This window comes from Pituophis catenifer, unplaced genomic scaffold, assembly GCF_029215685.1.
Source record: "Pituophis catenifer annectens isolate HBS135680 unplaced genomic scaffold, rPitCat1.0.hap2 SCAF_2, whole genome shotgun sequence".
NCBI lineage: Eukaryota > Metazoa > Chordata > Lepidosauria > Squamata > Colubridae > Pituophis > Pituophis catenifer.
The window spans coordinates 195,716,839-195,861,017 of NW_027256882.1; the positions used below are offsets into that span (position 1 = coordinate 195,716,839).

The window sequence follows — 144,179 nt, forward strand, 5'->3', positions numbered from 1 at the left end:
TTATCAGTTCACATGGACAAATTTGAGAAAATCTGTATTAAGGTGTAAAAATGTATTTATTATGCACAATTTATTGTGGCTGAAATTAGATTTCAAGCAATATAATTGGAAATAAGGTCCTATGTAACTTTTTAAAACATTGACTGGGTTCACATGTTAAACCAGAATTTTTAACTATAGTTGTTGCACAAACTATAATGGCCTTGTCTGCATATCATGCCAGGCTAAGCTAAAACAAAAACAAGACCTCATAGCCACTTACTATGTTTGCACAGCATTTTATGGAATTAATCTAATTTTCTGCGGTTGGACAACTCACTGAACCATTAACGAACAACTCAGGCAGAGTTCGCACAAAATACTAGATTAAAATGTGTCACATTACTTTGTTGTGCACTATGTTACATGAACACAGCCATTACGAAATAACTGAAAATTAATGCTTCCAGACTACATTATTATACTCTTACTAGAGTATGTAGGAATCCACGTCAATAAGAATATTTGATAATCATATTCAATCAATTTATTTTCAAAAATCTAAACCAGTATGTACTTGGTAAGATTCTAATTAAATACATGAACTCTTGTTACTCCACTCCTAAGCCTGCTGGGTGGGCTATTCAGTCTTGAAATTAAACTAACAGCATGGGGTGATTTTAATTTACATATGCTTGCTTGCTCTGGTCTAAACATAAAAAGATCAGTAATTCGCAGATCTATATCTGAAATTGCTTCTTAGCAGAGAAAGCAAACTATATTTCAATTTGAAAGTTTTCAAAAGCCAGAAAGAATATTTTAATTAGAGCATCAATCTTTGGGGCCTTCAGTCCGATTCTATATAGAACTGATTTTGAAGCCCCACCAAGTATCTTTGTCCCCCCGCCCTGTAAATATATAAACGAATCACAAGATTAGGACCACAGATAAACGTCCAAAAGTTTACACTTTAAAAAGCCCCTCACTAAATGAATGTATATTGCCAGCCCAGCCAACCACCGGCAGCGGCGGCTGTTGCATTCCAGAAATAGGCATTCGGCCATTTTCTCAAATACCAAGTAGGAGCACAAAGCACAGTTCTCTTTGCAAAACTCTTGCCTGCACCAGAGATTCAAACTCAGCCAACTCAAGGCCTCCACGGCTCGCGATAGATGCATCATCTACCACTTTTCCTTTCCTCTTTTTTTTTTTTTTTTTTTTTGCTTTAAACCCTCCTCCCAAAGTTCCAGCTCCTCCATAACTTTCTAGTGGGCTCCCAGAAAAGTCACCGAAGACGAAGAAGATTCGGCCAAGTTTCTCTCGCCCGCCCTCCCCCAAGGCAGCAGCGAAAGCGGGTGGGGATTTTTTCCCTTTTCCTTCCCTCCTGAAGCAGCTCCCGATCTAAGAAAATGGGGGAATTGGCGACAGGAGCTCCTGCCTTGTTGCTTCCCCACCCCAAAACAAATTCCCCAGAACCATCCACTCCACTCCACGCCTAACCAAGAATCTTCCTCGACTCTTCGCCCCCGACCCCCCCCCCCCCCAATCACATACGAGGTGGAGGGCGTGGGTCGAGGAGATCAAGGAGGCTCCACCGCTCCGGAAGGTGAGAAAGGAGCGGAGCATGGATCCGCATTGGTGGGAAAGCGTGGCCTGGGAGAAGACGATCGAGGCCCACTCACACCTCCGAGGGGCCGAGGCGGCGGCGGCGGCAGTGCCAAAACGCCTCTCGGCTTCTCCATCCGTCCAGGACGCAGAGCCCAAGGTCACCCCCCCACCCTCAACCTACCACTCACGGCGAAGGGGCCCGAAAGCGGGGACGGCGAGAAATCGCTGTCCAGCTCCAAGCAGGGCGGCTGCTGTTGCTGCTGCGGCCTCCTCGGCAACTCTCAGCACGGGAGACGACAGCGCGGAGGCGACTCCTCCCCGCCAAACTTCCTTCCCTTCTTCTTCCTGCAGCAAGGAAATAACGGCCCGTGGTGAGGGGGGGGGGGGGGGGAGCCGGGGTGGCAAGCCTCCCCGGCAAGAGGGAGACCTTTCCTCTGGGGCTCCTCCAGGGGCTTCCTTCCTGAGAGGCCCCGTAGCTCGCCTGTCCTCCCCGCCTGCTCGGCTCGGCTTTCCCCACCCGCTCACTCCACCCCCTCCGCCGCCGTCCCATGCGCAGCAGCGGCAGCGGCACTAACAGCCTCCTCCAGATCAGCCCTGGACAGCGCCACAAGCTCGCTCCCGCGTCCCTCTACCGCCAGCGCAACAGCCCCCCCCCCCACCTCACTCCTCGCCTTCCCAGCTCCGGCTGGGGATTTCCTCACCTCCCCCTTCTTCGCGCTCGCCTGGGAAGCCCCTCGGGCGGCCGGAGGGAGTCAAGGGCCGTCGGGGAGCCTCATCTGCTGGGCGGTGGGGAGGGCGATGGCGAAGGCAGGCGAACGGCGCCGCGCATTCCAGCACTCACCACGCGCATGCAACGGCAGCCGCCGCGAGAGCGGGCCCCGCCCATCCTAACCCGATCCAATTACTGCCCTGCCCTGACCCGCCCCTCCCCCTCACGCCAGGTCAGGGTTTTGGCCTGTGCGGTTCGTGATCCTCGAAACCTGCCTTTGGTCACACGCAGCCATGTTGAGTGGTCCTTTCTTGTCTGGTTTTTTTTTTTTTTTTTTTGCTGTCCTGGTTGCAGGAGAAGAGGAGTATCCTAAAGAGAGAGAGAGAGAGAAAGGTGGGGAGTGGGTGGAGAAGTTGCTTGATAAAAAGCAAAGATATGCCATATTAAATTAGGTAAACTAAGCTGTTGCCTGGCTCCTGTAGACTCCTCTATGAATTATTACCTTTAAAAAAGTGGTGCATAACACAGATTGCGTGACTATGCTTGGTTGCTGAATTTCAACATCTCAGGAACTCAAGTTAAGCTCAATTTATGTTTTACTTTGGGAAAAAAAATCCGATGTTTGGGAGATGCAGGACATATTAAATATGCTGGTTGTGTTCACATAATGTACTTACCTGTAATTAACTTTCTGGAATTGAGACACATTTTAAGCCATAAAATAACAACATGGGTCGAATTTGCCCGACAAGATAAAAATTAGTTGGCTAAGCCATTGACTATGCAACACAAACACATGGTTTCAATTATCATGTTTCAGAGAATCAGCTTAATAGGTTGGTTCCCACAACTTGGTAGCTGTGTTCACACAGCTCGCTACAAGCTAGCCAGCTGTGTTTTACCATTCGCATAGTGTGCAAACCCAGAAATCAAAATGTGTAAATCACATAAATTCTACAAATTCAGCCACTGAGCTGCAGACTTACAAACCATATTAACCAACTGTTGTGCAAATCCCTTTGCTGTTTCTGAGTCTTAGTGACACAGGTAAAATGCAAATCATAGTGCTATTGAAGTGATGTTTGCTTTGCTGGTGCTATACCTTAATATTGTATAGATCTAGCCCATCTTTCCCAAATTCAGAATCTCTTTTTCCACTTCCTGGCTTGTTTTTTGCCAGAAGGACGACACAGGAAATCAACTCTGTTGAGTAAGGCAAAACTTGGCTATAAAAGCAAACAAGTTGCCTTCTTATCAAATGCTTATTCTCTGAGGCAATTCCTGCCAGCACAGTGGGGAATGCTGATAAATATATAATATTACTTAGACACAGCAATTAAGGTGCCTCAAGAACAGACATGATTCATAGATTTTCTGCTCTAGCCAGAGAGAGAGAGGAGACAAAGTGTTGCTGGGTGAAAAGAACAACAGATTGCTGATTGAGTTACAGAAGTTGAGACATAGCTGAGTTTGGACTCTCAACTATGGTAATAGCAATTTGGAATTGTTATTTGTCTTGCTAGCCATCTAATAATGAAGCAAAGAACTTTAGCTCTCTGTCAAGGTTAGACTTTAAATCAGGTCTCCTACTGTGCTCAACCTTTATTTTTGAAAACAAGTCGGAAATATTATAAAAATGCCAAACCCTCCATGGCTTTCCTCCAAAGAAAATAACTCAAATAAATATATAATTTGAAATGTTTCGCAGTTTGGAAAATTAGGCTGCAGATAACAATGTACTGTAGTTATTAAGTTCCCAAGTTAAATTGAGTTTACCCTTAATCAATAACTGTACATAGTTGGATATTGGCCTGGTCATTAACCCTTAGTATATTCTACCTCACTAGGCTTATTGTGAAAATAAAATAAGGGGGTGTCATGTATGCTGCCATGAGGGTTGTTTATTTCATTGTTTGTTTTAAGAAAAAGGGAACAGAAATAATGCACAAGGATTACAGCTCTTGGAATTAATACAGTCATTGAGTTCAGTACAGCTTTTTTTCTAATGTAGAGGGTAGTGAGGAGCACTTTGGCTGGGATCAGATAGTCCTGTTGTTCCATGCTATTTTCCCTCCTAGTCCAGATTTTCTTCCCAGACGTCATTTACTGAAGAAAAAAGTATATAAGGCAGACTTAATTGCATAATTATCTTCTCATTTATTTTTGTTCCATTGAATAAAATGAGAAATACAATACTTCAATCATACCTATGAAGAATATGCATATAAAATTTTAGTATAGATGTCATTGCTTTGGTGGGAAAGGGAAGTGGAATGAAGCCATTGTTTTCTTCTGTCTCTTCAATCTGCAATGTGGTAATTAGATTTCTCACTGGGTCTTTGGCAGAGCACATAGACATGCCAATTTGCCCAAGGATGCTACCTTTTATATGTGCCATGATGCTTGATTGTCCCTTTTTCTTTTAAGGTGTAAAAAGTTTTAATTAAAAAAATAGGAAACTGACATGCTGCAAAGCACAGGGCCAATCTCCAGCATTGCCTTTATTTCTAGTAATGGTTCTGGAAAAGCTATTAATAGAACCATAAACTTTCTTAGAGAATAATAATTTGCAAAGTCTATTAATCTGCTTAGAAAAAAATAACAAAGATAAAGAAAAATGTTGTGTAGAAAAGTGGGACAAAAGGAGTGGTAGTAGCCTTCTGGTAAACTGATACTTGGATACTTTGATACTTTACTAGTTTGTAAATTGTAAAGCTCCCAGGAATCATTTTTGGTTTTATGACATTCATGTCATATTCAATTTATGACATTTATGTCATATTCAGAATTTCAAATATCCTTGCTAATCCCAAAAGATTAAAAAGACTTCTGGATTATTATACAGAATTTCTGTAATACTATATGAGCTAAATATTTTATAGAGCTACATAGATTATACTTTAGGTACTTAAACATTTTGACCTTTGCCGACTAAACCTTTTTAGCTGTCATTGATTGTCTTTTTATAACTTAGAGGAGCAAGAAAAGCGGAAATGTCAAAGAAGAAAAGAAGGAAGAGCCGGAATCTAGCAAAGCAGAAAGGCACAAACTCAAGACATGCTGTAAAGTTGAGGGAAGACTGGGAGCTGGTTTTTGCTGTAGGTTGTGAGATGTTGTGATGTGGACCGTGACTGAAATTTTTTGGACAGTTCTTTCCTCAGAAGTGAAGATAGTCACATGGATGTTTGGAAGCATTGATTGCTTTATTAGAAGGTTTGTTTTCTCTGATTTTCAAAGCAGTACCATTGCCCTGTGTTCCATACTTGCAGTGTTGCTCTCTATTGTTTTTGTCCAGTGAAATACAAATAAAGCTGTTAATCATGAAGATTAGAGCTTGTCCTTTGGGACAGCATCCCTCACCCCAGATCTGTTGGCTTTCTGTAAGGCCTTAAAAATATTTTCCCCCCTCTCCCTCCCCCCTCTCTCCTTTCCCTTGAGCATTGGTCCAGAGGGTTGGATGACCCAGTTACCTAATGGTTTTGAAATTGTAATATGTTTTTGACTTAGCTATATTGTATTGTTGCACTATATTGTTTTTATTTGTTTGTTTTGTTTTTATGCTTTTAACTCTTTGTCAGCCTTCCAGAGTTCCTATTTGCAAATTGGATGGCCATATAAATCATTCATGGATGGAGAGAGAAGGGAAAAGCTAAATGCTGCAATATAATAAGTTTTTTATTCATTACATCAATTTATATGATTGCCCATCTTGCAGTTACAACTCTTGTTAATGAACATAGGATTGTGATCAACAAGACAACAGAAGCAAAGTAGACATAATAATCATAATACCAAGATAAGTTTTAAAAATTCATCCAGAGGACTAGGAAGAGGAATCTGGAAACGAAAGAAAGCAAGTTAGAGAAAATAACCCTTTTCAAAGAGAAGGATGGGAGAAATCACTTATAAATGAAATATTTTTGAAAGATATTAGAAATAGAAATTTGCCTCAAAGTCCACATGAAGGTAGCACAATAACAAGCAAGGTTTTTGTATCTAAGACAGTAAAAAGTTTGTTTCCACTATAATATATAGGCCAAGTTGTAAATAATAGCAGAAAATGTACCTCTGTAAATATTTCTGAGTGTTGAGAGCAATTTTAAGAAGGGCTGCACTCCTGGCTTGCTTTCCTCCTGCCTATCCCTTGAGCTTATTTCTTGCCAGTTGGCTTTTAGTTTTGCATTCACTGAAGACAATACAATCTGCAAGTTGTTGATTCCACACATTCCACAAGGAAGATTTTTGTTGTGAGAAAGAATTGGGGAAGGAGAAATGTCCCTAGGATAGCTTCCACTGAACGTAAAAGTGTCAGACTAAGTACCATTTCTAACAATTATATTCCACTTCCAGGCTCTTATTCTTTTGCAGGCATAAATGGCTCTTGCTTGTGGGTCATTCTTATATCTTCTCTGATATAATGGACGGTATTCTAGCAGTGAAATGGAAAGGGTAGACTGATTGTTTTTAAAGGAGGGTCCAGATTTGTTATTACCATGATAGGATAACAGAGGACATATTATAAATATTAATTTCACTGGTATATTGTAACTGAAAAATAAGTACAGTTCTTTCCATCAGATGAGACATACTTATCTTTTTATAAATGTTTAAATCCCTGACGCAGTGGAACAGAAATGCATGTCATATGTTTTATAATTTAGTGTGGAGGAGATGATGTGCTTTTCTAGTTATTTCTAGAAATGTTTCTAGTTCATTTAAATCTGACAGAGTTGCTGCATGTTAGCTAAATGTGCCTGAGGGAATGGTTACCTCTTTGAATTTGAATTCCACTCCTAGGGTATTTTAAATATAGCTGGGAGGGGTGGGAGAAGTGAGGTAATTTGTTCTGCTTGGCTGTAAGAGGAAAAAGTTCCTGGATACTTCCAAAAGTATGGCCATTAAGGCAGTAGATTTTCATATCTCAGATTGCTGTAAATTAATGGAAGATAGCTTTAACATTCTGTTTTACAGTTACTTCTTTTTACATTTTTTTTTTGCATTTTTTTAAAAAAATATCATTTTGTGTTTGCTTTAGATATAACGGTCTGCAGTTGTTCTAATTGCTCGTTTGTTTTGCAATTCTTTTGAAAATTTTTGACTACAGCATGCACAATGGAAACCAGTCTAACCTGAGTTTTAACTTTTGCACACAATTGACAAAGCAATTCTTTGCGCTGTCTGTGTTAAATATCTTTTACCATATATTCTTTGCCTATCAGCACTTTAAGTAACTTCAGTTATTTAATGAAATAGAAGCTTATTTTAAATAAATTAATATTTATTTATTTATTTGTGCTCCGGCACACTAAATACAAATAAGCCAGTACTATTTTTATTTAGTGTTTTTAAGGAATACCATAGTCTTGACTGATGGATGGTTAATTGATTGATTACAAAATATTATATCTTTGTTTTTCAAAGAAAATAGAAAAAAAAACCCTAACAAATAATTATACCAAATTTAATAGATGAATGTAACAAGAAGCATAAGCCTTTCTTGACAGTAACAAAATCCAAACAGGCCAATAGGAAAAGCTGATTATATTTTAAAAATCAAATTTAGATTTGAACCTGACAATAAAGCATCATAGATTATTTTAATAGACAGATTCATCTGAAAGATGGTGTATCATCAGATATCCTGAACTAAGGGTGCTAAACTTGCAAACTGATTCCCTGTCCATTGACTGAATACTGACAAAAGTAAAATGGGACACTTCCTTCTTGAACATTTTGACCCTAGACTGAAGCAAGACTAAGAGGAAGTGAACATAATCCATAGTGATTTACATTTTTCACAATAGGGTTTTCACATTATAACCATTAAAAGCTGAACAGAGATTCTTTTGGTAACTTGAAGACATAAAGTACTGAATCATATAATGTAATAGTTAATGTTAGACTTGGGCCAAAGAAATTCTGATTCAGTTCCTCACCGAAGCTCAATAAGTGACCTCGCACCAGTGGTGGGTTCCTCCCGGTTCGGTCCGGTTCGGCCGAGCCGGTAGCGGTGACGATAGGACATCACCGAACCGGTTCTCCCCACCCCCCCACCCACATTATTCTTACCTTTTATTTGGTCCCACCCACAATCTATTGCTGTCTCCTGAGTCCCAGCTGATGACTAGAGGGAAAAAAACTGTTTAAACTCTTGCCATGGGGCTTCAAAGGGCCGTCCTACAGCTGATCAGTGTTAAAAGCAAACAAATGAGTCAGGTCGTAAGTGCGAGGATTTGGTTGTAAGTGTGAGGACCTTCCAGAAATGACTCTGACCAGGTAGCCACGCTCACCTATTCACATGACCTCCAAGCCACACCCACAAAATAAGCCACGCCCACAGAACCGGTAGTAAAAAAATTTAGAACCCACCCCTGCCTCGCACTAATCTGTTTCTCCTCTTGGTTAGGTTTTTACTTCAGTATTTTTAATAAGGGTAACACAATGATCAAGATACTTTTAATTGTAGCTAGTTACTATACAGTAGTCAACCATTTATTAGGCTGTTCATTAGCATAGTATAAGCACTGTGATTGAGGGACTGCATTTGTTTTAAAAAATATAAATTTATTATATATATGGTCTATATAAGTACATACCTAAAGCGAGCTTTTGGTGACAGATGTCACCACAACTGGAAAACTATCAGTTCAGCACACTCTTATTTCCTAACAGTATGGCAGTTAGGTCTCAGAGCTAATTGGGAGAATAAAAGTAAGATTAAGCAATGAATTTAGTACCAATGGAGGCCAGACAAGGAGCCATTGATGATATAGATACTTTTGCAAATCATAGTAGCTTCTCCACAATATGCTTTTGAAGAATGTACATACAGTAAGTCAAATTTCCATGGTTCTATTTTCCTGAGTTTGCAATACATACATATGTGGTTACTCAATCATTCCAACTCTTCAAAACCTGAATAAACATAATTTCAGCAGTCCTTTGAGTGCTTGTAGATTTATGTTATCAGGATAATATCTAGCTACCCTGTCTTCTGTCAGTCAGTTGAAGGGCTCTTCCACATGTCCTGCCCAATGTGAATATAGCTCATCCACCATTTATGGGGCATGGGAATACACAAAATTGTTCTCAACTTGCTCCACTCTGCCAGGAAGTCAACCTCCATGCTTCTTTTCTTGCTATTGAGTCAGTACTAGAGTTTTTAAAACCTGCATGGGGTGGTATGCTCTTCTCTGTTCCATTTCATCAAAGGCAAATGCCTGTGTTTCAGTTTGCTAGTACACCCCAGTCCTCCCAGCCATTGGGCACTGTCTTCCATGTTATGTCATAAGCTGCTAAGAGCCATGGTGGCGCAGTGGTTAGAATGCAGTATTACAGGCTAACTCTGCTCACTCCAGGAGTTCGATTCTGAGCGGCTCAAGGTTGACTCAGCCTCCCATCCTTCCGAGGTTGGTAAAATGAGGACCCAGATTGTTGGGGGCAATATGCTGACTCTGTAAACTGCTTAGAAAGGGCTGTAGAGCATTAGAAAGCGGTATATAAGTGCTATAGCTAAGCTGCTGAATTGACTGCCTCCTTTGAAAGGAGGCCTTCCCGCAAGTCTGACAGTGCTGCAGAAAAATGACAGATGGTTAGAGAGGATTGCAGGACTTTCCTTCCCCAATACACAACAGTGAAATGATGCACCCTTTTTCACTATTATTTTTAATCAGTGAAATGGTAGTGTAGGAAGTTAGCACCCACCCCTTTCCTGGAAGAGTGAAATATTTTAGGAAATATGAAAAAGGCAGAATATTATATTTCCCTGGATGAGAAATGGATAAACATGTTTTGAAGCAGCTCCCATCTTCCTGCCCCCACCCTTTGTCAATGGGCCATTAAGGCTTGGACCAGTCTATTCTACATAACAAAGATCTACCTCCTTCAGGCAGAGCCATAGTAGGAATTGCCAAAGATCCAACAAAGATAGGATTAGCCCTCTACACAATAGCAGCAGAAACTCACCACATGTGACCTGGGAAGCACATGTGACCATCAGCCAGCAAGGCTAGCTAAGACCCCCACCCCCTGGGAGTCTGACAACCAATCAGGATACTCTTTTGGGACCCCAAGAAATGCAAAGCCAGAAAGAGCATAAAAACCCGTGGACTCGCTGTATTCCTCCCTTTTTCTGTTCAGGAACTCAAGCCATGTGATCCTGTCCACCATTAAACCATCTTTCCAAGCAGTCTCCATGTTTCCAGTGTCTTTTTCCCCACTTGGAGCAGAACCTAGAAGGAGATTTCTTCCAACAGTAGGAATGATAAAACCACTTTTCTTTTTTGAGTCCACTTCTCAGTGGGTAGGCCAGATTAGAAAACAGACTCTGCAAGGATACCAGAGTGCTACTTATCCTTGTAGGGCATAATAACACAATCTTGAAGGACTCCCACAGTTTTTCTTTGCCCTTGATTTGGTATGTTTTTATTTCCCTCCTCATTTTTTCCCTTTTCCCAGTACTGAGTTGCCATTTCTCTTAACAGTTCATCTATCCCTTTCCCAAGATCATCTCCAAATTTCTTTACCGCACTGGTTGACCATTCAAATCATGGGATTCTAAAATGGCCTTCCCCCCTTTTCCATCAACAAAACAGTAAAATGCTGGTTTGAAATAGATAATAATTTTGTTTCTAACTCAAGTCACAGAAAGAATGGTAAACTGATCTGTAGTCTTTATTACAATTGATAACACCTTCATTCAACATAAAGGACATTCATGGAAAAAGTTGATAAAGGAAACTCTGTCTTCAAAGATCGCTGCCCAAAAAAGTATGTAACTAGTATATATTTTCCCAGCAGGGGTAAGAGGAGTATAAAAGCAGGAAAATCCATGAATTTGAACCTATGGTAAACATTCTCCGGAGGGAACATCTGGCCAGCATAACTGCCAAAGTTGAGGAGCAGACTGAAATCAGGACAGCAATTTCTTAAGCCATCTTTGTTGCCAGCCAGCTTTGGCATGGAAGATAGGCAGACTACAGCTGTTGTGCAGATGAGATTTATTCTTCTGTGCAATAGCATTTTTATAACTTGGCTTCAGATCAGAACAAGTATGACTCTGCAGATGTTGGCAAATGTTTCAGCTGGAGGCTGTATTACTTCTTTTCCTGCACCCTTATTTTCCACTCTGAGGAGTGTATGAGAGCATTACAATAACACAATAATATAATCAGAAGGGATCAATAGGGTGATATTTTCAGGGTTTAAAAAAAGGACTAGATATAGATGTATGGCAAATAGGTACTTTATGAGAGCAAGAGGTATAATATGCCCATTTTATTCCTTAAAGTGTTTTTTAAAAAGAAATATATATTTTGCTGCCATCTTTATGTGATACAATCCTGGAAAGTTTGGAGACTAAAAAATCATGTTCTGGGCCACAGTTATTCAGCTCTAGCTAACAAATTTTTCTTCAGTGTATGGGTTACTCATCCAACTCTGTCTTTTCAGAGCAAGCTATTTCTATGAGTTCAGAATAGTATTTTGAATGTTGCTGTATGGATTCTTTCTTCCACCAAACCTTTGTTTTTCTCTATATGTATCTTTTCATTATTTCTTTAATGCATTATTTCTCTACTTTTCTCCCAAAATACTATGATAGTTCCTATCTGGTGGCTTATTTAAAAATATTTAAGGAAAGGAGTTCCTTTCCTTAAAGAGAAAGGAAGGAAGGAAGGAGAGAAAGAGAAAGGAAAAAAAGAAAAAGAGAGAAAAGAAAGAAAGAAGCAATAGACAGGAGAATTTAAAAGTGAATCCTGGAAATGAACTGTCTAAAGTTGATGACTGAAATAAAGTCTTGCTATAGAAAGCATTGGAAGTATTGATATAGCAGGGCCTAATAAACCACTCAATAAAAATCATTAAGTTCATAGCCCTCTTTTTCTATTTGTTAATGCTCGGAGTATAAGACATAAACAAGATAAACTCGACCACTTCAACAGGAATGCAAATACAAGGTCATAAAATATAATATAAATCCAGTGGGGATTATGTCAGCCCTTCTAGGAAGGCCAGGTCAGGAAATCACAAGTACCATGTAATAGAATTATATTATTACAGGATGTAATAACGGATCTTGAAAGCCTTACAGAAATTCTCTCTCCCCTACTGTATGCCAAAGAAAATCAAAGTTAAACAATCTTTTCCTCCCTCCCTTGTGCTTTTCAGGCTAAGCTGGTATTTACCTTTTATGCTATGTATAAAAAAACTATAGTGTGCTGCATTTATGAAATCAATGAACTGCTACAGAGAGAACATTTCTGCATGCAACAAAAACATTTTGAACTCTGAAAAAAAAAAGATGGGCCGAGAAGCTCAATAAATCAATGTCGCACATTGGCGGTTGTGACGCATATTTTGAGCAACAGAGCCACAGCAGAGGGATGAAAGAGCCACATGCGGCTTCAGAGCCGCAGGTTGCAGAACCCTGATATAGACAATACTAGTCTAAATTAATATAGCTCGCCCAGCTAGGAAAATGTGAATGAAGTTTCTAAAAACAAATTGCAGTCTTTCAATGTGGCATGAAATAATACCAGTGGCAATATTAATTATCCTGACCTCTTTTAGGAGTCAAATTCGTTCAAGCATGGCTTTTCCAGGAAACTATAATTAAAAACTTTCTCCTTTAAAAGATGGAGGAGAGTACAACACCAGCTATTTCTGACTGGATGCTAAGTGTTAGGGAAAAGTTAATCATAGATGGAGCAGGAACATTGAAGAAAATGGTAAATAAATATTGATTTACTGGCTGATTATGTGCCATCAAGTCATTATTGACCCTTAGCAATCACATCAATCTATCACTAACTGGTCTTTTTGGTCTTCCAATGGTACATTCATTGCCACTGTAACAGAGTGTGTCCATATTGCTATTGGTTATCCTTCTTTCCTTCTACCTTTCCGAGCATTAGCCTTGTTCAAAGCATTAAGTCTTTGCATAATATGTTTGTAGTAGAATAATTTAAGCCTGGTCATTTATGCCTCAAGTGAGAACTCTGATTGTTTTGTTTGATAAGCCATTTTGTTTTGCATGGGTTTGTAAATTTTATTTTAAAGATAATTAAACCAAAGTGGTCCATTCTATATTTTAGACTTCTAAAAAATATAATGATAGAGAGAAATGATAAGTGGGATCCTATGTAGTGGTGGGATGCTGCTGGTTTAACAACTGGCTCGGTGATCGCTGCGCGCACGTGCACAGTTTTACAAATACTAACCTTCTGAGTTACCACTTGGGAGTAACACAGCTGAGGCGCAGCAATCCGCTCTGCCATGCCAATCAGCTGAGAAGATAAAGGTAAGTAAAGCGCAGGGGCAGGTAGGTGGGCCAACCTGATTGTTGGAGTAAACCGGTTCACTCCCAGCTGATCATCGGAGCTACCGGTTCACTTGAACTGGTCCAAACCAGTAGAATCCCACCCCTGATCCCATGGCAGGAGAAACTAATACAAACAAAGAGGTCAAGATGGGTGGGAATTCCTAAAGGAGGAGATACTAAAAGCCCAAGTATAAATACTTTCAGTGAGGAAAATAGAGATTAGCAGAAAAAGTAAAGCTGTATAAAACATTTAGTGAATATCTGGGAACAAAAATGAGATGTGGAGGATGTAGAAGGAAGACAAGTCATCAAGAACGATTATATACAGGTAGCAAGGGACTGAATAATTTCCATGAGCTCAACTATTTTGTATATAGGAATCAGCCCTCTCCCAGGCTATGGAATGCTCTTCCTAGAATGTTTTGTTTCCACACTTTCAAATTTAAGGGGGAAATAGCAGAAATGCATTTCTTTTAGCAAACTTTTAATTATGTTAGTTTGAATTGTCTTGATTTTGAATAAGCCATTTGAGTGTTTTTGAAAAGCCAAAAGTGGAGTCTGCATAACAACATAAAATTAGTAATAGATCCACTTTATTTTGAATTTATCAGAAACAGTGTAAGAAAGATTCAGATAAACTGGAACAAGATCAGAAAGGGCAATTAGGAAATTCTAACAGAACATCTAACCTTTACAAGAGAGAAGACTGATGTGAACTGTATGATAATGATGTCACACAGAAGGTCAAGACCTGTTTTCCATCATTCCAGAGCATGAAATAATTCCAGTTATAGGAAGGCAGATGCAAAGGCAGTTGAGTGTTAAAAAAATGAATAGTATAATAGGCAACCTTTCAGGTTCTTCAAAAATATTTCTTGTACAATAAAATATGTAATAAACAATATAATAAAACAGAACTGTGGAATGGGAATGGAAGGGAGATATATGCCACTGTAGCCATGGAAATCTCATCATTATCTAATTTAACTATTGTAAGGCTACTCCCTACACTCCTGCATCCCTAATTTGCTGTGACCCAATCTTGAACTGCTTCCTGTGACTGATATTTTTAAGTACAACACAAATGAATACATTCTTATATTTTATATATCATCTAACTGGTTTTCTCTTTGAACTCAGCAATACCTAACTACCTAGGAAACAAATATACACTAGTTTGCAATACCTTAAGCATTCTGCTCTTGTAATCCATAAACATACTTTCCAAATACTTCAATATCCTGCTGGCTAATTCAGTATCTTGCATATTCTAATCAAATGAATTCAAGATGGATTGCAAGTGGTGCTAGCCTCTGAACAGTAGAAAGCCACTACAGGATGATAAATGTACTTAAGCCTGAGGATGAACCCCCATATCTAAGGATTATATAAATATAACTATAGTTTATAAATGTAAAGCACAACCTTTAGCTTATATCCAACTTTTCTCACCCTTCCAAATTTTTGCATTCTGCTTGAAGAGTTCTAATGTATAACAGTGGGTCTTGATTTTGTGTCATTTCAATTAAGCTTCGTGTTACTATTCTTGTTTTGTTTGGATTTTTTTGTGAAATTGCATGATTCTGAATGGAATCTGCATGAAAGCTTGTATAGGTTGCAAAAGAATTGATCAGCAGAGGCAAATTAAGTCATGCAAGTTATCAAGGGAAGGTTGTTGGTGAACTGGTCAGATATTACATTCTATAGTTTGAATGAACAGAATAACATTTTTTAGGAACTGGCTTTCTTGTACGCCAAAGTTAACTTGCTAACTCTCTTTGATTCTGTGGCACAGCGTTTGTTCATTCACATTTATTTTATGGCAGTATCCATATTATCATTTGAAAAACCCTACAGTTTTTTGGCACTACAAGTAGCTTGCCTTGTAAATTTTATAACCTTTGAGGGTTGTAATCAACAAAGCCTTAAAATACGCACTGCGTTTTTATTTCTGAAGTTTCACATAAATAAAAAGAGATATTCATGTATTTGTCATAGGCGTCGGCCTGTTAGAAACTACACTAATATAAACTCTGATGGCTACAGAGTTCTCTCTATACTACCAGTCTATTTTATGAACAATTAAGTACGGTTAAGATACAAATATTTTTTGTTCTAGAGAGTGCACTTAATTTTTCCCTATTATTTTGGACTCCAATAGCTGCAGTGAGGAATTGAGTCAAAAGTGCTCAAACAGTTTTCTGTCTTGGTGATTGGGGGAACAAAAACAACTGTAAGACAAATATGAAAACTCATGTCATCAAAAACTGAAGATTTGGCTCCCCAGAGCAGTCTTTGAGTGCTCCAGACACTGCAGAAGTTGGGTTGGGAAACTACATGAGGTTCTATTAGAGAAAATGATATATTACAAAGCTAAGGAGCAGCTCCAAAATTGTATTTATTTCCAGTCATGCCTTGTAAATTCTTAGAAAACAAAAATTGAGGATGATTGTAAATCAATTATTTGTCTCTACTGTGCCCCCCTCCCTCCATTAAAGGTAGATAGTCTTGGAGAACTTAATATGGGATGGAATACTTTGGGCTATTTGGTGAGAATTGAACTGCTGTTAAGCAGGTTAAATTCGAACCAATTAGAGTAAGGTCCATTAGTCGCCTAGGGATAGACTGATCAAAGAGGTCTAACTTCCCCCTGGTAAGTACGGGACAGCATTAGCAAATCAAACAGCAACCAGACTATAATGACTGCAACATCTCTGATCTGCATTCATCAGTGGTAATTGACAATAACAAAGACTGATGATAAAGTTTGCCATTTTATATCACAACTGCTGATATCACAACTGCCATAAGACAAAAAAAGAAAAAAGAAAGACCCCTCCCCAGATTTTATATGCAACCTCCTATGGGCATCAGGCACTCAGCAATTTGAGTCAGATCCATAGTTGCCATGGTGGTCATGAATTCTTGAGCCCCCCCCCCTCATACCATTCAAGAGCATTTAAATAGTTCAGGCAAGGATGTCACTGCTCTCAGCAGGGAAGATAATACCGGTAATAAAACATTTTGAGACCAGTTTCAACTACGGAGTCACCTCACCTCACTCCAGAGTTTGGCTGCTCCCAAACCCAAGTGAGCACATCTCATAGAGGAACAGCTAGATAACAGGCCACTGGGGACCTAGTGATAGCAATAGCACTTAGACTTATATACTGCTTCCAAAGCTGACAGCACTCTCTAAGCCATTTACAGAGTCAGCATATTGCCCCCAACAATCTGGGTCCTCATTTTACCAACCTCAGAAGGATGGAAGGCTGAGTCAACCTTGAACCTGGTAAGATTTGAACTGCCAAATTGCAGGCAGCCGGCAGGCAGCAGAAGTAGCCTGCAGTACTGCATTCTAACCACTGCATTACCACAGCTCTGATGGAGCTTTAAAAGTTAATACTAGGGGCAGAAACCAGGATAAGTCACAGATATCAACTGCTTTCCCATGGTGGTCTATCCACAAATCCTTACAAAGTTGTTTTCTATATTTCTATATACCCTAATGTTGGTGCCTGCCTCCCGCCCATCTAAATCTCTCCCAAACCCTCCCAGATCATGAGACACACACAATTCTGTTTCCACCTCCCAATTCTCCAGTCCATTCCAGGGTGTGTTCCAGATTTAATAAATAAGTAGGTGATCCAAGAGCCAATCCTAGCTGTTAATACATTAACATAGATCCTCCAGAGTGATTTTCAGAGACTCGAGCAGACAATCTACATTTGGAAGCCACAAACCTAGGTTATGGTACAGACCATAACACATTATTTGGCAATAACCTGCTCCTACTACCCAGACTTCTCACAACCATTCCTCAGATCATTGTTCTCAGGTCTGCTGAAGGCTATATTTCAGGAGCCCAAATTAAGACTGCTGCAATTCCCAAGCAGGAAAACCTCCAACCAGATCTTCTCTCCTGTGATGCCAACAAGCATTCAGACATTCTGGGCCAAAGCTCTGCTCAAATCTATGGAGGGAATTGCCTCAGTGCAACCAGCAGGCTGACATGTAACTCCCAGTACTTAAGCAGAATATTGATCTGGTAGCCTTTCTGATCCAATCTCTGGACTGGTTTGAAATAATTTAATGCTCTGTTAGAGCTTGCTCCCACAATACCATTATGATCATTTCAATCATTGACTCAGTTATCTTCATCACTAAATACAATTAATAAGATTCAATTCCCAAGGAGGCATCGTCTTGAAATAACTGTGTGCACACGTGCATGAGTGTGCATTTCTCTCTCCCTCTCTCCTCTGCTCTTCAGTCAGAAAGCATTCAAGAGCAGCTTTCATGTTAATATTATGTCTGTTAGAGCCAAAGCTATGTCAGCAGAAAAATTCCAGAGGTTTCCATTGCCTTCCTTGAATAGATTAGTTTTCAGCATTTGACAACTGTAGAGCAAGACTTACTTGTTCTAAGAAAAAAAAAACAGTTTCTGGCGCTATAGTAATATTGTCAGTGTAATAATACAAGAAATACCAGCGTTTTGGATTAAATTAATTCAACTATTATGAGAATGTTTCATTGTTTGGGGAATTTTTCTATTTATCAAAATGCCCCTGCCTTTTATTACTATATTGTTATGCTTATAATTTTGTCACTGTGTTGATTCTTTAATGTGATTTTATGCATTTGAATTTCATTAATTTCCTTGTTGAACAATTATGAGTTTCTTTGCATGCCCATTTCATTCGCTCATTGTTTAAATATTTAAAAGTGTTAATGAAGAATTAACATTACAATTCAGCTATGACATACTTTCAGGCATTATTACTTTATTCTGAAATTTAAATACAAACTTTTGGGACTGCTGTTAATTTCCTCAGCAATTTAATTTCCTACAGGAATGGAAACTAAGAAAATATTCACAAAATGCTAGGAAGAAAGGTTAGAAAGGGGTACATACAAAAGAAAGAGGGGAAAAAATTACATTTAACTGGAAGTAAGTAAGATGCCCAGTAAAGATGAGTCCCCAATGCCTTGTATCATTTATGTCCCATGACAAGAAAGTAATGTTTGATCTAATAAAGAACAATTTTGCACACAAATAAGTATTCTATGTAAATTCCTGACATACCTGAAAATGCATTCTAAGATATCTGTGCCATAGATTCCATCAAATGAGCTGAATGTAGTAAATAACCCCTTAACTAGAAATATATAATCCAATATATACATACTGGAAGCAGATTCCACTGAATCTAGTGGAATTACTGTCTAGTTGACTTTTTTCTCTCTCAGGTCTTTTTAAAGAACTATTGTAAAGAAAATAACAGACCTTGATTAGATCAGTCTGTTCACAGTACACTATTCCAAATGTTTCCTTCTTTGTTTTTATAATGTATAATAGCTACTATCAGAAAGCCTTAAAACAGGTGTCCTCAACTCCCAGTCCATGGATTGGCACTGGTCCACTCAAACAAGCAAAGCCCAATCTGTGGGATGCAAGCAGCATGCAAAACCATGCTCCCTCTGGTCTGCAGAAAAACCTCTCCCCATGGAACTGGTCCCTGGTGCCCAAAAGGTTGGGGGCCACTGCCTTAGAAAATGGCATTTCCAACTTTTAAAAAATATAATTATTACTGATATTCCTATCTTTAGTCTCCAACAGGTTACAAGCTATTATTTCTAGGAGAGATATTCCAATCCATCCGAAAGGCACTAGATTGCAGAAGGCAACCCTATTATCTTCCCTTTTCTATAGAACACAGTTCCGTGTTAGAAATTACTTGAGAAACTTCCCTATTTTGTTAAAAGCTACTGTTCCAAAATAAATTTAGCGACAGTTTTAGAGATGCACAGATACAAATATATACAGTTAAAATTTTATAACTCTAGCAAGCAGGCTAAGACACATTTAGAATTGCCAAATTGTTGCTTTATTCACTTGCTTAGGTAGAGTAGAAGTCAAACTTCATCTTCTTTTTGTACCTCCAAAACCTAAGAAAAAGAGATGGAGAAAGAGAAAAAAGCTATTATTAATCAATAGCGAATTCTAAAATACTCTGAATAATGAAATAATAAAGGAGATAAATGCATTCAGCTCTGTGAACTAGTTTACAAAAATATTTAACCAAGGAAGGGGCAAGGCAAATCAGACAGGGCCTTCATTTTTGTATGGTAAGGTCTGATAGTCTGCGTAGGCACTAAGGAATTTAGTATAATTTTGCAAGATGGCACAAGTATTCAATCCTTCAATTAAAAATGACTGAAATATGAGATTGCTAAATCTTGCAAGATTTCAGCACTCTAACCCCCAAATCTTTGAAGTTCTTAAGTAAGAATATTTGTGAATTTCCTCTGGGGGGAGGAAATTATTCTTGCTTAAAGCATTTAAGATATGAGTGCATTGCTAATATCTCTTTTATACTATGCAACCAGAAGATTCTACTGCTGTTTTAGAACACAATATAGTTTATCAGATCATCCAGACCCTAATCCTGTTTAGCATTATTGGAAATACATCTTTTGTTTAAATGTTATTATCTAGGAAATGGCTCAGTGATTAAAATAAAATGTCTTGCACTGTAATTTATATAAGAGAACAATCATACATATGTCTACTCAAAACTTAGAGTCCATCTATTTGTAGGTGGAGGAGAATATGACTACAGACTCAGGATATATCAGCCCTGCCAATAATACAATCAACACCTGCACTAGTTTCTCAGGTAAACCCCACCCTTTTTTTTCCTACTAGCTGAATTCTTGGGTTTGACTATAATGCCAGGTAATAGAATTCCATTAGGAAAACAGCTATCTGCCACTAGAGGTAGTCCTCAATTTACAACCATTCATTTAGTGACTGTATGAAGTAACGACGACTGAAAAAAATGACTTTTGACCATTTTTCACACTTATGACAATTGAAGCATTCCCATGGCCATGTGATCAAAATTTGGGCACTTGGTAGCTGCCATGTATTTATGCACTGTCCCAGGGACATGTGATCACCATCTGTAACCTTCCCAGGTGGCTTCCGACAAGCAAAATCAATGGGGGAGGCCAGATCCTCTTAACAACCTCATGATTCACTTAACAGTTGCAGTGATTTGCTTAACAACTGTGGCAAAAAGGTCCTAAAATATGGCACAACTCATTTAACAACTCTCTTGCTTAGCAATGGAAATTTTGAGCTTAACTGTGGTCGCAGTCGAGGACTTTCTTGAATGGGGAGATGTGCTCAAATCCGAAATCTGGATGAGGCAGAATATGAAATCCCTCTCCTCCAATAAGTTTTACATGAATGGTTGCAAAATAAACAAATGCAGACCTAAGCATTTGTTTATTATTTACCAAATTTGTAAACTGACCCAATCTGCATGATTTTGGGTAGTTTAAAAGATACAACAGTAGGAACTATAAAAATGTAAAATATATAATCCATTAAAAAAAAAGTCCAGAGAAAATAATCAATTAACAGCTGAAAGATTCCACAAGGGCTCTAACACACATTCTAACCTAGGGCCTGGAGACAGAACCAGATTTTTAGGAATCATTAAAACACTGCCAGGATGGGGGCTATGAAAAACCTGCAACACAAGAGTTATAAAAGAAAATATTTTTATTTCAATAAAAGCAAAAATTATAGTAGAAATTTGAGAGAATAGTTTAACTGTAGCAATTATACAAGGGTGAGATCTGCATTCCAAAACTAGCATTCAATAATCTGTAAATAGTTTAACCAAACAAGAAAAATAGTAGATCGGAGCAAATACAAAACTGGAGAAATTGAGCAAACTGCACTAAACAGAAATAAAAACCAACTTCCATATGAATAAACCTTGCCTGCCAACCTTTATATTACCAGAGTTTTCAAAGTTTACACTTGAATCCTGAAACTAAAATCCCTTTTCTTCAGATAACTGCTCCTCTGAGAACAAAATAAATGTCTTAGTTTCTCTGCCTTGAATCTCATCCTCTTCATTCTTATTGGAAGACACAATGAATACTTTAAAAATCTCCCAGCTAGCTGGCAGGAAATTAAGAGCCTCCAATTATGAATTGTTTACTGGCCACTCAAAATTGTTAAGTCCTACTAATACACACCAAGCAGGGGTGGGTTCTAAATTTTTTTACTACTGGTTCTGTGGGTGCGGCTTGGTGGGTAATGTGACTGGGTGGGCGTGGCCAACTTTTTTTTTTTTTTACTTTTAAAAGCATTTTTTCTACAACCTTAAGAGGTTGCAGAAAAAAAATGCTTTTAGAAGCCTCTGACGATCAGGCAACTCAGCTAGGATCGCCAGAGGGTTTTAAAGGCATTTTTTTTCTACAGCCTCTTCGGCCGAAGAGGTTGCAGAAAAAAATGCTTTTAGAAGCCTCTGAAGATCCCAGCTGAGCTGTGCAATCATCAGAGGCTTTTTTTTTTTACTTTTAAAAGCATTTTTTCGGCCGAAGAGGTTGTAGAAAAAATGCTTTTAAAAGTAAAAAAAAATAAAGCTTCTGATGAGGTGGGCGGGGCAAGCAGCGGCGACCGGGCCAGGGACTGGTTCGGGGTCGTGGCCAGCCAATGTTATTACCGGTTCTCCAAACTACTAGAAATGTTTACTACTGGTTCCTGTGAACCGGTGCAAACCGGGAGCTGTCTAAAATTTTGCACTGGGAAATTTCAGGTACTATATACCTGAAAGATCCAATCACAAAAATCAACTTCCAAGCAATCACTGCTTGTTGGAGATGATTGCTTAATGAACCAAGTTCCATTCTCTAACTAGGAGTTCCTAAACTTTTTGCCATCACATCTACTTTGTGTATTCTTAATGTACACACCTCCCCTAAAACTTCAAACATTACAAGGAACACAAATGAACAATGAAAAGAATACCATGAAACTTTGAGAAAAGTGAATTTATTGAACAATGTACAATTGAAAGGTTACTCGCATTTCCCTTGGACTCTGCACATCCACAAGGGAGATATACCTCAGTTTGGAAAATCTTGATCTACAACAGTGGTTCTCAACCTTCCTAATGCCGCGACCCTTTAATACAGTTCCTCATGTTGTGGTGACCCCCAACCAGGGGTGGGTTCTAATTTTTTTTACTACCGGTTCTGTGGGCGTGGCTTATTTTGTGGGTGTGGCTTGGAGGTCATGTGATTGGGTGGGCGTGGCTAGCTGGTCATGTGACCAGGTGGCCATGGCTATATGTATAGGGACTACTCAGAGGGCTGAAAAAAGTCATTTCTGACAGGTCCTCACACTTTTGACTGGTCCTCACACTTATGACCATCCTCACATTTATGCCTGTGCAGCATTCTTAACAACCATGTCACTCATTTCACAACTGCTTCTCTTCAACATGGTATAAGATAGGGCAAAAAACGTAAGATGTGAGGACAGTCGTAAATTCGAGGACTGGTCAAAAGTGTGAGGACCAGTCAAAAATAACTTTTTCAGCCCTTTGAGTAGTCCATATGCATAAAAGGATACAGCAATAGAGAGGGATGAAGGAAGGGAAGGGAAATTAGAGTAGGAGTGAGGGTAAGAGAGGGAGGAAGAGAGGAGGAGAAGGAGAAAGGAAGAGGAAGTAGGGAGGAGAAGAAGAAGGGGAGGAAGAGAAAGTAAGAAGAAAAGAAAAGAGAGAGGTGGTAGGTTTGAGGAGAAAGATTGCTGTACAATAAAAAAGATGAAAGGGAAGAAAGCCAACCCCAAACAAATATTAAGATATTAAGATAAAGAATGAATTGTTAAACTTTAAAGAATAAAAGAGAACAAATAGCAACAAATAGCAATAATTAGAAACACACATACAAACATACAACGTATTTTCTTTGAACAGAGTATTTGGCCGGTTCACAAATTTAAACAGTTGTAGGAGGTTAGCATCCACCCCTTTCCTAGAAGAATGAAATATTTTGGGAAATATTAAAAAGGCAGAATATTATATTTCCCTACCTGGATGAGAAATGGAGAAGCATATTTTACAGACAAAGCAACTCCCACCTTCCTGCCCCCAACCCTTTGTTAATGGGCCAGAGGCAGAAACTCAATCCTTTGTCAAAGGACATTTGCAACACAATAGCAACAGAAACTAACACAATGGGCCCCATCAAGCCATGTGATCCTGTCCACCATTAAACCATCTTTCCAAGCAGTCTCCATGTTTCCAGTGTCTTTTTCCCCACTTGGAGCAGAACCCAGAAGGATATTTCTTCCAACACAGTATTTAGTCATTTCAATTAAATTTACAATTTTTATATTTCCTTTTTACCATATTTATTCCTCATCTATTTTTTAAAAAACCAATATTACTCTTCATCCTCATCTCTAATCTTAATCAAATTCAATTTTTCCCTTCTATTCTATATTATACCCCTTCCCATTGTCATCTATTTTTATATCCATCCTCACATTGGTTAATTATGTAATACAGTTGTTTAATACAAATTCAACATTTTAATATAAATCAATTAGTTATATAGCTACCTTTTTTGTATATTAATCAATATGAACATGAATATTCCAATTATTTCCATGCAATCCAATTTCTTACAAATCAATTAATTATATTTACCAATAATAATAAACCAAATAATTTCCCCCATATATTCCTCCAAACCACAATTTAACCATTTCTGCTTTCAACACAATATACAATTAATAGTATCTCAATTATTACAATTCCCTAGTTAAATAGAGCTTTTTTTCTTCTGTTTTAAAATCTTGAACCTCCTCTTGCCCTAAATTTCCCATTGTTTGCAGTTTGCGCCTACCTTTTTTGGTGAGGAAAAAGAAATCTCTCTGCCTCATTTTGTCACGTTGCAGCCAAGACCCTGCTTACTTTCAATTTCCCTTTCTCAGCATAGCTAGGGGGGAAAAAATCTGCTCCAGGAATTTACCTCTTTGCAGCTAGCTAGCAACAGAGCCCTCCGCAAAACAGTTGAGAGTAGGGCGGCTCTTTGAAGCCCCCCCCGGCAAGAATTTAAAGTTTTTTTTCCCCTCTAGCCATCAACTGGGACTCCGGAGGCAGCAATAGATTGGGAGTGGGCGGGGTAAACGGCGACCGGGCGATCCGGCAGAGGGTGAGGGTGAGTGAAGGCGTGGGGGGGTGAGAGAGGGCTTTGGCGACCCCTGGGAAATGGCCGTTCGACCCCCAAAGGGGTCGCGACCCCCAGGTTGAGAACCGCTGATCTACAAGATGATTTGCGTATCTGTGCAAATCTGCTTCTGAGATATCAAAGAAGCAGTACAGTTTAATTCAGATGTCAGTTAAATCTTTCTGCTGTTAGACTACTTAATTATTATTCGAGTATGAACTTAAAATCACCCAAAGATCTATTAGTAGATCCTGATCTCCCTTTTACTCATCACTTTTGAAACATGTTACAATTCAACACAGCCTAAAAAATTTAGCAGCAAATAACCCCCCCCCCAAAAAAAAATAGACCATAGTAATGGCAGAGTTTCATCTGAAGAAAGTCATTGTTAACTGATTTTCTTAACAATTAACTAAATATAGGATACTTTTTGAAACTGATATTGTACTCCAGCTGTACACCAAACATCTATATATGGGAATGAATTATGTTTCATATAATAAAGTACTAAAACCGGTTTCATACTTTATTTCCATTTCAAAACAAAGAAAATATTTACAGACCACATGTAGATCCCCTACCACAATGAGAACTAGATATAAGTCTGATTAAAAGCAGTGGGAAAAGTTTATTTATTAAATTTATATGCCACCTGTATAATTACCCAGAGTGACTCTGGGCAGCTTACAATGGCATAAAAGCATAAATATAAAAGTATGGAAAACAATTAAATAAAAGAGTATAAACCAAAATTTGCTATCATTAATCCAAATCCAACTCTTTTTCAATAGGGTTTTTTAAATTGGAAAGTTGCTGATATCGGTCACAGATAACCCAAAAATTAAGGACAACATGGCTTATAACTTACCAGAGGTGGCTTTTGTTTCTGATCTGTAAGATGATGAACAGCTATTTGAATTGCCAAATGAACCAGTAAATGGAGGTGGAGCAGATGGACCAGCCCACGTGCTATAATAAGGAGAATACCTGTGATCTGAAGGTGACCTAGAAGAAAATGTTTAGTTTTAGTGTTTTTGCATGTGTACAAAATTAAAATTTTAATAGATGAATAATCTAGAAAAGAAGTAGAAAGCCATTTAAGGCAAAATTGCTCTTTAGTGATCAACAAGTAATCATAGAACAAATATGTAAATAATTGGAATATATTCAATTATTCCAACAAACTGAGGATATCTCTTCAGTAAGTTTTAGTTCTATTTCTATTTAAGAAGGAATATTTGCAAGAAACACACTGATTTACCATTAAGGTATGTATTGCTATTAGGAAAAACTTAACAAGATTTTAAATTTTAAAAAGTGTGGTCGGAACGTCATACAAATTCAGTACAAAAGTCATACAGCTGCATAATATATGCAAAAAGCTAAAAAAAAAACTTTTTAAAAAGTCCATTAAATATAAAAAAGTCAGAATCCAGTGGTTTTGGATGAATATACAGGAGAATTATCAGTGAAGAACTGAGGGGGGGGGGGATTAGAGACGGACAACTTTGAAAGTAAGTTATAAAAGCCAAATTCAATGTGGAAAATAAATAGTTAATAAGAAAGACATGATTATATTTGTATACAGAAATTTTGGAGACAACAAAAGTAAAATATAGAAAAGTGAGAATCTATTTAATAACATAAAAATAACCAAATTAAGCCTTTAATTCTTATATTTATCAAAATACTGACACTCTTCCATTATAACCGTTATTATTAAAAGACAAACAAGGGTTTAGAAAAACCTGTGATTTGAAAAATAGGTACTACTGAAGTAGTGACCTTAAAATTGACATCTGTTTATATCTTTGTTCTCTGGAAACTGCTGCTGGTATTTTTAACTGCTGCTTGTATTTTTACAGGAGTTTCTTCCCTAATGATGCAATATTAAGCAACTACAGGGTATAACTAAGTGTATTGCATGAGTCAATGACAGCTGTTTATTTTACAAATCAATCCATTTATCACCATTTACTGCTGGATTCTGAATTCCATGTATTCTGACAAACAACCTGCTTCTTCAGTGTTTTTCATTTATTCTAAAAAAAAATCCCTAGAGATATCTAACAATTGGACAACTAATAAAAAACTTTAATAGGCAAAAAAATTCTTATCCTAAAATAAGGATGCTAGGTCACCAATTCACCTTTGTATCTGGCATTACTCATTAATGCTGACTGCAGCAGTGATGAGTGGGATAACTATTTCTCAAAACATTCATAATCTATTGTTTTTTAAAAAATCAAAATGTAAATTAGTATGAAAGAAAAAATATTTTTCTTTGGGAGAAATTCCCTTTCTGTCAATTAGGATTGTTGCACGAGAAGACAAAATTACCTTCGGTTGCCAAACAAGTATCCAAGAAGTCCTCCGGCACCTAATCCAGTCCAGAAACCTGGCCCTGAATTGGAATCATAGCTGGACCCACTAGCAGCTCCTTAATTTAAATAAAATTATATCGATTTAGATCAAATAATCGTTGTGATCAAAGCTTTTATATATATATATATATATATATATATATATATATATATATATATATATGGGCTACATCAGCAAATAATTGAAGAGTCTTACAAGCTTTAAATCAAACATTGCTGTATAATGCTATGGAACTATTGATTTTACTGGAGAAACAGACCATAGGCTATCACTTTTAATCCCCTTATAAAAGGTATATTTCCTAAACTTTAGACTAAAGGACCAACTCAGAAACACAAGAAGTTCTTATTTTAATCGTTTTAATTTCTGCCAACTATATAAACAAGAGCATAGGCTAGACATGACACAAAATTCTGTAGGAAATTCAGTGACCCCATTAACAATTATTTATTTATTTATTTTATTTTATATTGGATTTCTATACCGCCTTTCTCCCTGAGGACTCAGGGCGGTGTACAGCCAGATTAAAAAACATGCAGAACAAATATTAAAAACAATTAAAAGATATATAAATTTGGCCCAATTAAAACTCATTTACCAATTAAAAACGTTTAAAACATTTAAAAAACAGTTAAAAATTTCATCTCAAATTATAATTAACAATGAATGAACTTCCTAGAATTTGAAAAGTAGATTACCTATCAATGTTACTAATAAATGTTTTTGTTGTGACATAAGAGATTTACCTGTGTAATTTGATTTAAATCCTGTTGGAGGTGGGCTTTGATAACTTTGCCCATAGGATCCTGAATGTACATCATCATTAGGGAAATTATGTTGTTGGTTATCACAGAGGAATAGCTTGTAGATGCCAAAAACAAATACAATGAATAATATTACCAGGATCACTCCAAATCCGGAACCAAATGACTCATGAGAAGTTGCAGAATAATAGGTCCCAGAAAAGGTGTTAGCTTTTTGCTGTCCTTCCTTAGTTAACTCTAATGTGTATTCCAAGCCACAGGATCCTTTTAAAATGAAAGGGTCATCTGGGTAATCGTAGCCTTCACAGCTTACTTCAATTTTTCCAAAGCGATATGAAACATCCAAATGTGCTTTACATTCCCACTGCAAATAAAAGAGAATTATTTTTCTACAATAAAATATATAACAAAATTGAACATTGACTTAAAATGGGTATGTTTTTAGTAATTTTATTAAAATACAATACAGCCTTTTCACCAAAAAGTTCTAATTAAACTCATAAGTAAGCTTTAAAACTCTTAATAGAGCTTGAAAGAATGCACATGAAAATACTGCCGGACAAGAATGCTAAATGACAAACTTGTTAAAGTTGTTTAGAAGGAATATGGATTTACTTTAATTTTTTCTCCTGTTGGCAATGTTGCAGCCCCACTCATTGCATCCTCCTGGAGTTTAACAGTTTTGCCGATGTATATAATTGTTCTTCTATCTTCAAAAGCCAGCCATTTAATTAATTTTACATTTATACAAATACACTCTACAAGATAAAATATTTTCCTTCATACAAAGAAATATACCTGCACATCGTAGCCGTCCCAACCTTTGTTGTAACACTGAACAACCTCAGGGGTATATGCTGTACATCCAGCGGAGCCTCCGGTACATTGCAACTGGGGCACTGGAGATGTTCTCCGATAATTTGTGTATTTTCCCCGATACAGTGTCAGGGCTTGGACCTCCCGCAATAGGACTCTCTCTGACAGAATATAAGTTATGTAATTGATTTAGAAACACTATGCAAGATAATACATACATATTTTAGGATTTTGCGAGTTTATTAATGCCAATAAAGAAATTCTCAGAATAAATCTTGTTAGGTTGTATATTTGGATTACATAGAAGTAGTAATCTCAAAAGGTGCTTTAATAAAGAATATATCTAAGATTAATGTTAACATCTATGCTCTCTAATTTTGCTTTATTTGTTCACCAATTATCCCATTTTATCAAGTAGTCAACCACAAGTTTTCAGAACTTCACAAGCAATACATAGGTACCTCTCCCTGTTTCTTTAGTATATAATATTCAAGAATTTGTGAGCAAAGAGCTTCAATTTGCTCCCCAATGTCCTATGCAATTATTTAGGAAAACATCCTCAATAGTGACTGGATTCCCACAAATCATGGTTTCTTTCAAATCTATTTTACAGAATAAACCACAAGAACAGTATTGGCGAAACCCTAAATCACTTTTTACACCATCCCAGTGACCATATTTACACATTGCACTAGGTCAAGCTCACATCATTCACACCTGTTATAACCTGTGATAAACCCATTGATTCTGGGAAGCACACAACAGAGTACAAATAAAAACGAAAAGGCAGACGTCAGTTGATCAACATCTCCTGCAATGGTGACCTGAAACATTTAATTCTGTTAAAAACCCGTTGCAGGGTGGGGGAGGTGTTTACTGATGAATGGGACCTCTGAACCCAACCAGTGTCGTCGAAGAAACCTCCCTCTTTTGGTTACGACTGACAATTGCTACAAATGGCTTCTTAAATGTCTTCCTAATAAGGCCGACGCCCGTCAGTACATCGCATAAAAAGCCGCGTGGGGACTCAGGAAATGGCCCTCACTCCCCCAGAGAAGGTGCTGTTTCCGGGGCGAAAACCCTCTGAACCAGAGACACCAGCGTCCAGTCACTGACGCGGAGGGCCACGATTCCTCCCCGACCGTCGTGAACCGAGAGGCAGGTTTCCTAAAGGGGAAAGCCCGATGAACCCGTTCCTCGCCTTACCCGGCTGCTCCCAGCCCATCGCTAAAGACGTTGCCGTCAGCACCACCAACAGCGGCAAAACCAGCCGCCCCACAGACGCCTCCATTTTAGCCCTTTGACTGAGAAACGAAGCGCCAGCGCTCCAGCCTTTTCCGCCTATGGCAACGGGCCTCGAGGCTCCGCCCCTCGCCGACACTGATTGGCTCTTCGGATTGCCTTTCTAAAGGCAAGCGATCGTTTCGTCAGCTGGCGATAAAGCCCGGCGGCGCCATCTCCAGAGAGGCGGAGTTCGGTCGCTTGAGTGTCTACTGAGCGGAAGGAAATCTTCTCAGGACAATGGAATGGTAGGAGGGCCTCGCTCTCACCCAGCCGTCCTATTGGCTCACGGGCGCCGCGCAGAAAAGTCAGCATAACAAAACAATCTATGTAAGGTCAGAACAACCAATGGAGTTGTTAATGAATGATTAGCGTCGGTTTGTCCTCTTCCGGTGAAGACTCATCAGCAGCAAAGAATGACTTTGACTTCAGAGTATTGTACGCCGCTCAGAGTCGCTACTGGTGGGATGGGCGATTGTATAAATAAACAAATAAATCTGTGTTGCGCTTCTGAAAACAAGCTCGTTTTTCTAAGAGCATTCTAGGTTGTTCTCTACACAAACAAGAAAATCTTTCCACTTCTTAAATTACCAAATGCTTTGTGGCAGAAAAATTAGCCACAACCAGAGTCAAGAATAAGATTTCAATTGCTAAATAGGTAGGAAAAATCGATCTTGTACTTGTTTAACAGCCGCCCGATTTCAGTTTGTTGAATGAACAAAAGCTGTATACTTTGAAATGCTTCCTATCGTGTAATAATTACTTCTGAGTGAAAGAACATTGCATTTTAAATCATATTTCTTATTTATATTGCAATCTTTATAATCACTCCAATTCCAACGTCTGACCAGGATACAAAAAAGTGCAAAAGATAAAACCAAAGTTAATTATAATTAGTTAACAGCTAATTATAATTAAAAGCCATTAGTGAACATCATTGTTGCCCGTAAAATTAAACCTAGGACTATGTGGGATCAGATTATTGCTGTTTTTAATCTGAGATATGCATATTCCCTTGCAACTAGTGTAAGCATAATTGAGCTTTTTGGACTTCTGAAAAAATAAAGATCTTTCTAGCACAAATGCAGGTCCACTTATCACCCAGGCCTGATGTTATGAGTTGAAAGACTGACTAGTCACTAGTCCAAAGGCAGATTTCATGACTAACAATGTGGGACTAGAACTCACAGTCACCTGATTTTTAGCCTAGTGCCTTAGCCACTAGGCCAAACTGATTGAAAACTGGGATAATCATTAAATGAAAGCAACAAGTTAGAATTTTCTGAATTTGTTTGCTGACATCTAGTTATCTGAATGTTTCTATCCCAGACCTCATAGCCCTAGTAAACGTTTTGAAACTTTCTATCATAAGAACTGTGCTTACCTTAAAAAAAAAAAGTGGATAAATTTCAAATAGCATTTTAACCAGGTTTGCTGCTTGATGTATCCTCTGAAGCTGAAATGGAAACTATTTGGAATAAAATGACAGTTATCCAAGCTTTTTAATTTGTGTGTCATGCAAACTGCTACTATGACTTGAAATGTAATAATGTAGTTATTGCAAGCAGAAAATTCAGTTCACATAAGAGGGAACCAGGGATGAAATCCAGCAGGTTCTGACAGGTTCTGGAGAACCAGTAGCGGAAATTCTGAGCGGTTCAGGGAACCAGTAGTGGAAATTTTTAGTAGTTCGGAGAACTGGCAAATACCACCTCTGGCTGGCCCCAGAGTGGGGTGGGAATGGAGATTGCGCAATATCCTATCCCCAGGAGTGGAAAGGGAATGGGGATTTTGCAGTATTCTTCCTCTGGAGTGGGGAGGGAATGGAGATTTTGCAGTATCCTCCTGCCACGCCTGCCAAGCCATGCCCACCAAGTCACACCCACAGAACCGGTAGTAAAAATATTTGGATTTCACCACTGGAGGGAACTGATTCTTTTAAAAATAAATATGATATATATAGCCTTCCAATTTAGTCCCATGGTATGTATTTTTGTTTTGCTTAAAATTTTTCAATACATGCATAGTTTTAAGGCTTCGCAGTAGATGTTACAAAGCTGGGTTTGAAACTCTTAAAAATAAATAACTATATTTTCACTGTTTATTTTACTCTAAATTATGAGTTATACCATTTATATGCTGATCTCTGTTACAAAGTAAGAATTTGGGATTATCCTTAGAAATGAAATGAAGAGAAATTTAGGTTGATAAATGATCTTTATATAATAGAATTAAATGATGGGTTTGTTGCCATTGTGGTGCACATCACCAATTTGGATGGATTTCAAAGGGGATCAAACGTACTAATGAAAGACTGTAATATTTAATTTTTTCCCTACTTTTAGTTTAATCAACTTAAGGTGCAGCATACAAACCTAATGTTCCTGCCTTTTTATGTTTTGCGAAATAGCCATCTGTGAGATTGGTTGAGCAGAGAAAAAGAGACTGCCCCAAAAACACTACACACCCATGACAATTGGTTATTAAAATGTTCACTGTTTGGGGCATCCATGAATGACAATTATTACTTGTGAGCTTCATGAATGCATCTGGCCATGTTTTGTGTGACACAGAATGGTAAAGTAGGTGGACTACAGAGTTCTTATATTTTTTTCAAAATTGCTCTCCTTTAGTCACAATGATTTTCAGTATTTTACTATTTCGAGTCATATATTTACATAACATTGATAACACTTTCTCAAAACAAATCTTAATATTTTCTTAGCAGTTATTTCTGAACATAATTACAACACTTAGATAATTTATTAAAATATGAAAATTATTTCTGTATACTGAATCTGTATAGATAACTCCCCAGATTTTGTGCTTTCTAGACCAATTAGAATCAGTAAAGAAGAATAAGCAGTATTCTAAATAATTGCTGAATCTGGAACTTTCTAGATAAAATAGATACGTGTGCTTGTACAATTAATCAGGCTTTCAGAACAGACAAAATATTAGTTTGGGAAGATTAACAGAAGTAATTAAAATAATTCTGGTGTCATCTTGTGTCTGCAAACAAGGTAAGCAGGTGGATCTACCATAACTTCTATTTAACGATATCTGGCTGTTAATTGTGCTAATTCATTGTTTTGCAATAAAAAAGCAGGAAAAAAACCTTTAACCATTCAGGCTGTTTATAAAATGACTGCAACTATACAAGTGCATTAATATATAGCAAATCACTGATGAAATCACTCCTACAGTTCAATAATAGTAAATAAACTTTCCACAACTATTTTGGGATAAATTTGTCTCTATAGTCAAGATTCAGTAAAATTTAAAGACCTAATTAACTTTTTATTGAAATAAAAAGCCTTTAATGTTAACAAAGATTGAAAGAAAGAGAAGATAACCAGGACTCTTACAGTGTCAATGAGTGATCCATTGGAAGCCTTGAAAGAACAAGTTAAGAGACAGATCTTCATGAAGCAAATTTACGTGGTCACTAAGAGTTGAAAATGACTTGATGGCACATAATCAATCATCAATGGGTCTTCCTTCATTTTTTAGTTTTTTTTCTCCCCATGTTTTGTTTTAATCATGGTAAAGTAAATAGATTTTTGTCCCAAAGGTGCTTTTTCAAAAGGGAACTGAACTTTGTTTTTCTTTGAAGATGTTTCACTTCTCATCCAAGAAGCTTCTTCAGCTTTGACAGGATAGTGGGGAATGGAAGGATTTATATTCCTTGCAGACAGCTGGTCATTTGCATCCTGCTTTGAGCTGAAGAAGCTTCTTGGATGTGAAGTGAAACGTCTTCAGAGAAAAAACCAGAAAGTCCAGTTGCCTCTTGAAAAAGCACCTTTGGGACAACCATGACCTGGATGACTGAGAATCTCCATAGATAAATAGGTTCTTGTTGCGACTTTTATTGCCGAGTGAAGGCGGCAGCAACTAGACCCGTCCGCTACTGTCCCAATATTTTTCTTCTGTTTTGGAAAACAGCTCTTCCCTGGGGAAGGAAAACAGGACACAAACATGAAGCTTTGCCTTATGTTCCGAAGTTACGTCCGCCGCTTCGGAGATCGCGACTCGTCGGAAGTATTGCCCGTGTCTCGAGCGCGCACTTCCGGGGCTTGTCTTCCTTCCCCTTGGTGTTGGTTGGGAGCGGCCTGGGCGAAGTAATACTGTAGCAGCACCATGGCCGGCATCAAAGGTAGCCTTGTTGGGTTGATTTCGGGGAAGGGCACGGGGAGGAGGGGAGCTACTTGGGGACCGGATCCCCCCACCCAGATCAGGCCGTTGGTGGAGGGGAGGGACGTCGCCCCCACCCTGACGATGACGCACGCCGGCAATGTAGGGGGGGGAGCGCTGCGTTTCCATGACAACGCAGCCTGCCCCTGTGCAATGGCTGCGCCGCTGAGGTTTGAAAGAGGGCCTGTGGAGAGCCCCCTATTGTCTCCTTTTCCCTACCTCTGCTCGATCAGACACAGGGCTCGGCGCTGCTTGACTAGGCAACCGCCGCAGGGCAGCCTTGAAAAGCACAGTTAGGCCTGTGTTTTTCACTGGACTCAACTTTCAGGCTATTAGGTCTAGGATGGCAGCTCTAGATGGCTGTGTTGCACATAAAATATACGTGATTATTAGTCCTGGCGGCTTGCATAAAACTTCCGGCTGCAGAGATCTATGAGTGCTCAGATAGCGGCATACAGGAAGGGTGTCTTAGTTGATGGGCGGAAATTAGGACAGGAATGAAATCTTAGGCTCCACCAGACTTCACTAAATTCATGCTCTCCAGCAATATTCGAGTGCGGTCCCCGTTCTTCATCTGTCTGAATGTAGATCCTTATGTACTCATTCTTGCAGCATTCTTAAGATGAAACTGATTTTTAGTGGAATAAGCCTGACAGGAAGGGAATAAAGTCCTGACACAGTAGATCAATGCAATGCATATTAATCTTTGTGAAATAGACTTAATACCACTACTCTTGTGGAGTTTTTCACCATTCAGAAATCTCTAATAATACTAAATAAGTACTGTATGTATATGTTGGAACTGCATATCTTTTACAGATCGGTTTGATAGAAATATCTATTTTGTATTAAAAACGAGTAAAAAGACAGCACTACTGTACATTTAATAACTATATATATGTGCATGTGTGTATATGTATGTATGTATGTATGTATGTATACAGATGTTGAACCTTTATCTTTGTTTGATGTGTTTCAATCATTAACCATATCTATGAATACCCATAGCAGTATTTGTGGGTATTTTATATTTTTATTTTCCATGCATGCATGGAAAAAGGCTGAAATGCTCCATAGCAATTTAGGGGGATATTACAAGGAGGACCATAAAAATAACAATGTGACAAGTTGAGGTGCTATTTATAATAGTAATAATAAAATTTGGTTAGTGTACGTGGCAGAACCTGAAGATAGCAGAATAGAACAGAAAGAATTGGAGAAAATCACAAAATACTGAAACCTGCAAATCAAAATAAAACGACTGTGACAAAAGAAAGTAAAATGCCAATAGTAATACATAATAATGAAATCCCAAAACAACTAGAGCACCACTTGAACAAGGGCAGCTTTACTTGGAACACCTTGCATCCTGCTATGATACCTTTAACATAATCAGACATCAACATCTACGTATCTCAGGCCCATGTGAAGTACTTGGTAGGTGAATAAAAATGCCAAATCCAGTCTAAACACCTGGCTGACTGTGCAACCAACCATAATAAAATATACAGTATGGAAGCTGCCATGTCTTCAACTGGTTTTGATCTTCATATACATTGGGTTCTTCCCAAGAACCTAGGATGTTGTAATGTATTGGCATCCTATATGTGCAGTTCCAAGCAGCATGGCTTATTGTAATTGACAGGTGGAAATTTTGTTAGTGCACAAATTTACCAAGTGCTGGCAAAGAGTTTTTGATATGGCATCCAGTCTGTCGATAACTACTAAATATTTATACCATAATGTTTCAATTTTCAGATCTTGATACTTTGTGATCTTCTCCAGTTCTTTGTCTTCTACTATCCCCTGATATTGCCACATCAATTATCCACATTTTCCTCTTTTCAACAACAGTTATATCTGGTGGGTTATGAGCCTATTATTATATATACACAACAACATGAAATCACAGCTGCCAATTTTTTAGCTGGGTTTTCATATACATCATCATTATGGTTGGTTGCACAGTCAGCCAGATGTTGAGGCTGGATTTGGCTTTTTTATCCACTTTATTGAATCCTATTCAAGAATTTGTGATAGGCAAATCTATCTATCTATCTATCTATCTATCTATCTATCTATCTACCTACCTACCTACCTACCTACCTACCTACCTACCTGTTTGATGCCGTTAAAGGTATTGTTATTATGGTTTGTCACACAGTCGCCCAGATGTTTAGACTGGATTTGGCATTTTTATCCACCTATTTATCCCTTCCCAAGGACTTATATAAGCATATATTGTTTATTATTATTTATATACCAATAAGCTACTTCACTGAATTATAAAGATAATTGAAGTAATGCCTGTAAAATCATCTTATCGGGCAGTGTTTCCTGTCATATGTTTATTGTTCAAAGAGAAAAAGGCTGTTTTGGCAAAAGAACTTTAGTCAGGAGTGACATAATAGTACCAGGCAAAACTTGCTAGAGACCAGTTTCAAAGCTGGTGGGAATTGGATGCTGAGTGGGTGGAAATACATCAGACATTTGAATGAGCATACTTTGGCAAAAAAAATCTTTTTATAACCAATGTGAGAGCCAGTTTGGTCCAGTGATTAAGGCACCAGGCTAGAAACCAGGAGACCGTGTGTTCTAGTCCTGCGTTACACATGAAAGCTGGTTGTGTGACTGAGCCAGTGACTCTCTCTCAGCCCAGCCCAACTTACAGGATTGTTATGGGGAAAATTGGAAGAAGAAGGAGAAACATTAAAGTAAAACTGGTCATAAATATTTGATTATCGAACAGTAAGGTTACAGTTAATGTAACTAAAACATAATACAGTCCTTACCTCAGAGATTAGTCACATAAATGTTAGTGGCTCCAAGATCTTGCTTCCTCTATAAATTCATAAAGGCAATTCAGTTTTTCTCAATATACCATGACCTCCTATCTTTATAACAGCAATACAAAGATGATTCAGGTATTTTCTATAAAGTCTTTTTAACATCAGTGAAAAGTTTTTTTTAAATTTTCCTGTGTTCACGATACTTAATGCAATATCAATTAATACACTATTAATGTCCTGACTTTCCTCTTGAAAATCTGGAGCAATAATACCGTGTTTCTCCGAAAAAAAGACCCTGTGTTATATATTTTTGAACCCTGAAATAAGCGCTTGGCCTTATTGCCATGCACTCAAAAGCCCGATTGGGCTTATTATCAGGGGATGTCTTATTTTGGGGGAAACACAGTATAAATAATTGTAAAACCTGTGGCAACTTGGCAGAAAGAGACAAATTAAAAAAAGGAATAGTCAGAAAATCAGTTATCAATAGCAGTGCCATATAGTTACAAAGCATAAACATGCATTTTTAAATATATATATAAGCTCTTTTTCATTTTATGGAATCATTACATATATGAACATAAATGTAATATAGAAAATTTATAATATAATTTATAAAAATTTATAAATGTATAAATTAATATATATATTTCTAAATTAAGATAGGGTATTTTACATTGAATGTTTCACATTTCCTCCAAGTTCATTGGAGTTTTATGGTAAAAATATAAGTGTTCTGTATTTTAATTATGCACAATAGTTGAACAAGAAGTAATTCGTTCAAAAACAGAAACAAAATATTGATTTCTCTCTTTCCTATATTTAGTGTTTATTGAACCAAAACCATACAGTTTTGTAACTGACAAGGGTTTACATCTGCCTTTACAGCTTTAATCAGCTTATCTTTTGGAGGAGCTGTTGGACTAATGTTCCTGATGCTTGGTTGTGCCCTTCCAGATTACAGGTATCACACAATATTTCCTTGTTTCTTCTTGCAGTTTATAAAATTAAATAAACAGAGAATACCTGTGCTGATTTCAGTAAAGGTCCAGCAGCCCTCTGATGCTGGGAGAGAGTAAAAGAAAGCAATTTTTCCAAGCTAAGAATAGCCATTTTAAACATTCTATGAAATTGTTTTGTTTTGTTTGTGTTTACTGCTTTTCAGCCTAAAGTAAAGTAGTACCTTGGTACTCATAGTTAATTGGCTCTGAGAGGCACCATGAATACCAAACATATTTTCCCATAAGGAATAATGTAGTGAATCACAAGGCAGCTGACACCGAAAGTTCTAGCTTGTGCGTTGAGTACCAAACAAATGATGAGTACCAGGACAAAATGTTCACATCAAAATGCATTGAATACCAAATTCAGTAAGTTTCAAAGCAGTTGAGTATCAATGTACCGTGTATCTTCCAGGTTGGCATGTAACAAACACATCTTTTCAAGACTTATAATAAAAGTGACAACAGAATTTCAGTCTGTTTTATAATTTTCAGCCTGATTTATATTCAAATGGAAGTATTTGGAAGTACAATATTTTATTCCTACTACTTTTAATTAATCACTTCTCCTGTTCTGATTGAGGGACACTTAAAGGATTATCTTCTGATTAGATTCCAGGCTAACACAATGTATTACACTTGCCTGCCAAAATCTGTCTGTTCAATTTCTTGTTTGTGCTCTCTGTACAGTACTACCTGGGGATTCTTCACCTATGGAGAACCTATTCCAAAAAGCTACTACAACTTGATTAGCAATATAGGTGGAGAGTCCTGTCCCTAGCCATCTGTTACATACGTCATGCTGTGTATTGTCTTTGTGTGGCATTTTCGACTGTCATAAGAAAAAGTATTTTTAAAATTGGACAAAACAAGATAACATCTTTTCTCCACATACACACATATGCACACCCAATGGGAAAATAGATAAAATATTTACATAAGAGTAGTATGATTTTTGAAGCAAATATAAGTGAAAGAATATCTATAAAATAAAAACACGCCTTTTTATTTACTTTCAGCAAATATTGGCCACTGTTTGTTTTGTTCTTCTACACCCTCTCTCCAATTCCATACTGCATAGCAAGAAGAGTTGTTGAAGATACAGATGCTACAAGTAATGCTTGCAAGGAACTTGCCATATTTCTTACAACAGGCATTGTTGTTTCAGCATTTGGACTTCCAATTGTATTTGCCAGAGCAGAACTGGTTAGTAATTCCTTCTTTTTAGCAGTTTTCCTTTAATGTTTGATACTTGCTTTCAGAATAAGATACAGAAGTCTGTGGATATTCTCAGTCATCCAGGTCACAGTTGTCTCAAAGGGTTTTTTTTTCCCAAAAGGCAACTGAACTGTTTTTTTCTTGAGGAAGACGTTTCACTTCTCATTCAAGATGCTTCATCGATCCAGAACTGATGAAGCTTCTTGGATGAGAAACAAAACGTCTTTCTCAAAGACAAAGCAGTCCAGCTGCCTTTTGAAAAAAACACCTTTGAGACAAGATGCAGAAGCCTTCAAAGCACAAGTTAACAAGATATTGTTAACACATGCAAACTGTCATTAAGCTAGCGAGCCTGGTGGCCAGCAGACTAAAGCACTGTTATTAACAGTTATTAACATCAGCTGCCTGCAATTACTGCAAGTTCAAATCTCACCAGACTCAAGGTTGACTCAGCCTTCCATCCTTTCTAAGGTAGGTAAAATGAGGACCCAGATTGTGGGGGCAATAAGCTGACTTTTTATAAAAATATACAAAAGTATGAAGGCTATTGCTTAACACATTGTAAGCCGCCCTGAGTCTCCGGAGAAGGGCGGCATATAAATTATTTTTTTTTTAAAAAAAGCATTGTGATGGGGAAAAAAACCTTGAAAGTTCCCCAGATTAACATTTTATATATCCTTTGATACATAACATTCAGTCACTGGATGTTGGGCACCACCTGGTAAAAATAGTTTGAGGGTATTGAAATTCAGAGGGTACCAAGTTGTTTGCCTTCCACTAGGCAACTAAGTCTAAGTGTTAACAAATACTGTAATTTAAAAATTGCATTAAATAGAACTACTTTGTGAAAGGATGGTGTTTTCCCCATTCACTGAGCAATTAATGCATGTTGTATTTTTTTGTGTATGTAAAACTTGTCTTTCCTTTTTCCATAGATTAAGTGGGGTGCCTGCGCACTTGTCCTCACAGGAAACACAGTCATATTTGCTACCATCCTAGGGTTTTTCTTGGTTTTTGGCAGCAATGATGATTTCAGCTGGCAACAGTGGTGAAAAGAGTTGGAGTGAGAACTATCTACATCTCATGTCATTCAGTGGCCATCCATACTCAAGAAAGAATGGGCAATAAAGTAAATGTACTGTTTTCACAGAGGGGATCTGGGGTAGAACACTTGGTAGCCACTTTTCTTTTTTCACAAAGAACATTAACATTTTGCTTGATTTACAGGTAAATATTTTTAACAGGTTGATACTGTTTTATTTTAATACTTTATTTTGATGTGAGAACAGAATGCTTAAATGTGATGTTTAAAATGTATCTTTTTTAAAGAACATGACAGCGGTGTATAAATATAAAGTCAAACTTTTCACCATTGATTATTTTAAAACTAATGTGTGGTTGTGAAACCACATAAGAACGAAAAAACCAAGAATGGCCCAATCCAGTCAAAAGTATGAAAATTTTGACTGGGTCATAGGCACGGGTTTGGAAGTAGCTTCTGAATTCAGCAAAGATTATGGTTATGCAGAGAATTGTACATATGGTCTGTTGATTTTAATCAGAGAATTAACCATGTGTTCAGTACTCTAATTCTTCTCTGAAAATAAGTATAATTCTGGAAAGCTGAAGTGTGCCCTTCAAGAGCAGTTATGCATTTGTTGTGGGATTTTGGAAAAGAACTGAAAAGAATAGCATTCACAGCAGCTGGCTGGTAGGTTTTTTTATTATGTACGTGACTGAAAATGTTCTATTTCCATTAATTCCATTTAAATGAGAATGAGCAAACTTTTGATGATAATGGAGTATCTAAGTGTTCATTACTTTAAAAGTTTGTCCAACGTATAAATATTTTGACAGTTTTTATTTTTGATTATCTGAAGGGGGGGAGATGGAATTTTAATTTTTCTTGAGTAGAAGACAGAACATTTAATGTTCATTTTAAAGCCTTTCTGAAAACTCTGTATTTATGTATTGTGTGATTCAACATTCTATATCAATTGTTTTTTATGTTTTACCAAAGGAAAGTGTAACGAAATTACTGAGTATAGTTATAACCAGCAGAAAAAACCCTGCACCAGGCATGTGGAAATAAGTGGTCCTGCTCCTTTACTATTCACTTGTACTTATTACCACAAAGTATAAAAAGATAATTTCTGCTCCCGTTTTTTACTTTGTACATGGTATAAAAAGATTTTTCAAATGTAGATAAACATTTCCACTGTAGATAAACATTTACCTGGAAGACTAATTACTGCATACATATATAGTCAGAGCTTGGCTGCATTGCAAATCTTTGACTATGAACATTTTATAGTAATTCTGTTGATGTTTTAGTTTATGCACTAATGTATTAAATGTTAGATCAAAAGTGTAGTTCTGTTAAAATATAACACATGTAATTTGCAATATTGAATATCTGTTCCATGCCACTTGGGTTTTTTTGTTTCTATTAACCATAAATGACCATGTTTTGTAGATATAATTATTTTGTAGTCATGCTTTCCTGGTAACTCCTTAATAAGATACCCAAGTGTCTCTGTCTATGCTTGCATGTCATTTTATGCAAACTAGGCAATATTTGATATAATCATTTAAACATAGTTCTTTTTTTAAAACAATGCTGTTGACATAGTCCTCTCCACTATCAGCCCAGTCCAGAGTGCCTTGTCTCCTCTCTCCTTGGCTGCTCAGTAGATGTACGTGTTTCACAATGTGTCAGATCCATGGTGTAAGAGACAGGTGAATTCATGTAAAGGTACTGTGCACAGATGTCCAATTACAAATAGTGCTTGGGGCACAGCAATACTTGGCTTGAAGAGAAAGGAGGGAAGAAGACAATTTGCTGATCTCTTTCTACTGACAGAACTCCGACCGGAGAAGTAGAATTAAATCATGGCCTATGTTTGCAGACTTCATAAGATAAAGTGAATGTTACACAGACTGTAGTAGTTATCAATGCAGCATTATATAAAAACACAAGGATTCATATGCCCCTTTTTTAAAACTATATGATACAGATTTCAGATAGAGAATGAACTCTAAAGCCCGATAATTATTACAGTTTTATCTGTACTGTATTGAATCTTCAAAAATATTTTTTCCTGCGACTTAAAGACAGAAAATGGGCATGTACAAGTGTACCTTGCAAAACCTGCAGTTATTTACATCCCGGTCCAACTTTTAAATGTCTGAACCATAACAGTCTTAGGAACCATGTGCAACTTCTGCTGCATAATACTAAGATTGATGCAGTCACATCCCTGAAACTTCCTGCACTGCACTGATGGTGGACTAGTCTTAGCCATCATATAGACAGATGTGAACTCATTTTGTGATTCCCCCCCCCCAATCCTGTATTGTATCAAGATGGGTTCCCATTTTTTCTGTAATACTCTTGCTTTATGATGACAGGCTACTCTTCAAGAGTGCCTACTCTATTATATTTTATAGTAATGTTTGTCGTCTTAATAATTTTGGGCAGCATTGTGGCTACAGAGCCTATTAGACATACTGCTGCCTCCAATTATCAGGTGTTAAGATATTTGAGACATATGTCTTTTCCCATGTAATATGCACTGAGAAGCATTGCCATCCTACAGGCAGAAATTTTGATGAAAAAATAAACGATTTAAATATCAGATGGTTTTGGATTTTTAATTAACATCTCTTAGCAATAAGTTTTTTTTATAAGAAACTGCTTCATTCTTTAGCAAAAAGGAATTTATTTAAGATTACTATTGATCTCATATGTGGCTTTTGACATATTCTATGTATTGTATTATATGTACCGGTAAATATAATGCTACATTGAATAATTCAAATTCTGCTACCACTGTGTGGCATATTAGTCAGATTTGAAATAGCATTTGTAAAGATCACTAGCATTTCCTTTAAGTTTAATTTTTTAAAAAACAAAACTGAGAAAACACAGGTGTTTTAAGTGGAAACTGATATAGAAATGTTTAAATTAATAAAGAAACAAAAAATTGCTGTAATGAGCCATTTAAACCTAAGGTAGTGAAAAAAGGAATGAAATACAACTTATCTCTTATCTGAACAATGTCCCACTACTACTTTTGGCAAGAATACTTCCTAAAGCAGATAAAAATGGAGGGGAAAAAAGCCAACATGCAAACAACCCTGGTAATTTTAATTTTACTATTTTTATATAATATTTTTTCCTTGCTCCAATAAACAAGGGGATCTGTTGTGTGCTAGAGTATCATATTTCATTCAGAAGTGCAAATTGCTTCTGAAATTTTAAATTGCTCTTGAGATTCCATAGCATTCTTACCAAAAGTATCTCAATAGAAGCTTCACCAGTTTAGACATTACTGGATATGTTCTTTTAAATTACAGATTAACCAAAACACCTTTTACAATAAGAAAGAGAGCTTCCAGTCTAAAGATGATGGTATGTATCTCAAAATCCAGGTTTGGGAGGAATAGTTTTGACAGAATTTGTAGATCGGGTTACTTTGTAGCATAATAGTTTGGTACTAGAATTGGAGGTGGAATTACAATAAGACTTTTCTTAAAAAAACAACCTGATGTCTGACTGCATGCAGTACCTTTGGGAGCATGGATTCTATTAATTAAATATCCAACTTGCTGCCTAATATGCTCCCTAAGTGGGTGGCCCTACATTTTCTGTTTGGCTAATTACTAATACTAATTTCTGGGAACTCAATAAAATATAATTTTCTAATGCACTTGGGAACTTGGTCCTGTTGGATGAGAAGCTCCTTACACACTGTAGAAAACCAGATATGTTGCTTGGGTTACTTGGGAGTAATGACATAGGACAATAATTATAGTGCTAATCTATTGGACTGAGCCCAAATTGGAATCCAGTTGGAAATGGACTCTTCTTGTAATGAATACTAAAAAGATAATATCAGATATCCAAAATAATTAGGGGTTGGAATGGTTTACAAAGTGTGCTTTGTTTGTTCTCTGCCGTGGTTCTGCAACTAGTGCTCTGCAAAAAGATTAGGCTGCAGATTCCAGGTGTTAAGTTTTTTCCCCCTTTTTTGGAAAATGCAATGTGGATCCTGCAATTTAGGTTTAAAAAAAAAGATTAAAGCTGGTGACTGGACATGTTATACGTTTTTCTAATTCCTTTCATCACATGAAAATGTGATGACCGAATTCTAACGGGCTGGAAAATTCATTTGGCCTCATTCACTGTATTCATTTTGTTTATTATGGTAACATAGCAGTAGGAGAATACAACTACATAGGTCTGCAGTCTTGAATTCAGTAAGGTTTATTTTGTTATTTCAGTGTTGGAGGGAAAAAAACTGCATGTGTGTATAGAATTTGATTTTTTTTAAAAAAAGAAAAAACTAATACAAACGAATATCAACTAAGAAAAATAAACCAAGGAGAAAGTTAAAAGTGCAAGGAACAAAGAGTAAAGTAAAAAAAAAATAAAGAAAAAAGGGAAAAGATACAAAGATGTAGCTTCTGATCTCTAAGTATAAATCTAGATCTTACTCTTTGGTTACAAGTATAAAAACCCGTTTTAATCAATTCTATTAGATCTTCTATATTCATATTTTTGTTAACATCTCCGTCTTCTCTCATTTACCCTTGAAACCTGCTAATGCACCAATTATTTTAGTTTTCCCATTAATGTTTCAATTCCCTTTAAAGGGTCTTCCAGGAGCAACACTTTCAAGGTTTAAGTTCTACTGACACTTTCAAAGGTTTCCAGATTAGGTTGGCCCTAAAAAAAGAAAAGAAAAAACCGTAACCAAAATCGCTCAAAAAATTTCGAGGCGCAAGACCTCTCAAACAGTCAAAAAGCCAACTTCTCGCCACCTAGCCTCCCGCTGGGCACGCTTGCGCCGTAGAGAAATCGCGAAGCACCATAGAGAGCTGTACACGACAACAAGAACACTGATCTCGATTTACTTCCGGTATCAAAGGCTCATGTTCAGCTGTTTCCTCTGCTTGTAAAGTTCGGTTACTTCTCTACCTCTGTCAAGATGGCGGCGGGCGCGGGGAGCGGAAGTGGCTCCGGTACGGCTGGAGCTGCCTCGGTAGCCTCGCTCTGGAGCGAAGTGAATCGCTGCGGCCAGAATGGGGATTTCGGGCGCGCTCTGAAGTCCGTCAATAAAAGTGAGCGAGTGTTGCCGCCCTACCGGCGTATTCTTTTGAGGCGGAGGGAGGGGGGGTTTCAGTGTGGACCGATAACCGTCCGTTGTAGACAATTGCAGCAGCACAAGTGACGATGCATTTGTCTTCGGTGGAGTTCTTCCGATTTTGTGAGGCAGATTGCTACCTGCCTTTCCGATGCCGTAGGTAGAGCATTGGCAAAGGAGTAACAGCTGGTCTTGTCTGAGGTGAAATTCAACTGGAGCTTGTTATTCTGGACTGCTCAGCTTCTCTATTAAAGATACAATTGTATTTGTTTTCACGCTGATCTCGCCACGGGGGAAGGAGAACTCGCCTCTGAGAATGGTTGCTGGCTACTTTTGCTTTGGCCATAGCCGATTAATGTGCCTTTTTGCCCCAAGATCTGTGACATAGGAATGGTAGTAATGCCATTCTGCGATTCTGTAAAAATAGTGTCACAGAATGACACCTACCATTCAAAAAACATTTTATAATCAGGTATATAGCCTTTTATGGGGTTAAACAAGCTTCCAAAAGCTGTTGTTACTGTAATGCTGTAACAGTGCTTCAATTCTATTGACCCGCTCTGCAAAAATATCCATTTCATGCACAAACCCTTTTCTATATGTTCATCTCAAGGGAGTTCTGATGGCTTTTAACAGCTGTGCGACAGGTAAGGGATTCATTATATGTCTTTCTAGTCACTGCATTAGGAAAATGTTTCCTTTGCTGAATGGCCCCTTGTTATATACTTTTTAAAAGCATAGGGAAAATGGAAAGTAACAGCCTTTCATGGAAAATGCACCTGTACTTGCTGTAACAAGCTGGCCTTTCCTCACAATTGCCCTAAACAGCCATACCTTTTTAATGTTTCCAGGCACAGCTTAACTGTAATTAGGCAAAAGAAAAATTAACTAATATTTATGATGATCTCATTCTCTAGTAGTATTAGCATATTATTTGTCTCATTTATCATATTATGTGAATTTCAAACCCAGTTCCATTTTAAATTATTTGGAGAAAATCGAGATAGACGTCCTTTCAATTAGATACAGTAGTTCAGGAAAGACAGTAATTATGCTGTTAATGATTTTTGTCCAAAATGGAAACTTCCACCAAATAATTTGCTTTCCAAAAATAAAATTGACCTGTACACGGGCATATATTCTTCAGAATGTTCAGTTTATAAATCCAGCTAAGTTTTCAAAATCAGAGGTATAAATAGGTAACAGGTGCAAACTGTTTTTAGTATATGTTCATTCTGTAGCTTAATGCATTGAATTTGCTTCTAGTACTACAAATCAGTAAGGATGATGTGACTGCTTTACACTGCAAAGTGGTATGTCTCATACAAAATGGAAGCTTTAAAGAAGCCTTGAGTGTGATTCACACCCATGTCAAAGTATTAACTAGGTAAGTATTATTAAATATTATTACACAGCCTATCTCTGCTATGTTTTCTGTATTTTTTGAAATATGAAAAATTACATAGATGTGTAAAAGTAAAACACATTTATAGAAAACATAGGGATGCACTTATTTCAAAACACATTTGAAGGAAGTTTTTCAGAACTTATGCAATTACTATACCTCTGATACTTATTAAAGCAACCCAGTCTTTCTCAGTTTTGTGAGCCTGAAAAAAAGAAATGACTGCTTTAATAAGTCCACTGATTATGTTGATAATAATAATATCATAGTTGTCGAAAATCAAAACGTACAATTTATTGACATCGCGGTACCAGGAGAGGCCAGAGTCGAAGAAAAAGAACTGGAAAAAAAATCATGAAATATCATGACCTGATACTACACAGCTATGGATGAAACATGTAACAGTGATACCCATTGTCATTGGGGAACTTAACTGTAATTAGCATGTTTACCATGTCCAAGAATTTTATAAGATACATCAACAAATTACAGTTTCCTGCAATAACACCAGCGGAATTGCAAAAAAACTGCGCTACTTGGAACATCGTACATCTTAAGAAGATACTTGGTTGATACCTAGGCAGCAACCCGTATCAACCATTAGCACCAGTCAGTGGTATTTGTGATGCATTTTTGAATGTTCAGTTGACTGAGTTTCATGTTTAATGAGTAAACTAAATAATAATAATAATAATAACAATAACAACAACAACAACAACAACAACTTTATTGTCATTGTACGTGTATACACAGTATACCCATACAACGAAATTCACTTAACACCCAAAGACCAGGTCCAACACACATAACAATCCCCAAACACACTCCCACCCACTACAAATTCCCCTAAACCACCCAAACATCCACACAACAGACCAAGTAATACTGTCCAACAGCTCACAGATGGTAGCCCTTTAGTTCATTGTTGAGTGCAATTATAGCTCTGGGATAAAAACTATTCAGAAAATGTGTGGTATGAGTTTTAATTATTCTGTAATCTTCTGCCAGAAGGCAACAGTCCAAAAAGATTAGATGATGAGATTGTTGAAGCAGTCATGTCTTTTTTCAGGCTTGCTCAGACCTAATTATCAATGCACAGAGAGCTGTATTCTCTTATAACGTAAGGTGACTCAGAATGCAGCTGCAACTATATATGCTGATATATATTATCCCTCCTAAACTTGGTATCCAGTTGCATTGAAGTAAATCTGCTCATATAAAATGATTTTAGAATATTAGTATTATTAATCCAACAAAGTATTATATCCAATTAGTGTATTAAATATTCCAGAATTTCAGCTTCATAAATACACAAGTGTCTGTGGGGACAGAAATAATATTATTCTCTATACCTTTTGTGTGTTTCTCCCATTAGTATAGCATGCATTGTTTTAGGTATTTTTTCCTATTATGTCCATGGTAATCCCTTTTCCCCAATCTGTAAATTTGTTAAAGACCAGATATAGTAACAGAAGTCTTAAGAATTATTAGCTCATTCTCTTAAATCCTTTATTTTGTAGTTTAACAACTGTCAGTTGCCCATTAGGACTTAGGTTAGAAGGTAAATGCTAAACCTTAGCTGTGTTACATATGCACCTGAGTTAATCTTGGAACTGACAGTTTTATCTATTCATTAAACTCTGCTAACATCTGTTGCAAGGTTTTAATGCATATATTTACTCTTCAGGGGAAAACAGCTGGGTTTTAAATACTTACAGTGCATTAAATTCCAGGATGTTGTGATCATATTTCATTACGTTAATATCCTCAACATAGAATATTTTTATCATTAGGTTCAGATGTGAATTGCAACAATTATAATTAATCAATTATTACACGCCGCAACTTTGAGCAATTCCATAATATGTTTCTAGAATCTAAACTATATTCTCCATTGTACAGTGTAAGAAAGTACCCCCCCCCCCCAGGTAAAATGTTAAGCGACACAATATGATATAATATATATCAATGTTCTGAGGAAAATGAATAGTGAGAAATAACCTCCGTATTTCATTTATATGTTGCAGTGATTTGATAGCTTTTGAGAAGGCTTATTGCGAGTACAGGTTGAACAGGATTGAAAATGCTCTGAAGACCATTCAGGGAGCCAGCCACCAGACAAACAAACTAAAGGAGCTCTATGGACAAGTGGTAATTATTCCTTTGTTTCAAATGCAAAGGCCACCTGTTGGTTGGGTGTACATTTAGTGATTATGCAAGTAAAAAAACTGGAGATCAACCATTACTGCCCCAAATGTAGCATTAATTATGAAATAACTTGATATTACATTTCCTTCTATCATATTAAAGTGTAAACTAAAAAGATCGTTGGACATTATGTGTCCAGGGCTCAGGTCTGGGTCCCAGGTGTATGAAGGAACCTGTCTCCTGGTTATGTGTATGGTCATTTTTCTCAGCTGCTGCATATTTTAATTTTTGTACATATATGTTTATTGTTTTTATTTTTATTATTATCCATTGTCAAGTAGTGTACACAATTTTTCAGAAAACCTTTTCCCTATAAGGTTTTTTTCCCACAAAACAGCTTTTTATATCTAAGTGTTTAAATATTGTGAATATCATTATGACTGATTATTTTTTTAACTCCACACTTTTATATGTACACTGTAAATTCTTTCAACTATAGAGGAAAGAACAGCATTTTACTCTTCTATTTGCTTTAAAAAAATTGTAGTTTGTGAATTGAGGGCAGATAAAAATATAGTTGCTATTGGTTAGAAATATCCTGGCTCAGATTGAGGAACCAGCTTTGTCCAAAAACTTTGTCCAAAAACAACAGAAGCTCTGTTGTTTTTTGGAACTGCTAAAATGTGATTCTAAATAAAATGAACTGCAGTAACTGTATGTTGATCCAGAGATTTGATTTTATACATGTTTATTCTGTATCTGATTTACCAAGATACTAATTTTTTCTTTTCAGTTGTACAGATTAGAGCGTTATGATGACTGCTTGGCTGTGTATCGCGATCTTATCCGCAATTCACAGGATGACTATGAAGAAGAACGGAAAACTAATCTTTCTGCAGTAGTCGCTGCACAGAGCACCTGGGAGAAAGTGGTGCCAGTAAGTAAGTTTATAGTAACGATATACAGAATATGTGAATCACTCCTTTCACACCTCAGTTCTGCAATAGATTAATTACATGAAGCATTTAATTACATAAAGCATGTAATAATACAGGATCCTTACCAGCATTGTTATAAAATGACTAATAAGAATGGAGGGATTAAGAATTGTTTTTGAGCCATAGACTTATGCTCTGGTTTTTCATCAGCTCTAATTTGGCAGCAAAATTAAAAAAGAAAGCAAAAAAAATATCATCAACACATCCTTTTGCTATGCAAAAGTGTCAAGTCTCTATAGTAACCTAAGGAGTAGCAGGATTTTCCCCTCAACTGTGGCATCCATGGATCTCAGTTCTCTATAGCCAAAAGGGAGCAGCAAACCTAGCCAAGAGCAAGGTACCTACAGTAGTAGTGAACAAGTTGTACAACTTGCCTGAGAGAATTGTGCAATGGCAAATTATAGTCATCTGTGACCCAACAATAATGCTGCCTTTCCGAATCAGTAGAAGATGGAGAATCTTTCTTACAGAATCCAGTGATGAAATAAGAGTTTTACTAGGTGTGCACTCTGAGAATAAGGGTTGCAGTCTTTTTCTACCTTCAACACCATCAAGATATAAGCACATGTTTTAAGCGTTGCATTGCATTGCTTTTTCATATCCTATTTCATACTCTGCCTTCTTTTAGATAGGAAGCAGACAAGTAGAGTTTGGGAATTATTAATTTAATTTAATCAATTCTAGTTTTAACAACGCAAGTACCCCTCTAATAGCCAAGCAAAGAACTAAGCCAAGTGTCCTTTAGGATGATACCGTTATCTGTTAAGCAGGCACACAAATTGAGAAATTGCACCATACCTGGAAAGATACCGTGCTGGAGAGGTAGCATCTTTTGATGGTGCTGAAGAAAGATAGATTGGAGAGCTGTCCGGACCCTGAGGCCTCAAAATATATTTGCCAGGCATTAAAGTTTACAGTGGACATATTAGTAAAAGCCTTCCTGTGGATAACTTCCTAGGCTTGGTGGATATGATAGAGGCCCATCACACATCACAGAAGCCCATCACACAAGTCGCTTCTCCCTTATCAGAGGTCTCTCAGGTTTGGATCCAATAATGATCAATTTCAGTTTAGAGCATTGTCCTTCAATCTGATATCAGTAGCAAAAGTATTCATTGAGGTGAGGGTGGGACTTACAAGCCATTTAAGATGCAAAGGTATATGTGCTTGCCTATGACGAATTGTTTCAAGCCCATATCCCTATTTATTTATTTAGCGTATGGCATATCATACATGGACTAGCAATATATATTAACATTGCCCATATCTCTGATACTTGCCCACAGTCAATTATCTAATTCCTTCAAGCATAAGATATTTCTCAAGTTCTGCCTGGGTTCCATCCCAGAGAACACATGTAGCTCAAGCAATGTGCATTAGATTTTGAAGATCTATGTCATGCATATTAGAGAAGCAAAGCCCTGGTGAATTACTTGTCTCTTATGAACAAGAAATCAGAGGAAACAAGTTTTCCAATCTGCAATTAACAGAGGATAGATTAATACATTATCTTGGTCTTTATAGTCAGCAAGATTACAATGCTTTCTGCAGGGGACCACTTCATTGGCAGGTTTAAAGGCAAGAGTACTATTATATATTTGTAAGGCCATTCTAATATGGAATTGTCTAATTTTATAAAAAATAAAATAAGGATGTCTCTTTTGTAGATACTGTATGTATACTTATATTGATGTACACTTGAAATACTGCTGCACTTTTCTGTCACTGGAAGATGGACCTGATACTCCCATCCTGTGGCCTATGGTCTCATAAACTATCCATATAACTCCAAAGTTGAGGTCCTCAGATACTTAAGTGCATTACGCTAACTGTTAGACATTGTATATCTAACTTACCAGTTATAATTTGGTTGTAACAAGAGGATGCACAATAAAGGAGGAGTTGAACCACCATTAGCTTAAGTATGTTCATGCAACTGAAGGAAGATTTTTCCTCCATGAGATAGGAAGTAATACTATCCTCTAGCTACATGTAGATTCCATCCTTTCCTTCAGATGATCAAAAAGGTACATTTTGAAACTACCCATTCATATTGGAATAGTTTAAATAAACAAGCAGATGCTTTTTAAACTTACTCAAACTAAATTTCTTATTAATTAATTTTGCTCTCCTCAGGAAGACCTGGGCCTTCAGGAAGCTACCTATGAACTGTGTTACAATGCTGCCTGTGCTTTGATTGGACAAGGCAGGTTGAATGAGGCAATGAAAATGCTACAGAAAGCTGAAGGTAATGAGTAGTGAATTTAATTTATCCATTCCATATTTAGGAAAAAAAATATTTCCCCTGGATTTTGTGTTTATAAGCAGTTGTATTCAATTTCTTTAGAAAAATAAATCTGAGAAAGTACATAAAAAATATCATTCTTATGTCCCTAGTTCATTGCTTAATCCATCTGTCTAGTTAGATGGTAGTCCATAGCCAGACTCAAAAACAGATTGAAACCTGGGTAATATCTGGGTAGACAAAACTAGGAAATTACAGAACTTTACCAGGTGTTTTAATGTACTTGTTAGAGCCATTTATATACACACATTTCATATTCAGGGCAAACTGGTAATTGGATAGAGAATAATGATATCACCTTTCACAGCCCAATACTCACCAATGTTTTCTAATATAATCCCATTTTTCTAGACTCCTGGGTTGAATGTTCATGTTGATGCTGCTACTTCTGTGTTGCTGGTGTAGACCAATGCATACAGTGAGCACCAGCTTGGGGAAATCCCTATAATCATGGCTTATCATGAGTGAACTGCATTCTAATGTTTATAGATGGTTTGCTTTCTGATTAGTTCTTCATTCTTGTCCCTAGAATCACTGCAAAAACAGCAGTATCTTGTTCACATATCCAGAGTCTAGTTCTCTATATTTTTTTTGTTTATAGCAGCATAAAATCATCTAAACGCTTTTAATATAGCTTTATTTCTTATAAATCTTGCAACCCAAATGTTTATGTTGGGGGGAGGCATAACTTTTTGACTTGCTAACATTCTGTCACTGCCTCGATGTTTGATTTGTGGTTTTGTATCTTCCAAAATTAATTTGTTACACTTTCCCTATAGATTTGTGTCGCCAGTCTCTCTCTGAAGACTCGGTAAGAGTTTCAGTTCAATTGAACAATATATTTTTGTGTCTAATATGTTTAGCTGGTTGCAGCTGATATTTGCTATCCAAAGGTTTTAATGTTTATTAAATTGGGGGAGGTTATTTGTGTTTTGTTTTTTATAACATGTATTAATGTTGTCTTTACATATTTTCTACTTATTCTGAATTTTAGTTTAGAATTATAAACCACATCAAAATGTAGTCTGAAATGTAATAAATAAACAGATAAGCAATTCATAAGAATCCTTTCTGAGATTCTGAAACAGCACTCTTGTCTATTGTTCTTTTAAGTAACATCATACCTTTTTTCTGACTCCTTCACTAAAATATAATAGTGAAAATCTAGCTATAGACTTGGTAGCAAGGTCTTTAAAAGATAAATAGTAAAAATTGCCAGGTTTTATTGTTTCTTAAAAGCATTTAAAAGTTTTAAATACTTGCAGTTACTGATTTGTAGCAAAATATATTTATTGTGTTTGTAATTTAAACTAATAGGGTTCAGTTATCATAAATCGTGTGCCATATTATTTGTTTTAGGATGTTTTTTTTGGTTTCTTAAAAGCATTTAAAAGTTTAAAATACTTGCAGTTACTGATTTGTAGCAAAATATATTTATTGTGTTTGTATTTTAAACTAATAGGGTTCAGTTATCATAAATCGTGTGCGATATTATTTGTTTTAGGACGTGACTGAAGAAGACATTGAGGCAGAATTGGCCATTATTCATGGTCAAATGGCTTACATTTTGCAACTCCAGGGTCATACAGAGGAAGCACTACAACTTTACAATCAGATAATCAAGCTAAAGTAAGTATTTCTGTTTATTTTGATAGTGCTTTTAGCACTTTTTAAAAATGTCATACTTTCAAAATTGGATGTATTCTATTTTTACAGACCCACAGATGTAGGATTGCTTGCTGTCATTGCCAATAACATCATCACTATTAACAAGGTATAGAATTTTTGCCACAATACCTGAGAAGTCTTTGTAATATGATACTGTTTTGAACTACATTATATTTTTGTAAAGCTCTGCCTTCTGCTTGCAAAGCAGTAGATGAACAGATTGTCATAAGGGGCTTATGAAATACCACGTTTATGTTAATGAAGCATTCCATTCTTCACCTTTCACAGGACCAAAATGTCTTTGATTCAAAGAAAAAAGTGAAACTGACCAATGCAGAAGGTGTTGAACATAAACTGTCCAAGAAACAACTCCAAGCAATAGAATTCAATAAAGCTTTGTTGGCGATGTATACTAATCAGGTAATGTAGAGTTTGTACCAGTTTAAGTGGATTGGTTAAGCCAAGGCATCAGGTTAGAACTCGGGAGATTCTGAATTCTGGTCCTGCCTTGGGTACAAAGCCAGGGTGAGTCAGTCTGTCACAATCTTGGGAAGGAAGCAGTGGCAAATCATTTCTGAAATCTTGCCAAGAAAACCTCAGGGGTTTATCCAGGCAAACACAAGGAGTCAACTCATTTATTATGTCACATGGCTCCGAAATATACAGCTTAAAAATATAGGAAGTGACTTCCTCACATAAGAAAGCAAACATCCATGCATATAAGAATCTTAACTTGCTAAAGAAAGAGTAGAGCAACCATTTCCTAAAAAGCAGAGAGCTTATGTTAGAAGGAAGCTTCTGATACAAGGGTCCCGTCTGTAAAGAATTATGTTCTCAGTGGCTTTTCTTTCTCTAAAAAAGCTTTGTAAAATCTACCATACAATTCAATGTATTGTAAAGGGCTGTGGATCATATTATTTATGACAGTTGCACTGTCTAAGGATCATATGATCACCATTTGTAGCCTTCTCAGCTGGCTTCCAACAAGCAAAGTCAGTGAGGAAAGCCAACGTTGCTTAAGAACTGCATGATTCACTTAATAACTGCAGTAATTTGCATAACAACTATGGCAAAAAAGGTGGTAAAATGGTTCAAAACTCCCTTAACAACTGCATGTATACTATTTTGGAAAATTACAATAGCAATAGCACCTAAACTTACATACTGCCCCATAGCGCTTTACAGCACTCTCTGGGCAATGTCAGCATATTGCCCCCAACAATCTGACCTTTCATTTTACCGACCTTGGAAGGATGGAAGGTTGAGTCAATCTTGAGCTGGTCAAAATCGAACTCCAGACTATGGGCAGTGTTAGCCTGCAATCCTGCAATCTAACTACTGTGCCACCAGGGCTCTTTAATAATGTGGAGTCTACATAAAATCACTAGGTTCTTTATTATAATTTCTATATGTATATTCTCTCTTGAGAAATGTTGGGCAAAGTCACTACAAACTGGATATCCCGCTAATATAATATTCAAGATGTTTATTTGTTACATATGTGTCTAGCCGCCTTTCTATTGAATTGCTTTTCTGAACTTGACAATTTTTAAATCTTACCTCTTAGGCAGATCAGTGCCGCAAACTGGCATCAGGTTTACAGTCACAAAGCCCTGAACACCTCCTTCCTGTTTTAATCCATGCAGCTCAGTTGTGTCGAGAGAAACAACATGCTAAGGCAATAGAACTCCTACAGGTATAGTTGACTGCTAGAAAAAAATGTACAACAAATGTCCTCCAGGGGGACAACTCAACACTCTGATACAATTTTCCCAATGGTTTCCTTGTAAAGATTCTTTTATTTTGATATTTCTGTACATCACTGAAAATCATTTCATTCTCTAATAATCATGGCCCATGGTAAACTGTTAGCACTAACTGTATTTGTAGTCTTATTTCTAATAGAAGTTAAAAAGAATCAATATAGATTTAATACTGTTAAATTCCTCATAGAGGTCTATATCAACCGACATCTTTCTCCTATCCTTGCTTAATTCCTTTTTACATTTTTGTGAATGAGCCAGAACTATTTTTCTTGTAGTTTTTAAAATTCATCAATATCTTTAAACTGTGATTGGTAGCAATAGCTAGTTAGAAGAACATTTACAGTTTTAATTAATGTTAGTTGACAATAACATTAGTAGAAATATAATATTGCACTACAGCTCCTAAGCTTCTAAGAGAAAATTAGTATATCTGGATCTTTTTTAAACTTGCAGCATAGGCAATAAAGGAAGACACGATGAAGATTCATAACATTACTTCTGGTATAGAAAATAGAGATTGAAATAAGTGTTCCTCCTTTCCAATATTTGAATTTTGAGGGAAGTTCAAAGCCTATAAAAAGAAGCCCTTTTTGTATAAATCATAGTTAAGCTATCATTAATGCTATAAAAACTACTATTTGCTATCAGTGACTAATAGGCTTTGCAATCTCCCAGATCATAGGCTACATTGGATATTGCTGCTAGAAAAACAGTGGAATTATGAGTCATCTTCTATGCTTCTGATTGGTCAAATGCTTCACTAAGTGATCAATCAGCTTGATTCAGCAGAACTGCTGGCTTTTACAATTAGACTAGTCTTTGTATATTCACATCTAAGAGTTTATTATTGGGAGGTAAATATTCCCCTATGTCATAGTCACTCATAATACAGTTCCTATTTTGTAGATTTTGAAGCAAACAAAGTCTGATTTGAATTCTTTTTTTTTCCCCTATAGGAGTTTGCGGATCAACATCCTGAGAAAGCATCTGAGATTAAATTGACCATGGCACAATTGAAAGTTGCTCAAGGTACACTGCCCCGACTCGCCAATTCTGTAAAGAACTTTCATATGCTGATAGTAGCACCGTTACACTCATATGTTGTTTTTATTATTGTTATGTTTCAATTATTATTTCTGTGGAACATATTGCTGTTTTCTTGTAAGAATAAATGAGCATTAGAAGAAAATAGTTAATTGAGCATTGTTGTTGGGAGACACTTAAACCAGGAATTGCTTCCTTTGTGCTTAAGGGTCAGATGAATTCTTTGCTTTATAGAAATATTATAAATTGAATATCATTTATAGCTATGCATTTTTTAATATTTTGTATGAAGTTGGTTTTGATTTTCAAGGGAATTATATAAATAATAATTATATAAATGACCAGAGTGACATACAAATTTGATAAATAAATAAAAACTTAACTGTGATGAGCATTTGTATTCCGCTATCTCTTGTGCTTCTAAGATTTCAGGCATTTCCTACATGTTTGTAAGGATATTTTTGTATTCATCAGAGGCAGAAGCCTTCTAATTTTTTCTATTAACTTTTGTCTCTTAAATAATAACCAATATTCTGACAAACTGGGTTATGCAATATTGTGTGTCTGCAAGCCGCCTGGAGTTGCTTCTAGCAAGATGGGCAGCACACAGGTTTAATAATAAATAATTAAATATTGTGGAACACCTGCAGCTCTAACTGAACATTTGTTTGGTGTTGCCCTCTTTCCTCTTGTTTAGATGGTAAATCTAATGTCTAAAAAAGGACTGGATAAGAATATTGATAATTATGTCATTTGTTCTCTATCAAAGGCAGTGTCACGAAAGCATGCATCATCCTAAAGAGTATAGATGAGCTAAGGCATAAACCTGGCATGGTGAGTTATAGATATAATTCAGTATATATGAATGTAGTTATAAATTCCATGATAAAACAAGAAATTCAGAATTTGCTTCTGAAGTCATTCTAGCACAATTGACAACTAACTTGCACAAGCAGTGACATTGAGAATCATGACCAGTGTGTTATATATATTTATTTATGAATTTATAAACTGTCAGGATGTCTCTTTAGTTGTGCATAAGAACAAGAGTTGCAGCCAATGCAATAATAGCAATTTCAGTAAAAATTATGATTACAAAAATCCTTGTGCTGGACATTTTATAGCAGTCTACTCCCAAAGGCCTTCTGGATCAGGTTTTTATAAGCTTCTGGAAGGCCAAAAGAATAGGGCTACTCTTTCTTTGGTATATTATTGGCAAGAAAAACTTTTTTGTTTATAAAATGTATATCATTTATTTTGATTTTATTTTAGTTTTGAAAGATACTTTATTTCTTGAGTAGTGATTCCATTACTCTTGATTCTATTCATTTTACACACAATTTATCCAGTGAGAAAGTTACAATTAAAACACAACAGTAGTCTTTGTTTCAGCATTTATTACTTAAATTAATGTTGTCTTTCTGCTATCGCCCATCCATTTCTGAATGGCTGTAGGTATCAGCATTGGTGACAATGTATAGCCATGAAGAAGATATTGACAGTGCAATAGAAGTCTTGGCACAAGCCATTGAATGGTATCAAGAATTCCAGGTAAGTTATAGAATGTAGATGTGATTCAAGAGATAAGGTGGTAATTACAGTTACAGGAGTGAAGATCTTGTTTTTGAATTAAATGCAACTTTCTCTAGAATAGTAAGCCCCCAGGTGTTTGTTTTCTTAAAAGATTTCTCTGACTTCTTAAGCAACTCTGGGTGGCTTACAACTACCAGAAAAATCAATAAATAAAACAACAATAAAAACAATACAAAAACCCTCCACCATAATTATATTTGAATGGTCTCTTCCCTCCTAACTTTCAAAAAAATCTGCAATGCGATGGTTATTCCATCAACTTTTATGGCAGGTTGAATATAATGTGTGATTTGGAAAATTCAGAGAAACAGCAGAATAACCTATTGAAGAAGTGCAGATAGAAATAAGCAGTAGTTCTTTCTTTTGCATAGATAGATAAAGTATGCCTCCAATTATAATTAATAATAAAATATCCTCCAATTATCAGATCTGAGACATTCTATGGCCTGGAATTATGAATTATCCCCATCTAAATGGATTACTCTTGTTAGGTATCAAAATAATTCCACAACAATAAGTGATTTTTTTAATAACTGAATTGGTAAGGAACAGAAATGTGTATTCAGGGAAAGGATTATTGATAATTGGGAGGTACTGAAATCAATGTACTATTTTTTTTTTAAAAAAAATTAAACTATATCATCTATCTTAGCCATTACTATGTGCCTGCTTCCAAATTATTTCTTGAACTTCAATATTAAAAAACTTGAGTTTCAAAGCCGTAAATTTTCTCAGTGTTCTATAGGATACTATACTACAATAAATTTATGTATAACAAAATTATACATCCTTTGTAAATCCTTGCCAATTTATGACATCTAATAAAAAGTTAAATATAAAAATAACTGAAGAAGATTATACATGAGCTTCAAATCGGGATATAGATTTGCTACTCAGATGGATACATAATTGACTTTGGAGGCCCCTAACATTCTGAAAGCCCAAAGCAGGCATCATCTCACACCAGCATGTTAGTTGCTTCAAATTAATTGTAAACAAATACTGTATTTTTTCAGCCCAAGTCTCCAATACTTTTGTCACTAATAAGAGAAGCTGCTAACTTCAAGCTAAAGCATGGCCGAAAGAAGGAAGCCATCAGTGACCTTGAGGAACTGTGGAAGTAAGTCTTTCTGAGAACCCCTAAAAAGAGAGGCTTGCAGGAAGTGAGACATTCACAAGTATGCTCCTGACCAAATATATTAAAAATAACATAAACTAAGTATGTTAAATCCAAACATGGTAGTAGTTAAGAGCACGGATCAAAATTAGACATGGTCTAGTTTCACAGTTCATAACTTTGAGGCAGGAGGACAAAAATAATGATTCTCCTCACATTTCAGCCAGGCTAGAAGTATTTTGAGAAATCGTTCAGGAAACAAATCTCAAGGGTCCCTTGGTAAATATTGAAAGAAAAATTCACTACAAATGTGGGTTTAGCCTGTGTGTTTGTTAATAGGCTTTAAAAAGCAATTTTACAAGTTTCAAATACATAAACCTCTTAGCCAACATTCAAAGTTTTATTGCTTTTGATGTTTCATGATCCAAATTCCACATTTTCCCTCTTCCCCAAGAACAATTTCATTCTTTTGTTAGAGAAGATTGTGCACTGTCTTTTCAGTTCAGCACAAAGTTCCATGGATCCTTGCCTCCTGTCTTTATATTGGTAGTTCAATGGATAGTCTATTGAATTTAAAATTGAAATATTATTCCCTACACTATTCATTGGATTTTTTAAATTGTTCTTGGACTAAACCTTTAGGAATGGGCAAACTTTTAGTCTTCCTCTTGGCGAACGTATTAGCTGCCCTATGATTCTTTCTAGTTTGTAAGCATTTGATGTATAAAATCTAACTTAGGGTACTGCCACTGCACTAACTGCTCTCTAATAAAATTAGATTTTTAGTTGCACTTTAGATTTTCTACCTTACTATTTTTGTATACAGTGGTCATGTTTTGTTACATTAATTGATCTGCTGTTGTTGAGAGAAATTACTATATCTGATCTTTGCAATAATCCTGTGAAGCTGGTCCCTGTTGAAGTATTTCGGCAGATTTGGTAGAGCAGAGACAGTGCTTTCCACAGTAGTCGGTGGTTTTAAATCCGAGTCTATATTCAACCTCAGTTAATTCAAATATAGTGGTACTTCAGTACTCATCGTTAATTGGTTCTGGGAGGCACAATGAGTACCAAAAACGATGAATACCACACAGGTTTTTCCCATAAGGAATAATGTAGTGAGTCATGAGGCAGTAGACACTGACAAGTTCTACCTTGTATATTGAGTACCAAGCAAACGATGAGTACTGGAACAAAATGTTCACATCAAAATGCATTGACTATCAAATTTGATGAGTTTCAAAGCAGTTGAGTACCAAGGTACCACTGTACTATATTGACTTCTCTCAAAGTCATTTCTAGCTGTAGCTTGGATAAACTTATTTCATCCAGCAAAATCTTAGGTTTGTAGCCATGCTGATTCTTGATGAAGCCTTAAAGTAAGTGAGGATTGGGTTAATAAAACAATACATAAATCATCTTCTTAATCCATGTGGATTTTCCTGTCTCTTTCCTGATATGGAGGTAGGTGACTAGAGCAGCTGTGAGCTGCAGCTGTGCTTGAAGCAAGAAATAAAGAGGCTACATAGTTCTTGAAATATTGCTTGTAATTCCCACGGGTTTTAGCACTGGGATACTTCATGGTTGCTGATACCCAGAAATCGTTTCTTTGGTGTTAGTGGAAAAGATATCTGATTAATTCAGCTCTTTATTTTCATAGACAAAATCCAGATGATGTCCATACCTTGGCTCAGCTGATTTCTGCCTACTCACTAGTTGATGCTGAGAAAGCCAAAGTGTATCCTTTCTATGAGGTTGAGGAGATGTGTCTACAGGCAGTGTTTGGTGATTCCATCAAGTAGGCCTGTTTGCCACAGTAAACTTGTACACCAAGTTATTTTTTATTTACCTTCATGTTGTTTGTTTCAAGATTTAAATCATCCCTTTGCTTTTATTTATTTTATCTATATTGTTATTCCTAAGCTCTTTCCTTGCAATAGTCTTAGCAAACATTTGCCTTCTTCAGACACAATGTCTTTGAAAGTAGATATAGAGGCACTGGAAAGCTCACATGGAGCAACATACATTCGGAAAAAAGGCGGGAAACCCACAACCGAGAATCAACAAAAAGAACAAGGGTAAAATAAGCTTTCTAAAATGATTATAAAATGAATTATAATCTCAAGCAAAGGGGATATGGAGAAGACCAATTCCATAAACAAAACAAATATACTGGTTATACATTTCTCTCTCCCTTTTTAATTCTAAATCAAAGTCCTAAAATTCTTCTTTGGCAACCATTAACTTCAAATCTTCTCATGCACTTCATTTCAAATATTTTATTGCTTTTTTTTAGTCAAGGGGATGTTAAGAAAAAGAAGAAGAAAAAGAAGGGTGAGTGTCTTATTGCTACAGTACTAGCTTGTTGTAAAACATACATTTGGGGACTTGGATATTAGGACCTAAATACTTCCCAGCTAAAAATAAAATTTAAAAATGTAGATTTGATTTAATTTTATAATGCAGCATTGGCTGTAGCCTCTCTGACTAAATTATTATTTAAAAGGTAATACATTTCTGATATCTAATTGCTGGATGAAACAAGGAAGATCTGCTATCCTGCTTCCCAAAAGCAATTGTTTAGTCACAACTGGATGCAAGAGTAGATAGATTTTGGTAGTTTTTTATTGCATCTTCTAAACTTTTAAAAAGACTGCCATGTTTGAAACAAATCCAATTTTCACAAGCCAGAGTTTCATCTTTGCATAGTATGCTATTTGTGGTGATATTGTATTACTGCAAAAAGGGACTTTAAAAAAAATGTATAGCCTACAATTAATATAAAAGTCATTGTCCCATACATAAAACATTTGGATTATATGAGTTTTGCAGTGGAATAAAATTTTGGGTTATATGAGTTTTGCAATGCAGCTGTTCTTAAAACAGACCATATGAGTAATCATTCTATTCCAAATGCTATGTAGGAAAACTGCCGAAGAATTATGATCCTAAAATGACACCTGATCCTGAACGGTGGCTTCCAATGCGAGAACGCACTTACTATCGTGGGAGAAAGAAAGGCAAGAAGAAGGACCAAATTGGGAAAGGAACTCAGGGAGCAATGACGGCAGCTTCCTCCGAATTGTGAGTAACTAGTTATCTAAACTTGTGCACGTCAGGTTTGGTGCTGCTCAAGAACTGATTCAGGTAGTCCTTAACTTACAAATATTCATTTAGTGACCATTCGAAGTTACAACAGCACTGAAAAATGTGACATGTCCTTTTTTTGTACTTATGGCCACTTGGCAACTGGAAGTCAGATTCACTTAACAACTATGTTACTAACTTAACAACTGCAATGATTCACTTAACAACTGTGGCAAGAAAGGTTGTAAAATGTGGCAAAACTCACTTAACTGTTTTGCTTAGCAGTGGAAATTTTGAGCTCAGTTGTGGTCGTAAATTGAGGATTACCTGTAAGAAGGATGAAAGGATAGATATTTCATGTTAGGGACAAAAGATGGTAATTCTTTGCCTTGATAAATAAGCACATCAACCAGGAATCAGATATAATCTTATATTACATATATAGTTGCATTTAGTTAACTTATAAATTAATTACAGTATATGCGATGGTTTGAGAAAAGGAAAGAGGGGTGAGGATTTTATGTTGTAGACAAAGGGAAAAGTAAGTTATAAAACACCAATTTCTGTTCTGAATTACTTCTTGAATTAGTTTGCTTGCCTGCATATGTTTACTATGTGGCTATTTCTATACACAATATTCTTACACATACCTTTCTGCAGATGTTCTCTTTTAAGTATTTTATCATTAATGCTGTCAAGAAATTGTTTTCTACTGTCCTTGGAAAAGCAGACTGGGGCAAAAGTGTTGCTGCTAAGTTAATTGACACTTTGTGATCTGAAGTGCTCAGGGAGATGAGGTTGCCAGTTTAAAATGATTTAATATGGCTTCCTGTTTTGTCCCATAGTGAAGCAGATGAGGCTTTTCTAAGTTTGGGTACAGGTAGTCCTGGACTGCCCATTTAGCAGTCTGAAAGTATGCAAATGTGAGTAGATAAATAGGAACCACTTTGGTGGGAAGGTAACAGGGTATCATGCACGTTGTCGTATAGTCATGTTGGCCACATGGTCACGGAAATGTCTTTGGACAATGTTGGCTCCCTCAGCTAAGAAAAGAGATGAGCACCACCCCCTAAAGTTGGATACAACTGGACAGAGGAAAACTTTTCCCTTCACATTTAATCCTGGATTTAAAATGTTTTGTTTAATGATGGTTCAAAGCTATGATGGCCTCAAAAAAAGTGACTTATGACCTGTCCTTAAAGTTACAACTGTCATACAAACACCAGGGTCATGTGATTATAATTTGGGCAATTGGCAACTGCTTGCGTTTACAACAGTTGCAGCATTTTATGGTCACATGATTGCAATCTGTGACCTTTGTAGCCAGCTTTTGATAAGCAAATTCAATTGGGGAAGCCAGATTCACTTAACAGCTGCATGATTTACATTAACCACCAGATGATTCATTTAACAACCATGCTAAAAATGGTCATAAAGTTAGGTCTGATCATTAGATAATTTATTTATGACTACACTGACACATATTCTGATCCCAATATGGTTATAAATCAAGGATTTACCTGTATTGCCTTCTCAATATCTGAATAGGGAAGGCAAAGGACAATTCTTATAGAATCCATTGCTCTCAAAGTATGAGTCTGCAAACAAAAGTGTGAAGTGGCAAAAAACAGAATCTCTGAACATTTTCACTTCGTTCCAGTTCTTGAAGCCTAGCTTTCTATTCATACATCCTTTATAATTCCATTTCTGCAGCTATTTCTGCTGTTTCCTGAGCAGTTCGGGCAGAAGTTGGAGAGAATAGAAGGTTGTAGTTGTATTTGGGGAAATAGTAATTTTACCTTTTACAGTTAGGGAATTCCATGGGAAATTTTGCTTTTTAAAAGGCTTTGAAAAGTTTTGTGATAGCATCGAATGGTAGCATCATATCCCGAACTAATCTCCATCTTTAGCCACCTCTAATTATGGGGCAAAATCTGCTGCATAATTGGTTTTGAAACAAAGGATCTATAATAAATTTGGCATACCAAGCAGCAAGCCATCACAACTAACTTGTTTACTTTCCCACTGCTTAGTGGGCGTTATTAATCAGCTATATATTGCTGTGTGTCTCTGTGATAAATACTCTACAGCTTAATAACAACATTGTTTAGAAGTTCTTTGATTAGATTTGGAACTCAGTACAGATTGTCAAAGATAGTAAGTTGACAGATAACTTCTTATAGATAGAAATTAATCCTTGGAAAATATACATATGTACTATTTAAATGCTTGTCAGCCTTACAGAGCTTTCTAGACAAAAGAAACTAGTGCCATGTTGGTCTAAAACTTCTTTTATTACAATAGCTTTAGTACAGAATATTTCAAATCTGAATATGCTTCCTCCTTCATTTTATCTTTGTATGAATTGGGGAGGGGGACTATCTGAAGTGTTTCTTAAGTTACCGTAGTTTCTGGGAAAGGACTCAGATCCCACTTGTCTGATTGTTGCCCTGGTAGCAGTTCTTCCAACTGTCCTCCAAAGCCATTTTTAATGGCCTCTTCAGTTCTTTGCAAGCAAAAGTTAGAATTCATATGTAGTTTATCTGTCTTAAATATGTGAATACTCTAATTTCTTTACATGTAACATGTTTCGGTCTATTTGTAGGCTATGAACTAAAAATCAACTTTATATTATTCTTTTTTTTTTTTTGCAGGGATGCTAGTAAAACTGCTAGTAGCCCACCTACATCCCCACGGCCTGGCACTGTAACAGCTATTCCATCAGCATCAACAAGCAACATGATACCACCCAGGCACCAAAAGCCTCCTGGTGCAGCAGCAACAAAAAAGAAACAGCAACAGAAAAAAAAGAAAGGTGGGAAGGGAGGCTGGTGATCAGGACAAGCAGCTGAAATTGCTATATTTTTTTCTTGTTATGACAACTATGAGCATAATAAAGGTCAAACAAAAACAAGGTGAATTTTTCAAAATTGTGTTTGGTCTCTAAATTTTTTAATAGAGAAAGCTTGTTTTTGTATTAGAATCCATTGCTGGGGAACTATTTATTTTTGAATTAACTGAACATTTCAAGGAGACATTTAACTAAATGGGGACTGAATAGCAATGCTAAGAAGGGAATTGAGTTCTGATTTTTTTTTTTTGACTTGAAAATGTTTTTAAAATAATGTCTTTAGCTGATTTTTCCACAAGTTGACTGGCCAGTAACAACTAGCATAGATTGTTAGATAGACAGTTTATGGCACTGAATGAAAAATAAAAAAGCCTGGAACTCCTATTGAGGTTCCATTCATTTCTATGACTTGAGTTTTGTTCCGATTATATCTTTGACCTTTTTCAACTTTTTTGGTTTTTTTTTTAAGTTTGGAATGCTTCACGAATTTGTGTGTCCCCTTGCGCAGGGGCCATGCTAATCTTCTCTGTATCATTCCAATTTTAGTATATCTGCTGCCAAAGCGAGCACGACCTTTTTCAAGTTTTATTTTACTAAAATGCACCCAACTTAGAATATCAACAAAATAAATAACAAAGCTTGTGTATTGATAATATAAAAGGGAATCAAAATTGAACATAGATGACAAATGCTCAAAATGACTCCAAAATGAAAAAAAACCCAATAGATTTTACCTATAATACTGTCATCAATCATTTTACTGCAGTAACATTTTAAAATGCTACATCATGCTTTTGTATTTTACCAGTTTCTATATTCCCTAATTTTCCTTTTATGGACTATTAAAAGAGTACAAGCAATCCTCGACTTACGACCACAATTGAGCCCAGAATTCATGTTGCTAAGTGAGAAATTTGTTAAGTGAGTTTTGCCCCATTTAATGACTTTTTTTGCCACAGTTGTTAAGTGAATCACTAGTTGTTAAGTTAGTAACATGGTTGTTAAGTGAACCTGGCTTCTCCATTGACTTTGCTTGCCAGAAGGCCGCAAACGATGATCACATCACCCCGGGACACTGCAACCGTCATAAATATGAACCAGTTGCCAAGCATCCAAATGTAAATCACATGACCATGTGGATGCTGCCACTGTCATAAGTGTGAAAAATTGTCTTGTTGCTTTTGTGAGTACTGTTGTAACTTTGAACGGTCACTAAATGAACTGTTGTAAGTCAAGGACTACCTGTAGTTGAATTATGCTTGAATAAGATACCCATCCAGTTTACAACAATAATTGTGTAGCTCTTGGCAAGTACTAAACAAATTTTTTTTTTAAAAAAAGGGGGTTGGAACAGAAGAGACAGAGGTTTATAAGCAACAATGCATCTTGCAATAGCTATGTTATAAGTAAAACAATGATGAACGTTGCAGAAGTATTTTAAACTTTTTTAATGTCTTAATTGGTAATGGCTTTTTCTTGGTGGGTAGAAAATATACACACTGAATGTGTTCAGAAAGAGCCTAGAGTCCTATGATCTGTATTCGCGCTCAGGCAATAGCATGGCTGGAACTCTTGAATCAAGTGGTAAAGCCATTCCTTGCCTAATTTAAAAGAAAAACAAAAAGAAACTGCGTATTAGTGCAGAGACGGGAAGGCAAACGCCATGCCTTGCGCAAGTAAAGCAAGCCTTTCTTTGGCTGCCCAGAGCATCAAAGAGACGATCTCACTTCTCCCTCTTGCTTGCTTGCTTCAGCGGGAATAAGTGCTCTGTAAACGAGCGGAGAGGATAGTAGTGCTTTCGGTCCTAATTCCTACGTGCCTGTTCACATAATACGAAGACTCCTCCGCTTGAAAGAAACCGCAGGAACCTTCCTTCCGGCACAGGCTGTTGTGGACCCAGCGGGGGCGGAGCCCCAACGAGAAGGGGCGGGCCTTGGAATTGGGCTCCGCCTCCGCATCGGACGGGAGCGAAGTAAACGTCGCCGATCTTGTTGCGTCCCGCCCCGCCCTGCCCGAGCTCTTTTCTCCCGGGGGTCATGGCGGGCAGCCTGCGGCAATTCGCCTTCGTGGGCACGGCGGTTGCCGTCACCGGTGGGGTCGCTTACGCCCTTTGGCGCAATTACCAATCCACCCAAGAGCCTCCGGGACGCGAAGACCAGCAGTCTCGGCTCCGGCTCGGGGTGCAAGAAGGAGGCACAGGCCCGCCGGCGGGACAGGTAGTGAACGCGTGGGAATTAACTTCCAAGGCTGCAAGTAGAGCCCCGTGCATTTAGGCACCGTTCTTGTCAGTAGAAGTCGAACGGGTAAAACACTAATTACTTGTAATTTTTTTTTTGCTTTAAAAAAATTGTGAAGTGTTTGCTGCTTCTCCCTTCTCAAACGGAGTTCAAGAAGAATGGTTCTGGAGGGAACTGTGTTTCTGGGACATTTTTCCTAATCTCATGATAACTGTTCTGGTCGGAAAGAGGAAAGCCGCGGGAACAAAACTAATTCAACATCTACTTTCTGGAAAACCTTGCAAAAGTGTTTTTCTTTTAAAAAAAGAAGATGATGGTTGTTGGTTTAAATTTAAAGTTAGGTGCTGGGTTGAAATATGGGAGAGTTAGCCTCCTGGAAGTCAGAACATTTGCTCCTGGGTAAAGTACAGGTGGGATCAGACCACACTGTTGATGGGAGGTTATAAAAGAAGAATTAATCGAAACAAATCTTCCTTTATCCTGCCTTGCTTAGAATCTGCCGGTTTGATTTTGGTTCCAAGAGTCACTCGAAACAAATAATCTGTAAAAGTTTTTGTAAGGCATAATTTTGTAAAGTATAATTTGTAAGGATTTTAAAATAGATTTAATTGGGGAATTATATGAAACTAGATTAAATTTATTTAAATTAATTTAAAATTTTAATTAATTAGATTAATTGGGGAGTAAATGTGTCAATATACCACTATCCTAACAGGATAATTGGTGTTCAGGGATTTGCTAGTTAGGTTCAGCATTAGAAGAGCAGGTGTTGAAAAATATGGCAAGAAGTTACATTTCAGCTCTGGTTTCCCATTAATTTTTCCAATGGGGACATTTATTTCTATTATTGTTGGATCCTCATCTGTTCGGAAATTGTTTGGGTTTTGCCTCAGGCCTTGGAAACAAAAACAATTCTTGCATCTCAATGTTCCACCAACGATGGTCATATCACTTTGTTTTTCAACGATACTCTTGTTTGCAGCCTTGATTACAACTTGATTCCATTTGAAGATTTTTTTTTTAAGTAAGGAGTTACTAAAAAGTTATATATCAACTAGTAGTTTTTCTACTCTAGGTAAATTTATACAAACTTAGCTTTTGGAACAAATACGTTGAGGAAGAAAAGCGGTCAAGACTAACTCTAGATTTTGTAAGCTCTTGATACCTTTTAATTATCCGAAGGCAGACATAAATCTTAACCATTACAGATTTATTTATCTTTTTGAGATCATGAAAGGCTTAGATAAAATCAGTCAGGTAGAATCCTATTAATGCAGAGTGGAAAGAGATAAGAATAGAAACCTTCCAGAGGGCTAGCCCTCCTTTGTTTTACCTTGGTATCTTAGCAATTTGAATGCTAGATCAACTTAATAGTGAGCCATTTGGAATTGTTTGTTTCATTGCAGTTGTGTACCCATATAATTTTCTTCACTTGGTAATTAATGTTCTTAGCAATATTCAACTTCTTAAGATCTTACCAATGAAATGAAACTCCAGAAGATTAAGCTTAGTATCATTTATCACACATATTGTGTGATTAAAAAGCATCATATGAACAAGATCCCAGTACTCTTTAAGGCATTTTTAACAACCCTAGAATCTTTGTCCATTTTTCCAATCTTTGTCAGAGTGACTTTTCTTTTTTATTTTTTGAGTCTCTTAATTCACAGTTACATGAGTAAAATTGTGTTGTTCTAGCAGACAGACTAATGAGATTAAGTCCCTTATTGTTATAATAAAAGGTAAAAAGTAAAGGAACTCCTGCGGATTTTATTTCACTATAGTCGTTGCCGACTATCAGGGCAATGCTCATCTCTGCTTCAAGGCCATTGAGCCAGCACTGACGAAAGACATTTCTGTGGTCATGTGGCCAGCACGATATCATGGGGTGCTGTTACTTTCCCACTGATGTGGTACCTATTTATCTACTTGCATTTGCATGCTTTTGAACTGCTCTGCTTTCTAAACAAATTTATGCTGTTTTATCTGATCTTATTTTATATATGTGCGTCTGTAAATAAAGGCAGGATAAAAATAAAACAATTGTTAACTTTCAAGGAATCTTAATTGACCCTTTGGGTGGGAAAAGTACAGTTATCCTGTCAAAAATAGAAAAACAAGACTATAAGAACAATTTAAAAGCTGGTAATTAGTGGTTTTTTTAGCATATAATAGCAAAAAATGTCCCTAAACATCTGCAAGAATTACTGCAATTGAACTGGAACTAGTTCAGTTCTGAATGACTTGCTTTGTATTTATTTCCCATCTTTATTATTTTTATAAATAACTCAACATAGCAAACATGTCTAATACTTTTCCATCCTATTTTCCTCACAACAATAACTCTGTGAGGTGAAGTGGGCTGAGAGAGGGAATGACAGGCTCAAAGTCACCCAGCTGACTTTCGTACCTAAGGCGGGACTAGAACTCACAATCTCCCTGTTTCTAACCTGGTGTCCTAACCACAAGATCAAACTAGCTCTCGGGTTACTTCCATTTTTTAAAATAAAAATTGATTAAATAAATTCTGCCTAAAGAGCCGTGGTGGCTCAGTGATTAGAATGCAATACTGCAGGCTACTTCTGCCTGCCGGCTGCCTGCAGTTCAGCAATTCAGTTCTCACCAGCTCAAGGTTGACTCAGCCTTCCATCCTTCTGAGGTTGGTAAAATGAGGAGCCAGATTGTTGGGGGCAATATGCTGACTCTGTAAACTAGTTAGAGACAGCTGTAAAGCACTGGGAAGTTTTACTGGGAATATATAAATCTAAGTGCTATTGCTAAATGAATCTACATCTTTCCTAAAATACTTTGTGTATATTGAGATACAACAATCAACAAGAGTGCACTTTGGCTAGAATCAATGACATAATTTTCTGGACTAATCCCCCATTCTTCTGAACAAGAAATTTGTTAGTTTAATAATTTTGATAACATGACAAGTGCTGGATGCTTCGTTATCAGTTCAAGAGTATCAGTGCCTCTTTCTACCTAGGGAAAAATAAATCAATTCTCAGCTGTAGCTCAGAAATAGATACAGTAGAAGCCAGATTGATATTTTTGATAATCCTAGACCAGTGATGGCTAACCTTTTTGCCATCGCGTGCCGGGGGGGGGGGCGGGGGAGGGTCGTGCGCGCACGTGCATGCATGCACTCCCCACTCCCCCCCTCCTGGCACATGATGGCCTGGTAGGCCCGTTTTTCTTTCTTACCTGGTTCCAGATCCTCTCTGTATCTGGGAAGGGCGAAAACAGCCTTTCCCACTCCCTTGGAGGCCCTACAGAGGCTGAAAGGGCCCATTTCCCAACTCTTGGTGGGACAGGAAGTGACATTTTTTGCTGTCCCCAGCCTCCAGAACCTCTCTAGGAGTCTCTAGGAGTCTCTGGAGGCTGGGGACAGGAAAAAACATCACTTCCTGTCCCACCAGGAGTCGGGAAATTCTCAATTCAGCCTCCGTAGGGCCTCCAAGGGAGTGGGAAAGGCTGTTTTCGCCCTTCCCAGATACACAGAGAGGATCTGGAGCCAGGTAAGAAAGAAAAACGGGCCTTCCCCACCCTGCCCCCAGGCCCTCCAGAGGCAGGAAACAGCCTGTTTCCCTACTTCTGGTGGGCCCAGAAGGCCCGAAAATCAGCTGGCTGGCGCGCGCATGCGCCCCAGAGCTGAGCTGGCGTGCCCACTAATATGGTTCCGCGTGCCACCTGTGGCACGCGTGCCATAGGTTCGCTATCACGGTCCTAGACCCTGAGGAGCCTGAGTGGCGTAGGAGGCTAATGCCTCCTACTAAGGCAGCATTTAACATCCAGCTGCCTGCAATTACTGCGAGTTCAATTCTCACCAGGCTCAAGGTCGACTCAGCCTTCCATCCTTTCTAAGGTGGGTAAAATGAGGACCCGGTTTGTGGGGGCAATAAGCTGACTTTGTATAAAAATATACAAAAGTATGAAGGCTATTGCTTAACGCATTGTAAGCCACCCTGAGTCTCCGGAGAAGGGCGGCATATAAAAATGGAGAAAAAAAAATAGACCAAATCAACAGGACTTTTCCATCTGGCATTGTTCAGTTGTTTAAAAAATGGTTTTACTTTTTCTTCTTTGTGTGGTTGCTATTCACATGTATAATAACTGACAAATAATTTTGTATTTGCATGTAAACCAGCCTAGTTTATTGTTCACAAGTAGCTCTAGGTAATGGGGTTTGCCTTTATTCCTGTTTCCTCTACTATTTTGTATCTGGCTTTACTATGGATCTCTACAAAAAAACAAGTTTCCATTATGAGATGGCTATCAGTAACTGCTATTCTTATTGATAGAGGGAAATCCAAAAGTCTGTTCTCTTTGTTGGCTGGTTACATGCCGTGGAGGCAAATTAATGAAGGAGGCCATTTTTGCTTCAGTTGCCTTTCTAACATCCTAGTATCTTTTGCACATCCATTCTTCATACCTTTATAATATTTGCCCTTATTGGCTGGGGCCTATGGAATTTTGATTTAAAGATAGATTGAAAGATTTTAGATTGAGAAGACTGGTTTGTCTGTTTTGATATGTTACTGTTGATGGATTTGGTAACCATTATGATTTTTTAGGATGGGAAACATTTGACCCTCTGGATTTTGTTATTATATGTTTGATTTGTTAAGGCAGCCCAAATTCCAAGAAGACTGGATTTGTAGAGCTATAGCTCAAAGCATCCTTGGTTTTATTGGCTGCCAGGACTTGAAGTTTAGTAACCACTAGAGCAGGGATGTCAAACTGGTGGCCTGCGGGCCATGCCCACCTAGCTCCGCCAATGGGGAAAATGTCATGAAAAGTCACGTGACGGCAATGTGACATGGCAAGTTTGACATCTGTGCACTAGAGGATCACCAGATACCTATCTCAGCTGTAAATTATAATATCAGTATAATTTTCAGAGTAATATGCATATTTTGGATAGCTGTTTATAGGCTTGTCTGTAATTATAGCCCATTTGTGTAGCTTTCTAATGTCCAGATTTCTAGAAGAACTTTTCTGCTTTTACGTGTCTGCTGAGAACTCTTAATTATCTGCCAACCCACCTAGCTACTCCAATTAAGTTCAAAAACAGTGAACTACCATTCAACAGTTGCTATAACAACATTTGGAAAATTAGCTATTTCAGTTTCTAAACATCTTTTGTCACTTGTAACAATTTTATGTTGAAGTAGCCAAAACAAATCTAATTAGAACATTTGATAGGTACTTACATTGAATAATGTAACTATGCTGACCTGGAATTCTAGCCCAATTTATATGTAGTCGGTATAATATATATGGTCAGTCACTAGTAAGTAAAGTTGACCACATAATCATCACTCCATTATTTTATTTGTTCAAATGTCTACTAAATAACTCTCTTTTCTGATAATTGTTTGGTCTTGTATTTTGTAGGATAAACCATCCAACAAGCAAATATTGGTTCTAGGCTTAGATGGGGCTGGAAAAACCAGTGTTCTCTATTCACTAGCAACTAACCATGTAAAGCGCAACACAGTTCCCACCAAAGGTTTCAATGCAGTGTGTGTCAATACAGAAGAAACAAAGATGGAATTCCTAGAAAGTAAGCATATCTAATTTATAAGAAACATTTTTTAAAAATCATCTATTTTATGCCTTCTCAACGAAACAGTGCTGTAAAAATCTCCCCCTCCATTTCCCTGATAAAATACTGCGTGTGTTAAAGTTTTGTTTCCAATAAATATAATTGTTTTATATAAGCCAATACAATATATCTAGTAAAATTTAGCTATTTTCTTCATTGAGCTAAAATACTAGGAATACTTTAAAATGTGTTATAATAATTACCAGTATGTTACCTTTGTATAATTATTACAATAAAGGCATACTAATGAAGATAGGAATTATAAAACTCAGTAGATTATATCCTGTTGGGTCTTGATTCCTACACTTAGCTTTTTACTTTTAAAGGATTAAACTATGGAATGAGGGGAAAAGTTTAGAAGAATATGATTTGGTTCAAACAAGGTTTTATTTTTACACACACACATTCAATTTAAAAACTGCTGTGTCATAAGATCCATCCCAACGTTTGGTATTATCATTTTTTATTCTATATCTTAATTCCAGTTGAATGTCTGTGCTTTAACCTTAGTGTTTTTCTGCTATATTTTGAATTATGCTTGATAAATTTTGGGAAGATTTTCTATCATACTTCAGCATTTCTGTGAAATGGGTATGAAACGCCTTCTGTTGAAAGTTTTACTATGCTGATGGGAGTTTTAATTGATAATTGCTGATTGTTTTTCTATATTATTGATTTACAGTTGGGGGCAGTGAGTCTTTAAGAGAGTATTGGAAGATGTATATGCCGAGAGTCCTGCTGCTGATCTATGTTGTAGACTCAGCAGATCATGAACGCTTCCCAGTTGCAAAAACACTTCTTCATCAGTTGGTCCAGAGTAATTCTACGTTGCCAGTAATGATTCTAGCCAATAAGCAGGTAAATATAAACTGTAGAACCCAGAGCAGAAATGGTACCTTTCTGGTGAGTGTGTGAGAAACCTTAATTCTATAACAAGAATATCATTCAATAATTTCTGTAATGGTTCAGTGCAGAAAAAAAAGGATCAGTTTCACCTGTGACACAGATTTGTGGTCATTGGTTATAATCAATTTGTCTTATTAATGGTATCGCATTATTATTTACGCTGTTCTGTAAGTAAAATTAATAGTTTGGTTAAAACAATGACCCTTTGGTTTTCATTTCTAGCAAAATATGAGCCTAGCAGTTCTCGATCAAAGTCAGCAGCCTAGCTACTATACTACTGTATATCATGATGCACTAATAGTATATGGTTAGGTAGCATTGTTTGTTTGTTTTGTGACTTCAACTCAAGTCTTGATGACTGGTGACCATCTGGTCTAGTCCCTATAGTTTTCTCGCAAAGATTTTTTGCAGGTAGTTTTCTTCTTAAAGTTTCTTGGGATTGAGAAGAATAACTGGCCAAGCTGACCCAGCTAAGCTTTATGCCTAAAACTGGACTAAAACTCATGGTCTCCCAGTTTCTAGCCTGGTGCGTTATCCACTACACCAAACTGGGTCTCCATATAGGCACATAGTAATAGGACAGGACAGTGGCTTCAAATCCCTGGCAAGCTTTCTGACCCATGTTTTACAGACCTCCTGTACTTACACATGGCAAAACATATGTGATTTCTATCTATAAAACCTAAATACTGTATTCTCTGGTATCATTACTGTAGTCTGGATTATTTAAATCTGGAAAATCATTGGACTTTATCTCAAAGTTAAAGAGACAATTGTTGAGACAAATGTCACGATGTGATAGCATTTACTAAGATATTTGCCAAAGACAGCTAACAGTAGCGTGTTAGGTAATGTTTGGTCTTCAAAAGTTTCCAGCTTCCATTCTAATATTTTTCCTAGTTGTCTCCTGGTGGAATGAGCAAATATATTCTAAAATCCTGTAAAATGTATTTTTTTTTTACAGTGCAGTTTACCTTCTAAGTTACTTGGATTCTGCTTTTGTTAGTAGTTGCATGCAGGTAGTCCTCAATTTACAACCATTTATTCAGCGGCCATTCAGAGTTATTGCGGCACTGAGTTATGCTCACACAACAGTCATACAGTGTCTCTTGTGGTCACATGATCAGAATTAGGGCCCTTGGCAAGCAGCATAGATTTATGATGGTTGCAGCACCCCAGGGCCATATGATCACCATTTTTAACTTTCTGATGGCTTCTGATAACTAAAGTCAGTGGGGGAAGCCAGATTTGCTTCGCTTAATGAACTCAGTGATTCGCTCAATGACCACAGCAAAAAAGGTTGTAAAATAAGGTGTGGTTCACTTAAGAACTGCCTCACTGAACAAGAAGTCTCAAATGTGGTCATAAGTCAAAGACTATCTGTGGCCAATAACAGCTTTCAAGCAACTCTCAAATACCAATAGAGAGAGCCTCTTCTGATTCAGATGTCCAAGAGAAGTAAAGGTTCAATGTTATCTAAAAACTGATGACAATTTTTTTTTTTGATAAATATCAAAATTATCATCTCAGCAGCTTCTTACAGCGGTAAAGAGCAGCAGAGAAAGAATAGAAACTTATGAGTTCTCGCAATACAAATGCTGAGCAGAAATCGTCTACTGTCAATCTATGGGGGCATTATTGCTGCAGATAGGAAAGGAGCCATATAAAGATAGAGAGATGAAGTGGATAGGGAAAAGACAAATAAGAGAAAAGACAATAAAAAGAATAGAAACTCAGATAATGCCTAGGTAAATGGAAAAGGGGGAAGGGGGGGGAAGAAAAAAAGTGTTACTATAAAAGTGTACATGAATGATAAAACATGTAATTATTAAACCAAAAAGAATTTGAAATGAAGATATATGTAAATAGAAAATCAGGGTTGCTCGAATACCATTCTAGATTAAATTGAAAATGGATACAACAAAGGATTGGGAAAGGAGAGAGGAATAGAAAGAGGGAAGGAGGGGAGACGAGAGGAAAGGAGAGAGAGGGATAGAAGAAGGAAAAGGAGAGGAAGAAAAGGGAGGGGAAGAAGAGTAGGAGAGAGGGTTAGAAAGGGAGGAAGAAGAGTGGAGTAGGGGAGGTAGAAGGGGAGGAGAGGAGGAACAAAGAAAGTAGAAAGGAACAGAAGAAGGAAGAGGAGGGAAGAAGAGGAGGAAAGATTGTTGTAAAGCAAAGAAGAGGAAATGGTAAAAAGCAGTCCTGAACAAATAAAAATGAAAATTAAAGGATAAGATGAATGATCAATGATTAATGATGGATAAGAGACTGTGCACGTAAATATGTTTATGAGAAATAAAAATAAAAAAAAATTATGGAAAAGAAAAAAAGGAAAGGATCCATCCATCTCCTCTGTATTATTTTGGTGGGATCTACTTACTTATTTTCTCTTTTAAGATAGTTGCTAATCAGTAAAATTATAATAGCAATATGCAAAAAGCAAATCCATCTAGTCAATTTACAAGTCATGTTATCAAACCAATAAGAAAAACAAGGAGCGTCGAAGCAAGGTATCTATCACATACAAAAAGTCTTATGCCATCTTTAGATGATTAATCAAGATTAATTTTGCTTGACTCTCATTTGGGGTTTAGTTTCTCAGCCTCGGGGGGGGGGGGCAGCAATAAAGGATTACCTTTTTGTGTTTTGTCTTACAGGTAAGAACTGTGAACTTAGAACTTGAAACTGAAAAGATCCAGGCAGATAACCTTTCTTTACCACAAGGCTTGCTAGTTGATTTTATCTTTTCTAACACAAAAAAATCTGTACATGACCAGTTAAGATGCAGGTGTAGGCTAAATTGTCACAGGGTTCCATTGTGCACAAAGAAAAGGATTGCATTAAGCACAAGCCCTTTGAAGATGGGATCAGTTGCTCCAGACTTCAAAGATAAAACAGATGGAATAGTAATTGAAATGATCTGATACTGTTCAACAGAGGACAAAGTAATATTACAGCATTTTAATCCGTTAGGATATTCAATTACAGAATTTAAAATTACTATCTTAGAGCAATCCAATTTCTCCAGCATCATACAGCAAGAGACTGCTGAATTCATATCCATTAAAAGGCTATCTCAGAGAATCTTTTCAAACACAATGGGTTTTTAATCTTTTGTATGTGTGTCGACACACACTTTCAATCATTGTTAATTGCTGGTTACTGCCTGAATCAGTCCTTGCAGTTTTCTTTGCAAATCTTTTGGAACTAGTTTGCTATTACTTCCTTTGTAGGGCTGAAAGAGAAAAAATCATCTTGATTTTTATTCTTTCAGGAATAAAGCTAATAAATTTAAATACCACCCTGAGAAATATTTCAGTATGTACTGTCTCTTATAAGTTCAATGGAAAAAAGCCATCGGGAAGATTCCCTTCAGAAAAGATTTCATGTAAGGAACATTGATCTTATACGGGAAAGTTAAATAGAGTCAGATCTGGTTAAAACTTGGATGAGATACCCTCAAGAAATTGCAGCAATGTAGATTGAAAAGAAATAATGGAAGAAGACAACTGTTTCCATATTGCATCTGTATCTAAATAGAAAACAGATATGAAAGCTAAGATTTGGAGCGAATTTCCTACAAGTTTGTTGGATTTCTTATGCATCTACCACTGTCCTACAGATCTCCCCCAGTGCTTGAACAACAGAGAAATGCTGCTTCTGGGACATGATAGCAAGAGTGGCCCAAATGTCAGCTGTAAATTTGGTCTTTTTTGAAAATTAGTCTAATTAATTAAACTAATTTTAATTTAGTTTACTTATATCTAGTGTGAAGAAACCATCCCATGAAAAGCTTGTATAATAGAATAATAAATTCTTTGCCCCTGGGAATATTGTTTCTTCAGAATTTTACTAGGTGTTTTGACAGGTCTGTGAACGAGATTATTGCAACCCTGCTTTAAAAAAGCCAAACTGAATAGATTAATATGTTTCTTTCTTTTGTCGGACAGGATCTTGCAGATGCATATTGTATCACAGACATTCATGACGCTTTGGCTTTATCTGAAATTGGAGACGAAAGGAAGATATTTCTGATTGGTACACATGTGGCAAAGGAGGGCTTAGAGATCTCTTCCGGCTTGAAAGATACCCGGGAACTGATTACACAGCTGGTGTCAGAAATTCTGTGATAATGAGACGGAATGGAATGCCATAATAGGGGACATGCAATAGCAACTATGAGTAGCGTCTCTTCTAATCTTGATGGCGATCAAACCCCAGATACAGAATTGCTATGAAAATGGTTTTGAAATGGAAAGAAATGTTTTGTTTAGAAGTGCTTTAGCAGAAAAGAAGGGTAGTACGCTCTGAGAGCCCAACATTTCTATATATAATATGTATTTCTTTTTCTAGGTTTCATATTTGATCACTCCTTCAATTTCAATGCATATTTCTGTGTCAGCTTTCCTTTAAAAAAAAACAAAAAAACCTATTGTGTAGCATTTCAGAGGAGGCCAAAGTTGCTAGCCTGGCTAAATACTGATTATCTCTTATATACAGGGCATAGAGAAAATATTATACCTTATGAGTGTTTTAGGGACTAGAGATTTCATGTTCAAATAACTGTAGAGGTTATAAATTATTTTCATACTTGAGAAAAATTTAATGGAATATATACCTATCCCTATACCTATTCCTGATCTTTCCTTGGGACACTCCAAGGAAGGATAATTAAGCAGAACTACTCCACAGTTTTCTTAGTATTATCTCAGTTTTGTTCATTAACAGTATTGCTGAATTCAATCCTGGAATTAAAAAAATAGGATATAGTATTGATACTTTGGACTTTGAAGTTCGAGGAGGCCTCTGGAAATACGATTAGACAAGAAAACAAATTTATGGTTTACAGAAAAATCTAAAGCCCTCACTTGAGGCACAAATGACCAAATTCAAATTATATTTTAAACATAAGATGGACTATTGAGAAGTCTATAATGCTGGAAAATGTTGAGGAAAAAAGACGATAATTGGCAGCAAAGATGATGGACTTGATTACAGAAGTGATTGGGCACCATGGGAAGGCCTAAATGTTAGGGACAGAAAACATCCTGGAAAAAGTCTAGGAGATACAAACATCTTAATCTCCACTACCTGTAAACTGCATGCCCACATTTCACCAGCTTTAGTGTGTGTTCAGTTAGCATCTCCTTTAAAATTTGGTTCTACCAATTTCTTCACTAATGTTTATTTACTGTTTAATCCCTCAGAGTCATATTTCTAAAATTAAGAGAAATGAGATCTTGTTCAAAACTGGCTTTTCAATCAAATGACCAAATTCCAAGGCCAGTATTAATAATAGGAGGAGATTTTAATGGTAGCATAGGAGCCAATGAGACTGTGCTCCAGCATTTTAACATCCCAGACTTCTGCCTAATCGGGTTGGTTCATTGGAAATCTAAAGATAAAAAACATTGATATGGAGAATGAGAGAGAATTGATATGAGAATGAATAGAGTGGGGTTTGCTTCAATTGATAAAATTTGCCCTGAAGGTCTTCATAGGTCTACTCCAGGTGATAGGGTAAACTCACCTTTTTGGGACTCTAGAGGAACTTGTGTTGTAGAGTTCATGCTGATTTCTGAAGATTCAGTCCCTTACTGTTTAAATTTTAGTATTAACTTCCATCTTGACAGTAATCACTTATCATTAATAGACTCCTTTTCCTTGAGTCTACAGAATGAAGACAACTGCCCCTCAATTTTGCCCCATCTGCTTTGTCACTCATCTGATAGGTACCAGACAATACAGTCTAGTACAGTGTTTCTCAAAGTGTGATCCTTTCAGGAGTCTGCAAAATCAAAATTATGTGACAGCTTACGTTGAAAAACAATACACTTATTAAAATGCCATCAAATGAAATGAAGCAGTTAACAGTAGCACATGTCCATTTTAATTTTTAATACAGTAAATGTTGATGAATGTAATCTGTGCAAGTAACAGCTATTTTGGGGTTCTTTGTAAGTTTTAAAAGTGAGAAGGAATCCTGGAAAAGAAAGTAAGAAACACTACTAAAATGCTGCAACCTAATTTCTTAAATTGTAGATCAACCATTTGAAACAACTCATTGGTACAATCAAGGATACTTCTAACATTTTTTGCCACTGTTCAAAAAAGTGACTGATTTACCTTAGAACTGCCTAATCAAACTCCAACCCATTGTTCAAATAAACAACCCAAACCTTGGTTTGTAAGAATAGTGTTCGAGTGAAGGCTATACTAACCCAGTTTATAGAAGTGCTCAGTTTGGCAGTGATTCTCCCTATCATGAAACATTTCTGGTAATAAAAGAATGGTGAAAAAATTCCTTCTTAGAGAGAAAATACAGTACTATGCATTAATGAGATAGAGTTCCAACAGGCAGTAATTAATAAGGATGATTGTTCTGGCATCTAGCACTGATCCCAGTGCTAATGACTTCATATTTTTAGAATAAAGACAAAATATTTTGGTAACCTACTCTGCACCCTTTGGTAGTAATTCTCTTGGCTCACCATATCTGATCCATACCCAGATTGGTCCCCAGCTTCACACAAACAGAGATCTAAAACTGATTTTCTTGGTTTAAAAATGGTACACCCCAGGTAAAAATAGGATTATGCCAGAATGGTTGAAAACAAATCCTTATTGGTGGGTCTCTGTATTAGCTCTCCTACTTAGTGCCATTAATAATTCTTCAGGTAAGAATTATTATACAAGTAAGGTGATGGGCAAAACCAATTAATTATTGCCTAATTAAATTAATGCCAGTAATTAGTAAATTCTATGCTCAATTTTTGACTATAAATGTTTATATAGACTATGTATTCGGAGAATATCTTGACCCTGTGATGGCGAAACTATGGCACGTGTGCCAGAGGTGGCATGCAGCACCCTCTCTGATGGCACATAAGCCATTGCCCCAGTTTAGCTCCACTGCACATGTCACATGTGCCTCCCGCCGGCCAGCTGGTATTCGGGTCTCTGCCATGCATTTGTTGGGTGTGGGGGAGGGCACATGCGCATGCGAGGGGGGGTGGGGCACTTGTGCGGGGACTGCACGTGCATTGCATTTTGGGGGTGCAGGGGTGCGCATTCAGGTGTGCATGCGCTTTGGGAAACTCAGTCCGGAAAAGGTTAGCCATCACTGTCTTAGCCCCTGAACTAGCATACTTTGGATCAGGATATTCCACCATGGATCAGTGTGCAATTCTGCACCATTTGGCTGAAAAGTATTCCTAGCCTAATGTTGCTCTCATTTAGGCCCTTGAGAGAGTCTATGAGGAAATTACCTGTAGCAAGCATCCATTGATCATCACTTGTCAAATTGATAATTTTGCTACATCAAAATGCAACACAGGTTAGAGGCAATCGTAATGGCAATTTAACAACTCTGTCCACAAAGAGGTCAAACAGTGCTGTAACCTTGACCCCTTGTTTAACTTCTGTGTAAATGACATTGATGTAGCTCTTTTTAAACCAGAGTGCCACTGCTCCCAACACCTGCCCACTAACTTATTTCAATCCTCTTGTACACAGATGATACATCCATCTTATCTGTAATTCAAAAAGCGTTCATAGATGCCTAGGTGTTACAATGTCCTGTTCTAGGGAATTTCTTGATATCAACTACTATACTCTCGAGTTTAGGTATCTTTAGAATACATCTTAAGTCCCTTGTTAAATGGAAAATTAACCAGTTGATTAAGTCAAGAGTGAAGAGGAAAAATAAGAGGCAGTTGAGGGCGTTTTATTATAATGCCTGTTTTACAGGTCCTGCATGCTGGCTTAATTCTCCTGTGCTAAATGTTCTATCAGACAAGATAAGCATCTCATATCTGAGCTCTGGTACCAATGTTACTCAATAGCTCCATTTTGTTCTGTTAACTACAGTATGAAAATCTGCTCTGGGCTGACATCAATAAACTGGAGTTATCTATACAGGGTTATACAAATAACCTTTGATTAACAAGGACAATTCTGGCACTCCTGTTGCTGTGGTTAAGGAAATCATTGCAATCATTAAGCAAGGACATCACACGGTTGCCATTTGTAACCTCCTGCCAGGTTCTCCATTGCTTTGTCGGAAATCAGCAAATAAAGTTGCAAGTGCTGACCGCCTGAGTGCAGGATACTAAACTGGTAGGAATTTCAGGACTAGGCAAAAGTACCACTGTTCAAATGGCTGCTAAATAAGGATTGTTAAGCAGGAAGCACCTTAAACATCCACTAGACTACCAATCATGCCACTTTGTTCCATTTGTAACAAATATACCTTGGTTCCACAAGCTATAAGCTCACGGTGACATTTTATTTTAGTTTTACAAAAATATTAACAATTTTGATTTGATTTTAGGCTTAGCTGGCTGATATATTTTAGATAGCTCATTGTTCTTATCTCCTATTTTTATATTGTATTATATAATTTATTTGCCATGCTGTCTCATGGCTTTGTATTTCTGTTAGTTTCATTGATTGGTCATTTAATAATACTAGTAGTCTTAATATAAATTCCTTGAAGAATTAAGAGTGTCTTGAAAAGTTTAAGTACCCCATACAACATTGGGATAGCGTCTTTATTTTTCTTACATTGTATGTTTTGTTTTTATTGTTGTAATAACTTTATAGTCCACTCAGAAAAGTTGTGGTCAAAGCTGTTTGTGAAAAGATGAATCTGGCTTTGTGATTACAAGGTCTCAGCCAATTCAGATGCAATACCAAGCACCTTCTTTTTTTGATTTTCACATAACCAGCTGTCACTTTTAAAGCATCAGCCAGAATGACCCAAGAGGTCAAAACCCAATCTTCAAAAATGGGTTGTCATCTTTTAAAATAGCGTGGTAATGTTTTAAAACAGTTCCTCCACCCAGTTTTCTGTCTTAAGACTGAAAACCTGGATATTTCAGTGTAAAAGTGCCCCTGTGAACTGGGGGCAGGGACAATTAATGGGAAACATTTCCTGTGAAATATTAACGGTGGAGAAAGGGTGGTATTAATCCTCTCATTCTTTGCTTCACTGTGACATTATTATCTTTTACAACTTATAATGGCTTTGCCTGCAGAAACTTAGTGGCTCCTGTGATCTAGTCCCATTCAATATCATTGCAATTTTCAGCAGAGGTATTTTCATCAACGCAATAAAATTCTTTTAAGAAATATTTGGTGGTGGTAGTAGTGCCAGGTTACATTGACATTAGCAAGAAAATGTAACAGAAGACACTGCTTTTGCTTTTAAAACAAGATAAAAAACTTTTTAAAAATTTTGTACGAATAAAAATTTTACCAAACTTTTCTAGAAATGTTTTCTGCTTGAATGTGAAAACTTTTTTTTTAATTAAATCAGAATATTTTTCTTTAATTGTGCATTTTACTGACATAAAAGCAGAGGTGGGTTTCAGCAGGTTCTGACCAGTTCTGGAGAACCGGTAGTAAAAATTATGACTGGCCCCGCCCCCATCTATTCGCTGCCTCCCAAATCCCAGCTGATTGGGAGGAAATGGGGATTTTGCAATAAACTTCCCCTGGAGTGGGATGGGAATGGAGATTTTACTGTATCATTCCCGTGCCACGCCCACCAAGCCACATTCAAAGAACCGGCAGTAAAAATTTTTGAAACCCACCACTGCATAAAAGTATTGTACCATGTTCCCTGCAATGATCACTTCTTTTTTTTTTACTAAGATGAATGCATCCTCAAGGTGATAGAAATGTCTTGACTTCCTTTCCTTGGTTTTCAGATTTTTAGAGCAGTGTTTCTCAATCCCAGCAAATTTTAAGTCATGTGAATTTCAACTCCATGGTTGCATATTGACTGAGGGATTCTGGGAGTTGAAGCCCATGTGGCTTAAAGCTGCTTAGGTTGAGAAACGCTTGTTCTAGAGGCACTGCAAACAGACGGATAGTAAATATTCGTGTTAAGATGTATTAACAAAGGGAAGGAAATAATTAGAATAAAATAACTGCACAGAATCCTCTTGCATAGAAAAGCAATTAGATCGAAGGCCGAGCCGAAGTGACTGGACTGTTTGCACTGTTAAAAATAACACCAGTGCAGATCCTACGCGCCCTCCCGCGGCACAGAAAGTAAGTTCAAAGAAAGAGAAACAAACGGCAGTGATTCCCCAGGTTGCCGTGGCGACGGAAACAAAGAAGAACGCAAGGTGCGCTCTCGAGCACCCGCTTTTCTCAGCTTTGCAAGCTGAGGCGTGAGTTAGGAGAAGCAGGGCTATTCATATCGCGCAGGATGATCGAGCCACGATCCGGTCAGTAAAGGGGACACCGTCTAAAGCGCCACCGTCTTTCCGGGTAGAACCTGCCCTCTGTTGGGCATTGCAATTATGACACCTCGCAGAATGAGATCCAGCTATTCACAGAATGGATTTTCGCGGGAGGGGAAAGCAAAGAGACTATTTTTTTTACTTTTGATTTAAGAAAAAAAGGGGGGGGCTTGAAGGGAAAGCTATCATCGCTATCGTGGCTAAATAAGTCCCTCTCCCTTATTTTCTTCTTTGTTTAAAGATAATTAGATTGTACTGATTCCACTGCAAGGGAGCACTTTGCACAGCTGGATGGATTTTATGGAGACCATCTTTTATTTTATCACTTGAGCGTACCTGTCATTTCTCATTGTTTACAAATGGATGCAACAAATGTATTTAATGCTGCACTTAGATACTATACTTAAAAAAAACCAATTTTGTAAATTTCTGAAAATCCCATTAATAATTTGCTTATCAATCCACGTGATGCTCATTTATTTATTTTTTACTCTTTGTGAATTTAGGAAAGCCAGGAGCAGTGCTAATACTTTTCTGTGCAAGCTTTGTCTTCTGAAATCTAGAGATAACAGCTAGTCTTTTTATTTCTTTTATTTATACCCATGTACTATTTAATTTTTTTATTGCTGCGATAGCTAGAATTTATATTTCATATGGAACTGCCCTTGCCACTTAACCAACTGGTAATTAACTAAATAAAATAGTTCCCACCCCCATCCCCCTGTGGGCAGCCATCCAGAAAATTCTTTAGAAAATAAATTTATTGGGCCTCACATTTCAGAACCAATATAGGAAATAGTTTTATAGTAGCCAAAAATTCAGAGATTGGTAGCACCTTTACTGACTTAACAAATTTTATTAAAAGGCAGTAGGTTTTGTGAACTGCAGTTCATTACAAAATTATTAGAACAAAAACAATAAAAACCAAAAGAAAAATACATCGTTCATTAAACAAAGCCCTTATTTCTGCATTATATGAGATATCTGAAAGTTTAAGATAATCGTAATTCCTAGCATTCCAGAATATATTACTATAGTTTAGACTGCATTTGGCATTTTTATCCAGAGACCAAGTCCTTTCCAAGGTCCTGGAACAGACAGACGTTGTTATTTGTTGTTAATGGCATCATCTCAGGATGTAAACTGTTCCAGGTAAAGCTGCCTTTTGCAATTGGCTGATTTTGTCAATGCTAATGGAGCTCAAGTGATGCTCCAGATATTTTGGGATTATTATTATTCTTCAATTATCAGTCAGTGTTACAAACAAATACTATCATGTAGACAGCCCAAAAAATAAATGATCTAACTATTAACTGTGCCAGAAAAGTTGTACATAGGGTGTGTTACATGAGACAGACTTCCATAGCACTTCTCAGGACCATATGAATCCATAGAGCAAAGGTTCCCAATCTGGGGTGATCCACTCCCAGGGTGTGCAGGATAGAATTTCAGGGGCTACAGCAAAGAGTGGCTTGTGGTCTTTTGTGATGAGTCACAAGTCACAATTACTTTTGTACAGAGTGTGAACATTAATCAAACATTTCCTAAGGATGTGGGCCATAGAAAAGATTGGAAACTACTGCCATAGAGAAGTTCTAAACATATATAAGACGGTTATATTAAGCAAAGCCACATTTTTGCTGTAATTCATGGCATTTTTATGAGCCTTATTAGTACTTTATCAATAAAGAATTTTCACTGCTAGGACTGCAGTTGCTGGTTGCCATTTTGGCAATGTCCCACAGAGGTAGAAAAGGGGTGGGGATTAAATTATGGGATTCCATGTGTCATTTTGCTGATTTAATCCCACCACTCTCAAACATTACTGAATTACTTACAACATATAATTAAATATAGAATATGGACACCATTTTCAGATCCATTTGTTCTTTTCTGCTTTTCTTGCAGCTACTTCCCATGGGTTTTATTCAAATGAACGGTAAGATAAAATCCTCAAGCTCCCATATCTGAGTCGTTATATAGATACGTTCAGGAATTGCAGAGTGATATCCAAAGTGATACATTCAGGCTTCAGTTTACAAAGCAAGACATAACTGACTTTGAGGACGTGAAGGCATTCTAGAAAGGAGAAAAGTTATCTTGCCTTTTCCCATTATCAATTGTGAGAAAAAAACTGAATGCATTTATTTATCTTGTCTTTTTGGGTAACCAGTGAGTCTTCCAGTATGAATGATGCCATAATTATTTGCAATTGTTTTGCAGTAGCTGACCTGCAGACTATTTTGATTCTATGAAAATAAATTACAAATGAGGAAAAAGTAACATATAAGACCAGTAAACATATGCTCTACCCCTAGTATATAAAGTGATGACATTTATAAGGACTAAGAAGGTTGATGATGACTTCATAATCTTTTCTTCCTCAACACAATACTCATAGATGTCAATCAGGTTTAATTTTGCATATCAGCTATTGTATCAGAAGCAGAACTGGAGAGAACTGCTAACTCTCTTTCTCCTTCATTGTCAACTTGTCCATATTTATGTCCTTTTTACCTAGTTTATGCATGTGGGGTAGGGAGATTGCACAGAAGTCAGGGGCAAAGAAATACTAACAATTTTAATATTAGTCTTTACTTGGGATATAACAGCCGTATAATCTGTATAAGGAAGAATTCACAGGGAGTGTCAGAATGTTGACAGCACCTGTTTGACATAAATTTAGATTTAACTTTAATTGCATAGGTGATTACAGTTAAATTGCTGCATGTAAGGAAACTAGAAAAAAATTCTCAGGTTCAGAAAGTGACCAATCTAGTTTAGTATTTTGTTCTAGCCAGTTTAGTAGGTGGAATTGCACTTGAGTGGTGAACAACAGTTACATTTTGTGTTCCTTCCTTTTTTCTTCTCTACATAGGACAGTTGATAGCAAAGAAAACGGTTAAATGTTTTGGGAGAAAAATTAAAAATTAATTAAATACTCTGGGAAGTGGTACCCAGAGGCCCCTAAATTCTGTCTTACCCAGTGGTGGGTTGCTCCCGGTTTGCAAGAACTGGTAGTAAAAATTTGTAGTAGTTCGGAGAACCGGTAATAACATTGGCTGGCCAGCCCCCGAACCGGGCCCAGGCCCAGTCGCCACTCACTTACCCCGCCCACTTCATCAGAGGCTTTTTTTTTTTAACTTTTAAAAGCATTTTTTCTACAACCTCTTCAGCCGAAAAAATGCTTTTAAAAGTAAAAAAAAAATGCCTCTGATGATCGTGCGGCTCAGCTGGGATCGTCAGAGGCTTTTCAAAGCATTTTTTCTACAACCTCTTAAGGTTGTAGAAAAAATGCTTTTAAAAGTTAAAAAAAAAAGTTGGCCACGCCCACCCAGTCACATTACCCACACCCACCAAGCCACACCCATAAAATAAGCCACACCCACAGAACCGATAGTAAAAAAAATTTAGAACCCACCCCTGGTCCTACCACACATTTTCTACAACTGATGGTTATTTTTCCCACAGGGAAGTGATGCTGGTTGGGAGAAGAAAGGGCAACAGGGAATCCACCAGTAGCTGATCTGAATCTGCCCCATATTAAAATTTAGAAGACTGCAATACCACCTAGCTTTTTTGCTTGAGTGTAATAAACATTCAATAATAATTGATAATAATAATAAAAAAGGAATAAAAGGGACATGGTGGCTCAGTGGCTAAGATGCTGAGCTTGCCGATCGAAAGGTCGGCAGTTCAGCGGTTCGAATCCCTAGTCTGAGTTCCCGTTACTTGTCCCAGCTTCTGCCAACCTAGCAGTTTGAAAGCAGTAAAAAATGCAAGTAGAAAAATAAGGACCACCTTTGGTGGGAAGATAACAATGTTCTGTGCGCCTTTGGCATTTAGTCATGCCAGCCACATGACCACAGAGACGTCTTCGGACAGTGCTGGCTCTTCAGCTTTGAAACAGAGATGAGCACCACCCCCTAGAGTCAGGAACAACTAGCACATATGAGCGAGGGGAACCTTTACCTATACCTTTAATAAACACTCATCCTGGGTGAAGTAGGTTGAGGTCACTCTACTTTGCTGTTAACTCCAGCAAAGTGGGTGTCCAAAAGAGCTCTCATCTTACCATTCCTTCATGCACTGGCGTGATCCCACATTGTACACTCTATTTGATACACAATCTGGAACTACAAGCTTGACTAGACCTGAGATAAATTTTTCTGACACTACTGCATACCTCTGTGCTGTTATGTCAACAGAGAGACATCCTTAGCAACTAGCCATCACTTGCCCTAATTTATTGCCTGTGTTGCTAATGGCTGAAGGAGGAAGATCTTTCTGTCTCTTTCACAGTGACTATCACTGGCTGGGAGAAAGATTCTTCCTCCTTCCATGGTAGCTATTCTCAAACTCCTCTCTGTTAACACCATTATGAACTTGAGGGTGGTGTTTGGCTGGCAAGGAATGTTTCTCCTTGAACAAGTTTCAGCCTGAATTGAAGGCCTATCACCCCAATGCATCAGTGCCTCTCAATGAAGCTTTTGCCTAGAAGCAAGTTTTATACATGGTAAAATACTATTGGAGATTAAATGTAATCAGCTAAATGTATTATCTGGGTTTCTGTATCAGATGAACTTGCAATAATAATATATAATCTCCTTGTCAATTCTCTCTCAATGCTCCTAGAGCAGATTAGCAGTAATGGAAGTTAAAGATCTGGAGGAATGCAGCTCTGGTATTAGCACTTGATATAATTAAATGCAACGCATACTTGGAAGTTGCTCAATGAAATTGGGAAGGTTTATCAGGCTGTAAAATTTTAGAGAATTGACGTTTCGCCCCATCACCGTGTAATATTTAAAAATTTTTCATTTTCCAGGTTACAAGATCTTGCAAAACCAAAGCCAACCAAAGATGTATGGAATTTTCATCGGTGAGTTGGATATCAAGGTATAGATAAATAGTCCTCAACTTACAACCATTTGTTTTAGCAACTATTCAAAGTTACAATGGCACTGAAAAAAAGTGACATAACTGGTCCTCACATTTACAACTATTGCAGCATTCTCATGGTCACATGATCAAAATTTGGCTGCTTGGCAACCAGCATGTGTTTGTGATGGTTGCAGCATCCTGGGGTCATGTGATCACCATTTGCAACCTTCCCAGATGACTTCTGAGAAGAAAATTGTCAGAAATGTCATTGGGGACAGATGGAGTCACTTAATGACTGCATGATTTGCTTAACCACTGCAGCGATTAACTTAACAATCATGGCAAAAAAAGGCTGTAAAATTGGTCATGAGGCATTTAACTACCTTGCTTAGCAATGGAAATTCTGGTCTTAAATTATGGACTACCTGTGGTCTTTAAAGTGTGTTTTAGGTATGGTCAGAACATTTGACATTTGCCAGCATATGTTGTACAGTAATGGCCAAAATTGTGGAAACCTTTTGGGAAAAGTGTATTTTTGAGGTTTGATGGCTAACACCACTTTTTTTGGAGTTTCAAGATAATCATATTCCATTGCTGGAATGGCCTGGGAATAGCCCAGACCTTAACCCAATTGAAAATCTATGGAGCCGACTAAAGAAACTTGTTAGTCAGAACTGACCCAGCAATAAAACCCAGTTAATAGAAGCAATCATTCAATCTTGGTTTCACATTATAACAACTACAGAACTAAAAGACTTGGTTCACTCCATGGGAAGATGTTTTAAGGCTAAAGGTTACCCAACTAAGTATTAATTTTTGTATATCTCATTTCACCTTTCTTCTTTATAACTGCTATTCTAATAGCAAATCCTTCATAAAAGTTATTGCATTGCATTCTTGATTAAATTATCTTTCCATTGATATATAATTTTATGGTACTACTCAAAAAAAGAAAAGTGGTGTTATTAGCTAGTTTTAGAAAATAAACTTTTCCCAAAAGGTTTCCACAATTTTGGCCACTACTGTAAGTACATTGATGAAGTGTTTGTCATAGGGTCTTGCCGGGTAGATGAGGCCTTGACAGAATGCCCCATTTATTTTCAGTCAAATCAATAAGGTGGCTGCTTGTTTGTCAGTGCTTCTTAACTTCCCAGGTTACTACTTACCACCCCAATTTACTTCTGTCTTTTTTGAAAGGACACTTGCAAAGAAAGCATTGAGCTCTATCATTCACTATTACCATTTTCTAAAAATGACTTTAGACTTTATATCAGTGTTTTTCAAAATTGACAAATTTAAGATGTGTGGACTTCAACTCCCAGAATTCCCTAGTTAGCCAGCCAATATGCTGGCTGGGAATTCTGAGAGCTGACGTTTACACATCTTAAAGTTGGCAAGTTTAAATATGGAGTTCAGATGGCTCTAGAGATTGGGGGCTTGATTCTACAGCATGCTTGCACTCTAATTTGTTTTAATTAAAAAACATACATATTATACAGACACATAAAGTAGAGAGTTTGGTAGGCATCCAAAGAATATACCAGAGCACCTGGGTGGCTGTAGTTACCAACTTGCTTCACACTTCTTTAGCAGGTACAATACTATACAGAACAATCCAGATACTTTATTCAGTTGACCTACTTCCTCCCTGCTAAATTCACTTTTTAGTTACAAAAGGCTATTTGCACTAATAATACTGAGCCCCAGTAGAGAACAGGTTAGTAGCTATTTCTCCTGGCAAGCTACCGTCTTCGTGCAGAGTGTAAGACACACCAAACTTTCTGCTCAAACACCTGCTTCAAGACCCCTACCAAATTTGCAATAGCTTCTTTTAGTATAAAAAAGAAAATTATGGTTTCACTATATTAAAATTTAACTTTTTTTTTTTTTAATTTGATTTATATGCCGCCCTTCTCCGGAGACTCAGGGCGGCTTACAATGCGTTAAGCAATAGCCTTCATACTTTTGTATATTTATACAAAGTCAGCTTATTGCCCCCACAAACTGGGTCCTCATTTAACCTACCTTAGAAAGGATGGAAGGCTGAGTCAACCTTGAGCCTGGTAAGATTCGAACCTGCAGAAATTGCAGGCAGCTGTGTTAATAACAGGGTGCATTAAACCACTGTACTACCAAGGCTCTGAATGAAACTCCACCCTTTTTAGTACATCTAAAAAGATGTACAAGATGTACTAAAACTCCACGCTTTTTAGTACATCTTCAAGATCAGTTCAGGTAGATTATTCCTGTGTAAATATACTGTACCAAGAAGTGTTTAATTTATTAGTATGTGGAGATGAATCATGCAGTGCTACTGGCAATTGTTGTTCTTCATGTACTGTAGTCCCTTTCATTTTGTATGATGGCAACAACAGTTACAGGTCTGCTCTTGTGCAGTCCGGGCAGAATTTAACGACTTCCAATTTATGGGTCTCTGTTGCTGCGGTAGCATTTATTCAACCTTGGCAACTTTAAAATGTGTGGATTTTAACTTCCAGAATTCCCCAGCCAGCCTAATTTTGTGGGAAATTTTGCCTTGAGGCCAGATTTCTGTTTCTGCCTTTAAATGGTATTTTTGTCTGTTTTCAATTTGCTAATACTTGGGGGCAGCAATTACATGAGAGAATATCAGTGGTGGGTTTCAAATTTTTTTACTACTGGTTCTGTGGGTGTGGCTTTGTGGGCGTGGAGTGGCTTTGTGGGCATGGCAGGGGAAGGATACTGTAAAATTTCCATTCCCTCCCCACACCAGGGGAAGGTTACTGCAAAATCCCCATTTCCTCCCAATCAGCTGGGACTCGGGAGGCAGAGAATAGATGGGGGCGGGGCCAGTCAGAGGTGGTATTTACCGGTTCTCCGAACTACTCAAAATTTCTGCTACCGGTTCTCCAGAACTGGTCAGAACCTGCTGGAACCCACCTCTGGATAATATGTATGAGTGAGTTTACATGAATTGTAAGCTGTGTTAGCGAATTTACAGGTCAAAACAATCCAATCTCATAATTGTACATGTTGGCATATTCTCTGCCCAGATAGTTTCAATTTACTGATAGTTTGAAGAGTAATAGTTACAATTACTACTGTGTTTAGATAGTATAAACACAATCTAAAGATCAATATTTTTAATATTGTGGGGTCAAGCACAGATCTTATGCGGTATAACAAATATTTTTTTTCTTTGGTTCAATCATGTCTGATTTATTTTTATCTTGCCTTTATTATTTTTATAAATAACTCAAGGCACCGAACATAACTACGGTAATACTCTTATTTTCTCCACAGCAACATTCCTATGAGATGATTTGGAATGAGAGAGTGAGTGGCCCAAAGTCGCTCAGCTGGCTTTCAGACCTAAGGTGGAACTAGAATTCACAGTCTCCCAGTTTGTAATCTGGTGCCTTCACAATTTAATCGTTATTTCAGTTGTAAATTGAAGAATGCCTTTTCTTGGCAAAGTTTTTCAAAAGTGGCTTGCCCATTGTGTCCTTCCTAAGGCTGAAAGAAAATTACTGACCCAAGGTCCCCTAGCTGGCTTTGTGCCTAAGGCAGGATTAGAACTCACACTTGGTTTCTGTCTTGGTTTCTAGCCTAATGCCTTAACCGCTACACCAAACTGGTTGTCATATAATAAATATAATATTATTTATATATTATCAGGGTATGTGGTTGTATACTCATTTTGACTGGCATTTTGCATTTTGTATTCATAACAGCAAGTTAATCTGGGGAAATCAAGAAACAATATGGCCCCTCCCTTCAAGGTCTTTACTGAGACAGCCCAGCTCAAGAATCCTGACTCTAGCAATGCCAAGGGAAGCAGTTGAGAAACAGAAGAGGTTTGCTTTCATGTCTGTCCTTTTTTTGTTTCTCACTCTATCTTAATCTTCTTCATTCCATGCCTCTTAGGTCAAAATGTTTTAAGCAAATTTCTTAAAAAGTAACTACTGTTAATATAAAGCAGAGGTCTTCAAACTTGGCAGCTTTAAGACTTGTGGACTTCAACTCCCAGAAGCTATGCTTGCTGGAGAATTCTGGGAGTTGAAGTCCACAAGTCTTAAAGCTGCCAAGTTTGAAGACCTCTGATATAAAGCAAATTTCTTTTGAAATCAATAAAATATTATCTTTGGTTTAGTATGAACCAAGGAAAGGTTTTTTCCCCAAGGAAAGTTCCTCAAATGCAATTTGTGAAATGGAATGGTTAAATATTTGACACAAAAGTCAAATATTTAAAAATTAGGTTTTTGCCTTCTATGTTCCATGTAGCGGAGCTGAAGTCAGCTGCTACTTTTCTTGCCTAATCCCCTTTGGTTCTATGACCTCCTGCTTATTAGACAGTCAGTGGATCAAATACCATTATGTGTTAATTTCATTTTTTTCTCCATAATGGATTTCTTTGGTGTGTAAAAAGCAGGAAAGAAAAAGAATGGGGAGAAACAGTGGAAAAAACACAATACTATTAACAAATAGAAGATAGTATTACCTAGGTACTCGGGAGATTCTGTGAAAGATGGAGAACTTATGTAGAACTATTCCAAGATCTAAGCATGATGTCTAATATCCAGGAAGGGAAGCCAGCAGGAAAGGACTGGATATTTTCATTTCATTTCATTTTATTAGATTTCTATACCGCCCTACTCCCGAAGGACTGGGAAATCCAGCATTTACTGCCAGACAGCAGAGATTGTTTGAAATAACTGTTTGGATTCCAAGAAAAATTATATCAATTTGTAGTTTTGGAAAAAATATCCCACATGCAAAAAGAACATTTTTCTATTTATAGGAGAAAATATTTGTTCAGGGTTGAGCTGTGGAATCTTTGGCGCTCTCTGAGTTTGGCTGTTTTCTTGCAGATGTTTCATTACTTAACTAGGTAACATTAAGTGTTAGCAGCACCAAAGATGTTACCTAGTAGGGTATGAAATATCTGCAAGAAAACAATCAAGCTCAGAGAGCACCAAGGATTCTACTTTTCTACTACCTAGAGAAAAGATCCTTGACTAAAAGGTCTTTGTAGAAGAATAAAAGTGTTAAATAAATAAATAAATAAACTATTATGTGACTATTTTTTGTTAGGAACTCAGAATGATGAGTTAATTATTCTTTCAACACTTCAGAATACTAAACTGGATACAGAAGGTGTATCCTGTAACAGATGTCCACCATCCATTTAGGAAATGACAATTAGCATGCTGTTTTTTTCCCCAGCCCTGTACTGCATTTTGAGCATAATACTTACATTGAAGTCAGGACAGGCTGAGGGAAAGTCTGGTTATTTGGATGAGGACTTTGGGAAGCAGCAACTTCACTAACTGGCAAATAGATTACCCAAATATGGACCTGATCCAACTTATTGAGGGCCTGATGCAGTGTGGAGGGTGGAGTTACTATTGTAGAGCTCAATGGCAAATCTGAAATTTGGCAGGCAGATTTCTGAAAGATCTCCCTTTCTCCCTACTCTTGCCCAGGTTTCAATAAATAGGCCAGTTTACTGTTGAAGTCCCCATTGATTTCAGTGAATGAATTACTTAAGGTTGAAATAACCACTCTCACACTAAAATCATTGGGACCAAGCCATCATTTGGTGTCCACTGCTGTGCATTGTTTTGTCTGGGTATTGGAGATGTTGCTTTGCTTACTGTTGCTTCCATTCAATAAATACTGTGTTTGTCCCTAAGCAGATTCTCTAGACATTGATTCTGTGCTCAAATCAGCATCTAATTTTTCAGGATACAGAAGCACTTCTAATTTAAAGGACAAACCTATCTGAAGTTGAAGTCCTAACATTCCTCGGGGAAGAAACCTAAGACCCTTCGTCATTTACCAGGGTACTCTGTTTCCCCTAAAATAAGACATCCCCTGATAATAAGCCCAATTGGGCTTTTGAGTGCATGCACTAAAATAAGCCCCCCCTGAAAATAAACCCTCCCCCAAAATATTTAAACGCATGCGCAACCGGTCCCCACCATTTCCTCTGGTTTCCTGCATGCTCCCCAAAATAATAAGACCTCCCCGAAAATAAGGCCAAGTGCTTATTTCAGGGTTCAAAAAAAATATAAGACAGGGTCTTATTTTCAGGGAAACACAGTAGATATTGTTAAAAAATTATAAATGTAGAATCTAATATCTCCTACATTGTAGTTTCAACTGCCAAATGCAAAAGTTGAAAAAAATAATAGTTTTGATTAATAATAATGAATTTGCTCAATATGAAATACAGTTTTGGTGCCAAAAAGGATAAAAGAAAATGCTGAAGGGTAGCTTCAGACTGTAATAGTAAAGTTTATTGTTCACAAAAAGGGTCTAGAATTTATCTTGACTGCCAGTACCAGCAAGATTGACTCATCAAATAAGCATCTGTTTATTCTGGAATGGTTGGATGCTTTAATTTGAATCCTAAGTTTGACATTGAATGCTTTCGAGTACCAGTACATGTAGCAACAATGGAACAATTCTTAAAATGATTTAAGCACAGCTTGTGAAAAAAATACATCCATTTACTTACTTAATTCTGAACTTCTTTCTAAATCGCCTATTTACACTAGGGGGCAGAAATAGGAAATGCAAGTGTATGTATGTACAGGCATGGAAAAGTGCTTACCACAATTCTGAAGAATAGCATAAAAGTGCACCAAACATTAATAAGCCAAAATTCAAGTTTTGGAATGATTAAATAAAAAACAGACAAAACATTAAAAGCGGCACACCTGCAAGAGATGACAAAGCTGAGTCTGAAAGAGGGGTCAGCTGAGTCTTGAGTCCCTTCATGACCACAAGACATCTAAGTTCAGCCCACTTTGTATTCCAGTGATTCTTATCTACTAGCAATTTGCTTGGACCGTTAGTAGTTCAGATTCTTGTAGGGAGCTTAAGTTTGCAATAAAACTTTATAACCATTTGAACTGCCTGTATCTTCTGATTTCCCTGGTGCTTGACGTTAATCTGAACTACTAACAGCCAAATCAATTTGGCAGTAGATAAGAGTCAAAGAAATTAGATCTCTTTTTTTAAATTATATTTTTTATTATTATTATTTTTTAATATACATCCATATTGTATGTGGACAGTGTTGATTCTGGGCATCATTCATATTAATCCAAGTTACAGTAACAATATTAGTAATCTTTATCACATTTATCAAACTCAGATGATCCTCATAATATTATTTAAACAGAAGGGGAAAAATGCCTAACTTCTATAAACCTCTAATCTTTCTATCTATTATTTTTGTTTATTCTATTAAAATATATGTTTTAATATTTCCCCTATCTAATTTTATTTCTGCCTCTATCAGCTTACAACAAGCTCCCTTAATGCTTAAAAGGCAATTCTTTCTATTCATCATCTCTTCTCCTCTTTAGTGTTTCAATTTTTATCCATTTTTTTGCTCACCTCCCACACTCCTCATCTTTATCTCTATCTTTATCTCTATCTTTCTTGTTCTCCCAGTACAAACTTATGCTGGCAATTCTCCCAAATTCCTGCCCATGTCTCAATCTTCTTATCAAAGATGCTTTCCTGTCTATCCAGTTATTGATTTATCTGTTTTATTTTCTTCGATCTTTTTTCCTTTATCAACTGGTTTGTCAGTTCTATTTTTTGCCCCAGTCCTTGATTTATTCATCTGTTCTTTTTGCTCCTTTTGCTTGTCATTTGTCTGGTCTTTCTCATCATCGAGATTTGCTTCATTTGCTGGTTTTTCTGATCCCTGTTTTTCCCTGTTTGTAGTCAATTTGCTGGTTTAAATAGTCCATTTCATCTAATCTTTCTATTATTTCCACCAATTCCTGAGCAGTTTGGTCTTTGTTCATTGCTCTTTGCAGAATATTTTCCATTTTGTCGTCTATACCATCCATTGATATTTTTATACTTTAGAACAACAAAGTCATCTCATTAAAAAGTCCTCTCATTTCCATAGCTGTTCCTTCAACTCCAGTCATGATAGCAATATAAGTACATTAAACAGTAATAGTCTCAATCTATTTCAAGTAGAGTTCAAAATTGTAAGCTTCCAATCATTAGTAGATGGCACATTCCTCTCAGTTTTCCATGATGCCTTTTTTCTAGTAGATGTTAATTTCAGTCACTTCCAACATTTACTCCATATTCTAATAATCAAAGCTAATTTCCGAATTCTTTGAATCTGCTCTATAATGTTGGTCTTTTATTCTAGTTTCCCAGAGTTTCTTTTATAAGATGTCTCTCTTATCTCTCTTATACTTAGATCTCTGGTGGGCATGAAGGCACTCATGACTGATGACATGTTTGACTCCTCCCTCAGGCTCAGCCTGGTCATCTCCTACAACACCAGTAATTAAAGTGCAGAATAAAGAGGTTGCTGAAAAGCATTTAATTTTAAAAATGTTCTTTTACTTTAAGAAAATAAACTATCTTTGATTCTTTCTAATCCACACAAAAGGGATATAGGAAGCTAGACTACTGTAATTGCTGTTTTCAACTAATGAAATCACAGCTTTCTATAAAATGAAGCTGTACATATGACCTTGAGTAATTGCAGGTGAAGCATCTGGAAGAAGATAGCAGTAGAGCAAAGAAGACCATAAATGGCCTTTCTACTTTAGACTTATCCTGTTTCTCACTTAACCTTGTGGTTTTTCCATAGATCCCTCTTCTTGTACAGCTGTGGACAAATGTCAGAGATTTGGAAACGTTCTTCGACAGTGTATTCTGCATTGCCATCGAAGCGATTGCTGAAGCTAGCAGAACCTAGGCCAATTTCTGCAACTTATCTGAAACTAAGGTGAGGCTCCAGCACTAGTGAGTTTCTCTAATTGCCACAGGCCAGTGGGATTTTGAGTGTAGAGTTCAGGCAAGAAACCCTTTGAAAAATAGGCTGGTATTCTAATATAGAATCAGTTCAGCTCTCCTGAGGTCAAGTCTTTGTCAGTAACAGTTCCAGTCTTTAAAAAAATCTTTAAAAAATACAATCCAGAAAATTTCCTTAATATGCAGAGTGCAGCCAGTTTTCCACTTGGGAAAAGTCTAAATGGGAAGAAGCCATGTAATAAACTGTAAAAGTTGTGCCTTGGTTATGTTTCGTCTATTACTACCTGTGTTTTGGGCTCTGAAATAAACACCCGGGCTTATTTTCAGGGGATGTCTTATTTTTTTTCTATGTATGGGAGGCCTACTTCTGCTTGCAGGAGGCCGTTCAGTGTGCCAGTGCTGCTGCCGTGAGGCAAGGGGTGGAGCTGCCCCATGCACCCTGCACTGGCTTACCTCAGGGCCCCTGCAGCCAGGCCACCCATGGCTCAACACCTGCCTTGCCTCATGGTGGTGGCTTTGGCAGCCCTGTCCAGTAGAACACCATGTGGCTGCTGGCCCACTTCTGCTTGCTTGTAGCCACAATGGAGCAGGAGGCTGAGCGACTCGCCAGTGCTGCAGCTATAAGGCAGTTGTCGGAGCATGGATGGCCTGGCTGTGGGGGCCCTGAGGTAAGCCGATGGGGGGCACATGGGACAGCTCCGGCCCCCCTCACTTCAGGTCGCCAGCACTGCAAGCAACCAGTTGGAATGGGTGGATGGCTGCACAGGCACTTAAGTAGGACTTATTTTGGGGGTAGGGCTTATATTAGGTGCATGTGTAAAATATGCTAAAGCTTATTTTCAGGATAGGACTTGTTTTGGGGAAAACATGGTATCTATTTGTTACTATCTATTTGTGAATGGATTTATGGATGGATGGTGATCATGGAAGAACCAAGGACGATTTTTCTGAAAATCTAAATTAACATGATTCAGGAGGAGAAAAAAAATCTATTAAGTGACATGAGTGGATAGGTGAAAATGAAATGAAAGGAGAGAGAAAAAGTTACAGAGGATCCCAAAATTGAATGTGAATTGTGATTTTGGGGGGGGGGATTCTCTATTTAGCAAAAGGTTAAGCTGGTTGAATCCTAATGCTATGTTACTTAGTTTCATACTGCATTGCACTGATGATGTTAGCTAGTTTGGGTAATGAAACTCTGAAAGAAAACAATCAAACTGAGAGATCACTGAGGAGTCCTCAGGTGATGGGTTTTCTAGACATGGTGGCTCAGCTCTACTCTCAACTGGTTTGCAAATTTAACAGTCAGCTCCCATGAACCCATGTGAGCCAGCATTCCTCTGTGAAGATAATATAAAAGAATGATTGCTGTAAAAAAATAAGGATTACAGAAAGCAATTGTATGACGTATGCAGAGAGAAAAAAGATAATTGCAAAGAATGTGGTCAAACAGAACCCAAGAAAAATTTAAGATGAACAAAGCAATGAAAATACAGGTAGTCCTTGACTTAAAACAGTTCATTTAGTGACTGTTCAAAGTTACAACAGCACTGAAAAAAGTGATTTATCACCATTTTTCACACTTATGACCATTGCAGCATGCCTATGGTCACGTGATTTATATTTGGATGCCTGACAACTGATTCATATTTATGATATTGCAATGTCCTATGGTCATGTGATCACCTTTTGTGGCCTTCTGACAAGCAAAGTCACTGGGGAAGCCAGATTTACTTAATAACCGTGTTACTAATTTAACAACTGCAGTGATTCAGTTAACAAATGTAGCATGAAAGGTCATAAAATGAGACAAAATTCTCTTAACAACTGTCTTGCTTAGAAACGGAAATTTTGGACTCAATTGTGGTCATACATTGAAGACTACCTGTACAGTCATTTTGAGAGAGAGAAAGAAAATGATTTGGGATGAAATTGAAGTGAAGGAATGTTTGAACGAGAGTTTCATAGATATGCATTAGAATGATAGTGATATTTTGAAGAACAGAATTGCTTTCCATGCTGGTGATCAAGAAAGAACGATATGCAATATAAATAAATGTATTGTGAGACTACAGTTAGACAATTAAATCTAACTGTGAAGATACCTGGTATTTTGCACTTTTTAGCCGCATTATAGCGCAAGCATGTTCATGCAAACTTCAGATCTCTAAAAATTGACATGCAAGCCAACATGTTCTTGGCCACATCAAGAAGGAAACTGTAGCCTCTGACATTGTTTCTGAATGCTCAATAAAAAGATACATTCAATGACTGAAAACTCTGTAAATTATTATCAGACAAAATTTAACTTACCAGGAAGATGGTCTCAAGTAACTACAGCATCTACAACATGTCACATGTTTTAATTTGAAATACTCGAGAATGAGATCAATAAGAAACAATCCCCCAAAAAAACAATTTTACATGCTGAAGAGAAGAAAGTAGAGGCATTCGATTAGATTTGTACATACAATCTTGGAAAACATTGTGAATTTGAATATACAATTTGGATGTGGTCTATTACAATCTATAAAATGGCCAAAAGAAATTTGATTTAGATCCATTCCAATTATTATTGAAAAGAATTATGTATGGCTTCTGATACATCACTGGCTGGATCATACATATTCAGTAATGCTAAAGATTGCTAAAAATATTAAAAGGCAAGCTTCTTCTCATATTTCTTTTCCAAACTTTCATCCACCATGACTAGTTCTATCTTGGATACTAAAACTTTGCAGCCAGTAGAGGTGGCATGTTGGCAGTATTGTGTTTTGCAGTCTTGCTCAATCGCCATACTCATATCAGCATGGAATTATAGTAGGTGGAGGGAGAGAGTAAAGGAAGATAAGTTCTAATGCAGGCATGTCCAACCTGCATGCCCAGATATGGTCCCAGACAGCTAGTAATGGGCCCTACAAGATCATTTAACATTATGGGACTTTTAGCAATATTTATATATATATGAACTATATTATGTATTTTATATGTGGCCCAAAACAATTCCTGTTCACTCAGTGCAGCTCAGGCAAGCCAAAAGGTTGGACACCCGTGTTTTAATGTATATCCAATAGAAACTTCAGAAACCTTTGAACTTCTGTAGGCAGGGAAGTCTGGGAGTGAAGCTTACTGAAACTTCTGTGTGATAAGTAAACTTGGTCTTGGGATGAGGGAAGAGGCAGTTCTCTCAAATGGGGAATGGACTGCCCATGGGTTGCAAAAGCACAACAAGAGCTTCCTGACCAAAGTTGGACTATCCCACTTCAAAGAAAGTCATACTTACCCCATCTATTGAAACAATGGATGGTAGAAGCATATAAATCAAATCTGAGACCTCTGTAGAATTGTGAACATGGCTAGTAGGAAACAAAAATTGCAGTTGCCCTTCTGTTCATTTACAGGCCACGAATTTCCCCTGTGTGGCCTATCAGCTCCTCGGCACTTTGTTGCAAAGCTTCCCACCGGATTTTGACCCTTGCTCAAGCGAGAAGTATCCATCCAAACTTTAAATTTCCAGAACAGGTAATTATGAAATAAAGTCAAACAGTAAAAATGATTTGAGTACATCTTTCTGCATGTATGATGCAGACAAACCATGTTAATTTAATTTAATGCTTTGAATTCATTGGGGGGGGGGGAGCAAAAAACCAAATGGGGAATGTGCTCAAGTTCTCTTCTCAGTTCTTCAATTCTTTAAGAATTGTGTGGACTGGAAACCACTACGAGTAGTCCTTGTTCAGCAACCACAATTGGGAATGGCAACTTGGTCATTAAGCAAAGTGACTAAGGGAAACAGTGACTGTGCTTATAAACTTACTTCACCTCTTCTTTACTTAACATACCTGTGGAAGTCATAAATGTGAGCATCACAAAGTTACTTTTTCATCACTGTCATAACTGCAAATGGTCACTAAACAAGGCAATTGCTAAACAAGGGCTACTTGTATGATTGTCCAGCTGTTTATTTATCTTCAAAGATTTCTTTAGCATAATTCAGTGTTTGCATTGGTGGCAACTATCTGTAGGTTGGGTATAGGATGAGGGTGGAGGTTCATTCTCCAAGCTTTTGAGTTGGTTTCCAAACATTTTGTTACCAGGCTGGGTAGCATCTTCAGTAGATTTTAGGGGATGTCGGTGTCAGTGTTCTGCTTATAAGGGCTTCTGCTTAGTAGGTCTTGTGTTGGGGAGGTCACGTCATGGGAGGGTCTTGTGATGGGTCAGGTGTGGATTATGTCAGATGGAAGTCTTGTGATGGGTCTTGTGATCATTGGTGAGGTGAGGGTCATTGAGAGTATTGGTTGTGGGAGGTGTTGCATGGGTTGGTTGAGGGTCGGTGCCATTGCTGGTAGTTCAGTGCTTTAGCTCTACTGAAGGGGAAATTTGGTAATAATCTGATTGATCACAATCATAGGCCTATCTTAGATAAAGTAGATGTAAGTGGGTCATATTATACCTCCATGTTCTACAGAATATTCAGGACAATCTTCTGTCTTTTTTCTACGTTTTTTTTTAAAGTCATTGACCAGCAATTTTATATAATATATATAGAAATGTTACAAGACTCAAATTGATGACTAATAGAAATAAAGTGATTCATACTAAAAACACTACCTGTAGAATATGAAAAAAGATCTAAATACTTAAAACTAATGTACTAAAATATAAACACTGCTCTGTGGAAAAAATGGTAACACTCTGAAATGAAAGTTGAGTCTTAGATTCCAGGATCTGACCATAGTACACTCTGAGTCATAAAAACAACTAAATCTAAAATGCAAAAGTATGCAAAAGTATCGATCCAAATAAGAAAGTGTTTATAAAAAATATAAGATTTAAGCTATAGTGTAAGCTTTTGAAAAATAATTGATTTACCTTTTGATACTGAAGCCTCAAATCCCTTGCCTGATTGTTTAGAATAATGCCTACAAGAGTCTCCTATGCTTTCTTCAGATTGTGATGTAGAGATATGAGAGGCACTTGAATTAAATGTTGCAGGAATTGTTACTCCTCTCATTAAGTTTGCAAAACTAACCATCTGAGACTTGCTTTTCAAGAAAGCATGTGAATTGTCTGAAGCTCAAGAATCACAGGTTCCAAATCTTCATGGATGTACCATCTTCTGTGGTGCCTTTAAGAAAACAGCTTGATCCACCGTACAGGTATAGTTTAGCCAAATTGATTTTGTCATGTCTTCTTTTCTGAAGACATTGAGGGTTTTTTTTCCAAATCTCTGTCAACCCAAGCAACAATGAGGTAATTTTTTTCCCCAAAGATGAGCAGATGCTGGGTGGGGTGCCAGTTATGCTTCCACAATGCAGTGGATGGTTTATTTGTTTTTTGTTTTTTCCTTTTGGGGAGGGTTGGTGGATGTACATCCTCTGTTAATACTTTCCTCACATTTCCCTTTGGGGTTTTTTGGTTGCTTGTTTCTATCCATTAACATTTCATTCCTTTCAAACTTTAATTTATGTAATTTCTTTGTCAAGAACTACAGTAGTTTGGAACAGTATAGTGACAGAATTTTTGCTGTCCATCCACAGATCTAGATTATCTTTCCTCAATGTGACAATGCCATTGAGGTCTGGTCATTTCTTTAATTTAGTCATTTAGGTATACCGAGTGACTAAATTTAATTTAGACTTCATTAAAAGATATTCATGCAGCAAGGGTCTTTGCTTTCTCTTGGATCAAGTTCACCACTTTCCAAGACCTTCAATTTTGGATCAGACCTCTGACTTTCAACTTTAGCCAATCTGCTGTAAGGGTTAGTTCACTTTCAAAAGAAGCAAATGGTGGTTTTATCCTGAAGGGCTGCTTCATGAATCTTCCTGCAGTTAAAGACAGAGATGATAAGAGAAGCTTGATAGTTGTCTGAATTAAGCATACCATTTTGCAGTGTGAGAGTTTGTGTCACATTTTCTAGGAGAGGTCTCATGTTTTGATCAATAAATATCTCAAGGCAGAAAATTCCAAAGTGTTCAGGAAGATCTTCATTTTTAGGAATATGGATTTGCTGTTGTTGTTGTTAGTTGCGAAGTCGTGTCCGATCCATCGTGACCCCATAAACAATGTTCCTCCAGGCCTTCCTGTCCTCTTATCTTCCTCTGGAGTCCATTTAAGCTCAAGCCTACTGCTTCAGTGACTCCATCCAGCCATTTCATTTTCTGTCGTCCCTTTCTTCTTTTCCCCTCAATCTTTCCCAGCATTAGGCTCTTCTCCAGTGAGTCCTTCCTTCTCATCAACCGCCAAATCCTTTTTCCAGCCAGACAACATGAACAACATCAACAATAAGCAACTATCGATGAAGTAGATGGCTTAGAGAAAAACAATCAGGCTATAGAATCCCATCTTCCTGCATTGATGCTTTTATTAAGAACTGAGAGAAGTAACTATTTATGTTAGTATGTAAGAGCGGAGGGGTTTTTATTATCTGGAATGAAGGAGCACAATAATTACCATTTTCAACCTGCTTATAAATTAGTAAAGTCTCTTTCTGAGAATCAGAAAGATGATGTGCTTTCTGTTTCTGTCAGAAGGATCCATTATGGGTATTAAATCATAGAACCATAAAATCATAGAATTGGAAGAGGCCTTGGAGTTCTTCCAATTCAACCCTTGCCCAGGTCAGGAATCAATATTTTCTTCACAACATTAATTTCTACAGAAGTAATTATTAATTGATCAAAAAGGTTATTACAATCTGGGCAGTTATAAGGGAATGTTAAGTTCTAAAGAGTGTTTTATAGTTAGAATGTTATTTAACCCATCAGTGGGAGCATTATAGGAGGGCACAGGTACAAATAAATCTTCAAAGTGAACCGTGCATAGTAAGCTTTTTTTTTTAAAAAAAGCCATCACTCTATAGGAATCGATCATTTTCACTTGAGAGAATAGAGTTTGGTATCTCATTGCTGAGATACTGTAACTCTTGAAATCTGTTCACAGAATTCAGAGATTCTGAAATTAGATCCTCGGTAGAAGCCTTTGAGGAGATTATTTTCAATTGTTTTGCTGCCACTGTTGGTTTCAAGAGTCTAGGGCAGATTCTGTGTCTTCTTTTCCTGACCACAGCAACAGGAATATTATGCTGCAGGTCAGAAAATTACATTCATAAAAGTAATTGAAATAATAAAATGATAAAATAAGCAGTCAGAAAGAGGAAAATGTAAGAAAAACTAGCGGAAAAAAAGAATTATATAGTAGTCCTTGACTTACAATCATTCATTTAGTTACTGCTCGAAGTTTCAACAGCACTGGAAAAAGTGACTTATGACTGTTTTTCTCACTTACGACAGTTGCAACGTGCCCATTATCATATTAGCAAACTTTGAACACTTGGCAACTGGCATGTATTTATGATGGTTGCAGTATCCCAGGGTTATATGATCACCTTTTGTAACTTTCTGACAAGCAAAGCCAATGGGGAAGCCACATTCACTTAACAACCGTATTACTAACTTAACAACTACAGTTACTTAATAACTCTGGCATGAAAGGTCGTAAAATGAGGCAAAATTCACTTAACAACTGTCTTGCTTAGAAATGGAAATTTTGGACTCAATTGTGGTTGTAACTAAGGAGTTGCTATTGCAACATTGTATTGTTATTGCTTTAAAAAAAACAAACCATGGCCTATTCATATCACTTTTATATAGATCTTGGGAGGAAGAAGAGATGAAGCGCATATGCTTTCAAAGCAATACATGGAAGCTACCATTTATGTTGCTAGGATTTGTCTGTGTATACAACAGAGATTACTCAAAATGCAGTAGATGTACGAATACTGTATATCCAATATTCAGTTGTGGACTGTCCTGTGTAACTTTTTCTTCTGTGGATTAAAATGTGATTATGAATTACATTAGATTTTACCAGCATAGGCAGAAAATCTAGTTTAAAATATTAATGTTTCTATTCCTTTTAAGTGTCTTAAGAGCAGCTTATTCTTTCAGCATTTGGACATTTGAAAAATTGTTCCAAGAAAATAGAAACAGCACATTCTTAACCATGGTATCCTCTACTGTGTAGATGATTCAAAAGTAAGAAACATCGCCAAATCCATCTCTAATGTAGAAATGCGGAGGGAGGGAAGAAAGGAAGGGAAAAAAATAGGAAACAGTGAGGTAGATAGCATCTGCCACATTTTTTGTTTCCTGATTTCCATTTACAAAAAGTTTAATCTGTTGGCCTGCTGCATCTTCTTTCCTCCCTAGTGAATTTATTGTGCACTAACAATTTTTACACACACCCACACTTACACAAAATAGTAGCCATAGAAAAAGAAAGAAAAATCCATAATCAGTATATTTATTAAGCCAACTGAAGGTTTATAGAACATTGTTTCAATTGATCGTTAAGTATGAAGAAGCTTACAAGCTATGCTGATAATTTCTGTGCCCAGCCTCATATCTTTTTCTTGCTGCTAATGTTTCCGTTTCCAAATTTGAGCTGGTATATGAAAACAGAATTGCATTCTTGAAACTTTGACCTTCCCATCTACCTCACCGCCATTATGTTTCAAAATTGTGTATTCCTTCCCCTTTACTGCACTAACACTCATAATGACGTGTTGTTGTGTTGAATGTTGTATGGAACTTCCTTTTTAAGTTTGTTTTCAGCTGATTGCTCACCAGTAATGTTTCAGCATCAGACAAATTATATGACCTGTCTTGTACAGAATGTTCATAAAAACGTTTTGTTCACTGACTCATTGCCTATTCTGTAATATAATGACTAGCATCCTGTCAGTTGGACTATTAGGTAATGTTTATTGCACTTGCTTGATATTGCTTTAGCTAGAGATGGATTTTTATTTATAAACACTCACGTTTAAAAAAAAAATTTTTTTTTTTTAAATAAGAGACTAAATAAGAAGTATATATCCAGCCTGCTCTTTCCTATTCCAAAGGATCCTTGGGAAATATTACTGTGGGAGAAAGAAATGTTTTTCTTGGCATCTGACCTTTTGGTTGGTTGGTTAGTTGTGTAATCAAATTTGCTTTATTGTTGGTTCATTTCTCCTATCTAGTCTGAAAGAGAGATTTCAAAGGCTGCAAGAAGAGCTGAGGCTACCCCAAGATTACAGCAACTTGCCCAGCCGGTAGTTAGGAAACAACCGCAGTTGTATGAAAATACAAGCATGGAGGTCCCAATCCGCCAAGTAATTTTTTTAAAACTTTGATACTTCTTTGTTGATATAAAGGATAAGATTGCAAGGTAAGATCAAGCAGTTATCCAGCTGGAAAGAACCATTATGTAAATAGGTCTCAACAATTTCCCAAGCCATCAAAAGACTTGCTAGTATTTGTTGAACAGAAGTACTATTTAAAGATCAGAGCATAGATCTGATCTGATCTGATCATATATATCATATATAAAGGTCCTGATTTCTGTTTCTTGGTACTGTAGTAGGCAATCTATTTTTTCTAAGGCTGATTCTCATTTGCAATAAAACATTCTAATTTAGCTGAATTGTGCCTGGGAATCTTCCTCAAGTCAATCCAAGGGCTGCATAAAGCAGGGGTCTCCAACCTTGGCAACTTTAAGCCTGGCGGACTTCAGCTCCCAGAATTCTGGGAGTTGAAGTCTGCCAGGCTTAAAGTTGCCAAGGCTGGAGACCCCTGGCATAAAGGATCAAAAGTCTAAAGAGCTATGATTTACTGCTGAGCTCAAGTGTGAAGCTTGACATCTTTAATATTGAAGTTAACCAGGGATTAATGTTTATTATTGTATGCATAGGATAAATTTGTTAAAAACCTCAGTATAATACACCTCAATATAGTGCCTCAAATTTCCAGCCATCCTATGTCTGACCACACCCTTTGTCCTTTCCCACGTCTCACTGGCTGCTGCCACCATAGAAGGTAAGAAGTAGCTACCTGTACACAATCAGTTCCTCCTCCTTCTGTGTCCAGTTCAGTGTCATTGTCAATGCCTTCCTATTCAGATCCCCTCTGAGTGGTGTTTCTCACGCTACTGGCACTTTCCCCTGATTACTGCTGCTCCTGTAAATGCTCAATAAGCAGCATCCAAGTGAGCACCTTTTATAAGTGGGACCCTATACCATTTGTCTGAAATGATATTGTAGGAGATGGCCAGGCTGAGCCCGAGGGAAGGATCAAAGTCAAATGTGTCATAAGTCATAAGTCACTGCACAGCCGCAAGAGATCTAAGTCCAGCTTGCCTTGAATTCCTGTTTATCCTTATCCTGCAAATTTCCCTTAACCGTTAGTAGCTCAGATTCTTGTAGAGAACGTAAGCTTGCAATACATCTTCATACTCATTTGAACTGCCTGAATCTCCTGATTTCCCCGGTGTTTGACAGATCTCCTGCTTGAGCAGGGGGTTGAGCTAGAAGATCTCCAAGGTCCCTTCCAACTCTGTTATTCTGTTATTCTCCTGCCATGCCCATAAGATGGATCACCACCAAGGTCTTCTACTCTGTTACCTAGGCAGTCTTGACTTAATTCCTTCCTCTGAGGAATGTGACCTGTCACAATCATTCTGCTACCTTCAGAATCCTGCCAGAAGGTTTGTCTGTAGGTTTGCCTCTACTTTGATTTCAGATATTATTGAAGGAAGAGGAGAGTCCATAGTTCCTAATCCTTTGGGGATGGATTTATCTTGTATCTTAGCTTTTTCAGAAATGTTCTAGAATAAATCTCATGTTCAAAAATCAGCACTTCTGTTCTTCTGCAGATACCCCTGACTGCTCTGCAAGCAGTCCCAAGTCCAAGGCTACTTGAACTAGCTAGACCAAAAGTAATCCCTTGTGAGAGTGCCATGGATCGTTCCCCTGAGTGGACTGTGTCAGCGGCAGCCAAGCAGGCAGTAGCCTCTCCTCGACTCACGGAACTCTCTCACCCTCCCAACAGGTGGGGTTTCCCAGATGATCTGATGGCTGTGTTAATGGTCTCACCAACTCTCCAATTGAGGGAAAGGATCTTGACCTGTAGATAACTTTTGAAGGCTCTGAGCAGTAGTGGGTTTCAATTTAGTTTGCTACTGGTTTGCTTGTGGGCGTGCGGGCACTTGTGTGACACTTCTGCGCATGCGCAGAAGCATCTGGGCGGGTGGGTGGAGCCTCCCGCCACCACCGCTACTGGTTTACCCGATCCAGGGCAAACCGGTAGCAACCCACCACTGGCTCTGAGAGACCTATGGGCAGAAGGATCCTCTGAGCATGTACTGCATCTCATGCCAGTGTTTTATTCTTTCCATTGTTTTTGTCCACTAAAATTAGTAAAGAAAATGTGTGAGGAAAGTTGTGAAAATATATTTGTATATTTCCTTCATTTGAAGAATTCACCAATCCATTGAAATGGATCTTTCTCTGTATATGGAGACCATGGCAATTGGTGCCATTGCTTGCCTTTCATAAATGCCCAAAGTGCCTTTTTTCTGTATGTCATCCATAGCTGCCTGTGCTAGATGTATCTTTTTGCAAATTGTATTCTATCCAGTTATTTGCTTGGCAGATAACTACAGTAGTGGCCAAAATTGTGGAAACCTTTTGGGAAAAGTGTATTTTCTAAAACTATTAACACCACTTTTTTTTTTTGAGTAGTACCATTATATATCAATGGAAAGATAATTTAATTAAGAATGTAATGCAATAACTTCTATGAAGGATTTGCTATTAGAACAGCAGTTACAGTATAAAGAAGAAAAGTGAAACACATAGAAAAGATGAGATATACAAAAATTATCACATCAGTTAGTACTTAGTTGGGTAGCCTTTAGAATGAATTACGGCCTACAACGTCTTCCCATGGAGTGAACCAAGTCTTTTAGTTCTGCAGCTAATGTGAAACCAATATTGAATTACTTCTATTAACTGGGTTTTATTGCTGGGTCGCTTCTGACTAACAAGTTTCTTTAGCCGGCTCCATAGATTTTCAGTTGGGTTAAGGTCTGGGCTATTCCCAGGCCATTCCAACAGTGGAATATGATTATCTTGAAACTCCAGAAGAAAGTGGTGTTATTAACCATCAAACCTCAAAAATACACTTTTCCCAAAAGGTTTCCACAATTTTGGCCCCTACTGTAAGTAAAATTCATCCTAATGACTTCAGTGGGAACCATTAAGCTTGCTGAGAACAAAGAGCCCTCCTGAATTGGATTGTTGATGGAAAGATATTCACTTCATTGCATATAGAGATGGAGAGACAGACTACTTTTTCACTGTTTTACCACAGAATATCATTTTTTTCCTACTATTTTTCTTCTGCTGAAGCCAATGGGATTTAAAAAAGGAGCAGAAAACATAGGTGTTATCACAGTGGTATCATAATAATAGGGACAAGAAGCTAGTAACAAAACACATGTTATGACTTATGACAGCGCAAACCTCATGACTTACATACAACATTAGGACACAAGTGCAAGAAGATTTGTGTTGTGAAAGCATGACATATGTTTTGTCGACTGGTTAGCAGAAATTTAGATTCGATCCAGGGAGGTTTATTATCCTACTGACAGAGCAATTCTCTGCCAAGAAAACAGCACAGATCTTAGTAGTGTTATTTTTCCCCCCATCCAACATGTGAAACTCTGGGGTTGGATTTCTTTGTTAATCTTGCAGAGAGCTTTATAAAAAGGAGCAGCATTGAGGCTAACGATTCTTTTCATATTTCTTTTGTCAGGGCCCCAACCAACCTCGTGCAGTTTAATCCAGATGCCTTTATTGTAAAGGAGTCTGCTAAGAAAGCAATTTGTACAGAAAGAGTCAAGAACTTAGCACAACCAATTACTCGTTGATCTCACTGATCACCCACATCTAACTCTACGTGGCATTTTCAATAAATTAAAGGAACTATAGTGGCGTGCTTTGTCTACTTCTTGTACTGTTGTGTTTTGACTTCCAAAAGTGGTTAATAACATCTGAAAAGTAACATCAGCTGAACTAACACCACAATTATTCATGTTTAAGCAGGAGCCTGACTTTTAAATATGAATGTTTGATTTGTATTTTCTCCTGATCCAATGTCATCCTACAGCTAACAATAGAGTTTAAGTCTAGATAAAAATCAATACACAGCAAAAAGCAAAGCAACAATAAAAGAAAAACAGAATTAAAAATAATGCTATAGAACAGTACATAAATAAAATGTTAATATCCTTAGAACAGAAATAATGAAACAGTATAATAAAAAGTTAAACCCAGATATTTAGAGCCCGTGCCAGAAACTCCAAAAAGCTTGCCTTTGCTTTGGATTTGTATGGAGCTAACATTTTCTGCTCCTCAAGAAATAAGGGTGGGGGTGCCTATTCTGGAGACATCTAGAGATAGTTTTCAACCAATGCAGCAACATTCATAATTGAAGGGATCTGGATAGCACTAGTTCTTGGAAGTATCAGTAATATAATTCACCACGAGGATGGAAAAAGTGGTAAGATTTAGTTCAGAAGTATGGTATACTTCTTTTTTCTTCTGTTAAAACATGTCTGATTCTCAGAGACCATCTAGACAAGTCTCTGCAATTTTCTTGGCAAGGTATTTCAGAAGTGATTTTTTGCCATTGCCTCCTTCCTAGGGAGGACATAATGTGACTGGCCCAAAGTTACCCAGCTGGCTAGGTGCCTAAGGCTAGAACTAGAACTCACAGTCTCCTGTTTTCTAGCCTGATGTTTTAACCACAACACTGAATTGGCTCTCATTGTATAAACCATAAGCTAATTGTAAATGTATGTAATTCTGTTTCCTCCTTACAAAGAGAGGGCCATTACTAAACTTGTGCACTGAAGAAGCAAAACTCTCTATTGTGTAGAACCAAAAGATTCTAGGCATCTCCAAAGTTCTTAATGGTACTCTGGCATTTTCCACATGATTTTATTGCTACTGAACTTGACAATCCAACCTTTGCCAGTAACACATTATATTTAATATTATTTGCATTCATAGGATTAAGAGTGCATACCTATAACCTCACTACAGCAGCTGCATGAAATGCCTGGTATCTGTGTTACAGTCGTGTGATGCAATTGAGAGTGATGAAATTGCCTTCATCACTCTCAAGTGCTTATTAGGAAACTACCCGCACACACACCCCAATCTGGAAGGCATAAAGCAGGTTGGGCATTTCATAGTCTCTCCCTGCAATCTCCTGGTTTGGAATAGTGATTTAGCATGCTGGTAATGTTACCCTGTAGCCTGGAATGTATTATTATGAAGATGCCCTCTCATTCATCCCTGCTGAATTGCCTCTGGATATGGCAACAGCAGCAGTATAGAAAAGTATCTCACCTTTCCATCTCATCCATCACTTTCATACATGGAAGGGAGTTTGGTTATCTACATTTTTCATGTTTCCCAGTGTTTGCAACACTATTAACAATTTCTCAAGTGCTGTGGAAATGTAGCTATGATATACTGAACTCATAATTACCAAATTTGAATAATTTCCAGGTTTGCACTGATGAATGGAAAGAAAGGAAGATTTGTTTACATAATAAGTATTCTTGTAGAAGAATAGAGAAAAGAGTTCCTGACATTCAATTCACTATTTTTTCTGTGCTGTGTTGTTTGGGATTGTAAACTACATTAATTTCCCAACCTTATGTTCCTGAACCATGTTGAGATGGACTATATATGCAGCAACTATCATGGAATAATTCAAGATCACACTCCATATTGTCTGAACTGGCAAGGTTGAAGCAAACATAGTTGTCTTGCAGCAGCAGTCAAAAGAGAACCTGGAATCCAGGGGTGAAATCCAGCAGGTTCTGACAGGTTCTGGAGAACCGGTAGTGGAAATTTTGAGCAGTTCGGAGAACCGGTAGCAGAAATTTTGAGTAGTTCGGAGAACTGGGTGGGAATGGAGATTTTACAATATCCTTCCCCCAGGAGTGCAGAGGGAATGGGGATTTTGCAGTATCCTTCTGGAGTGGGGTGGGAATGGAGATTTTGCAGTATCCTTCCCCTGCCACGCCCACCAAGCTACGCCCACAGAACCGGTAGTAAAAAAAAATGGATTTCACCACTGCTGGAATCTAATATGAACAGCACAGATGACTGCAGTGCAATACTCCAAGTCAAAAGACTTGAAGAAAAAGAATATGAGTTCTGAGTCAGAACAGCTAATATTTTCTCAAGAACAGTTGCAGAATGTAAACTCTCAGTATGAGGAGGAGAGAACTTTGCATCTTTGGCCACTCAAAGGCTCAAGGCTGATGCAGAAGCCAAACTATGGAATAATGGTTAGGGAGTTATATGAAATAAATGAACAGCTAATGCAATTGGACAGGAGATTTCAGGTCAGTAGCAGAGAAGTAAAGGTTTTTGTCTCGATAGATTGTGAGCAATATGATGAAGGAAAAACCTAACCTCTGGGAAATTTCCCAGAAAAGAATATAGTTGGTTCAAGAGAACGAAACTCATGGCTGTAGGGAGTTCCTTAGAGAAAGATAACTAATGGGCTGTGAGAATAACCTTGAGGAACAGGAGGAAGAGCTTCAGCCAAGCCAATGGTCAGTGAATGAGTCGGCAGAAATGGAGTTTGAGAAAGCTTGACCCTCCCTAGTTCTCTAGGATAGAGGCAGTGAGGGGTGAGTCACATTCAGAGGTGTAGAATTCTATTATTGTTACTCTATAATAATAACAGTAGCATTCACGATGTTGGAGTTCCAAGTCTGGTCAACCTCAAAGAGCTGACAATAACTCAGGACCTTGGAATGAGTCATAACTGGAAGAATAAAACATGCACTATTGAGCTCCTGCCATAAAATCAAACAACAACACTAAAGGTTGTAATGTTATTTATTTATTAGCTTATTTATAAATGGCCCAGCTCATGATTGTCCAATTAATCACTGACTCTGGGTGACATAAAAAGTTTAAAACAACAATCCAATTCAATAGATTAATATTCCCATCCCTCAAAAAGATGTTCTTAATGAAGAACATACAGTACATAGACCATAAATGTGCAAAACCAATCCCATAGTAGACATACCCACACCACTCAAGTCCAAGGCCTGGAGAAAAAAACCAGCTCTTACCTGATTCACCTGAAGGAACTAGCCATGATGAAAGCAAGAATACCACCTTATGACCCAATTACGCCACTTCCTAAGAATTTATTAGTGCATGTTCCTTGTTATGTGAATGAAGCAATGCCTTATTAATAATATTCATATTCTCTAGGGAATATCCAAAAGATGATAATTATAGTTTAATGCACATGGCCAACACCTGACTATGAAAGATTAGCTTAAACCAATATATCTAAATTCTCACTCTCCTTGACTGATCCCCAAAGCAGTGGTAGGTTTCAAAAATTTTTATTACCGGTTCTGTGGGTGTGGCTTGGTGGGCATGGCGTGGCTTGGTGGGCGTGGCAGGGAAGGATATTGTAAAATCTCCATTCCCTACCAACTCCAGGGGAGGGTTACTGCAAAATCCCCATTTCCTCCCAATCAGCTGGGACTCAGGAGGCAGAGAATAGATGGGGGCGGAGCCAGGTGGTATTTACCAGTTCTCCGAACTACTCAAAATTTCCACTACTGGTTCTCGTCAGAACTTGCTGAAACCCACCTCTGCCCCAAAGCCTAAGTAGGTCTGACCTATTCATAATTGGAAATTATATGACAATCTCATAGATGATCTTGTGAAAGATCAGGAATCCTCAGGCTGTAGCTTAGATTGGAGGTCAAAAGAGTTCTTGAACAAAAACAGTGTCAGGGAACATGCAAAGGTGTGCCCTTTTGGTCACAAATAGCTGATTTCAACTAAAAGGAGGCTGCTTCTGAACTTTTGATCCACTGAGCTCCATTACATTCAGACAGCGAGCAATATTAGAGATACTCATGACATAACGCGAGCGTTTCTTCACTGAATTGCATTGTTTCATCAAGAGTTTCATAATGTCCCAACAAATTTCTTTATGTGGGTAAAATATCATCTCCTTATAAAAATTTACCCTTGTGAAGAAATGTCAAAACAGTTCCACATTTTTCCTGTTTTTGCAAAACAGCAAGTGGGCATATAAATTCATATAAATGGCTGATTTATCTAGCCGTTTCCTATCTAAAACAAAACAAAGCAGCAGCAATTCTGCAACAGCAAACAGGGATTCATTTGGCGATGTCAGCAGCCTTTCAACCTGAGAGACTTTGGGCGTACACAGAGATCTTCTCTGCTGAACTACAGACCTTCATAATGCACTGTTCTGATTCTGTTCTTTATTACATGATTTGCTAGTTTTTCGTAATGGATTGACATCATGCTGCCCCTTTTAGATTCTTTTCCCAAAATAATTCACAGTTAAAATGTGTGCTTCTAAACTTAGATACTTCTTCAATACACTTGCTGAAATAATTTATTACACATTGTTCTCCTTTTGGCTGGAAGGATGGGTCAAACCCTCACTCTACCCATTTCAACATTCCAGGTTTGAAGTCACCAGAATTCCTGTTGTGCATCTCTGAATGCTTTTGAACTTCATTGACTTCTCGGAGAATTATAAGTATAATGATATATTTGCTGTCAGCACAGAATACTTCTCTGGGCACCCACTTCTTGCTTTACCTCTCCCCTTTTATCCCCATGGTATTGCCCACTGAAATCAATCACTCAGTAATGTAAGTAGGTGGATGAACAGATTGCTAAAACCTTGAGGTTCTACTTTGAAGCAGCCTTCCATGTATGGAACTTGCTTTCAGACTCCACTTGAAAAAAGGCCCAGTTTGCCACATTTTAGTTGTGATTGTGACAAATCCTGTACATAAAATTGAACGCATTGTGCAACCGTGATGAAGAAATAAATTCTTATCTCTATAGATTTTGTGTAGGCCTTTCCTCAGAAGTGGCTTTTTCCGAGATAATAAGAGTATGAAATCAGTCAGACGCACACGTCAAGTCAGTGTACAATGTGTGATGCATTAACATAACCAGAGAAAAATACTCTTCTTCATGCACAGCATTAGAATTATTAGAAATATGATTCTTGTATTAATTTAATTATGTTGACATCTAATGAACTATGCACATGGGCCACCACTTTTGGTGGATTTGGCTAATCTGTAAACAACCCATGTAATCCAAGACAGGGATGGGATAGAGGAAAGGTAAGGAGAAAGAATCAAGGTGCATTGGCATCTTTTTATTCCTATCATTTTGATGTACAGGTAGTCCTCAAATTACAACCACAGTTGAAATTTCTGTTGCTAAGTGAGACAGTTGTAAAATAGGTTTTCCCCTATTTTACGATCTTTCTTGCCACAGTTGTTAAGCGAATCACTGCAGTTGTTAAATTAGCAACATGGTTGCAAAGTGAATCTGGCTTCCTCTTTGACTTTGTTTGTCAGAAGGTCGCAAAAGGTGATCACATGACCCCGGGACACTGCAATCATCATAAATATGAGCCAGTTGCCTCCATGGAGGGCTGCAAAAGTCATAAGTCATAAAAGGTCATAAATCAATGCCCTTTTTCAATGCCCTTATAACTTTGAGCAACCACTAAACAAAAGATTGTAAGTCAAGAACTACCTGTACTTCACCTGCTGGCTAGCTGGGTCTTTATATGATCTGACTGTAACCAAGCTGCACTAGCGGGATTCAACATACTATACCAGTGATGGCTAACCTTTTTGCCATCACATGCCAGGAAGGGGGGGGAGGTTCGTGCACGCGCGTGCCCACACCCATAATTCTATGCGCCCCGCCCTGCATATGCGTGTGCAACCCCCCCTCCCCGCCCACTCCTGGCACGCAATGGCCCGGTAGGCCCATTTTTCTTTCTCACCTGGCTCCAGATCCTCTCTATGCATCTGGGGAGGGCGAAAACAGCCTTCCCCACCCCCCCACCCCAGGCCCTCTGGAGGCAGGAAACAGCCTGTTTCCCTACTTCTGGTGGGCCCAGAAGGTCCAAAAATCAGCTGGCGCGCACCGGAGCTAAGCTGGCATGCCAGGTGACATGGCTCTGTGTGCCACCTGTGGCACGTGTGCCATAGGTTCACCATCACGGTACTATACACTGCTCAAGATTGCAGAAGGTTGTTTCACTGTGTTCATTGGTATGTCTGCCCTGAATTCACAATGGATTGTGTGACTTTTCTTTGTACATAGGAGCTGAATATGGACTCAGGCAAGATGGAGCTTGTTCTTTTCTTTGTGTACACATGAAAGCCTTCACAAACGCCACACGATGGATCATGCCGAAACTTTTTTTTTTTAAATCTAGTTTCTATAAGATGTTAATGAATACAGTTGATTCTAGATATTGCTTTCCTGGACTCTGGTGCTGAAGCTATTTCTCATAGTACAGTGGACAAGAAAAGCATATTTCAATCTATTGCTCCTTCCTATTAATTTTGCTGGAGTTAATAGAAATATTAAACCAGATCCACTCCATTAAGTTTTCACTGTAATTGCAATAGGCACAGTTTGTCGCTTTTTCCTTGTAAATTTCATAAACATCTGAATTACAATCAGTCTGCATAATTTCATATACTTATTTTCCACCTCTAGTATATACATTTTAAATAAGCAGTAGGTTAAATAATAGGAAAAAATATTTTTGACAGTAACATTCCATAGAGAAAGCAATAATTGAGCTGCTGTCCATTTTCCAGGGATGTCTCCAAAAGGGGGGGATTTAGTCAATCTCTGACAGACCTAGATTCTGAAGGAAGCCCTTCTGATTTCCTCCACTCTCCCAGCCGCTTCTTGAACCATTCCTAGAGAAACAAAGGAATGTTGCTCAATGAGTAAAGTGGACAGTGGGCTACAGGTAGTCCTCAGCCTACGACCATAATTGAACCCAACATTCCTGTTGCTATGTGAGACATTTGTTAAGGAGTTTTGCCCCATTTTATTTATTTATTTTATTCAATTTGTATACCGCCCTTCTCCTAGTGGACTCAGGGCGGTGCACAGCCAGAACTAAAACACATACCAATACAAAATTTAAAATTATTAAAAGAATTACATACTTTGGCCCAAATTTAAAACAATTCGAATTAAAACCCATTGACAGATTAAAAGCTAAAAAACTAAAAAACTAAAAAAAAGGGGGGGGGAATCACGCCAGCCCTGCTTGATGGAAAAGAAAAGTTTTCAGGGCACGGCGAAAGACCCGGAGATCCAATATCCTTCTTATCTCCAGGGGCAAATCGTTCCAGAGGGCAGGAGCTGCCACAGAGAAGGCCCTCCCCCTGGGGGTCGCCAGCCGACATTGCCTGGCTGACGGCACCTTGAGGAGTCCCTCTCTGTGGGAGCGTACTGGTTGGTGGGAGGCTATCGGCGGCAGAAGACGGTCCCGCAAATACCCAGGTCCTATGTCATGGAGCGCTTTAAATGTGGTAACCAACACCTTGAAGTGCACCCGGAAGACCACTGGAAGCCAATGTAGCTCACGCAGGAGAGGTGTCACATGGGAGTGCCCCCTCGCTCCCATAATCCCCCGCGCGGCCGCATTCTGCACCAGTTGGAGCCTCCGGGTACTCCTCAAGGGGAGCCCCATGTATGACCTTTCTTGCCTCAGTTAAGTGAACCACTGCAAGTTAAGTTAGTAACCCAGTTGTTAAGTGAATCTGGCTTCCCCATTTACTTTGTTTGTCAGAAGGTTTCAAAAGGCGATCACATGACCCTTGGACACAGCAACAGTCATAAATATGAACCAGTTGCCAAGCATCTGAATTTTGATCACATGATTATGCGGATGCTGGAAGGGTTGTAACTGAAAAACGGTCATAAGTCACTTTTTTCAGTGTTGTTGTAACTTTGAATGGTCACTAAATGAACGGTTGTAAGTGGAGGTGTCAACCCTGAAATTGGCCTGACTGAGGCCATTTTGAGACTTCAGCACTGACACACTGGAGAAGAGGGACAGGGAGGGGGAAATAGAGATAGTTGGGGTGTTGTAGCCAAAACAAAATACTTTCTCTTGGGAACCAAGGACATTGCTGCAGGTGCTCAGAAGAGGGGACTGGAGTCACCTAGCAACTGAACAGTATCCTGATTGGACCATGTGACTGATTGTTTTGAGAAGGTGAAAAACTTTTACTTTTAATTAGGTGAAAACCATGGGAATAGTCAGAGTCGGTTTTCACCAGCTTGTGCCAATATGACATATCCAATAAAATTATTCTTTGAGGAATCTACCTGCCTCAGAGTTTTGTTTGCTGTGGGTATGTTACTTGGAACCCTGACAGGAGGTCTACCTGTACTGGGCAAAAGACAATGAGAGTTTGGCAGGCAATGGTAAAATGAGTGGTGAGCTACAGAGAGTCTAGGTTTTGAAAGGAGAAAAAAAAGAATGGCCATTCCATCTGGGAAAATATAGGTATGGAATGGACATTATCATTTTGACCTATATGTAAAAGAAAGAATTTGAATCCCTACTAAAAAGGGGTGGGGAAAGCTTTCAGTCAAAGAGAAAAATGCTTCCTCAGTCCATTCCCTCTTGCTTGTTTTGTGTATTGAGGGAGGATGAATTAGCTTTAAAAAAAAAACAAGAAGACTAGATCTCTTATCCGTAGCCAAATATGCTGTGATTCATTCTACCACCTCAACAACATTCTACCACTCCATTCCTGATACACTGTGGAACAGGAGAGTCAAATGGCATAAAGGGTTGGTCCCCCATAAACATCCCACAGAGAGGTGGTTTTCTTTCATCAGTAAGAAGATTCTGATTCCTCAGAGGGGATTATAGGATGATTCTTATTCCCTTCCCATATGTTCTAGAAGGTGAGGCACCCTTTAGCCCTAGCAAATGCTTGGAGGAGACGAGAAGGAATAATTTATTGGGAAGTGGTACATGGGAGAAAGGTGGTCCAGAAATGAATGGATCACCCCAAGATGCAAAAGATTATATTTGAAGTTAAAGACATTGCTACTCACTAGAACCTCTTCTACTGATAGCCCTGCCTCAGCAGCGATGAGGTCAAGAGTGGCACGATCAGGGTTCTTGCTGATTCTGGTGAAGTTGTACTCCAAAATCTCCACCTGGTCTTCTCTGATAGTCTTTTCCGTAGACATTTTCACTTTGTACACGTTTGGTAGCCAACAGAGAGCTAGGAAGGCATGTCAACACAAAGAATTAGATTCTGTGCAGAAGTTACTATCTGCCTGATCCCTTTATTTGTTTATTATTTATTTATTTGTTTAAATTTCTATACCGCCCTTCTCCAAATAGGACTCAGGGCGGTGCACAGCCTAAGTAAAAACAGAGCATACAAAATTTAAAAAACAGTATTAAAATAATTAGATATTCTGGCCGTAAATTAAAACAACCCAATTTAAAACCAATTTAAAATTTAGCTCAAGCCAGCCCAGCTAGTTGAAATAAATAAGTTTTCAGGGCCCGACGAAAAATCCGGAGGTCTGTTATTATACGTAACTCCGGGGGAAGGTTATTCCAGAGGGTGGGCGCCGTCACAGAGAAGGCTCTCCCCCTGGGGGTCGCCAGCCGACATTGTCTGGCGGACGGCACCCTGAGGAGGCCCACTCTGTGCGAGCGTACTGGCCAGTGGGAGGCTATTGGTGGCAGTAGGCGGTCTCGTAAGTACCCCGGCCCTAAGCCATGGAGCGCTTTAAAGGTGGTCACCAACACCTTGAAGTGCACCCGGAAGACCACCGGGAGCCAGTGCAGCTCGCACAGGAGAGGTGTCACATGGGAGCGCCTCGTCGCCCCCATAATCCCCCGCGCGGCCGCATTCTGGACCAGCTGGAGCCTCCGGGTGCACCCCAGGGGGAGCCCCATGTAGAGAGCGTTGCAGTAGTCCAGGCGGGAAGTGACTAGTGCCTGAGTGACTGTGCGTAGAGAGTCCCGATCTAGAAAGGGGCGCAACTGGCGTATCAGGCAAACCTGATAAAAAGCCCCCCTGGCCACGGCCGTCAAATGGTCTTCTAAAGACAGCCGTGCGTCCAGGAGGACGCCCAAGTTGCGAGCCCTCTCCGTGGGGGCGAGTGATTCGCCCCCAATAGCCAGCGATGGCGTCAGCTGGCTATATCGGGACGCTGGAAGCCACAGCCACTCGGTCTTGGAGGGGTTGAGTCGGAGCCTGTTTCTCCCCATCCAGGCCCGCACGGCCTCCAGGCACTGGGACATCACTTCAAGGGCATCGTTGGGGTGGCCTGGGGTGGAGATCCCTTTGATTCAATCACAAGAAATATTTTTACCAAAAGTTCTATTTGCATTTTAAATACACAATCATCCCACTACCGTTTCTGTGCAGCACAATGTTGAGATTTATTAGCAACTAAGAACCAGTTTGATGTAGTGATTAAGGCACTAGGCCAGAAACCAGGTGATGTGAGTTCTAGTCCCACTTTAAATACAAAGCCAGCTGGGTGATCTTAGGTTAGTTTCTCTCTCTCAGCCCTAGCAAAGCAGGCAAGTGTAAACTACTTATGAAAATCTTGTTACAAAACCACAGGGACTTGTCGTCGAAAACTGACACCGAGGCACCAAATAAGAGAGTTTTCTTTTGACAATGGTCAAATGTCAACCCTGACAAGCTACCTATTGTGAAATGCAATGCATCATTTTATGCCAATGATCAAATGCAGTGAACTGCTAAATAAGTTTGCGTGTCTGTCATATTCTGAAATACAGTCAAAAGCTAATTAGTTTTAGGTGCCATCTATCAAATGCTACCATATTCAATTCTCAAAAGTTACATGTTGAAAATAGGCAGTGCAAACAGTAATATTAATGCTTTGTGAATGTTTATAATATAATGAGGTTTTATTATTGATTATGTGCCATCAAAGGGGACACAGTGGCTCAGTGGTTTAAGACGCTGAGCTTGTCGATCAGAAAGGTCGGCAGCTCGGTGGTTCGAATCCCTAGCACCGAGTGACCTCCCATTACTTGCCCCAGCTTCTGCCAACCTAGCAGTTCAAAAGCATGTAAAAATGCAAGTAGAAAAATAGGGACCACCTTGGTGGGAAGATAACAGTGTTCCATGCGCCTTCAGTGTTTAGTCATCCTGGCCACATGACCACAGAATTGTCATCAGACAGTGCTGACTCTTCGGCTTAGAAACGGAGATGATCACCCCCCCTAGAGTCGGGAACTACTAGCACATATGTGCGAGGGGAACCTTTACCTTTAACTTATGTGCCATCAAATCAGCATCAGTCCAGAGTCATCTTATAGGGGAGATGGGTGGCATTAAAATTTAAACAAATAAACAAACAAAAAGATTTTAATGGCCAAATAGCCTTTCTTCAGGATGAATTGTCTCCAAACTGGCCCTAGATCTTCCAGGAAAGATCTATTAAAATTAATTCTGAGGAATTTTGCAGGGTAGTTGGGATGGAATTTATCATATAGCAATCTGGTACTAGGATTAAAATTAGCATGTATTAACCCTAACATATTCTTACAATATTCATAGGGATTATAAAAGAGGTTTATATTTACAAGAATATAGTGTTTATACAAATCTCTAAAAGGGATATTTCCAGAAAAACCTTAGTTATTGAACTTTAGTGAATTGCTTCAAATTGTGCAAAAATCAGATCAAATCAAGACATTTTATTAATTGTAATGATATTGATATTTATTAATAATTTCCCTTAACGCTGTCTGAACAAGTATGTCAGAAGTCCTATATTGTTTCAGCATGTTCAAAAGGTTTAAATCTCCAAGATTCTTTGGGAAAATAAAATAAATATAAAATTATTAGGTTTATACTGTAATACAGAATATTTCCAGGTAGAAGGTTCTAGGGCCGTGATGGCGAACCTATGGCACGCGTGCCACAGGTGGCACATGGAGCCATATTGGTGGGCATGTGAGCTCAGCTCCAGTGCGCATGCGCACGCTGGCCAGCTGATTTTCAGGCCTTTTGGGCCCACCAGAAGTAGGGAAACAGACTGTTTCCTGCCTCCGGAGGGTCTTGGGGGGGGGATGAGGAAGGCCTGTTTTTTTGTCTCCCCAGGCTCCAGAGCTTTTCTAGGAGCTTGGGGAGTGTGAAAAAGGCCTTCCCCACCCCCCAGAGACCCTCCGGAGGCTGGAAATGGCCCATTTGCAAAAATGGCCATTTCTTAAGAAAGCAGCTATATCTGAGCTCTCGAATTGGAAAGCATGATGCTAGATGGGTTTGCTATTGGCTCTCCATAAAGCTGCACCAAAAAGGTCTATCAAATGCATATCCGAACATAGAACATAGAATAACAGAGTTGGAGGGGAGCTTGAAAGTCATCTAGCCCAATTCCCTAGCTCAAGCAGGAGACCGTATATAATTTCAGACAAGTGGCTGTCCAGTCTCTTCTTAAAAGCCTCCAGTAATGAGGCACCGACGGCTTCATTTACATACCAGCCAGTGGTGTGTTGCTCCCAGTTCACACCGGTTCACAAGAACCAGTAGTAAAAATTTGTAGTAGTTTGGGGAACCGGTAATAGCATTGGCTGGGCACACCTCCGAACTGGTTCCCGGCCCGGTCGCCCCTTGCTTATCCAGCCCACTTCATCAGAGGCTTTTTATTTTTTTTACTTTTAAAAGCATTTTTTCTACAACCTCTTCGGCCGAAAAAAATGCTTTTAAAAGTAAAAAAAAAAAAGCCTCTGATGATCGTGTGGCTCAGCTGGGATCGTCAGAGGCTTCTAAAAGCATTTTTTTCTTGCAACCTCTTCGGCTAAAGAGGTTGTAAGGAAAAAAAATGTCTTTAAAAGCCTCTGGCGATCCCAGCTGAGTTGCGTGATCGTCAGAGGCTTTTAAAAGCATTTTTTTCTGCAACCTCTTAAGGTTGTAGAAAAAAATGCTTTTAAAAGTTAAAAAAAAAAAAAAGTTGGCCACGCCCACCCAGTCACATTACCCCGACCAAGCCAAAATAAGCCATGCCCACAGAACTGGTAATAAAAAATTTTAGAACCCACCCCTGATACCAGCCACCTTCTTAATCTTTTTTGAGACACCCTCTCTCACCAGATGTCCATCCCTACTTATCAGAGCTTTCAGTTTAGAGGGTATGCATTCGAAAAACAAAAAAGGAAGTAAAGTCTACTATTCAGAAAGGGGAGGATCTTTTGCTTTGTATTAGAAGCATTGCCTGTGACTGATTTAGACATGCTACTAACATTAGCATAAACATCCAGGAGGAAAAGTCAATTCTTGTTATATGGATAGGTTAATTATATCCAACCAAACTAAAAATACTTGCTTTTGGTGGGAAAGTAATATACTCTAGTTTTTTGTATCACGCTCAGCATGGTTAAATACCAGATTTCAAAGGAAATTCACTTTTTTCATACTGAATTTATCCAACAGTCCTTGCTTATAAACAGCAGTTGGGAAATAGAAGACTGTAGAAGTGGTAAAAATGTTCAATGTTTGCAGTTGCTGGCTCTCTCTCTTCTCAATACGTAATCCTCAAAAGTGGTTATAAATGGCTGTGTCCCTATTGTATTTTAGACCCAACAAAAGTACACTGCAGAAATGCAAAGAAACTTTCAGAGAAAATAAAGCCACAAAAAGAAATCAATGATTTCTGCTGTCTCCAACTAAATTACCAGATCGAATTTAACTTGGCAATATCCAACCTTTTGCAGAAAGATAATGATGAAAATAAGCCTATGGAAACTTTTGGTGCCATCTAAAAGGGACTTGACATCCCACAGGAAAAATGGTAAAATACATGGCATGAGATCATCACACAAATGTCACAACTTATATACTTGTATGAGAAGTCAAGAAGCAAAGACTTAAGTGTGACATTTGAATGATGACATGATCTTGCATATGATCTGATTTTAGCAACATGATTTATTATGGTTGCCATTGACCTGAGACCTCAATATATGTGCACCTTGTGGCATAATGCTCATAGGAATGTTGGTATTATTGCATGTGAAGTGACTTATATCTCATTTCAAATGTGGGATGTCCCAAGTGGGGGACATAGCTGAGCTCTGACTTCTGACTTCTGCCAAATTTAGAGCAGGGCTGCACTCTAACTAGTATAGATACATTTTATAAATGTCTTACAATTTGCAATATGATTACAAATGTTGGGCGCCATAGAAGGAGTATGGCTAATGGTTTTTCCTGGTTCTACTTTCTATCCAATTGCTGACAAACCTGTTGATTCCCCTTGCCTGAATGCTTTTGAGCAGAGATGGGACAGCAGGGGCACACAAAGCATTTTCAGTTCAAAACATTTCAATTTGAAGCAGCACATTTCAAACCCGTTTTGAGTTTGGAAGAGATAGTCTGGTTTTATTGGAAATGTTTAGCGAAGTTCTAACCATTCTGAGAATGTTCTGAGCTTGAAACAGCCTCATTTCACATTTGGACCACCCATTCCAAATTTAAGACAAGAGCTTTTTGCTGGACGCTAAACTTTATAAGGTTGAAACATAGTAAGGTTGCAGAAGGCCATTTCAAACCCAAAGCAACCATTTCAAATCTGGATTTTTAAAAGAATTGCACACCTAAAATCTCTGTTAGGGAAATTTTAAATGGGATTACAAAAGGAGGCTGGGGGCTGGATTTCCAACTGATCCTGTGGCACCTTCCAATATAATACCCAACACCAAAGCCATATGGACTATATTCATATACACATAATCCTGAACCATACATATCTGAATACAAGTAACTCGTTTTCCTAGATTTGAACAACACACTGAATCAGAAATTATCCCCAATGGCTGGGTTTGCATAACATACTAGTTTACAAATTGGTGTTGGTGATGGCAGTGATAATAGTGTATTGTGCAAATCTGGTTTAGTCAACAGGCACCATCTAGTCTAAAATACCTCAAGCAGCAAGTGTCTGTGCCTGCCCTTCTTTAAGGTAGGTAAAATGAGGTCCCAGATTGTGGAGGCAATAAGATGACTTTGTATAAATATACAAAAGTATGAAGGCTATTGCTTAACACATTGTAAGCCGCCCTGAGTCTTCGGAGAAGGGTGGCATATAAATCAAATTAAAAAAAAAAAAACCTTCAGCATAGTAAAGCAACCTTATTTGGAGTCTTCCGCCTGAAGTTGTTATTGTACTTGCTTTTAATCAATCCTTCTACCAGAAGAAATATATATTTCTTTTAAAAACCATTTGAGGAGGAAAAGTGCCAGCTGGTAAGCTTTGGGTCTCCCCAGCCACCCTCTCATGCTCCACTTTATATAGTATCATTCATTTATTGTAGCAATCTACCTGTCCAGGAAGGAGATTGGCCATCTGGGTGCCCATCTGTATTACTATGTGGGAATGACCTTAGGGGACAGAAGGAAAAATGCAGACTGGACAACCAGCATGTAAAAGATATCTCAGCCCACAGAAGGAGGGAAGCATTTCAGAAGGGACCCTCCCTAGTTTTCTGAAGAGTAAAAGGAAAGGAAGAGAGAAATACTTTCAGTCTGACAAGATTCTGCTAATATAACATTACAATAAAAAAAAAATGAGCTAGTACTCCTGGTTGTGTTTTTTGTCTGGACTATCTTGCAGGGCTAACAACATCAATACATTTTGACATTATTATGCATTCTAAATATAATTTTCTATCACCATAAGAGTTTATGACTATGTAAGCTCCTATAGGAGTTTATAACTCCTATAACTCCATTTTCCCTTGTGTCATCACTCTGCTGAATCCCTAATTATCACAGTACTGCCTTATATATAAGGATGTTTATCCATGTTGCATTACTATTATCCTTTTCATCTTTTCTACTACTACCTTCTCATGTTGGCATCTTATGATTATATTACTTTATTATTTTTATGTACACTGAGAGCTCATGTACAGAGCCAAATTCTTTGTGTGTCCAATCACACTTGGCCAATAAAGAATTCTATTCTATTCTATTCTATTCTATTCTATTCTATTCTATTCTATTCTATTCTATTCTATTCTATTCTATTCTATTCTATTCTATTCTATTCCAGTCCAGTCCAGTCCAGTCCAGTCCAGTCCAGTCCAGTCTATCTAGTCTAGTCTAGTCTAGTCTAGTCTAGTTATGTTTTTTTCTATTTCTATTTCTATTTCTATTTCTATTTCTATTTCTATTTCTATTTCTATAGTCTAATCTAGTCTAGATTATTCTAGTCTAGTCTAGTCCAGCGCAGCCCAGCGCAGCCCAGCCCAGCCCAGCCCAGCCCAGCCCATTCTACCAATCTCTCCAGGAAACAACTCTATGAGAAATCTATAGAATGGGAAATGTTCAAAATGTCACCAGATAAGAGGTTGTGACCAACAAAGCATCACAATTCCTATGTACATTCATCACAGTTCCAGATTCTCATTGAAAAAGCTATTTAAATAAAGGGAGATACAAGAACATTGGCTCACAGAGAATCAGGGAGCTGAGAATCTCACACTATATGTGGCATCCTGAAACCATTCACATGGTGCCTTAGAAATGGCTTTTGAAGAAAAGAGGGCTGGGAGGTTTTTGTCCCTCCTGTGCCCACTTCTATATAAATGACCTGGTGTAATGTTAGGACATAACTTCTCTTAAATAGCTTAAAAGCTTCTGAGTACTTAGTGTCCCCCTGTGGACAAGGAGTCATTGAAACTACAGCTCATATCCTGTGTATTGCCCTCTATATAGGGACTCACAGACTCATCTTAACACCTTACCTGATTAAATATCTGGGGAACTCTGATCATTTTAATGTAAAATTTGTTGTCAGATAATTATGATTCAGTTTCTCTGAATGTAGCTAAAATTTGTTATACTGTCTGTAAAATTAGGTAGGTTTTGATCACCTATTGATTTCACCATGAAATGTAATATATTATCATGCCTTGTTCTGTTCAGTTTTGCTTTATTTTAATGATTACTTTTTGTGCTGGTCTATGACCCTAATAAATATTTAATTGAATTGACAATGTTTTTAGAAGCTTTTAAGCTATTTGGATTTTTAAACTACTTGGAGCCAATTTGACTAAAGGAACCTTTTCCTATGAATAATGTCTATTAGGTTAACCCTTTCCCCCCCTCTTCCTTCTTCCACAGCCAGTACTATACAGACGTTCAATAACATCCCCACTTGAAGAAGTAGTAGGGAAACTGGGATGTGGCATAATCAAGTCATGGCCATGGATGTGGCTCTAAGGAAACTCATAGCCAAAGTAAATCTGATGAATCTGATATTTAAGATACAAAACCAAATATTGCAGTTTTAAAATATGCAAATACTGTAGCTGTGCTGACCTTAAAGCAAGCTTGATGGTACCTTAGTGTTTTGCCCTTTAGTGAAACCCAAAACTGATAGAAGCTATTATTTGCACTTGGAGTGATGCCCTCCCCTTACAAAGACCTAAACATGGTTTTTCCCAAGACTGCAAGGAAACGGATACATTCCCCACTCCTCGTGGCTCCTCTCTTGGTGGTATTTGCAATTAAAACAAAAAACAAAAAAACAAAAGTGCACATCAAAGACAAAGACAATTGAATGCAAAGTCCATTTTAGCTTCCATCTGCACCGACTCTGTTTTCAAGCAAAGGCCAATCAAAATGCTGAAGGTCTTACATAATGTTTTGCTGGTTTCTGAGTCCCAGCCAATGATCCTCAACTCCCTGTCACGGAAACCAGTTGCCTTGGCACTCCTGAGGATGGAGGGGGAAAGTACACAAGGCTCATTCACCAGATGCTCTTTTGGGGTTGTTCTGTCCCAGTTTTGAATAGAAACATAATCCTAGACCTAGTTCATCTTGTCTTTGAGGGAACACAGCTTTGTGACTTGCTCTTGTTTGCTTTGTTGGCAGCCTTTGTGTCCTGGATAAAGAAGGACACTTAAAAATATGACTAGGCCAAGTTGGGCTCTGCATATTAATTTGTTGAGTGTTGCCTACAGAAAGAGCCCTGGAAATGATCAAGGCTTCTTCTCATAAATCCAGCTCAGAGATCTGCTTAGTTGACAATGAAAGACAGGGAAGTATGTGGAGAGTGAAGCAGCCTGTTTTCAGTGTTACTATTAGAAGGTAGGACTATCAATTCTGGGTTGCAAAAATCCTGACTTTGGCAGCAAAAGGTTAGGTTTCCTGTATCTTTTGGCTAATTTCTAGAAACCATTCTGATTTTTGTAGCCCAGATCTAGTAGTCCTATTATTATGTATTATTTGTGGGCCAAGACAAAACCGATCAACCATAAAAATCCTTGTGTCCCAAGGGGGCCACACCTGCAATGAAATACTGTTCCTCCAGGCAATGCTAGACTGGATTATTAGTGATCCAGCATTAGATTGGATTACTACTTTTAGACCGGAATACTAGTGATAATATTTACACCTATAGTAACAATCTTCCTATTTTTATAACAGTGCTGATTTGATGGAAAATTTAAGGAAATTTAATTGAAATAAAGGAAAAATAAAAATATATTTCTATTTAGTAGCATATAACTGACAGTGGTTGATATCTGCTTAGCTATATGCTACTAAATATTCTGCTAAGCAAAATCAAAATTGGCTGAAATTGAGATGGGAGACAATGACAACATCCAGAACTGTAGGGGACAATGGGTCATCAAAAGATACCCAGTAGAAAGCAGTGGCAAACCATTTCTGTCCTGTTACCAAGGAACCCATGTCAATGCGCCCACATATCTCGATGAGCACATATTTCTGTGAGTCAAGCTTGTCGTGAAAAAGTCTTGACTTAAATATAGAATTCTGGAACAATAGTTTGGAAAGGAGCTGGCCTAAAGAGCTCCTTTCTTCCTTTCCAGTCATCCTCTTTTGAAATTGCTTTTCATTTGACATTGTGGCTTTCAATTTTGTGGCCCATACTTGAATGTAACACATGGTACATAACTTAGTCCTAAATTATTTTTTACTTTCTGAAGTGATTGGGGAGAGTAATGGGATAAAACAGAGAGTAGAGTGCTGAACAACGGTGTTCTCCAGTTCTCTTCTTGGGGAAAATAGTTGAGAAGATGGAAGGCCTATATCCAGGGGTGGGCTGCTGGGGGTTTGCAGAGGTTCGGGAGAACCTCTAGTTAAGATTCTGTGCAGTTCGGAGAAGAACCCCTAAATCCCACTCCTTGCTGGCCCCGCCCCGCCCTGCCCACCCCTCCCCTCCCCTCCCAGGAGTCCCCACAAGGCCTGTTTTGGATGCAGGTAAGTGCAGGACGTGTGTGGAGGCTCGGGGAGGGTAAAAAATGGGCCTACTGGAAATTTGTGAAGGCCGGAAATGGGCCCAGAGGGCCTCCGGAGCCTGGGGAGTCCATTTTCACCCTTCCAGAGGCTTGAGGAAAGCCTCTGGAGCCCAGGGAGGGTAAAAACGCCCCCCCCCTGTGGTGCAGGAGGCTGACTAGGCCATGCCCACCATGGTCATACCCACCCAGCAACCGGACAGAGAACCCCTTGCTAAAATTTTTGAAGCCCACCCCTGCCTATATCTTCACAGTGTTTCAGAAGAAGAGGATTCCCTGCACCCATCATAGTCAGTTTCAGGCTATGACATACAGTAGTATTAAGATGGAACTGATAACACCTCTGATAGAGTCAGGATGGTGTGGTGTATCCATCCTGGCTGTACTTGATTTCTTAGCAGCTTTCAGTACCATCAGTCATGATATCCTTCTGAGATGGCTGAGGGGTTTGAAAAGGGGACAGATTGGTGTCCAGAGGTACTCTTCCTTTCTCTAATGCTGATTGCAATTGGTGTTGGTAGTGGGATTTTTCTGGGATTCCACTAAGCTCAAATCTCCTCACCTTTATTTAACATCTATATGAAATGCTAGACGAGGTCATCCATCAGCACAAGGTTAAGTACCAACAGTATGCTGATGATATTCAGCTGTATATCTCTGTCCTGAGCTGCCCAAGGGATGTGGGGTGTTTCTCAGAACCTAGAGGCCTATATGGGGAAGAATTGGGTTTATCTCTACCCTGACAAGGTTTTGGGGTACCCCATATTTACTGATTTGCCATCTTTAACTTTGGCTGGGGTGCACAAACTTGAGTTGTCCTGAACTCACACTTCCTACCTGAAGAGCAGGTGTCAGTTTATGGTCAGGATGACTGTTGCACAGTTACATCTTGTGTGCCAGTTGTACCCCTTCCTAGAATGGGGGCTCTGTTCATGATCATTCATGCCATACTCACCTCCTAATTGAATAATTGCAATGCCCTTTACGTGGGGCTGCCCTTGAAGAACATTGAGAACCTGCAGCTGGTCCAAGCACATGGCTATATAACACCACTGCTGCATGTGCTACATGTGCACGCAGGAGGCCTCTGGGTGCAATTCAAGGTGCTGTCATCAACATTAAAGCCTTACATGGTATGGGACCAAGTGTCTTGCAGAACTACCTATCCCCTGTGGTTTCAGCCCATCCTACTTGATTTGGTAGGGTGGGCATGCTTTGGGTTCCCTCAGTGAAACAATGTTGCCTAGTGGGGCCTCAGAAGCATGCCTTCTCTGTTATGGTGCCTACCTTATGGAACAATCTCCTCTGGAGATATAAATGGCTCTGAACTTGTTGGCCTTCAGGAAAGCAGTGAAGATATGGGTTTTCATTCAGGCACTGGGGACAGGATGTTGGCATTGTCATGGAGTGGTTGTAGATGAATGCAAGTTTTATTAAGGCCTCATATTGTGTGTTTTTTTAATAGTCTGTTTTTAGTGTATTGTGTTTCTATTCTATTTGCCTCCCAGAGTTCTTTTTGGTAGATGGGCAGCTATATAAGTTTGTTTAATGAATAATGAAAATAATCAGTCCCATGAAAGCAACTCCAAGGAGGTTTCAGGAGAAACCAAAAGAGGAAAATGGGGATATTAAAATGCTAGCTTTGCCAGAAAAAAACATGGGGTGACTGCAGTCTGCCCTTTTTGTTAAGCAGAAGTTACGTTTTACTATTTACTATAGTAGGTTAAAGGAAGCTTGTTTTGATAGTAAGCTTGTAACTTAGTAATTAGAACAGATCGAACTGCAGATAAAGGGATATCAACAATCTGGTTTTTTGCAACTCATCCTCATCCTTGTTTTCCAAGGTGTGATGTCCCCAGGTGTTTACTTGCTTAAAAGGTAGCTAGGGATGAACCAGGTGGAACCTACATTGCTAAGCCTAGTGGGTGAGGATCTTGACTACTAAACCTGTAAACATGCATTCTTCCATCACCCATTTGGGGAAAGAGGTGGAACATGATACAGACAGTCCTCGACTTACAACCATTCATTTAGTGGCTGTTTGAAGTTACAACAGCATTGAAAAAAGTGACTTATGACCATTCTTCACCCTTATGACTGTGGCAGCATCCCCATGGTCACGTGATCAAAATTTGGCAGCTTGGCAACTGACGTATATTTATGATGGTTGCAGTGTTCCAGGATCACCTTCAAACAAAGCCAACGGGGAAGCCAGATTCACTTAACAACCGTGTTATTAACTTAACAACTGCAGTGATTCACTTAACCACTGTGGCTAGAAAGTTTTAAAATGGGGCAAAACTCACTTAACAACTCTTGATGACCAACAGAAATTTTGGGCTCACTTGTGTTCATAATTCAAGGACTATCTGTATTGCAGGAAACAATTGTTTAGACCAGGGGTCTCCAACCTTGACAACTTTATGACTTGTGGACTTCAACTCCCAGTGGAGTTGAAATCCACAAGTCGTAAAGTTGTCAAGGTTGGAGACCCCTGGTTTAGACAGCATGAAGCCTTTCTCCAGCATGCAGCTGTCCTGCAGTTGTCCTACAGCTTATATGAACAATATGAGTCTTGCTTGAGGACTCTTTACAGGCAAAAGAGCTCTATTGGATTTCACACAAAAACACGTAACAACTGGTTTAAATGGTAACATTCTGTTCTGTTCAGGAAGCATAATATCTCTTCTAACTCTAGTGATAGACAGAGAGGTCATCCAATGAGACAGCATGAGGAGATATCTCTCCGTCTCCCTTTGTCTATCTTCTCAAGCGCCCACATAGATACAAGTGTTTTGGAAAATGTGAAATTACTTCTTGAAAAGCAAGCAAATCTCGGACCAAACAATTACTGACAACTGAAGGTCAACATTATCTAGACTAGAAGGTGATCTTTTTGTTTACTGCATTTGGGGGGAAAGCAAGAAATCAACGGCTCTTGAAGGGAAATGGAGGCAAGTTGGAAGGCTCCCATTGAAAATTTCTAGGCAATCCTCCAGCTCCCCTGAAATAGGTGTACAGTACCACGGGTGGGATTCTACTGGTTCTGATCAGTTTGGGCGAACCAGTAGCTCCGACGATCAGCTGGGAGCGAACCGGTTGGCCACAACAATCAGATGGGCCCACCCGCCCGCCTGCGCTATTTTCCTACTTTTATCTTCTCAGCTGATTCGCATGGTAGAATGGATTGCTGCGCAAATCAGCTGTGTTACTCCTCCAAAGAAACCAGGAAGTGAAGATTTCTTCAAACTGCATGCACACAAATCGCGCAATCACTGAACCGGTTGTTAAACCGGGAGGATCCCACCACTGTACAGTACTTTTATTTTTGCAACCGGTTGCAGAAAATAGCCTATGGCTGTAGGTGGTTTTTTTTTTTTTTTTTTTAATTTGATTTATATGCCGCCCTTCTCCGGAGACTCAGGGCGGCTTACAGTGCGTTAAGCAATAGCCTTCATACTTTTGTATATTTATACAAAGTCAGCTTATTGCCCCCACAAACTGGGTCCTCATTTAACCTACCTTAGAAAGGATGGAAGGCTGAGTCAACCTTGAGCCTTGGAGAGATTCGAACCAGCAGTAAATTGCAGGCAGCTGTGTTAATAACAGGGTGCTTTAAACCACTGTAGTTTGGGGGAGATGGCTTGGAACTAGCCATAGATTTCAGCCCTAAAAGTGCTCTACACTCTCAGTATTATACATCAATTTCCCTCCCCCCCTAATATGTTTCAGCCCTAGCAAAGCCATGGTTACAAACAACAGTTATATCAGATTATGATAAAGGGAAAAGGAAGGGTGAGTATATCAGGAAAACTATATATAGTTCTCAGATATACATGTTAGTGGCAACTCTGAAGAGGGCTCTGAAATCTGAAGAGGGCTCTGAAGCTGGATCTCCAGCTACAATCAGCACCGGCTAGAGCTCCCCAATCTGGGCTGCCAAAATCAGGTTAATAACTAGGGAGTTGCCAGATGGTGTCTTATGGAATTTTACAGCCCCAGTCTGGCCTCCTCTCATATCTACCCAGCAAGGCAATTTTGAAATAAGACCTCGATTCATAAAATATATGAAGAAAGGTTACAGGAATTAGGCATGTCTCATCTAATGAAAAGAAGGACTAGGAGTGACATGATAGCAGTGTCTAAGGGGCTGCCACAAAGAAGAAGGGGGGTCAACCTATTCTCCAAAGGACCCGAAGGCAGGACAAGAAGCAATGGATGGAAACTAATCAAGGAAAGAAGTAACCTAAAACTAAGGAGAAATTTCCTGACAGTTAGAACAATTAATCAGTGGAACAACTTGCCTCCAGAAGTTTTCAGTGCTTCATCACTGGAGGTTTTTAAGAAGAGATTGGACAACCATTTGTCTGAAATGGTATAGGTATCCTGCCTGAGCAGGGGATTGAACTCGAAAAGCTCCAAGGTTCCTTCCAACTCTTGTTATTCTGTATTCTGTTAATCTCAATTATATTTGCAGAAATCTCTGTATACTGCTCTGGTGCCCCCCATTTTCCTCAGTAACTCGCTTCTTAAGTTTCACTTTTGGGTCACAGCTTGGAGAAGCTGCCCATGGGACAGGAATAAGAGCCTTCAACAAATATTGCTGGTCAAAGAACCCATTTGACTGGCATGTATTTAGTCAGCTCCTATTCAGCAGAAACAATGGGAGGATTCTAATTTCCCTAGGAAGCAAAACTGTCCTGAGATGCACTCTCTTTTCTTCTTCCCAGAATCAGAAGTGGACCTGGGCATGCCTGAATAAGGCCACTTTCTCTAACATCTGCCCCCTTACAGCAATCATCACAATATTTTACTTCTCTGTGGATCAGGCTGTAACTCATTGCTTCAATTGCTATTCTTAGCCTCTGTTTATTTATTGCTTTGTCACCCTTCGCAGAACAAACTTCTGGCCAGATTATCATTATGAGAAGCTTTACAGAAATACATCAATTTCTGCCATTTTACTACTGTGTGACATTTCTTACCACACAATTTATGGGGGGGTCCCTCTTTTCTTTAAGATAGCACCGATAAGGATAGCAAAATCAGTTCTTTGTGCACGCTGAAGGTTTTGAAACACCTGCAACAATGAGGTGCTTGCTTACTTAATGGCATTTGATGGTTGGTGGCTACTCATAAGTAAAATGTGTGCCATGCCACAACTACCTAGCTAGAGAAAGAAGTCTGAGTTTTGCAAAGAAACTTTTGGAAAGAAGTTGTGGTTGACAATTCCTGCATTGTGGAAGGGATGGAGCAGGATTCATATGAGATTTAAGTTCCAACAATATTACAATTATCCCTGTAGCGTACAAGATAAACTAGCCCTTACAATAATATTCTAAAAATAAAAGACAATCATAACACAGCATCATCATTTTCATGTTGGAAAAATATAATTATGGTAATTAAAAATCCCTATGGCACTATTCTAGTTTGTTAACAAAAAAGCTGTCCAGAAGAATTGGAGGTCAGCAGAATCAGGACAAACTGTATCCCAACAAAAACCTATACTACAAAATGTAGGCTTTCAGATTATCCTGTCCATTTGCTTTCCTAACTCACCACCCATCTCAATGGTTTCCTCATAAATGAACCCTTTCTAACTAATGATGTCACCAAGTTTACAGGTTCTTTTCCTCAGGAAGAAGGGCTCCCCTGAAGTTGCCAGGAGAATAGACAATGATAAATAGAATTCTGGAACAATGTAATGTCAGATTTCTAATTTTACCACTCAAATATAACTGGTTGAAAACAAGACCCTTGACATTTTTGAATTAAAAATTGAAACCCCTATTTTGAAATGGACATTTCCTTCTTGAAGTGGGAATGCTCTGTTTGCCTTGCAAATATCAAAGGTACAAGATTGTCTAGTATATAAAATCACATTAATACCTGTCATGTCAACCCTAAAATACATTAGACACTAAACACACACATGATGGAGCAAGCCCTACCCAAACCCTCACTTTCATAACAACATCCACAAGTGTGTCCCATACCTCTTCCTTTCTCTGCTGTTTGCTCTCCTTCCCTGCATTGCTTCACCCACTGTCAAAATTGAACTGGCAAAGATGTTAGAATAAAACCTGCATGGGTTTTCTTTTGGTTTTTACTATTCTGGGAGGCTTTATTTTAAAAAGACCAACATCAGCAACAAAAGTTGACAATCCCTGCTCTTAGAATACATGATTTGAAACCTTTAAACTTGCTTCCCTTCCTGGATCCTTCTGCATAAAGGTGCCCAAGCCTCACTGCATTGGAGAAGCAGGAGCAGAGGCACTCTGGGTTCAAATCATCAAGATCTGGCACTTACCTGGCCCTCAGGAGATCTTCTCTGGAAAATCAAGGTCCTTGATGAAGGTATCTACAGAGGCAGGAAAGTCAGACAGCACCTTTATCCCTAGATGTGTATGAGCGTGTATGAATGAGGGAGAGAGAGAGAGAGAGAGTGAGGGAGAGGGAAGAGAGAGAGAAAGTGTGTGTGTGACTTGAAAAACCTGCACCACAGACAGGCTGAAACTTAAAGCAGTTGCTTAGTCCCTTTCCCTGCTGGCAATTCAGGTTTGGCAGTCAGCTTGCATGTGCTGGGGGAAAAAAATATATCTCCAAATCGGTCTGCTGAACTGAGCTGCAGCTCCCTCACTCTTTCCTCACAATGAAGCAGGCTTGCTTTGGAACGGATGAAAGAGCAAGCACAAGGGTGGGGGAGCGGGGACAGATTTTGGGCTCCACTCCCCGTGAGCAGAGATGCTGCAATCCTTCCAAGAGTGTCTTGCTGCTGCTGAAATCCTTATCAGGAGTTGGACTTTTGCCACTGTCAATGTCATCTTGCCAGTTGCCTCATGAAACCACAAGTCGCTTCCCTTTGGGGATGGAATGTTCGTTTGCCAAAGACAGAGGGGAGGCACATCTGTTGTAACTTCAATTCCGATAAGACGCAAAAGGACTCACTTAGTCCACACCCAGGATCTGAGCAGAGTTGTTGGAAGGGGTTTGCTCAGAATGGATGAATGCCCTTCTGTATTGGGCAGGGGAAGGACCATCTCCCAACTGGTCCCACTCCCCCAAGGCCGAGGAAGATCAGGCAAGGTGGAAAGTAGACTGCTTCAGAGCACTGGCTTCAATTTCACTTGGGATGGGATGGGACACAATTTAAAAGAAGCATTTTGATACAGAGTCTGGAGGCTTTGCTAGACATCTGGAAATTCAGTTATTTTATTCCACAGTTTCTATTCTACACTTTCAAAAGTTGTCACACGCCAGACATCGGCCCCTCTAGTCTGGCACTCTGTGTCTTGCCTGGGAGAGTCCCTCAAGGTTTTGGACATGGAAGACCTCATGACATGAGCACCTTCTACCTGCAAACAAGAACTTCCCTACTGAGCTACAGCTTTTAGAGCTGAGAGTTTGAGCAGCTGAACAATGAATCATGTATCAGGAGGCCTAAAGATTATAGTCAATATGTAGTCAGTATATTCAAGCCACTTATTTTTCACTTAGAAAGTATTATTTAAAGGAATCCTTTTTTTTTCATTTATTTATCAGGGATAGACTAAAGTCCTATCCCTGATAAAGGACTCCTGAGCCTATGAGGCTCAGGAGAATGGTCAAGAGGATCTTTAAATGCCACAGAAGTTGTTTTTCCATATGTTCCAATAAGTCAAATGTTCTGTATTATTATATGGGAAGGGCTGGCAATTATGATCAAATGGGCCTCACTATGTCATGGATGGACTTTTCCCCCCAGGGTTGCAGAAATGAACCCCTTTGCCTCGGTTTTCTTCTAAAGAGTTGATGCCTTTCTCTTTTCCAGTGGACTTACATTGTAAAGGTTTCTGCATGTTGCTGAACTTTTGAAGCAACACAGAACATACAGGGCTTCAGAAGGAAACAGGAAATCACAGCACTGAAGTGGATATCACCGTATAGGTCAGGTGATAACTGCTGCTGTATTTGCTAGAGATGCAGGCAGCCAAAGGCAATAGGGGATAAAGCCCTATGCAGCTTTTGATGAAGCGGAGAAGGCAGTATTTTCTACATGATAAATAAATATTTTCCTAATTCTAGTTCCCAGCTACTCATAAAGCACCCTTGGATCTCTGAGGCCCATTTAAGGCAATGCCCTCGCTATTTTTGAATTCTAACATGATGTATCTAGTGAAAATAGGATTGAACAGACGCTACTCCTGATCCAGCATCATCCCAAGACTTGGATTGTGCTTACCGGTGAAGCAAAAAAGCTTCCTGTAAATGAACGGGCCTTTGCCGATGGCTACATGCTCACATAAGTAATACTCTAGCATGTAAGATTTGTCACAGATACCAAAATTTGCAGGTTCTGGGAATTCTTGTGTAACATCCATGGTTACGAATGTAAAGAAGGATCAACAGAATGATTGCTGTACCATTCTTGCAATGAAAGCAAAAAGCCAGGGGAATGCTGAAAACTCCAGGATATTCTCTAGAAAACAAACTCTTCTCAAGAATGGCTAAAATGCCAAAATGGATGAGTTTGCCAGGCAGAGTAGCAAACTTCTTCCATTGCATCCATATTATTGGAGCACTACTGTTTAAAAATTCAAATGTTTATTCGGCTGAAACAATGGGAAAGGATATAAATCTTAATTCTGCAACTAAGAAGCAAACCCTTCAGCCAAGTTAAAGCTCCAGTTTGCCTTTGCAGTTGATCATAAGCCAGTTGTAGTACTACTTGATTCGTTTGCTGACAGCCAAATGGATTTATGTTATTTTAGCAACAAGAAGCAAAGTATGCAATTTATATCAGGGAAATACTAAAACCTCTTTTCCCAGCCTCCTAACATTTTTCCAGCTTGAGATCTGCCCCTTGGGGCTGAAAAATTTCAGAGACTGATTTAGCAGACTGTACTGTACTTATATTTGATTAATTTTATTTTATCCCGTTTTGCTCCCAAATACTGAGTCACTGTGAGCCAGATTTTTTTCCACCCTAATTTTCATGTGCTAATGTTTAATGCTACCTGGATCTAAGCAGGTTGTTTCTCTTTTGTAACACACACACACACACACACACACACACACACACACACACACACACACGTTGTCCCTTTCTATGTTTTAAGGGTAAATGTACCTTTTCTTTTCTTTTCTTTTTTCTTCTTCCAAAAATGATGTTAAAATTGTCAACTGCTGCAGTGCTTAGCTTTGCTATTGTCTAAAGGGGTCTTTCATACCGAGGGATTTTTTTTTTTTTTTTATAATTTCATACTGGACTGTTATAAAATTCTGCAATACAGAAATTGAACAATTGAGAGTTTTATTACATGCATCTGTTTCCTTGGAAGGTGCTTATAGTGCCAAAGCCTTTTAAGAATTACTTTCTTATTTGGCAGAGTTTCATGGAATGTTTGCTGTTGCTGTAAAACAGCAGTTGCTGCCATGTTTCCTATTAAATTGGCAGGCACAATTAGATGAGGGCATGTGCCATCATGCCTTCTTAAGTAACACAGGGTTCAGTCCTCTAGCAAAATTCCAGTCCCATGACTCTTACCTAGGAGTAATTCTGGACAACTTGAACAAATCTCCTCCCTCAGAAATATTTGGGAGGCTCATTTAATGGTGAGAGGAAGTATTGCACATATGAACTGTGGTTTCTGGGAAGATGCAGTAAGTGTTGTTCCTATGCTGTTCCCACATAATTACCAGTTTTGTGTGAAGGCAGTATAAATAATTGTAACTGCCTGTGTTTTTAGCCCTATAGGCCTATATGTGTATATGTGTGTGTGTGTGTGTGTGTGTGAGAGAGAGAGAGAGAGAGAGACAGAGACAGAGACAGAGACAGAGACAGAGAGACAGAGACAGAGAGAGAGAGACCCAATTTGGCAAAAGCATTGCACTTCACCCAAGGCTATCCTTCCCCATTTTGCTTGGATTATCGATAAAATAGATTACTGTGGTTTTGTCAGCACTAAAGACTCTGAAAATTGAGTCTATAGTTGCTATGTGAGTGAAACCAGTGAGTAAGCCCAAGATATGTGTGTGTGCATGTGCGTGCATGTGTTTAGCACAAAACTTGATTATTCATTTAAAGTAGTTCAACTGTCTCCTCCAACCTGCTGCTGTTCAGCCATATTGAATTGTCACTACAGTCAAAGCCTTATTTAGATGGATAGCTGAGGAAAACCCACCAAAATTAAATTTTCATTCCAGTTCATTGAAAAGTGAGCACTCATAAAATTAAGGGTATCTTCACTGGGAAGCTATTTCAGCTGTGGGATACCACAACAGAAAAGGCCTTGTCTCACAATCCTTTTGCTATATTTTTAAAAATTAGCGAATCGGACTCAGAAATGGCATAAATGCTTAGGCAACTTGATGTTATTTATGTATCTTGATTTATTTATTTATGCCATTCCGTTTCCAAAAACTCTGAGAAGCTAGTTAAGCAAAATCAGTAGCATAACTGTAAGCTAGAAGTCCCCTAATTGTCACCATTTAATTTAACATGGCTCTCTAGGTTATGTTAAGTGCTGATGCCAACCAAATACAAAGAGGTGAAGAAATAGTAACAGATTTTATTTTCCCTGAGCTAAAAAATAAAATAAAATCCAAAGGGATAGTGACTGTAGTCTTGAAATAAAGAGGCGTCTCCTCTTGAGAGAAAGACAACTCTAGATAAAAGATTACCAATATTAGATGCCATACTGACAATAAAACTACATATACTCTGTTATGTATGTATCTATTTTGTGCGGGAAATTCAAATGTTCTGTGAATTGTGATTGGTTAACGGTTGCCCCTGAAAAGTATATAAAGAGGGCTGTTGCCTGTGTTGCTTTGCTGAAGTCTCACCCTGAATTAAAGAGCTGTTGTCACTAGCTTGCTTGTGCCTCTCGTTATTCCCGCGCCACAACATACTCAAGGCTGTATTCCTCCCAGTCATAATATATAGCTGTGGAATTTGAAACCTGAACCAAGAAAAAATAATGTCCTTGAACTATGGTGCTCAATAATATTGTTAAGAGCATCTTGGACAGGAAAAAAAACAAATTGGATGAAGTAAAACCGGACCATTCCCTGGAAGTACTAAGAATGAAGCTAAAATTTAAATATTTTGAGCTTATAATGGGCAGACAAAAGACATAGGCGACAATAATGGTACTTGAAAAAATGGAAGGAGGCAATAGAAAAGTGACTGTTAAAAGTCAAAACAGCTGAATACTAATAGCATAAGTTTTGCTTACAAGAACTTAAAGAAACAGTTAGCAGAAGACATTCCTGAGAACTCGATCACAAAGAGTTGGAAATGACTGAATGATTGTAAAACAAATCAATAATCACCAGGGTCTCAAGCAGGGGTGAAATGCTCCTGGTTCGGACCGGATCGCCCGATCCGGTAGTGATTGTGGCGGGTGATTTGGAGAACCAATAGCAATTGCAGCATGAGGCTCCACCCACCCGCCCGGTTGTCGTTACTTCCTGGTTTTAACAAGGAAGTAATGTGTTTTGTACTCTCTGCGCATGTGCAGAAGGTTTTGCTTTTTTGCTTTTAAAAGTAAAAAAAAAGGCTCTGATGATCACAGTTGAGATGCGCGATCATCAGACCCTTTTTTTTACTTTGAAAAGCATTTTCTTACAACCTATTCACCCGAATAGGTTGTAGAAAAAATGCTTTTCAAAGTAAAAAAAAAAGATTGCACGCCACAGCTGATCATCCCCCCCCTGCGCGCTGTTCTACTTACCTCATCCCTCCTTTTGGCGTGCACTGCGCACGTGCACACACCTCGCATTTGGTGTGTGGTGTGCACTGCACATGCATGTGCGCAGTGCGCATTTGGCACATGGCACGCATGCACAGCCAGCGAACCAGTAGTAAACCGGTTCAGATTTTACCACTGGTCTCAAGCATAACAAAGACATTTCAGGAGGGTATATTTTCACCTTGTTTGTACAAAGTACTTCTAGAGTTGAAAAGTCCTGGAAATGTCATTTAGTAATTTTGAAGAACTCGTTTTGCTGATAAATTCATTTTGATGATCATCCAGGCAGTTGCTTCAGTTTTTTTTCTCCAGATAAATCCTGGGAGTTCAACTGACTTCTACAAAACATCCACAGTGTTTTTCTTATCAAAAATAAGAAAGAGTACTAAAATCTAGAAGACTTACTGAAGGCACTCTTGAGATGTGAGTGCTAGACAACAGCATCGGACAAGCTACCATTATCCTGAACTTAACATGTGCTGATCTTTCACTCTTGTATTAGATGTGATTCTGTAGTGCTTACATGGGCAAGAGCAGTGGTGGGTTCCTCCCGGTTCCGCCGAGCCGGTAGCGGTGATGATATGATGTCACCGAACCGGTTCTGGGGCCTCCCACCCCCCCGCCCACCCCCGCGTTATTCTTACCTTTTATTTGGACCCACCCCCAATCTATTGCTGCCTCCTGAGTCCCAGCTGATGGCTAGAGGGAAAAAAACTGTTTAAACTCTTGCCGCAGGGTTTCAAAGGGCCGCCCTACAGCTGATCAGTGTTAAAAGAAAACAAATGAGTAGACCAGTGCCTGCAAAAATACTTGAGTAGATCAGTGCCTGCAAAAATACATGAGTAGATCAGTGCCTGCAAAAATAAATCGGTAGACTTTGCTTTCAACTGCCACAACCATAGGACTAGTATTTAGTTTGAAGGAGCATTGGTGTAGGACTGGGGGTGGGTAGAGGGCAGCAATACTTTGCTCTTCCCCTGCAAGCCTTCCTTGTTTCAAAGCAGTGTTTTGCAAACTTGGCAACTGAAAGATGTGTGGACTTCAGCTTCCAGAATTTTCCAGCCAGCAGGCTTAGCCACCTTAACAGGATGACAAGGTGGCGCTGTTGAAAGAAATGACTGATGCCATGCTAGAACATGATTTTATGAACTGGTGTCCTCAAAGTATGTTGGACTTGCATTTTCTTAAATATACGGTCATATTTGCACAACTTTCCCAGGGGTGGACTGATTCATTTCAACTATTTTTAGCCAAGTATGAGGATGACATCAGCTGCCTTTCAGAGCTGCCATTTTACGCCACAGCAGAGCCCACATTGGCAGGTTATGACCCTTGAAAAAAAGCCAGGATAGATTCCTTTGACATCTCTATCTTTTGTCAGATCTTGAGAAACAGTTTTACGTTCTCTAAAGTAGGAGAAACAGTGAATTATTTTTTTATAATATAATGTTCTTTGTAATGTGCTTTTTTTTACTCCCCACTAGAACTGTGAAAGCTATGGAAAAACAGAAAATCCAGAAAAATACAAAAAATGTATTACCTTTGCTTCTGATCTACTGAGTGTAAGAAAGACTTTTCTTAATCCATCTCTTCATTACTTTCTATGGTAACAAGAAGAAACCTTCTGAAAAAAGGAAATTGAAATTCCTTCAAAGGCCACCCGAACTCTTTATAAGTCCTGCTGCAGATATAGAGGTTAGGCAAGCTTCATGGAGCAATACAGGTACAGGTTTCAAAACCCGTTGTTACTTGTTCGCTCGTGGGCGTGCGCACAACACTTCTGCGCATGCACAGAAGCGTCCAGGTGGGTGGGCGGAGCCTCCTGCTGCTACCGATTCACTCGATCTGAGACGAACTGATAGCAACCCACCACTGGAGCAATCACTTCTGATTATAGTGTATACAATCAGTGGAATGAAGTAATAAAGCTTTCCATGAGCAATGAAACATTAGATATTTCATATTCTGGTGTACAGATAAAAATATGTAGATAGAAATGTAACAAGTCAAAGAAAAGTGTTCTTTCAGTCCTCTTCCTTGAAATGTTACATTTCTTTTAAGAACATAAAATGTACAAAGAAATCTGCTGGATCATATCATATCTATAGAAATGGGAGTTTTATGGTGGAGAAATGGGAGAACATGATTCCTGTTGTATTGTATAAAGTAATATCACTGAGAAAAAATGAATATCTTATATATCTTTTTATCATAATGAAGCATTGTAATTATTGTATGTTTTTGTCTGTGGTAGGTGGCATTGCGGTTTAGGAAGACTTTTCTTAAGACAGCCTCACAAGAGCTATGAAAGATAGACCAATAAAATCATTCTTGTGTTGCCTACAGTCAACTGAAGATGATTTTTGCTACTTTTTATTTATTTCAGCTTCCCTTAGAGTGGCACTTATCAGCTCCATGTCCCAGAATTTCTAGCCAGTTGTACTAAAACCTGTTGGCCAATTTCA

The 144,179-nt window shown here is 38.1% G+C and overlaps 6 protein-coding genes and 1 non-coding gene across 15 annotated transcripts in view; 3 read left to right on the forward strand and 4 right to left on the reverse strand.

The window, feature by feature from the left end:
• The window catches only part of REST (RE1 silencing transcription factor), a 13,993-nt gene extending 12,049 nt beyond the window's left edge, over positions 1-1,944 (reverse strand). For both annotated transcript variants that reach the window (XR_011600072.1, XM_070938465.1), the window contains exon 1: positions 1,769-1,944. The gene's annotated coding sequence lies outside the window, so the exon portion shown is untranslated. The remainder of the gene's footprint in view (positions 1-1,768) is intronic.
• A 17,537-nt stretch (positions 1,945-19,481) lies between these two features.
• SARAF (store-operated calcium entry associated regulatory factor) lies at positions 19,482-29,956 on the reverse strand. Its single transcript, XM_070935396.1, has 6 exons — positions 29,834-29,956; positions 28,610-28,788; positions 27,794-28,175; positions 27,003-27,102; positions 25,531-25,667; positions 19,482-19,565 (listed from the first exon to the last, which is right to left on the reverse strand). The coding sequence occupies exons 1-6, from the start codon at positions 29,916-29,918 to the stop codon at positions 19,540-19,542; spliced, it is 909 nt and encodes a 302-aa protein (XP_070791497.1). The 5' UTR covers positions 29,919-29,956; the 3' UTR covers positions 19,482-19,539.
• Positions 29,957-33,986: 4,030 nt separating this feature from the next.
• On the forward strand, positions 33,987-42,748 carry LEPROTL1 (leptin receptor overlapping transcript like 1). The gene is made up of 4 exons (XM_070938466.1): positions 33,987-34,064; positions 37,780-37,855; positions 38,912-39,098; positions 40,046-42,748. Exons 1-4 carry the CDS (start codon positions 34,049-34,051, stop codon positions 40,160-40,162), a joined length of 396 nt encoding a protein of 131 aa, XP_070794567.1. The 5' UTR covers positions 33,987-34,048; the 3' UTR covers positions 40,163-42,748.
• A 2,355-nt stretch (positions 42,749-45,103) lies between these two features.
• Positions 45,104-65,320, forward strand: SRP72 (signal recognition particle 72). Its single transcript, XM_070938467.1, has 19 exons — positions 45,104-45,236; positions 46,526-46,646; positions 48,692-48,815; positions 49,606-49,749; positions 51,947-52,058; positions 52,895-52,926; positions 53,620-53,744; positions 53,832-53,889; positions 54,072-54,203; positions 55,351-55,479; positions 56,506-56,578; positions 57,363-57,427; positions 58,049-58,144; positions 59,203-59,306; positions 60,964-61,041; positions 61,244-61,381; positions 61,600-61,637; positions 62,228-62,387; positions 65,045-65,320. The coding sequence occupies exons 1-19, from the start codon at positions 45,104-45,106 to the stop codon at positions 65,223-65,225; spliced, it is 2,043 nt and encodes a 680-aa protein (XP_070794568.1). The 3' UTR covers positions 65,226-65,320.
• Positions 65,321-65,705: 385 nt separating this feature from the next.
• On the reverse strand, positions 65,706-65,807 carry LOC139313540 (U6 spliceosomal RNA). The gene has a single exon (XR_011600139.1). It is a non-coding gene; the product is annotated as a U6 spliceosomal RNA (small nuclear RNA).
• A 1,457-nt stretch (positions 65,808-67,264) lies between these two features.
• On the forward strand, positions 67,265-110,738 carry ARL9 (ARF like GTPase 9). Of its 8 annotated transcripts, XM_070938468.1 has the most exons (10): positions 67,265-67,457; positions 72,882-73,050; positions 73,775-73,950; positions 89,080-89,150; positions 92,849-92,971; positions 97,756-97,893; positions 101,321-101,441; positions 106,948-107,079; positions 108,618-108,793; positions 110,564-110,738. In XM_070938468.1, the coding sequence occupies exons 1-10, from the start codon at positions 67,278-67,280 to the stop codon at positions 110,676-110,678; spliced, it is 1,401 nt and encodes a 466-aa protein (XP_070794569.1). In that variant the 5' UTR covers positions 67,265-67,277; the 3' UTR covers positions 110,679-110,738. The 8 variants fall into 8 exon arrangements, 7 of the variants coding, with proteins under 7 accessions (XP_070794569.1, XP_070794570.1, XP_070794571.1 ...); XR_011600073.1 differs by lacking the exons at positions 101,321-101,441; positions 110,564-110,738 and having other exon boundaries at positions 108,618-108,705; XM_070938469.1 differs by lacking the exons at positions 72,882-73,050; positions 73,775-73,950.
• Positions 110,739-116,619: 5,881 nt separating this feature from the next.
• HOPX (HOP homeobox) lies at positions 116,620-136,642 on the reverse strand. Its single transcript, XM_070938475.1, has 3 exons — positions 136,290-136,642; positions 119,764-119,936; positions 116,620-117,596 (listed from the first exon to the last, which is right to left on the reverse strand). Exons 2-3 carry the CDS (start codon positions 119,899-119,901, stop codon positions 117,519-117,521), a joined length of 216 nt encoding a protein of 71 aa, XP_070794576.1. The 5' UTR covers positions 119,902-119,936; positions 136,290-136,642; the 3' UTR covers positions 116,620-117,518.
• Between the last annotated feature and the right edge of the window lie 7,537 nt (positions 136,643-144,179).

What these genes read in the sequence shown, in the direction of transcription:
- SARAF (XM_070935396.1), bottom strand. Translation starts at nt 29,918, where the DNA reads ATGGAGGCGTCTGTGGGGCGGCTGGTTTTGCCGCTGTTGGTGGTGCTG. An exon ending in GATGGGCTGGGAGCAGCCGG is followed by an intron (nt 28,789 to 29,833) that starts GTAAGGCGAGGA and finishes ATATTCTGTCAG; the next exon opens with AGAGAGTCCTATTGCGGGAG. An exon ending in AGAAACAAAAGCCACCTCTG is followed by an intron (nt 19,566 to 25,530) that starts GTAAGTTATAAG and finishes TCTTTTTCTTAG; the next exon opens with GTTTTGGAGGTACAAAAAGA.
- ARL9 (XM_070938468.1), top strand. Translation starts at nt 67,278, where the DNA reads ATGGCGGGCAGCCTGCGGCAATTCGCCTTCGTGGGCACGGCGGTTGCC. An exon ending in CAGGCCCGCCGGCGGGACAG is followed by an intron (nt 67,458 to 72,881) that starts GTAGTGAACGCG and finishes TGTATTTTGTAG; the next exon opens with GATAAACCATCCAACAAGCA. An exon ending in GCAGTTGAGAAACAGAAGAG is followed by an intron (nt 92,972 to 97,755) that starts GTTTGCTTTCAT and finishes GTTTTTCCATAG; the next exon opens with ATCCCTCTTCTTGTACAGCT.
- SRP72 (XM_070938467.1), top strand. Translation starts at nt 45,104, where the DNA reads ATGGCGGCGGGCGCGGGGAGCGGAAGTGGCTCCGGTACGGCTGGAGCT. An exon ending in AGGAGCTCTATGGACAAGTG is followed by an intron (nt 48,816 to 49,605) that starts GTAATTATTCCT and finishes TTTTCTTTTCAG; the next exon opens with TTGTACAGATTAGAGCGTTA. An exon ending in AATCAGATAATCAAGCTAAA is followed by an intron (nt 53,745 to 53,831) that starts GTAAGTATTTCT and finishes CTATTTTTACAG; the next exon opens with ACCCACAGATGTAGGATTGC.
- HOPX (XM_070938475.1), bottom strand. Translation starts at nt 119,901, where the DNA reads ATGTCTACGGAAAAGACTATCAGAGAAGACCAGGTGGAGATTTTGGAG. An exon ending in TATCAGTAGAAGAGGTTCTA is followed by an intron (nt 117,597 to 119,763) that starts GTGAGTAGCAAT and finishes TTGTTTCTCTAG; the next exon opens with GAATGGTTCAAGAAGCGGCT.
- LEPROTL1 (XM_070938466.1), top strand. An exon ending in TGTGCCCTTCCAGATTACAG is followed by an intron (nt 37,856 to 38,911) that starts GTATCACACAAT and finishes ATTTACTTTCAG; the next exon opens with CAAATATTGGCCACTGTTTG. An exon ending in TATTTGCCAGAGCAGAACTG is followed by an intron (nt 39,099 to 40,045) that starts GTTAGTAATTCC and finishes CTTTTTCCATAG; the next exon opens with ATTAAGTGGGGTGCCTGCGC.